Source organism: Saccopteryx leptura, chromosome 12 (genome assembly GCF_036850995.1).
Source record: "Saccopteryx leptura isolate mSacLep1 chromosome 12, mSacLep1_pri_phased_curated, whole genome shotgun sequence".
Lineage (NCBI taxonomy): Eukaryota > Metazoa > Chordata > Mammalia > Chiroptera > Emballonuridae > Saccopteryx > Saccopteryx leptura.
This window is the reverse complement of record NC_089514.1, coordinates 33,666,606-33,788,501: the sequence shown is the minus strand read 5'-3', so window position 1 is coordinate 33,788,501 and position 121,896 is coordinate 33,666,606. Positions and strand designations below refer to the sequence as shown.

The window sequence follows — 121,896 nt, the reverse complement described above, 5'->3', positions numbered from 1 at the left end:
GGCTACTTTTGGGTCTCTGAGACAACTCATAGCTGCATCTCGGGGGGATCCTTCCTGTCCCCAGGCCTGGGGCCCTAAAAGGCCTGTGGGCTATTTGATGTCCTACATGAGGCCTTCTTAAAAGTGCCCTGATGACCTCAGGTACCAAGGAGGGCCTCTGTGTGATAATAAACCATTTTTCCTGGGAAGGAAGGTAGGAAGGAAGGGAGGGAGGGAGGGAGGGAGGGAAGCAGAGGCATTGGTTCCAGTTCAAGGCACCTTGATTCCAGTTCTAGCTCAGCCACTGACTGTGAGGCTGTGGTGGACACACTACTCCACCTCTCTTCCACTTAGTTTTCTCATCACAAAAATGGGGAGAAAACTAGTTTGGTTTATAAAGAGTAAGTAAGCTAGTGTCTCTGGATCTACATTAACTGCAGTGTTTCAGGGATTGGTGTTTTTTCTTATTATTTATTTATTTATTGTTCTCCAATTATCTTTATTTAAGGGATGTTCTCTATAACGTTAAGGCCCACGATCTCCCCCTTGAGGACAGCATAGAGAAGCTGTAACACAAAGGTGCATAGGGGCAGGGTGGGGGATTGCCCAATGCAGAGGAGGGCCTGCTGTCCTGAGGCTAACCACCTATCGGGCTCTGCAAAGATTTGAGGGCATATGCTTAGCGGGAGGGCCTCTGTGTGGGGAGACCAGTGAGCTGGCTCTGATCAGCCAGTCTGGCAGAGTTAGACAGAGCCAAGCTTTCTGTTCTATTCTCAACCTTTTTTTCCTTCATTAAAGACATCTCAACTGGTTTTATTGAATTTCTATTCAGCACTTCGCTAGTAATGCCCTGAGATTTTTATTTGGATGCAATTTCTCCAAATTAAAATAAGATAGTCTTGTAAGTAAAGAAGACAGCGGTGACATGCAGTGGCATTGTTGGTCAATTGCAGAAGAGCAAAGCACAGTTTGAGTCTCAGTGGGAGGGTTTCTGGGAGCATTAGATAGAAGACATTGAGTTTCCCTAACTAGAAAAAGAGCACTAATCAGTGACCTGAGACTGGCTGGTCAATGCTGAAGTTAATGGAAAAATCTTTGCAATTTTTCAGAGATGCTTGCTAACCGAAGTGGAGGAAGATACAATATTAAAAAATCTTCATGACTTAAGCTAGTTTCCAGTTTCAATGGCTGTGTTTTCTCTTCTTCACTGTTTCATATTATTCAGATATTAAGCAGAGGTTGCTTCTATGTCCAGAGAAATAAAAACCATCAGAAACATAGCTACTTCTTTTTTTCAAACACGTCTTCTCTACCCTCCTTTGTGCTCACATACACATATTATTATCTTTTTTCCTTATGACTTCACTTATTGTTTCCCCAATCTCCCTACCCCACACAAGTTACCTATGGATTAGTTACGTAAAATCAATTTTAATTAAGCTTAAGTTAGGGGTGAGACGCCTGTCTACTCTCTCAAAAGAACAAATGAGGTTTGCTTCTGCGTTCACCCAATTGTTTCTCTAAATGTGGCTTCTGATTTCCCCTCTTCCTGAATAATCTTATTTGAAACTCTAAAGTGTTAACTCCTTGGATAAGCAGTTGAACTGTAATCCAATGGAAGAGCCACTATTTTAGACCTCGTTGTCAAGAGAATGAGTCCTTGCTCAACCTTTGTGCAGAGGTGCAGAGATCTTGTTCTGAGGGTATTTCTTAGACCTTGAGCTGCTCCCACCCCCAGGCTAATGAGGAGGAAAGAGTACACTTGGCTCCAACCACATGCATCACTTTGTTCTTTGGTGGAAGAACACCTCCCAATGTATCAGTGGTTGTGGTTTTAGGATAATAGTTCACTTAGCAGGTTTCGATTTTTACTATAACACAGAAAGGAAGCAGTTGCCAGTGCAAAGAAACTTTGCCATGATAACCACTATTAATGAGTATTTGTTGTATAGCTGAATGAAAGGTATATGAAACATCAATAAAAATGAATGAAGAAATGAATGAGACAGGTTGGAGCTCCATGATGATAGTGTTCCCATCATGTCATTTTTTTTAAAACATGTTTCCTTCCTCAGGACCCCACGATATCCATGTGTATCCAAAGGCTCATTTAGGATCTCTTTGTAGAAGGGAACCCAGCAGATGGGCAGCTGACCATCTGAGTTTCAGTTACTCTCTTGAAGAATCAGATTGTATGGTAATAATGGGACATTACTTTTGTTCTTCAAGATCACAAGGGTGTCTCGCCCACTGGAACATACAGGGGAAATTGTTCCCCTTATGAATCCTTTATGAAAAAGTTCTCCAGATCTTATGAGACAAATTTTGAATGAGATTGTGCAGTGTGAAGACCCTACAGATTGCTCCTGTTCCCTTTTCTTTCTTTCTTTCTTTTTATTTCATGCTGTTTTTTTTTTATTTCATACTTTCCAAGATCTGAAAGTATTTCCAATAGTGGCCTTTATGCATTCTAATTATATGATAATAGTTGCCTTTTATCTAGCCTTAGTCTCTTTCTCTCTCTCTCTCAAACTATATTAAAAATCAATAATTATAATAATTCTAATGATCTGATGTGATGTTGGACAGTTTAGATTTGGTCCCAGAATAATGAATAAACAAACAAAACACCCAAGAACAATAAAAGAATATGATACTTCCTTGCCCTAGATTCCTTTGCTGTGCTTCCCAAACGTATAAGATGTACATTGATAGTTGTGTGTAGTTTTTGTATTATCAAGGATATGAGACATGTGCCACAAAGTTTATATAGTTAGATTGAAGACTGGAGATGGTTAAGCCAACAAACATAATATCCATAATCTTTCTGCATATGGTTTTCTAACCTAGTCTTTTGGATTCTCCTCTCCATTCCTGCAGTACTAGCCGGATGAAATGTTAGCAGTCCACGACAAAGATGAAAAAGAATATGGAATGAGCAGCAAACAAAATGAATGAATGACAAGATGAAGAATATATTTCTTTAGAAAAATATGCACATATACACCATTTTGTTTATCACATACACTGTATTAATTTATACATATACATAGCATGCAAATTTCACACAATTTTGGCACAATGCACAATTCTACAATAAGCAATTTTGTTTTCTTCAGCCCCTATTATATTAGCTTAATAACATCTAGAATATTTTAGCAATATATTATCACATTTGTACTAGAGCTGCCCAAAATACACTGTTTTCCACGTTTGTAAACAAAAATAGAACAATCACTACATAAACACTGTGACTGGAAAAATACCCTCTTTTTAACTCCTCTGTTACAGTCAGTGAAGGAGACTTAAGCTACTTTAGTATCCAAAATATTTTCTGAAAGAATATATTTTTGGGGGGTGGGAGTACACTATATATGTAACCAGAACAAATTAGTTTTTTATCTTTCTACAACTGAATCACTTCTAATCACAGTGACTTAAGATGTCATAGATGAGACTTAAGATTTGGAGGGTTTCAATGTATCTCCTCATTTAGAATACAAATTAAATAATGATAACTCTGATTACTGTTACAAATTCACAAATTAATTTTAGGTGCCAGTAATGATACTGGTTGATTTGGGGAGTTTTGTAGATTTTAAACTGAGGAAGTAAAGAGAGACATGGGCTATAATTTTGGGCTTCAATGAGAAACTACTTTAATTTTAAATGAATTGGTATATGGTTAAACTTGTAGCAGTTACCTCATTTTCTTCTTCCTCTGGTTTTGCTAATTGCATCAGACAAGAGGTCAACTACAAACTGATTTCTAATTAGCCCTACTGAATCTTCCAGGAAAACATTAAGATCTCAAGCTTTGAAGCGGGGTGAAAGGCAGTTAATGGACTTGTGTGGAGTCCTTTAATTACCAGTCTGAAATTTGTCTTTTACTGCTAGATAGCACCCAAGGGCAAGAGGTAATCGGCTCTATAAACTTTGTAGTGGTTGGCTTTATAAATCCTGGTGCTTAGGAAAGTAGAAGACTCTCTTTAAAGAGAATATTCTCTTCCACTAAGAATTATATTTTTGGCAGTTTTGTGAAAATTTTAGCAAAGGATACTTTGTGACCTCCCAATTTATAAATGTCAGTGACCAAAGCACAGTCAACCTGACGGTCAATTCCTTACAAAAGTTAGGGCTGCCCAGTGGACAGAATAATCCAAGACCACATTGCATACAAGGTTAGTAAACCAATGAACAAACCGGTTCAAGAAAATGGACTCAATTTCTTGTTTCACATAAAGCATGATGTCTTCCTGCCAAGCGCAGGTCTTTCTCCACATTCTTAGTCTGACCTGTGTTAGAAAGCCACTTTGTCTTACAAAGGTCACATTGTAATCTCTGTGGTTTACATTGTGTGGATGGTAAACCATCTGAGTAACACCAGAATTGATTGAAATAAAAAAATTAAAAATCAGATTCATAGCCAAATACAGAAATAGTCTGATTCAAAGTTTAGAATTAAAAGAAAGTTCTCAATAGCAATTTTAATTTTGAAAGGTATAAATGGCTCAAGATGAACAAGGAGCACCCTGTATCTGAACTAGGTCAATTTACTTGTTTTCCTTGGATACTTTGCTCGCATTACACCTGCATTTCAGCACTGGATGAAAGATGGAATTTACAAGTGTCGCAGTGGGAGACTCCATTCCTTAGACTGTCTCCCATAGCAATAGTACCAAGAAGAACATTCTTCAGATTCACGATGGACAAAAATCACTGAATAATTCTTCACGAATGATATGTTTGGCACCTGGGGACAGGGGATGGGAATCACTTTAAATGCATGGTTGCTTTTTCTCCCAGGGCATGAAGAAGGCTCAGAGATCACGATGCTGAATTGGCGTCACATTTAAGCGCATGACTCCCGCTCAAAGATTTCCATAGGGATGGCCTCGAAGCGCTCCTCGCCCAGGCGGATGGAGGCCGGCTGGTTCCGGGGCTCGTTGTGGCAGATGTAGAGAGGGAGGCCGCTCTCCTCCGCGTCGAAGGCGGCCGCGGCGTAGGCCACGGCGGCGTTGAACTCGATGTGCCGGGCGTTGTGGCGGCGCCCGTAGCGCTGCTCCCACTGCAGTTTCATTAGTTTCCAGTGGCGCTTCAGGGTTTCCTGGACCTGGAAGAGAAAAGGGAGTCTTGTTTTCATATGATTGTCAGAAATGACCCAAGTCAGGTTTATGAACACAATTCTTGATGTTGATTAGTTTAAAGGTGGTCGGTGGAATGTAATTCTCATCTAAGGGGCCCTGTGGTCTATCTGCTGGCCATGCAGAGAAGGGTTTGCCAATTGGAGCCTTGAGTTAGTTGCCGAAGCCCCCGTGGGCAAGGTTCCCTGCTACTGTGCAGAAGGTTCTTCTTCAGCTCTTAAATCAACGAACGAAATGGGATTTGGTTTCACACTCAATATATGGCAGACATTTCACCTTAGGGAGAAGGAACTGGAAAGCACTTTATCTGCTACCACCTTCGATACAGCAGACACTTTTATCTTTATCTAACTCTCCACAAAATATTTAATCATTGGCCATAAAATATCTCTGTAAACCATAGGCCAGTTCTGGATGTTTTGACAGCGGTCTCATTCTGTTGATGTCCTGTATCCAACAAGGCTAGAGGTCGGCTGTGCCAGAGAAAACTCTGGTTACAGAGTGACAACCTTTTCAGAATAAAATTTCAATCTCTTTCTATTGAAAGACTTCTGATATGTTAACAAACTTACCAACTAGCTTTATAAATACGATAAACTGTATATAAAACACAAGAGGAGGAGAAGATGCTAAAGTCAGGAAGCTCCAAATATGAAAAGCACACAAGACGAGGCCCATAGAAGCGTGTTTTCAATAATCACACTTTAAGAAGGGAAATTATTTCCTGCACTTCCACAGGTTGGGCCTCATGCGGCTTTGATCCAAGAATAAGGACACATAAAATCTGTTTAAAAAGACAAACAAACAAAACCAGATTTCTGTTGCTCCCAAAGCACCAGAAATGGTAGGAGCTGCCAAGGGGATAGTTAATATAACATACAGAGTTTTGAATTACTATATAAGTTCATCACTCATTATAAAAGCAATTAATACAGGTCACTTTAGAGTTTCCTTTGATTATTTCAATTTATTTAATGCTCATTTTACAAAGCAGAGCCCTGGTCTGATGGTCTAGAGACAGAATTATTACACCCGGCTCTATTCTTCGCACACTGTGTAAGGTTGGTATATTTGGGCCTCAGTTTATGTACATTTGTAAAAAAGAAAATCAGGATGGAATTGCATATTTTTGTCCTGTTAAGTTCTCCATAAGCACCTATGGTACCTATTATATACTATTTATTATATACTATTTATTAAATTCTAAGGGATACTTCTGAATATTATATAGAAAGTTGTTACTGATTTTTTTTTTTTCTTCTGAAGCTGGAAACGGGGAGAGACAGTCAGACAGACTCCCACATGCGCCCGACCCGGATCCACCCAGCACGCCCACCAAGGGGCAACACTCTGCCCACCAGGGGGTGATGCTCTGCCCCTCCAGGGCGTCGCTCTGTTGCAACCAGAGCCACTCTAGCGCCTGGGGCAGAGGCCAAGGAGCCATCTCCAGCGCCCGGGCCCGGGCCATCTTTGCTCCAATGGAGCCTCGGCTGCGGGAGGGGAAGAGAGAGACAGAGAGGAAGGAGAGGGGGAGGGGTGGAGAAGCAGATGGGCGCTTCTCCTGTGTGCCCTGGCCAGGAATCGAACCCGGGACTTCTGCACGCCAGGCCGACACTCTACCACTGAGCCAACCGGCCAGGGCTGTTACTGATATTTTTCCCAGTGTTCTACAGGACAAATCAACAATGGCTCTGCTGGTCTTTACTGTGCAGAATTTATATGGCCTGTAGTTTGAGGTAATTGGGTCCTTGAAGACTACAAGATCAGGGTTTCTAATTTCCTTTCACTACCTCCTTTCCTATGTTTGGGAAGGGTATCTTATTTAAAAGACAACAATAAATAAATATCATCTGTAAGTAAGGTTAATATTTTTCAAAATATTTAATCATAGTGTTTCTTAAATATTTCCCTGTGTCTCCCCTATTCGTTAAGTCAGGGTCATTCACTGCATGAAGGACAGCTTAGATTCCGCCTGAAGTACTGATTCTCAAAGTGTAGTCTTCACGTTAGCATCGTCAGTATCACCTGAGAACTAGTCAGAGACGCAAATTCTCAGGCCCCCATCCCTGTTCTACTGAATAGGGAACCGCTGGGGGGCGCCCCGCAATCTGTCTTTTAACGAACTTTCCAGGTGATTCTGATACGCAAGTATGTTTGAGAATACTGAAATCATGGCTTAGCTTTCATTTCCAAAACTGACCTTTCTGAGTCTACTCTAAAAAGACGTTAGTTTTAAAAACCAGGTTTTATTGAGTGAAAAAAAAGACTTTCTAGACAGAAAAACTTCTCTTTGTATATGCAGTGAAAATCTTACTGGTCTAAAAATAGAATTTTACTAAAGCTTTACTATAATATATCATAATATAGAGAACCTGTAGGACATGACATAGGGGGAATCCCTCACAGACAGGAAGGGGAGGTGGTGAGTGCAGAGGCCCCTCCAATCGGAGAGAAAGGAGAGAGAGAGACAGACAGACAGACAGAAACCTTGCATTTCCCCTTCATGGTGGGAATGCCTGGGAAGATGGGGAGAAGAAAGAAGGCAGATGATAGAAATACCCCAATATAGCACGTCTGGCTTTTTGATTCTGAGAGCAGAGTCCTGTAAATTGGTAGCCCAGCAAAGACGTCCCATTTTGGTCTGGTGCCACGTCCAACATGGTACCCACGCGGTGGCGTGGCCATGACATATAGCAGAGACAGCTTCACGGTGTAAAGACAGGACCCAGAATTCCTGGGCTCCTCAGGTGGCTTGGAAGAGAGAACTGCAAATCAGAAGGGGTCCGGGCTTGACCAACAGAAGTGAGTGTAGCCACCATGAACTTCAGCAGGGGGTGTCAGCATAATAATGGTAACCAGCTGCACCCTTGAACAAAGCTCCTGGACTAAGTATTTTGTAGATAGAGACTGTTGTAAACCACAAGCATACCTTGGAATATTGTGGCTTTGGTTCCAGACCTCTGCGATAAAGTATCGCAATAAATTGAATTGTAATCTTTTTGCTGGTTGCAGGGAACGGGTCTTGCTTTTAATTTGTAAAAAATACATATCTGTGTCATGCAGTAAAATAAAGCATAATAAAATGAGGTATGTCTGTATTCTAGGCTAGTACAATGGGCATTTCAAAGCGGCATGAGGTAAGCTACAGCAAATCACCAAAATTTTAGTTTTCACACACTCTAATTTGTGACCAATATGTTGAGATTCTTCTGGTTGTGCTACTTACATCTGCAAACGATTTTATCCACTGTGCATGGGCAATAGCAAGAAGCATGAACGAGGGGAACAATCTACTGTGCTGTTAGTACTCTGTCAAGTTTTAAGCTACTGTTTGGGAAAAAATGGGTATCTGTATAGTCATAACCATCTTTTTGAGGTTTCTTTGGTACTTATAATTTAGTGAAGTGTTTGGATGGTCCATGTCCACATACTTAAAAGACTTGTTGTAGGAACTGTTTGATACGTAAGCATGCTCTCATGGTCATCTCCTGATCTCTGTGAGTGTAATTCTCCAAATCCCTCCCCCACTTCTAATTGATCCACTGACTATCTAACCTACTTCCATAATAGCAATCACTTATAACTTCTAAGAAGTAATTAAAACCTCCACCTTCCTTGTACAATGGACAATTAGCTCCCGGGGTCTTTGCTAACACTTTTTAAAAATTGGATCTATTGAGGTGACATTGGTAAATAAAATTATATAGGTTTCAGGTGTACAGTTCTATAGTGCATCATCATTTTGTGTTCATCAGCCCAAGCCTTCCATGCTAACACTTAGTATCCAACCAGGCAAAGCCCAGTCACAGCCCAGTCTCACATGCAGCTAGAAATAACGTCTAGCACGGATGACTGCCCTGCTGTGTTTAATATTATAAGATGATATGTTCACAGAAGACCCAGATACTTAAATCCATGGGGCTATGATATTACATTTGACACAGTACACAACTTATATATTATTAGAAATGTCACACTTGTACATTCTGTCAGCAGAATGGAATCTTAATTAAAATGGGGCTGGTTTCTTTACTTCAAAAAGCAGAGCTAACATATTCCAATGAACTAGACATATCCAATTGCTAGGAGTACCTCTGGGTTTGCTTTCTATGCCTGACACTTCAAAAACAGCATCAGAGTTAAGACACAGTGAATATTGATATATTATTACAAATGCATGCAATCTTCTCATGTTTTCAAGGTATGCCCCTCCGGACCTGATTTTTATATTAATCCCATATTAATATTATTTTAGATGAAAAATATTTATTTTGTATGCCACTTGAAACAACTCAAAGGCAAGGAGATACATTCACAGAAAGTGATATAAATATGAAATGACCTAAGTCTTCCTTATTTATTAGTTTTTACTGTTAAAAAAAAAAGAAACAGACCCTTTCTTGGCTGGCCACAGAGGGTGTCTTTTTACTCCTATCCCAGGCTTCAGTCTAGCCCCTAGCAATAGTAATTGCATAATATATTTTTTGTTGAATAAAAGAGTGAATTGATGAATGAATGGATTAAGGAAGGAATAAAATACACCAACTAAAAGGGAAGATAGGAATAACAATAATCTTGTGATATTGGGATTGGAGGTAATAGGTCACAGAACAGCAAAATATCATATTATCAGTCCTTACTAAATAGTGTTCAACTGAAGAAATAACGAATAGCAAATCAATCGAATATCAATTGATTATTAAACGAGCTTTCTAATTACTAACAAGAAAAAATAGGTTGATCTCTTAATCAAATGAGATTTGCCTTGGTGTAGGATTATTTTTTATAGGAATTAATTTGATGCTATGAAAAATACTTTTACATTATGTGGTCTATAACTACAGCAAGTTTATTAACAAAGCTTTAAGGAGGAGCCATAGATGTCATACAGTGCAGTCAAAGATTTAGTCCAGTCAATTAAGAATCAGGAAACCTGGGTTCTAGTCCTGGTGATTCAACTATGATTATGACATTGGGCAACTCATGTGATCTTTCTGGAGTTTAGATTTTTCACCTCAAAGAGGAGGGAGGTTTTGAACCATGTTCCCAAATTTATGCAGTTCCACTTTTATGTTTTACAAACTAGGTACTCAGTCAAGATTTCATGAGCAGAAAGGGAACTCTCACTAAAGGCCCCCCCAAAACACTGGCCATCAGCATCTCTAGATTTTACTGATCTAAATATTCAGATAATAAATTATTGGAGAATCCTTTTAGAGTCTTCACTTCAGGGTGATTTTCAAAACGTTCACTAAGTGACATGACCCTGGCAGCAAGTGACTGAAGAGGAGGCAGTGAACCAGCACAAGCAGGCTGGGTATTGGCTCTGCCCTCATGAAGAACTGGGTCATGGGACATGGCTTTCCTTTCCATTCACACTGCTGCTCAGGGTGCCGTCCAAGGAAATCACGACTGAGCTGCCTGTCCGATATTAGTGACTCCACCACACAAGCACAGGAAAGCTTTAGCATGCAGTGGTGGAAATACACAACTGAGGACAAAAGAAAAGAAGCCCTTTGGAAACTGTCAGGGGCTGGTTCTGTGTAAACGAGTAGTGGTATTATGGGAAAGGCATGCTTACGTTGCTGTTGTAGAAGCAGTAGATCACCGCGACGAAGAATCCCTATAAAGAGGAGGAAGGAGAGAGTTGAAGTTACTTTTGTGAGCATGACATTGATTAGCCATCAATATAAACAGACAGCCCGAAGAGAAGCATGTTACTATTGCGACAGTAAGTCAGGGCTCGATAAGAAATGACTCCCTCTCTCATTCAGTGTGATGAGCCCCAGGAAATTGATCCCCGTGTCTCCCCTACCTGAGCGGGCCGTGGAATAAACACACCCTTGGCTTCTTACCTGGAAGTGAATCAGAGTGTGCATCACGTAGTCGTAGATTTTGCCAAGCGTCTGGTTGGATGGTCTCCAGGGAAAGACGACAAACTGGACTCCCAGTAGGGGCACCAGGAACAGAGTGGCCCTCACTGCCTTCAGGTACATGTGGAAGTCGGCCTGCTGGGCCTCCCTCATCTTCTTCACGAGCACACGGACGATGTTGAGCAGGAAGAAGAAGTTGATCTGCCAATACAGGATGTTATGAATGAGCAGACCGTCCAGGTCAGTACCGCTGAAGGACACCTGCTTTCCTCAGGTCCTCTTTATCTAGTGTGGGGAGCAGATGTCACCTACATGGGATGTGAGAATGCCCGAAAGGCCGTTCACGTTGCCCCGCATTGCTGGGACCCTGAGCATCAGTGTAACAGACTCGAATGAACGTTTCCTTTTATTTTCCTAACTGAGGAAATATTTTCCTGTCCATGTAAATTTATCAGGTCAACTGTAATGAGGGTTGATTTTTACTTTACAAAGGGGAAAAGTTTAGATCTTGCTTGCTTGACTTTTCATTATGAAGGTTTTCTCCACAGCCAGGAATACTTAATTAACAGTGAGAGGAAGACTAAAATTTTTATCTGCAAAGGTTATATAGTGGAGACAACTAACCCAGCCTTCTTTGTTAAATAACATTTTTTATAAGAAAAATAACTTCATAAAGGTATAATGCACGTTTCCACTCATTTCTATTAATGGGGATGGCTTCATCGGTTAAACATATTCTGTGAGATTTATCCATGTTATTTATATGAGCATTTCATTGATTTTTTATTGCTGAGTAGTATTCCATTATATGAATTATACACCTGATTTGTTTATTCATTTTCCTGCTGATGAAACTAGAATGGTTTGCACAATTTCACGGTGGTGAGTAAACATACTATGGATATTTGTATACAAGCTTTTGTGTTGACATGCATTTTCATTTCTCTTGAGTAAGTACCCAGGTGTGCAAATGCCTGCTCATATGGTAAGTGTATGTTTAATTTTACAATAAACTTCCAAACTGCCTTCTAAAGAGGTGTCTTTATTTTACGTTCCCTTCAGCACTGGATGAGAGTTCCCGTCGCTGGTCACCTTGCCAGCCCTCGTGTGGTCGCTCTCTCTCAGGTCAGCCATTTTGGTGGGTGGGGCACAGCTCTTTTCAGCTGTGAAGCTAGCTTTGAACCAAGTGTTTTTAGAATTTAATTGATAATATATTTTAAAATAATTAAAATGGTTTCCACTACCTGAAACATAAATAAATATTACTGTTCAAAAACTTCAAGGAAAAAAGACCTTTAATAATAAATTCTTATGGGACATTTAAGTATTCAAGAGCCATGTCAGTGGGTCCTTATGAAGACAGTTGAGCTAGTATGTATGTCACTACCCTGAAAATGGGTAAAAAGAATAGAATTTGCATTGAAAAGGCCAGGAAAGTTAGAAGACAGTTTGGATGATAATCCAATTTATTTCGTTACAAATGGATGCTTCTTCAATGCAGGAGCAGAACATGGTCTGTGCCTCAGACTCTTTATCTCTCCCACTCTTATTTGAACCAAACACTGTGGTTAATGAGGAAAATAATATCTAAATATTAAATTTGATGGTTTTTGAAGGGGTAGTCAAACTTTTTATAAAAACCACCCACTTTTGCAGTGCTGGTCATCCTAGTCCCTACTGGGCGTTTCAGCTTTCATGGTGGGCAGTAGCAGAGCAACCATATGGAGCCGGGACTGATTGGACCGCCCACTAGTGAGCGGGAGGGACCAGGTTGACCAGCACTGCAAAAGTGGGCGGTTTTTGTAAAAAGTTTGACTACCCTGTATGGGCATAAATAAAGAGCTTGGGTAGCGAGTCAGGCAGTCATAGTCTCCCTGAAGCCAAGTTCTTACTAGTCGTGTGGTTTCGGGTGAACTTACTTAAGTCTCTGGGTCTAGTTTTCCGAATGAGTAAAATATCCTGATGATGTATCTATTTGGAGGGCTGCTGTTAAAAACAGCATGGCCACCTATGCGAAGTGCATGAAATCCTTTAAGTGCATCGTTATTGGTAGTTAGGATAATGGCTCATCCTAGTTTTGCTCAGCTGAGCCAGGGGGAAAAGTGCAGGGGGACGTGGTGGTCTCTCCCTTTCTTATCAGCAACACCTGTATCATTCCTCAACCCTTGCTCTTTACCTTTAACTGGGAGAATTTAGTTACAGTGTTTTTTTAAAAACAAACAAACCACTATATTGTTGTTGTAGGGCAGGGGACCCCAAACTACGGCCCGCGGGCTGCATGTGGCCCCCTGTGGCCATTTATCCGCCCCGCCACACTTCCAGAAGGGGCACCTCTTTCATTGGTGGTCAGTGAGAGCATAGTTCCCATTGAAATACTGGCCAGTTTGTTGATTTAAATTTACTTGTTCTTTATTTTAAATATTGTATTTGTTCCCGTTTTGTGTTTTTACTTTAAAATAAGATATGTGCAGTGTGCATAGGGATTTGTTCATGGTTTTTTTTATAGTCCGGCCCTCCAACGATCTGAGGGACAGTGAACTGGCCCCCTGTGTAAAAAGTTTGGGGACCCCTGTTGTAGGGTGTCTAGAAATGAACTTATGCACCCTCCCCCCGAATTTTATTCCATTAAAATATTTTTTTTTTCACTTAGAGACTCTCAGATCAAATTGTTCACTATAGGTTATCATTAAATTAGCTTCATTTGAAAGTTATATATGTGATATAGAACTGTTTTCAAAGCATTTCCCAGAGACTACATTGCTAATAATGGATTTAGGAAGCAATGCTCACCACCAGTGCTGCCATGACGGGGCCGTGGATGATGTACAGCAGGTGGGTCTCCACACTCAGCCAGCAGCTGAAAGGAGGGGCATATGTTAGTACAAACGCACGGTATTTACAGGAGGTAACCGAAACCCACCACAAGACTTACTTGTCGTTGAAGTACATTGTCCGGGTAATAGCGTGGATGGTAGTTGGCACCAGTGGGAACCCTAGAAAACGTGAGAGTATACAAGTTACGCCTGGTTCTTTGTCAATAGCCTTAACTACTATATTTTTCTCTCCATAAGATGCACCTGACCATAAGACAGACCTAGGGTTTTAAGGAGGAAAATAAGAAAAAAAAAAAAAATCTGAACCAAATGGTGTGTTAAAATATTTAATAAAATACCATATTTTTCACTCCATAAGATGCATGGGCATTTTCCTCTCCACTTTTTTTGGGGGAAAGTATGTCTTATGAAGCGAAAAATACAGTACATTAGCATGGAAAACAGTAGTTTGCTTTAGAAAATAGTGGCAAATTTAACATCTCCGTCAAGATATTTCCCTAATGTTTTCGCACAAATTTTCTTTGGTCAAACCAGGGGAAATGTTCTTTGTTGGAAGAGCATCGTGTGCTCTCAGAGAGTTTGGTTAAGAGCACCCAGATAATTCAAAGCCTCTCACAAATTATCCAGTGTGGTAGGTATGTTATTACTCTCACTAGACCTATTGGAGACAGATGTCCTCCCAGCACCTGTGTCTCATCAAAGCATCTGGGCCCCTGATTGTTCTCTGAGACCAAAACTAGAAGGAGGTGTAAATATCAAGACAGAGGTAAGGGTGGCTTACAACCCTGCTGGAGCAAACACGTACCCCAGCCCAGGAGATAGTACCACTTCATGTGATGCTTGTCAGTGAACACGGCCACCATGATGAGTGAGTGAAGGTAGATCCCTTCACAGAGCATCCAGAAGTAATTGCACGCCATCATGTAGTGGTTGAAAAAATGCAGAATCTTGCAGCTCAGCTGTCAGAAAGAAAGGGAGGTACTCAGTGGAAGACATGGGCAAGGATCTGACCGTGAACAGTGAACAGCGAGTAGATGTGAAAATGAGCCAGTGTCCGCATTCAGCCTGCATTCAGCTTTCCCAAGCATCTGTTAACACGTGCCACCCTCTGTATCCAAAGATCAGAGTGATAGTGCATAGGTCATTAGTGGTGCATAGAAACAGCCATCTAAGGCAATGGAAGCCTAGTCCCTAAAGTGTTCTTTCCCTGTACATTCTGGTGACTTATATAGACTAGACGAGCATATATATATATATATATATATATATATATATATATATATACACACACACACATACATATACATATACATATACATTATATATATTTGTATTTATATTTTCTGAAGTTGGAAACGGGGAGGCAGTCAGACAGACTCCCGCATGCACCCGACCGGGATCCACCCGGCATGCCCACCAGGGGGTGATGCTCTGCCCATCTGGGGCATTACTCTGTTGCAACCAGAGCCATTCTAGTGCCTGAGGCAGAGGCCATGGAGCCATCCTCAGCGCCCAGGCCAACTTTGCTCCAATGGAGCCTTGGCTGCAGGAGGGGAAGAGAGAGACAGAGAGGAAGGAGAGGGGGAGGGGTGGAGAAGCAGATGGGCGCTTCTGTGTGCCCTGGCCGGGAATTGAACCTGGGACTCCTGCATGCCAGGCCGACACTCTACCACTGAGCCAACTGGCCAGGGCCCGAGCTTATATTTTTGCAGTGAGCCTGAGACCCATAGTTTTTTAGAGCAGACAAGGATTTGTCATGTGACTTTGATAGCCCCTTTTTGTCATATATGATCCAGGAGCTATGCTGAATCCAACTGATGATTCTGTGTTGTTGCCTGCTGTCCCTAGATCCAGTGCTGATAATCCTCACCACCAAAGAGCTAAGCTGAGCTTCCTGTTCTGGCAGTCACAATGCAATGGGAAACACCCTGACTTTGAGTCACAGGTATACTAACACCTCATGAAGAGAAATTCTAGAACTTTACAACAAGATGTTAGTGCAGTTGATAAACTAGGGACAAAAAGGTTCTCATATTAACTGGAAAACTGTACAGTTGTACATTTTTTAAAGCTAGCTGAATGAAGGAGAGAAATCCTCCAGTCAGAAAGTACACATTGACTAACTGTAGGGAGGGACTGAGGCTTCTCTGGCGGACTCGAAAGGTACAACATTTTCAATTAAATGTGAGTCTGTCACTCAATCCAGAGCTGATTTTTGATACAGCCTTAGAGAAAATGAGCTTGAATCTGTGGGACTGTGGTCATGATTCGGTGTGCTTGGGGAGAGGCGGGAAAACACAGGAGAAAAAGGTCCCATCTGAGATAAGCACATTGGAAGATGATCCAAAAATTGGCAGAGGAGGCAATCTGGAAATGTTCAGCTAACAAAACTACAGTAAACAGGAAAGCAGGATACACACATGATGGGAAAGAAAGTCTGTTAGCGTTGGGGCAGGGGAATAAAAATTAACAGCTTGCTCCGCTCCAGGGCCTCTCTCTGTATGTGTAATGAGCATATTATATCACTCTTCCCTGGGGAGTCTCAAACCATGACTGATTTAGTTTTCGATTCTCAGACCACAATGTGATTGATAAACCTCTGAGTATTCTCTGCATTCTTCCATTACACTTAGTCCCTTTTGGACTGAAGCAGTATTTTATAAACTCTCTGAGTTCCCACATCTCCTATGCTGTTTAACACAGACTTGAAACTGGTTACAGTTTCAAGTGTCACAGTTAGAAAAGGACAAAGGCTTAAGGCCTAATGACAACGACAACAGCTATAATGTGAATAATAATAGTTAACAATTGTTATGTGCCAGACCCTGTTTTAGGTGTATCTTTATTTAACCCTCACAAACAACTCTATGAAGAAGCTGCTATTATTATCTTCACTTCACACATTAGGAATGTGAGGCACAATGAGGTTAAGTAACTTGCCCAAATTTACAAAATAAACTGTAAGGAGGTAGAAAGGCTGGGACTTGAGACCCTATAGTTCAGCGAGAGCAATGCCACAGTATTTGGAGCAACCCAGGGAAGCGCAGCAAATACCAAATTGGCTGTTGCTCCATAGCTAGTCCTGGCAGTGAACCAATATATCCCAGAGGAGTGCACAAAACTACTTGCGTCTCAGATGGCACTTTTTGAGAATGCAAACAAATCTATAAGAAGTTGTGCACTAAAGCCGTGATAGCCTTTGCAAAACAAGGGAACTAGCCGCCAATGCTGAGATGAAGTCTCGCCACACAAGCTGTGCTGCGAGCCACCTTTGGTGAGCTACTACTTTCCGCAGTGGCAGTGCCGCCCAGAGTGACCGGATAGGAACTGGAAATTCGGTTGATACCTATAGCCATTTTAGGGATAAGTTCTTCAAAGCCATATGGGAAAGTGGTCCATTTAAAGTAATAAAATTTAAAATGAATAAAAAAATCCTCTATTTTTCTGCACTGTAGGGTGTGGGTTGAGATTCTGTTTGCTGGTTTTGCCATGTACGTAATGTGAAGTAGGTGAATGACCAGAGTGAGATACCTCATCTCCTGGCCATATTTTGGCATTATTCTCTCTCATTGCCCCTCAAATCCATCAGACCCTTTCATTCCCTATCTAATTTCTTCCCTAGGCTGCCAAATGGATAATTCCAACCTAGTTTTGTCTGCCGTGGATCTCTTGAAGACTCCCTCACGTTTCTATGCCCGCCCAGGCAGCAGCCCTCTGGCTCCGGCGGCCTGAGCCTGCTCTCCACTCCAGGCTCACGGGTCCCTCATCCCTCAGTCCTGAGCGTCATTTCAGAGTTGATCTTCCTGTGATGAGGTGCGGTTCTGACATAATTTGGTGGCTCAAGTGTGTCCTGAACCAACAAGAATTAGAAGAAATTTACTTTGCTTTTCAGATCTTGGGACTGATTTGACTTTACTTATATAGGAGGCTATAGAAAACATGACTTGGTTGTTTGGGCCTTTGAGATGCAAAGTGCTCAGGTTCCAGTAAAAACTAATAATCTGCCTGCATTGTCCCTTCAGACCCAGATACAAAGTTCAGAGACATTTCTCTCAGAAAATGACAAGTATACTCCCAGCCTCCTTAAGATGTAGCAAGAACAATACTCTTAATTCTGCCTCATGACTCTATGTGAGGAAATAAACAGATAGATTAAAAAAAATGAAATTGTAGATGTTGTAGAAATAAAATACTCAAACGACACAAATGACAATGGGCAATTTTCACATCACTCAATGAATTGAGGATCTATTCAGCTCTTATTTACGCTATGAATTATTCTGAGTTTAACTTTAAAAAGCAAATGTGCAGGAATAAGATTCTCATGCTTGGTTTTACAGGAGAGACTCCACTTAACCAAAAAACTTCTAAGGGAAGAAACTGACTCCTGTGACGGGAAAGGGACCACGAACCCATAGGATTTCCTCACTGAAGGGTGTGAACATTGTTTTACTTTTTCCCCAACAAAGCAAACTCTAATAGAAGTAGTGCTGAGACAGCTCTGGGTTTGAATCCCATCTCTAACTACCCATAGTTCAGAGGACATGAGCCTTTAGTGTGCCTCAGTTTACTCAGTTAATAATGGAGATGATACTCACTCTTTCCTGGGGTCTTATAAGAGTTAAATGAAATGAGATTACTTTTATTAAAACCAGTTGACATTAAGAAAGAAAACTTATCAGAGTAAACCTACTGGGTCTCATTCTGCAGGTAAGACAGGACTGTCTCAGATAACAGAGGAAGATGGATCATAATCCCTTTTTTGATATATTCACACTGCAGAAATGATTAACACTGTGGGTCCATTAGAAGCCAAATTAAGCTGCTTTCCCATGCCATGCCACTGTCACACAGGATGCATGCTCTCAGCAGATTTCACGCTTTTTTGTCATTAGGTTGGCAGAGCTGTCAAACGCCAGTGTTGAAAGATGAAGCTATCTACAGATGCTTGTGTAACACAGTGAAGCAGAGAAAGCAAACTGAAAATATCCCTCAGCCGTTCATGTTGTGCTAGGTAGCTTCTGTCTGCGCTCTCAGATGCACTCTCCACCCTGCTCTCACTGGCCTGGGCCCGAGAAACGGGCCTGTGCATCCCCATCAGAGCTTCCTCGCCCTCTGGGTTCTGGCTGGGCTCAGTCATCGGGGACCATCAGTGGAGACTGGGAGATGAGAGTGAGCGAACTAGGGATAATTAAACTTTTATCATGCCATGCAGATATAGACCATGATGACATCTAGATGGCTTACTAGAGTCAATGCATAGCTATTCATAGCTGAAGTAACTGGCCCTAGCCCAGCTTGATGCCAGAATGCTGGGGGGATTAATATTTAAGTAAATTTGTAACCCATTAGTGACACACAGGGCCTAATGTACTGCTCTAGTGTACTAGTACTGTGTACACAAAGTATGGTCAGTAAACTTTCCATAGATGTTAATAAATGTTTGATTAATAGTAAGAACTCATGATTTGTTGTATAATTCTTATGTGGTTCTGACTAAATTATTTCCAGCCTTTTACCATGGCATATAACAGTTACTCCTGTAACGCCACAGCAATGATATGCCTCACTTAGTGCAAAACTCAACAGTAAAACTAAATATGATCACCTATGTAAAGAGCTGTTTAAGTCAGGAGCAGCAACATCATGTTCACTATTCACAAATCCTACATCTTTAAAATCAAGTTAAAAACAAGTAAGGTAGTGCTCACCGGGTTCATCTGCACAAGGTCTCCATTGGGAACCACTTCCACCAGGTGGATGATGACGATCAGAGAGTTCAGGATGTAAGTCAGGAACATGTGCTTATGCATGGTGACCCTTTGGCAGCTAAGGTTCCTGGGAGAAAAAGTAACAGCATTAACTAGTGCCGAAATGTTTAAGTACTTGGGGAAAAACAACCATTTTGGGAATATTTTTAATATGCCCTTTAGCACTAGATGAGAGAACATATAGAAATAAGTGAGGCTGGTCCCACTTATAAGACTCATTAGATTTTTCTACTTGATTTTTAAAAACAGTTTTGTGGTTACAGTAGCTCATAGTTTTCAGTCCTCAGGTGACTTCGTTCAACAAGTGAAAGAGTGCGTGATAAAATCACTTTTAATTATAACAAATGTGAAATTAATTGAGAAAATAACTCATAAGAGAAACCATTATGGTTTGGAGTGTGCTTCAGATGAAAAGCTGACTGACTATTCATGGATGTAACCAGGCAGAAATCGAGTGGCAAATGGAATTACAGAGCATGAAATCAGAGCCAACGTGGCCTGTGACAGAGTACCGGGTCCATGTTTTGTCCTATGACATAGCCAGACTTTAATAAGTCTCCTGTCAACCCTCTGTTCTGACATTTCTTTGAACATCATTTTATTTCTCTAATCCCAACCGGAATCAACTATGTGGTTCCTCCTCTTCACATCTTCCTGATGGTGGAGCTCAGACACAAGCAAAGAATTTGAAATTGGCTCAAATTTGATCTCATGATGAGGCATATTGTGGTCTGGATCTGACGACACCTACCCTCATTGACATAGTCACTTCCCACCTTTTGGGTGCTAAGCAATGTATTGGATTTCTTTTATTCCTTTGTCCTTCACTTCAAAAACTTGTAATATGTATTTGTGTGAATGTCCACATGAATAAAAATTAGATTCAATATCCTATTTCACTTCTTGATGCAGGTGAAGGTAGCCTATAGAATGGTTTAACAAAATTGGAATGATTGTCTTAGATAAATAAAAACCTTATATTTACCATATCTGGAACAGTTAAAAAATATTTAACATCATGTGAAAACTAACAGCATTTGGTTAAGGATGCTGATGATTAATCATAGTAGCTAGCTCTAAATAGATCTTCATGAAATAGAGTCCCAGGAATTTTGAAAAGAAAATTCTGAAGAAAGATGGAATATGAGAGTGGTCTAGGCTTATTTACAATGCTTTCCCTATATTTCCAAATCAAAGGAAAATGAATTGGCAATTATCTGTAGTAAAAAGTGAGTTTGAGTACTGAGGGCATGTGTTAGAGCACAATTTAACAATTTAAAAAGAAAGAATTTATTTATGTGAAGCATAACCAGAGGACCAGAAGTAACCTTTACATCATCCTGAACATTATTCTAACTCTGCCACTTTTACACAGTTAGGATCGTTAGTATTGCTTTTTCTTTGATTTAAAGCACTGAAAATTTATTTCTCTGTCTTGAAGAGGTCATAGAAGTTCAATGTTCTTCTTTAAAATAACAAAGCCTTTATATACATTTCTACATTTATTTTCTAGTAGTGCAGGGAACATGATTCTTATTTGTTTTAGGGTTATATAGCCCTGCCTGTTGCCTTCCTGGGCATACTCAGAATAAAATCATATTAAGATTCTGACTAATATCCCAAGACTTTTAGCAGCAAAAATATTGGCAGTCCACAGCCTCCTGTATATTCAGTAACTTTAAATTCCTCTGCAGGCCTTTTTTAGCTTGCTGGTTTGAGGAGGGTCGCTACAGGGTTATTCCTTTTATTGACCCTATAAGGCACATGTTGTGAGTTTAGAGTGAGATTTCAATGGGGTGATTGTGAATGGGCCATTAGATATCATAAGTGTAGCTAGGTGTAACTTCTTATTTTGGTTTCAGAAGATTTTATGAAATTGATTGGATTTTGCAGAATAACCTTGGAAATGTAAAATTACACAAGGGAGTGATAATTTCTGTTCAGGTTTCACATAGATGATGCCACTTAAGTGCATAAATCATGAAACCTTCCAGTGTAATGTGCTCAGTATTTGACAATTTTGGGAAAATGCTGCTGATTAAAGATAAAATCCAGTGATGGATCAGAATTACCTTTTATTTTTCACAATTACTCTCAATATTTCTGAAATGCAAATGTAAAAAAAATGTAGAGAATCAGAAATTTATTTTCAGAAAATGGTGCCCTTGATATTTTAAGTTTGCTTAAGATTAAATTAAGAACCTATATAAATATCAGATATGACTTCTTTAGGATCTGAATATTTAGCATCTCAGCATGTGTGGTTTTCATATCCTGTTTGTTACTTGCTGTGTGTGCTCTAAAGAACCAGCTATTTTATGTCTTCTCATTATTATATTATAATTATAAGTCAATACGACTTGTTTTTCCTCCCAGGATTTAAGTCATTGTTTGGTAGGTTCTTGGAATAATAACATGGAACCTTTACCACGTTAACACAGTATATTTAAGAGCTCATAGGATTGTTTCTTTTTATGAAGGAGGCATATTGCCTTTAAAGATGATATAAATCTATCTTATTTTCCTCAAAGATAGGGTTAAAAGCATATTTTAATTAATATAATTTTTCTTGCTACGTCATGACTCCCATCTGTCTCTTATGATTTGCAGGAGACCTCTCCTTCCCCTGCCTAACTTCTACAGACTTTTCCATTATTTCAGTACCTTAAACAAGGGAAAAAAAGCAGATGCTGAGAGGGTACGTACTTGAAATACGTGAAAATCGCCAGCGCAGTCACCAAAGTGGAAATGGAAATAGAGTGTCCCACAAGAGCCAGGTAGTACAGGATGAATGCGTTCTGGAATAGCAACAATAGCGGCAACAGAAACAGTTACAAAAACAAATAGGTGATGCCTGCTTGTAGAAAAGGGAAATAGTTTTATTTATTTATTTATTTTTATTTTTTTATTTTTTAAATTTTTTTTTGTATTTTTCTGAAGCTGGAAACGGGGAGAGACAGTCAGACAGACTCCCGCATGCGCCCGACCGGGATCCACCTGGCACACCCACCAGGGGCGAGCTTTGCCTACCAGGGGGCGATGCTCTGCCCCTCCAGGGCATCTCTCTGACGCGACCAGAGCCACTCTAGAGCCTGGGGCAGAGGCCAAGGAGCCATCCCCAGCGCCCAGGCCATCTTTGCTCCAATGGAGCCTTGGCTGCGGGAAGGGAAGAGAGAGACAGAGAGGAAGGAGGGGGTGGGGGTGGAGAAGCAGATGGGCGCTTCTCCTTTGTGCCCTGGCCGGGAATCAGACCCGGGTCCCCCTCACGCCAGGCCAATGCTCTACCAGTTTTATTTTTAAATATCAGTGTACATCCACTACAATTTCCCTCCTTTAAAAAACCTAGTAAAATTATAGAAAGTATTTCAGAGAATGAAATTATATTAAATTATAATAAACTGTAAGAACCAGATTGAATACTATAAGATTAAGAACCTGCATAATGTTGTGGGAAGAACATAAGACTGAGTTTATCAGAGCTGTTCTTTACTCAGGGTATTATTACTAAGGCTTTCATAAAGTCAGTTCATCTCTGTAGACCTCAGTAATCTTCACCTGTAAAATAATTTGGTTGTACTAGATGATTTTTAAAGCAATTAAATGCTGTATTTAAGAAATGCCATTAAATACTGGAATACAGAAATATTGAATGAAAAGGCTAGAGAAGAATGACCCAGATTGATACTACCCATAAGAAAACTGGTAGACTATCATATAGGTGCAGATGTTACATCAGGAAGATACAACATTTTAAATTTCTATGCACCTAATAATATAAACTCAAAACATAAAGCAAAAATGACACCTCCTACTAATCAATAGAACACAGAAAAATCAACCTATAGAAGATTTGAACAATAAGATTAACCAATTTTACTAATTCATGTATAATAAACACTGTGTCCAATAATAGCAGAATTTTTATTCTTTTAAAGTGCTGAGTCAATATTCTAAGAATATTTATCCAAAATGATATACACTAGTCAATGAAGCAAATCTCAACATATTTCAAATAATTAAAATCTTAAAGACTATCTTCACTGACCACAATAATTTAGAAATAATTAATAAGAAGATAACTTAAAAATACTCTCATATTATTGAGAATTAAGCTTTGGATCAAAGAACTCACAATAACATATCAAAACCTTTTAGATGCAGGTGAAGCTGTACATAGAGGGAAGTTTTAAGACAAAAAGGCATATGTGAAAAATGAAGAAAAATAAAGTCAATGACCTAAATTTCCAGATACATGAGTTATATAAGAATTAAATAAAACTCAAAGAATGTAAAGGAAATGAAATGGTTATGATAAAGAGAACTTGAACATGCAATTGAGTGGAATAACAAAGATAAAGCATAGTTCTTAAAAAATTAATTTCAATTACCCCTTGAAAGAGTAATCAAGAAAAAACCCCCAAGAGAAATAAAAATGTGTGTCAACACAAAGATTTATAGCCGCATTTCTCATAATAGCCAAACATTAGAAATAATTCCAGTGTCTATCAACTGTTGAATGTGATTTACCTACAGAAGAGAATACAGATACATGCTACATATCAATAAGGAGAAAGACAACTGAGGCTTAAGTGTCCATTTTCAGCAAACCAAAACGCATGTTCTAAATGGAAAAGAATGGACTATCCAGGTCATTATCTGATTTCCTTCTATATTATAGGTTAGCTTCTTGGCAACAGGTACTTTATAGTTATGCATACATTTCTATGTATAAACAATGGCCTTCTCCCTAAATACTGAAATTGGAAATAGCACCTACCTGCAGTTTCTCAGGAGTGAAAGCATTGCACATACTGTAGTTAGTCTCGGTTTCATTTTTCTCAGGATTTTTATACCAAACCCCATTTTCATCACAGTACTTTGAAACTGATTCTGTTCATGAAACAACAGTTATTACATTACCATTTCAAAATAACAAGAAGAAAAAATAATAAATTAAGGCTTAAAAATCACTCAAAAATGTTCATCACTATAGAACTTAAATGTGACTATCAGTAGAGGGTACCATGAATTCACTAGGTTATAGAGATGTCTTAATTATACAAAATATTTTAATATGTGTTGTCTCATTCTATCTCCAGCAGAGCCTTGTAAAGCAGACATTGTTACTTCTGTTTTAGAAACCACACAGAGACAGTAGAAGAGGTTATGAAATTTAAAAAGTCAATGGACAGTGGGTGAAGTAGAACTGAATACCAGGTCCATCAGACTCCAAAGTGTACTTTCTATTTTTTAATGGAGTATTATTGCTTTGTTTCTAATTTAACTGAAGTTTGGATATAGACATTTCCTGTTCCAACTGTTTCGGCCATCAGGAGTTTGTCCTCTGCCACCTGGCAAGTCTCTCAATATTTAAAGAGAGAATATGTCCATTCTAAGTCCCCGTTTACTTACAGCACACACACAGCAGGCAGTCCTCTTGGTGCCTGGAGCCTCTGCATGTGCTCAGACACTGGTATTTCCCTTTAAAATGGTCTATGTTTGGACTGCCCCATGAACAGGACAGCATGCTACCCACCCTAGATTCACATGGAGGAGTTTTTGTTTGTTTGTTTGTTTGTTTTGTTTTTTATACAGATTTTAAGCCCAGTTCTTAGAGATTCTAATTTGATTGTTCTAGAGAGGTACCAGGCATCGGCATTTAAAAAAAGCACATTCTTTCCAAAGGGTCTCAGGGTTGAGAATCATTGTCCTAAACCATCTTAGCTCTATGCCATTAATGTTGATTAAGCATTTGATTCCAAGGCCAAAGCCATGCACACCTACCTCCTTGTTAAATTTGCTTTTTACACTTTAGCACATTCTTTCTGATTTTTAGCCTCTTTTGAATTGCAATACTGTTATTCACTCTTTTGTGACTTATCGATCTTTTACCAAGCACTTTGTCTAAAATAAGATTTCTGTCATTTCATGAAACTGTCTGGTGTATTATCAAAATAGTTTTGGGTTAATGGTAAAATCTTAAAGAATTTCAGTTTGTTGAGTATAGGTATTTTTAAGATGTGCTTTTCTTTTGAAGTAGATTTGTCCCTCAGCTGAGGAAGTTCTATCTAAAAACCAGGCTGAAAAGATGGATCTATTCCTGGAAATCTCTGTTTTGCTGAGCAAAAACTGGCCTTTTAGTCAATAATTATAGCCACTTTGGCAAGAGCCTATGGCCACTTTGGAACTGGCCTTTGTAGCCTCAAATTGCAGAGCAGCTCTTTGTGGCAGTCGTGTTACCTCTAATGCAGCTGCCCAATCAAAATGAATGAAGCATCATTTATTGAAAAGAGTCAATAAAGGCCTGAAGGATTACCATCAAATAGCATTTAGTTAGAGTTTACAGGAATGTAATTCTGTGCAGGGCATGAGATGAAGCCCTTTCTCTGTTCACATCCCAACCAACTTTTTCATCAAAATGAAAATTCCTGGAAGTGACTGGCCTGAACTGGTTTTAAAAGTGGCCCCTTGTAATCCCATTTCTATGATCTCTGTCTTACTGGTGTAGAATTTAGGATCCCATCCTTGAAGAAAGCACAGAAAGCATCAAGGTAGACAAATTTCACTGCTCTAATCTGGATTCCAGAAACTTTCTTGCCTGTATTTGCCATCTGACTGCTGTTTTCTATCTTACACTGATGTCCTCACTTTCAGTCTATGGGCAGTAACCTCTTGTCATTCATAGTCAATGAGTGAAACTAACTAGATGGACTTGTTGACCCTGAAATGTGGTAGAAACTCTGACCAAACAACTCTAAACTCAAAGTTGATTTTCCATGGTCACCTAAGTGTGAAACAAACACTTATTTCAAAATGCTACTGCTAGACTGGACCAGATAATTCAGAGATCTTCTTGGCATTCTTTTTCACTGATTGGATGTTCTAACTCTGTCCATGGAACCATTTTTTGAAGGACGCGGGTGGAAGGAGGAGGATGAGCACTGTGAGATGTGGAGGGATTACTGGGTTCTGTCATATCACATTTTGTTAGAAGAGATATGGAGCTTGAGGTAGAATGACCTGCTTGCCTGGGGCCCTATTCCCACAACCATCCAGTTTCAACATCAGGAGCCCCTTAAATGCCCTCTGTAAGCTCAGGCTCAGGCTCACTCTACTGTCAGGAACAAATCTCAGCCCTTACATGGGGGGCTTACATGATGTGTCTATAGCTGGACCTGCTTACTTTGAGCATCTGGGTCTCCTTTATAACTAAGATATATACCCCCTTTCAGTATCTTAATCCCAGATTTACTCTATTCCAATGGGATAGATTTTCTATCTAGTTCCTTGGAACAAAAGTTTCCTGGCCGTGATACCCACAACCCTGCCACCAGCTACAACTTTCACTTCTCTGGAACCCGCCACCCTCCATGGTCCTTACCAGTCTCCTCTGATACTATGCTCTGCAGCCACTGGCACCACTACTTGGCTCACTGGTGGAGCTTCCCTGGCCAACCAGGGTACTGGCCACTTTCTCATCTGAACTTTCTTTGCTCTTTAAAAAATTTTCAATTTGGTGTCACTGTTTTACTTAACACACATCTGTCCACTGCTCATGTTGTACAGGAGACAGAGCTGGGTGTTAGTATAATCCATTATAAGAGTATTCGTTTTATTTTCTGAGCATATTTTAATAATCTGTTAGAACAGAAATATGGTATCTATACTTAACACCTTCTGATTTATTTTCCCTTCCATGTCATGATTTTATATAATTTTCAACATTATATGAAATTTCTATCGGCATGTTATACCAGCCCGGTATTTATAAACTCTAGATCGAGCATTTACATAAGTCACCAAAATGTGAGGCAATAAAATTTTTTAAACATCCACATATTTTTTAAAAAACATTCACAGTTAAAAAAATTGATTTAAATCTTTATTAATATTTAACATTTAAAATATATAAATAACTTGTATTCAAACTGTAATGAAATTTATGACCAGTGCACACAACTGATCAGTAATATGACTTAAAAAAATAAGGACAGCTTGTAATATTCATATGACTGGGTAATATTTTATTGATGGAAACGCTTCAGAGCATGCTAAGATCTATAGAATAGGACTAGGTAGATATAATTTATACTTGATTTTCTGTTTAGGACCATGAAATCTCTAAAGCTTCATAGCAAAATATAAAGTAAGAATAACTATTCTACCTGTTACATCGAAGTCAGGAAAATAATCCGGGCATTGCTGATGGGATGTTATTCCAGCAGGTGTATCGTCCCAGCAGAGCCATCCGTCCCAGGTGCGGTTGCAAAACGGACCTGGCCATTTAGAAAGAAATGAACATTGCTGTTGTCAAAACTGCTGAAGCCTTAGCAGGATTTAATAGTGCATAGGCAGTTATTCTGGGGCTCTTCACTTGGAAATATATTTATTTAAAAAAAATAACAGTAACAGCAGCAGCAACAAAATAAAGGCATTAACTTTACCAACTACTAATGGAAATTACATTTTTGTAATGTTTTCTCCATTTGTTCCTCAAAAGACACATGTAAAATCTCTCATCCAAAATCTTTCCTTTAAAGCATCTCTGGAAACGCTATAAGAGAACACTGATGAAAGCATATGCAAAATCACCCTTGGATGAAGCTTACCTTGAAAAAACCTATATGGTTTTGGAACATATGTATCCTTCTAACCTCTAACCTTCAAAGTGGTTGTCTGGGTGGTTCTATTCTTAATTCAAGGGTGATGCAATTATTCAGAATCCCTACTGAAGATGGATTTGCAACTAGATGGATCACACATAAACAGTCTTATTCTTTAGAATTGCACTTTATTACTGGCTAAAAATAATACACAGTTTGATCACTTTATGTATTCATCAACATTGGCTTCAAGTGCTTTCAAAATTGAATCTACCCCCAACATGAAGATTGATCTCTACAGAGATATTAGAAAGCATAAACCTCAGGTTTTGAAGGCAAGTCTCAAAATAAATAAATAAAATAACCTTTAAATAACAATTAATAGCACAAAAGTTCAACCTTCCAAGGTAACTAAGACCACGTGAAGGTGGCTGCACTCACATAGTCTCTGAAAATAGCAGTTCTGTGTTTCTATTGTTCATTTATGGTTTCTTTTGGGTAGTGAGTTGTATCTAATACCTTTCAGGTTCTTAAAAAACACTGAAACTTCTCCAGACAGAAAAATAACATCTACTTACCTTTTAATTGACTTGATTTTTTTTTGTTTAACCAAAAATGGGAACTATGAATTAAAAGTTTAATGACTGAAAGGCAAACCTTGTATCATAATGCAGTATATTTGATCAATTCTTCCCACCCCTCAAGAGTGTTGTCTTAGAATATACAAGTGTGTACAAGATCTTGTCGGGTCTTTCCAATTGATTTAGAGGAAGGAGGGGAGAGAATTTAAATGGATGTAGCAATGCTTGGCCAATCACATGCTCTGTTTTATTTTCCTGTGGGCCTTCAATAGCTAATCAAATATGCTTGGCCCTGGGAATATTTGGGCAATCTCATAGAGCATTGTAGAGAAGATGATAGATAAACAATTCTGCCTAGGTGATATCTTCTAAGTTATCTGGGAACTGGAGGTAGAAAAATAAAAGAATAGTATGAGCTACCAACCAACTGACAGGTAGGGGATGATACTGGCTAATTAACCCAAATAAGACCAGGTTTTGACAGGGTCCACCTCAGGCAAAGTCTCTGCCCACATTATTCCAGTTCCCTTCCTGTCATTTTCCAATCCCTTTCCCTCACTTAATCCTGTATTGTTTCTGCTTGCCAGGTATGAATACCGAGTTATTGTAATAATTTTGTCGTAAGTGTAGATATTAATCAAAAAGTCTTTGGATGAACTTAAGCAAAGAAACTAGGCATGTCTGCTGCATGAAAAACACATATTATAGTATAAAAACCACTGTTAAAACTGCCGGTACATTATTGTGTGTTAATTTAAAATTAGTCAATACAGTACATATTTACCAACGGAAGAAAATAAACCTTCAATGATGTTGGAAACATGTCCCGTGCATTCTCTGTTTACCTTTCCCTTGGTATGGGGGCATCTCCTGCATTCGTTTGAAGCATCTCTCCTGTGCATCCCTCAGTCTCCTTCGTCCAACAACGTACAGAAATGGCTCAGCATCCGTTGTTGGAGGATAGGTGTCATTTACAGAGGTAGGGCGAACCCGAGTTAGATACTGTATCAGAAAGACAAAATCCAATTACTTATAGAATGTATGAATGGGTGTGCACATAAATAAACAAAACAATAAGAAATTTAAAAACATTGATTTTTCCTCTTAAAAGCAACAATCATGCATAGATTCCAGGTAGAATATTTTGCTTTAGAATTAATAACTGTTTATATTTCATTTACAAATTCTACCTAGAAATTTTATATAAATATTTGTATTCATCCCATTCACTATTGAAAATGTATAGCAGCCATACAAACTCGTCCACCTCTTTATCATATAAGATTGTTTAACATTATTATCGCTATAAAGTTTAGATGTAAACAATGCAAATAACCTGATTTCCAAAAAATACTGTTAATTAAATCAACTTTGTTTTCTTTGGAATGCCTAAGAATCATTAATCATGTTATTAAAAATAGACATATTAGTGCACCAAATAATCGTTTTATTAGATTTCTTCAGCTGATTTGTATTTGTGCTTCGATTGTGCATACTGCCAAATATTTGCCCTATTTTTTCCATAGAACAAACAAATATCTTCTTAGATACTCTTCCTTGAATAATTGGCCCTAATCTCTTTAATTGGTTTACTAAACATTTGACCTATATAGGGTCATTCATTTTTATTATTACAAATCAATGTAAATCTTGACTATTTCTTTCAGATATTTTGTATTTTGGGTACAGGCTCACAGTTTTGTCAGTTTAAATTAATCCTCCTCACTACCATAGGTCCTACTTATCAAAGTTGTGTGTGTGTGTATGTGTGTACACATCTAAAAAAATCACTGCCTAATACAGCATCCTCAATTGTGTAAACAGAGATGTCAATTTCCTTTGCGGCTCTGATGTTCTAGTGGTGTTTGACTCTGTGATTTTTAACGTCCGGGTTCTTCTTAGAGACCTTTTTAGAGAAGACGTGCAAGCTTCAGCCTGCACTGACTTTTCTTCTTCTGAAATGAGGAATCCTCCTTGCTCTCTCTTTAGTGTATCTGTTGAAACACACTTTTATTAACTCTACTTTGTCTAAATTAATCTAACAGTGCCGTTTTCCCAAATGTATTGATGGCAGTACGTGTTTTATACACTTTTTCTATTCTCTACAGCCTCTAAAACAAAATCATCCCCTTTAAGTTAACTTATATACCCCAGGCCATTCATGGTAGAGCCTCACTTGTTGCCAGTGTGTGTCATTGTGTAGATGGGGCATCCTGCCCTGTGAGGAAGCATGTCACTAAATGCTAAATCGTACAGTGCATAATACAATTAAAATTCCAAGTGAAGAGAGGACATGGGGCAAGAATAGTCAGGGATTGCTACAGAATCAAGGTAGAATTTGAATTGGACCTTGAGCATATGCAGTGTCTACATAGGTAGTGTGGTAGGAAACATGTCTGAGACACTGTAAGGAAATCATCCGACTGGAGCGGAGCTTATTTCGGGGTTCCTAAGAAATGGAGTCCAGGAAAATCAGATAATACAGAACCTGGCAAAAGCAAATACAAAGTGCGGGGATATGAAAGGCCTAATGCACTTTAAATAATATTGTTTAACAAGATAATGAAATAAAGATCTACTGTAGCTTTTTTATCAGGGACGGCTGGGAATGGTGAGTGTTAGTAAATTCTTGGGGTGTATATCAGATGTTCAGTGATTAGTTGGAGAGGGCAGCCAGAAAACTAAAGGTATGGACCAGAATCTAGATCATCTCACGATAGAACAAGAAAGAGCAATTCCCAGCACTTTCTCAAATAATGAAAACATAAAGACATATTTGAATATAAAGAATGGAGAATAGTATTAGTCAAATAGCCCAGATATTTCAGCCTATCTTACTGGGAAAAAAATGGTAGGGCCTGGAGAAAGGGAAGAAGTTAGGAGAGGAAAACCCTCCTACAAGGAAGAAAGTCAGTTCCCTTTTAGACTTCTTTCAGAGGTGGCAGCAAGCTATCTGAGCAGAAGTTGCTTGCAAACAAAGAGGGAAAATAATTATTACTGTTATAACATTAATGTTATAACTGTAGAAGGACACTTATGGTGAATATAGTTGAACTACTTTTTAAACATTAAGATTATTTCTAATTCTAATGCCTCTTGATGATTTTAAGTGTGCAAATTGTTTACTAATGTAGATGAACACCATTCTGTTGTCATATGACCCTTTCCCACTGCTTTTAAGATCAATGAGCAAGAAGTCACTGAACTTGATGAGCTAAGCACTGTACTAGATGCTGAGGATACAGTGCTAATAAAGCAAGAATAGATCCTGCCCTCATAGAGCTTAGAGCTTAGCAAGAAAGATCAACTCTATAAAATATTTCCTGACACCATACACCAAAAGATAAAAAGCTATCAGTCGTTAAGTGTTCAGATATTTTATTAGGAATTGAAATATGGTTGAGTGTAAAAAAAAGTGTTTAAAGAGATTTAATGTTGGCCCTGGCCGGTTGGCTCAGCGGTAGAGCGTCGGCCTGGTGTGCAGGAGTCCCAGGTTCGATTCCCGGCCAGGGCACACAGGAGAAACGCCCATCTGTTTCTCCACCCCTCCCCCTCTCCTTCCTCTCTGTTTCTCTCTTCCCCTCCTGCAGCCAAGGCTCCATTGGAGCAAAGATGGCCCGGGCACTGAGGACGGCTCTGTGGCCTCTGCCTCAGGTGCTAGAATGGCTCTGGATGCAACAGAGTGACGCCCCAGAGGGGCAGAGCATCGCCCCCTTGTGGGCGTGCCAGGTGGATCCCGGTCGGGCGCATGCGGGAGTCTGTCTGACTGCCTCCCCATTTCCAGCTTGGGAAAAATGAAAAAAAAAAAAAAGAGAGAGAGATTTAATGTTAAGTCTTCTTTTTTGATTTTATTAGCCTAACATTTCTATGAATGTGTCCATGTGTGTTAATAATAAGAATGTGTAAGCATGATCTTTAATAAATCATGGTGTTCTCACAATAAAAGATATTAATGGTTGATTCAACTTGTGCATCTATTTTAGATCCTTTGTGGCTCTATTATTAGAATTTTGAGTTGATATAAGAATTATCATTTGGTATTTATTTCTGGGCCATTTTCTCACAATCTTCAAATTCAAACTAGAAGATGGAATATGTCATATATAAATCTTTTCTGCCAATTCTATTAGGTACTTTAGACAGCAGGTATTATTTTGCTTACACTTGGCATTCTTTCCAAAAGTAACATTCTGAATTCTATCCTTAAATGGACGGGGCAACCAATGAAGAAATGTTCCTGCACTAGTTGGAAGTTCACTGAAGCCATGGGAGGACAGTATATGCAAAGATACCAAGGGGAAAGCACTGCTGTACTTGTATTTTCAATTACAGCATTATTTGGTTTAATACAGTTTTAACATCAGTAACAGTAGATACAGGAGCATCTGAAAAAGCAGGTGTATTTCATGCAGATGACAGCAGCGTTAATTTTGTCCTTCTTGCAATATCAAAACAATCTCCAGTGAACTTGGTTTGTAGTCAGTTCCATAGAGATTGTTTCAACATTGAAAGAATGACTAATTGGAATCTTGTTGTTAGATGAGCCACAATAAATTGAGTCCGCTTCTGGTCTAGTTCATAGTTGAGCATGAAATTTTTGATGATGAATTTTTCTAATAGTAGCTGAATATTTCAGTGATGTTCTTCCAAAAATAACATACATATCAAAGCATTATGTTACATATGTACATATAACAGATATATTGATGTAGACATGTATAAAATTATTTATATATGTACATAAAAATTACTTGTATATAAATGTATATAAAAAATAAGTATATATGATCAACAATGATCATTTACATATATAAAATTATAGAATCACACATGTAACATTATGGAATATGTATATAAAATCATGGAATTAGTATTGCTTAAAAATAACATAAATCTCATAAAGTTCATTAAACACATTAAACTTTTTGCTCTTGATTTAATATAAATGAAAGTTGCTAGTGAGGTGGTAAAATTTTCAGCAATAAAGAAGCAGATTAAAACTACCAAGCAATGTATACTACTTAAAAAATATTCTACTATTATGTGTTATATTTATGCTATATATTTCGGAGTTGTATATAAACATATGATTTTATGCTCACATGAAGGTAGAAATGTGACAGTAAGCATAAATCAAATCATTTTTTGAGTGGAGATGGTGTTCAATGTTTTGCGCACAAGTCACTTACATGAATCATCCAAAACAACACAAAAATCAACCTTTTAATTGTTGTCTTATGTAGCAGTTCCGTGGCCATATACATGATGTCATTCCTAAAGGTTCAAGTAAATGGCACCATACATTTGGCCACCAAGCCACCACTGACAGCTGTAGTCTGCAACTAAAACATTGCTGGTTCTTTCAATGAATAAACACTTCAAATGTCTCCCACGTGCCCAGTACTGTTCTAGGCTCTGAAGATTCAGCAGGGAACAAAAATAGGGAAGGTCCCTATGGAACTTATAGTCAGGGGGTTTCATTCATGCCAATCATGGAGTCCAGAAGGAAGCAATCTGAGTGAATAGTCATGAGCTCAAGCAATTCCTACTTTGATGTGAGAAAGTCAGCCTACTTTTGTGTTTTAGGTGGCTTCTGGAAGTAGAGTCAGAACAATTACAGAGCTGCTCTGTATAGAACTTGGAGAAATAGTGCAACTCTGCAATGGTCCAAACCTCCTGAATGTGGGACCCTTGCTACTGTGCTGAAGGGAGAGAATCCTATTGCGCCAAAGACAGAACTGTCTACAAGGAGCGTGAATCCAGAATCCACAAATTGATATAACCTACAGGATTTCCATGTCACCATCCTAAACAATTCTGTATATGGAAGAAATATTTGCATTCTTCAGTTACTTATACTTTTCAAAGTAGCAAAGAATAAAATAGAACTCTGTGAGTGTTAGTCCTGGTTCATCCTGGTGGGATCAGATACCTGGCTGATGTCCTATTTTCTACTTAAGCCGTAGATAAACACCAAAACTGTTGCATATACGATAAATTCAAAGCAAATAGAGGAATACAGCTAAGGAAACAACAATAAAATGCTTCTGAGAACCTAGTTCTCAGAAGAACTAGGTTCTTCTGTCTTCATCATTGCTGTTGTCATTGTCATCAGCAGCAGCAGCTAAGCCCAGTTTTAAACCTATTGTACTGCAGCAGATGAGAGAGCGGAAGTGAGTAGGTGGTTTTGATTAATGTAGATGAGGTAACGGAATGTCCTGACTCAAACCAACACTTTAAAGTCCATTTGGAAATCAGGTTGGTAGAATAAATAGACTAGTAGTGCTTTTTCATAATGTATTTAAGAAGTGACATTTTGGAGTAATTAAAGTCAATGTCATTATGTTTAAAAATTTTACTTTTCTCTGAAGAGTATTAAGGTGGAACATTATGAATATTGGAAAAGGAAATTGATGGAACAAAAATGTTTTATGGACAAATCCTTAAAATCAAATATACAATCCAAATTCAGACAAAGAAACAAATTTCTGTATTCAAAGAGAGAGAAAAGCCATTAAAGTGCCCTATGCAGCTATGGTGGCTAGTAAAGAAATGCCCACAAACCATAAAGCATTTCTACCCATGGCTCATGCAAGTATATGAAATTCTTTTAATCTTTAAAGTTCACAATATAGCAGGTAAAAGTTATGAATAAAAGTGACCTACTTTAGTTTTTTAACACATCAAAATTATCTCTAGCCTTTGTAATAAAAAAGGTGATGAGATACTATTCAAATTATCTTGTTATTAGTCAGTTTTTAATAAGAAACACATACATTTGAGAATCAATAAACAGACTGAAAGAGTTAAGATGTTTTAATAAGACAGAAGCCCAGAAACCAAATTCATGTCTCACATGAAAAACATTTTATCCAAAAAAATTATTAACCTTCAGTGTTAATTTATGAGATAATAAGGTAAAGTCTCAAACTAATGTAAATTTTTATAAACCAAAAAGTCTCACTTTTCTGGGAAACCAAACAGTTAATTAAACCAGTGTACGTCCTGAAGAGAGATTTTTAATTTAATTTAATTTAATTTAATTTTTTTACAGAGACAGAGAGTCAGAGAGAGAGATAGATAGGGACAGACAGACAGGAACAGAGAGAGATGAGAAGCATCAATCATCAGTTTTTCGTTGAGACACTTTAGTTGTTCATTGACGGCTTTCTCATATGTGCCTTGACCGCGAGCTTTCAGCAGACTGAGTAACCCCTTGCTTGAGCCAGTGACCTTGGGTCCACGCTGGTGAGCTTTGCTCAAACCAGATGAGCCCACGCTCAAGCTGGCGACCTCGGGGTCTGGAACCTGGGTCCTTGAGCATCCCAGTCCGTCACTCTATCCACTGCGCCACCGCCTGGTCAGGCGAGATTTTTTAAAACAAAATATTAAAAAATTATAGTTTTGAGGAACTTAGTTTTGGCTTCTGAAGAAAAATATCTACTCTTACTAATGTCCATTCACTCACACCAGAAACATTGCTTCGTAGTTCAGCGTTCTTGATTAATAGAGCTTAGAATAATTTTGTTTTACTTACATTTAGCAAGAGGAGCAGTATGAAGCACCAGGCATTAACTTTCAACCTCATTTTTGATTTTGCATCTGACTTTCAATTCCTAGAAAAATATAAAAATAACAAAGACATTTAAATTAATAGAGCTTTAATATTATCTATAATCTTCCTTTTTCTTGTCTTTCTATTTGACTTGAAGAGGATCAATATCCCAAGACACCCTAAATAAAATTCATGTTAGTAAAACAGTATGCTTGTAGCTGCGTGTTCCATGGCCTTTCCTGTCAGCCAGAAAAGACTGTTGTTTAGTTGTTGTCCCAAGTCCTCCATCAGGTACACTGGAGCCACCTTTATATATCAAGAACAAAATAAAGAATTCAGAAAAATTAAGAGCAATCAATGTCTACTTTAATTAACATGTGGGATCAATAGGACTGTTGGAAATGCCAGAGGAATCATGTACAAAGACCTCACCTCATTGTGCATGAACAAATAAAATCTGTGGTTTGGAATGGATTAAAAATCTTGCTTAGTGGGTAATTAAAAGGCCAACTTTTATATAAGGAGTCTTATTTAGAGCCTTGAGTATTTTTCTTTCCTACACAATTTTCTCCAGTCTTCAAGTTGCTATTAAGAATCAATTTCTTCTACACCAAAGATTGAGTATGTCACTTAACAGGTCACCATTCTTACCCAAGACCACAATAGTCACAAATATCAACAGTTTTTCATGACTACAGATTGTTTTACTAGGAAAGATAATAAAGGGGTAAAAATGAAAATAATGTATATATATTTCTTTTTATCAGTGGGATATTCTTTATAACACTGTTTACTGCAGTGGAATTTGGGAGTAATCTTAATGCTAAAAATGATAAATTTGTTAAACTCTGGTACATCTATCTATACTTTGCAATGCTATGCAACTATTAAAAACTGTGTATTAGAATATTTCATTACCTAGATAAAAAAAACTTTATGGTAGGTTATATTAATATATGAGACTAAAAGTTCTGTAAATACTTATTTACATGTACACAGAAAAAGACTTAAAGAATAATAATGTTAATTTTTTTATTTCTTATTACACAGCAGGCACTATCAATTATTATCTCTTAATTCTTCCAACAACCTTTCTGTGTAGGTATTATTACTGTTATTGTATTTTGCAGATGTGGAAATGGAATCTTAAAGGGCTAAGTAAAATACTAGTCGGATTTGCTGAATAGTAAAAAACCTCCAAATCTTGTGGCTTAAAAAAATAAATATTGATTTTCTTTTGCTCATGTTGCATGGAGTCCTGGGGCAGCTGTGGCCCCCTGTGTGGAGCTGCTCCATGTGATTTTCTCTCTCTGACCAAGGTTGAAGGAGCAGCAGTGACCTGGAGCATGGTGCTCTCCTGACCAGGGACAGTCATGCCGTAGGAGCTAAACCACAGAAGGCTTTCCAAGCTTTGCTTAGATGGGGTAAGATACACTACGCATACCCCATTGACTTAGCAAGTCATATAATTGAGCCCAAAGCCAACGTATTTGGAATGAATAATCCTTGTTTTAGGAATGGGAAAATGAATAATTGGAAATATGCGCGCGCGCGCGCGCGCACACACGAAAATCGCACAAGTTTCCATAGCAGAGTAAATGGCAAAGACGGTATTAAAACCTCTCCAGGGGGTGGAATTGTGGGTGATTTTCTTTTGCTCATCTGCATTTTCTAATTTTTATAATATATAAGGATTGCTTTTGAAGTATAGAAGAGAAGAAAGGAAAAAAGAGATACACTAACTTGCTTTTATTCTGGGTTTTATTTAGTGTCGCTCTTAGGAAGGTTCCTGTGGAGTAGCTTTGCAGTCAGAAGAAAGCTGTAGGGGGTGGAGAGGAAAAGTCACACTCATCTCACCTTAATTGTTTGGGCTTGCTTGCAATCTAACTTCCAGTAACTGCAAGTGTACTTTAAAAAACAATATACAGAGGACAGATTATAGAAGTGTACACCTAAACCTATATAATTTTATTAACCAATGTCACTTATAAATTCAATGAAGAAAAATTAAAAAATGTGTGACAGTAACCCCCAGTGAAGAATACTCTGCAAATTGGAATAAGGCACTTAAAGCAGTGGGAATGCCATTTCATCCAGGACTGTTCTCTGTAATTAAAAGTCATTTGTGATACTAATAGCAAGTTGTAATAAAATAAAATGAGTTAGTATTAAGTTAGCAATACATTTAAGACAGATGTCTGATGATTGTTCTAATTACATCTCTTAAGAGTGACCTGATGGTGAATAGGTAATAAAAACATATGAAATGTAATTACAAAACTGTAAAGGGAAGTGAATCTCAGTGGCCAAAGAATTGTCATAACACACCCATAAAACAGCTCCCAACAAAACACAAAGGCAAAACACATTCAGTGGTGGGACAGATAACTGCCCAAGTTTTCCATTTTACTTCTTACCACTGCTTTATATCTTTGGAAATTTCCACCAGAAGGGGAAAAGAACAACAAATTCTATGTTACGTTTCACATTTGCCTTCCCTAATATACACTATTACTGTAACATGATTTAAATTAGGCTAAAAATAGTTAAGCTTTACTACATCTGTTCTTTAAATAAAGGTAACCCCTGACTGAAAAATAAAAGACCCTAGGATAGTTACAGTATCTAACCTCAGCAGTATCTGGTGTTCAAAGAATGCCAGCAGAGATTCTTCAGCTATATTATTTCCTCTGTTCAGCAACGTTTTTCTTTCTCCCATTGTGTGTGAAACCTGTGATCTGCCATCTTGGGCAGAGGCTCAGATAGCATTTGTGAAGAAGATAGACCTCCATGTCTATAATCTTTAAGCTTTAAGATCTTAGAGAGACAGATGTTCAGAACGTTCCATGACTAGCCCTGTGATATATCTTTGACAAAAAGGGCCAGATAGGCAACTCTATGTACATTACACACATGTCATATCTTGAAATGTCATTTTTTTAGCATAACATTTTTCAGAAGAGACAGGTATTAAATAAGCTATCAAAAAAAAAACAAAACCAGCCCTGGCCGGTTGGCTCAGCGGTAGAGCGTCGGCCTGGCGTGCGGGGGACCGGGGTTCGATTCCCGACCAGGGCACATAGGAGAAGCGCCCATTTGCTTCTCCACCCACACCCCCTCCTTCCTCTCTGTCTCTCTCTTCCCCTCCCGCAGCCAAGGCTCCATTGGAGCAAAGATGGCCCGGGCGCTGGGGATGGCTCCTTGGCCTCTGCCCCAGGCGCTGGAGAGGCTCTGGTCTCAGCAGAGCGACCCCCCGGAGGGGCAGAGAATCGCCCCCTGGTGGGTGTGCCGGGTGGATCCCGGTCGGGCGCATGCGGGAGTCTGTCTGACTGTCTCTCCCAGTTTCCAGCTTCAAAAAAAACCAAACAAACAAAACCAAACAAAAACAAAAACCCTCAACAACAACCACAATACTACATTAGCAAATGGGCAAATGACGTGAATAGAAATGTCTCCAGAGAAGAGCTAGAGATGGCCAGCAAGCACATGAAAAGATGCTCCACATCACTAATCAAGAGGAAATGTGAATCAAATATATTTTTAACAGAAACCACTTAGGTGGCCAGAGGTCATAAATGAACAACTAACAATTATGACAGATATATTGCTTATGTGGAAGCCAAATAATGCTGAAAAGTTTATCATATGGGACAAATATTAGATTTTGGTATCAGTTCGAGATTTCTATGTTAAATCTTTGATCTGTTACTCAGTATTTCTCCAAAATCAGTATTTCCTTACGCTGAATTTATTTGGTTATATGTGTTAGTGAACACGGTTAACTGTTGGAGTCATATAACTTAGTCAAACAAAAAAATATTTGTTGGGTATTTATTTTTGTGCCAGGTAGTCACGGGACCCTGGCAATAGTATAGTAAACAGAAGTCTACGAGACTGGCAACAGCATGGCATCTAAAGTGATGCAGAGGAAACAGTAAAAAGTTAGCAAAATAATAACAGTGCTAAGTGTTACAAAGGAGAAGTTGAAACTAATTGAAGAATAAAATTAAGAAAAATACAGTATTTTATCCAAAAAAGGGGGGGAGGGAACTTGAAGTTCTGAGGGTCTCTAAAAAGGGTCTTATAGGGAGAGTAGACAGGGAAGAATCGTTAATCACTCTAGATTGAATTAGCTTGGTTGGAAGAGTTGGAGTTCACCAAGCACAGGGAGAGGGTGTTTGGTTATTGGAAACAATATGTAGAATCCTATGGTGTTGGCGTAGATAAACTAAGCTGAGGCAGGGGGCTAGAGGAGGAGTTAGGGGTCAGATTACACAAAACACATGTTATAGGCTGAATGTGCCCTGCCTCAAATACACATGTGGGAGTTCTCACTCCTAGTATCCCAGGATTTGCCTGTATTTGGATCTAGGCCCTTTAAAACGGTAATTAGAATGACATGAGGTCATAAGAATGGGCCCGAATCTAGTAAGACGGGTCTCCCCAGGAGACAGGATTAGGACACGGAATGAAGACCATGCGAAGGCAGAGGGAGAAAGTGGCCGTCCACAGGTCAAGGAGAGAGGCCTCGGAAGGAAATAAATCCTGTTCGCACTTTGATTTGGACTTCTAACCTCCAGAACTGTGAGCAAATTAATTTCTCTTGTTTAAAACCACTCAGTCTGATGTACTTGGTCATGACGGTCCTAGCAAACTAATATACCATAAGAACCTCAGGAAGGCTCTGACTCTGTAACCTAAGATCCATGACAAAGTCTTTATAGTGTTTTAACGGAGGCAGAAGGAGGGGTGGTGATATGCACAGGCAGATTAAGGTCGGTTAAGGCCCCGGATGCAGAAGAAAATATTGGGCCCCTTGTCATTAGAAACAAGTGTAAAGTTGGGGTTTTGCGAGGCCCTTCAGAAGTCGGGGCCCAGGGCGCATGACCGCTGCACCCGCTGTTAAATCCGCCTCTGGTGACGTAATAAATAATAGCTTGGAGGAAAATTTGGAAGAGGGCAGAAATAAAAGAAAAAAACCAGTTAAAGAGAGATTGCAATTGACTAGGAGAGAAACATTGCCCATTTGGAAGTGATTTAGGAGGTAAATTGACAGGACTCGATTGTGGATTGATTTTGAGGATTGTGAGGGCGACGATGGTGTGCAGGAGAACTCCTAGGTCTCTGGATCTTATAACATGACTGATGGGGGTGCGACTTGCTGTCAGAGGTCCCCGGGAAGAGGGTCACAGCACCCCCTGGGTCTCAATTTGGACTAGATTTCTTCCAGTCCTGGCATCCATGATTCTGTGATGGGGGATTTTAAATAAGAGAATATCATGTGTGCCCAATGGGTTGTTGTTAAATAAATAAATTAAAAAATTAAAAATAAAATAATATAATAGCCATTAACTAAACACCTGGGGAGCTTTAATTATGACAGAATGAATGGAGTGGAAATCATATATTGATCATCCTAATAACACTGATGCACATTTACAACATAACAAACAGCGTGAGTTATATAGAAAATAAATGAAACCTTTTTGTAATGAAAAAAAAAATAGAGCGATTGTCACCACTCACCACCTCTACTTTACAGACACAGAAACAGTACAGACAGTATTAAAAGCTACACAGATAGTACATAGTAGCTAGCAAGTATAAACTGGGAACAAGAGAAGTATTCAGTATTGTTTCATGATTGGAAACTCATGTGCTTCTCAAGCCCGGATGCTTTTTAGAATCACCTGGGGAACTTGAACAGCACACTGGTTTCCTGGCCTCATTCAAGATTCTGATTCCCTGGGTGTGACCCAGATGTTGGTAAGGAAACATCCCCTTCAGTTTCTGGGTGGAAGTCTGGCTAGAACTAACATCCACGTTTAGCTCTTCATTTAACTCTTGACTTGCACTCTCCCTGAGCTCTGCTTGGAGGGAAACAAGAGAGGATAAGGGAACTTCTCTATTAGGAGGCAATTGGCATGTTGTTGTTGTTTTTTTTTAATTATTGGAAACAAAATGATTCTTTTTAACTGATTTGAGGGAAATAGTTATTTTAAGGGAAGGAAATTGTATGAAAAGTGTATGATTGCTCTCCCTTGATCACAGAAAAACCCAACTTTTTTGTTAAAAGTCCTACATGGCAGGAATGAACTGTGGACATAAAGGGAAACACGCGTGAGGCTGTGACTCGACCGAACTATAATAAAGATTACGCTAAGTAAGTGGGCATCGGTTTCTCATTCTCAGAAGCCACCCGCCTGTCCGCTCAGGAAACATGAAGATAACCGTTGGCGAATTGGATTGAATGTTCTCAACTGAAAGGTGGCATGGCTTTAATGAGAGAGAAGGAAGTTTTGTTTCTAAGAGTTGGAGTTGGACTCAGCCTTTGAGAGATCTGTGACTGAGCTGGGAGCAGAGGAAGGCACAAAGGTGCCGCCTTGGTTCAAATAAAAGCATGACAGAGAGGGATCCCATAAGATTCCCAGGCAAAATTCTTTCCCTCAACTCTCTTAGATTGTCTTCAACAATATTGGTTTTTAGACAGGAAATGATGAAGTCTTATCTTGCACATTACTGAAAATCTAATTTGTGAAGCTATTCTCTCAAGAATTGCTGGCAACTCTGAGACTCAAGTTATTAGAAATGTGATATTGTTACCTTGGAAAGGGAAAATCCTTATAGGCTATTTAAGAACTAACCGGTTTTCTAATCTCGTATCATATAAATAAACAGATGCCCTAGGTCCTTTTGGACCTTGTAGTACATATGACAGAAACAAAATAAAATGAAAAAACTTTCAAGACAACTCAGCAAAAAAATCCAATTTTAAATCAATCTACAACTTTGGAGGTCAACTGCAGAAACTGGCTTTATTTTCTTTCTAAAGACTTTGGCCATAACAACTTTTAGAATACTCACATTTGGAGGTGAAGCTTCTGCCAATTACAGAAGTTCCTTATTTACTTTCTCAATGGAAATAATTTCATTAAGTGAATTTTTATTCCAGGGATTCTGTTGCATTTGAAGACTATGTCCCTGACTTAGGACTCAGCATCAAGTAAATGTATGACATTTGTATACCATGAAAGTTTAAATACAGAACTGAAAAAGTTCTATGGTAAAATTAGTAATAGTTAATTCTAATTCCAAAATGAAGATATAGACAGGCTGAATACATAAAAATGCAGCTTGCCTACATCAATCTAAAACTTCCTGGCCTGACCTGTGGTGGCGCAGTGGATAAAGCGTTGACCTGGAAATGCTGAGGTCGCCGGTTCGAAACCCTGGGCTTGCCTGGTCAAGGCACATAATGCTTCCAGCTCCTCCACCCTTCTCTCTCTCTCTGTCTCTCTCTCCTCTCTGTCTCTCTCTCTCCCTCTCTCTCTCCTCTCTAAAAATGAATAAATAAAATTAAAAAATTTAAAACTTCCCTATAATCATATTAGTCAGACATTATAGTTATAATGTCTTGGCTATTTTTAATATAGAAGGGATTTTTCAGAGATGATTTGAAATGACATATATCTTAAAATATTTTCTATGGGCTTTTGAGATTTTTTTTTCTCCCTATAAATTTTCCTGTTGTGAGCATCAGAGTGAAAGTCAGAATAGTAAATACTCTATAATTATTTACACTGATGATATAAAAATGTGTCTTCCCCTAAAAGCTGTATTTTAAAGTCAGAATAGGCCTGCATTTCTCTGCTCCACATTTTCCTGGTTCAGAGTAACATGAGGAACAGAAGGCTTGTCCAATGGCCTGGGGGGAAAGGTCGCCAGGAAAGATGAAGGTGGGCTTATCTTTCCCTGCTGGAAAGCCTCCAGGCCCCTCTGGGACAGCTCTGTGAAGGCTCCATCGCACCCTAGTGGCCCGGAAGGCATGCCTCAGGGAGGACAAGGCTTTCCCAAAGGAGCTTTAATCAGTCTTTTAAGAAAAGTTAGGAATAACACTGCAGTTGGCAATGTTAAATCCCTCATCTGTACACCTTAGAGAGCTTGTAGCATTGAGATAATAACATTTATGTCTTTGTACAATAAGATTATTAGAAGAGATTCACACATTTATGGGAAAGTTTTTGTGTGTTCTTGGTAAGCCTTTTCCTTTCCTAATCAAGTTGGATCCCAGGTGAATGGCTTGCGCCTCTAGACAGACAGCCATCCTATCAAGTGTAGATGGTATTAATAGCTATAATGCCTCGTCATGTAGTTGGAAAGTTAAATAATTATATTATAAACTATAAGTGGTTAGTGCACATAAACGATTACTATTTATATCTTTCTTTGTAAAAGACCTTTCAAATATAGCATTATAATAGTTAATCACAATGCTGCCATCTTTTGAGAATTCTTAAAGATTGCACTGACTAAGAACTAAGAGCAGATGACACTCTATAGAAAGGAAAGAAAATTTTATTTGTACGTCCCAGCTACTTAAACTCTAAGGATTTGAGCCTTTGAACACCACCCACCTTGGGCTTCTTTGTGTGCAGTTCTAGTGAAGGCAACCCGACTCATCACCCCTTTTTATCTCGCAGCCATAATGAGGACATATTTTCCAACCCAGATAGGAAAGCCTTGCTGAGTAAAATATTGACCCAAGGAGACCTTTAATTAATTCAGTATAACTATATAAAAAATCCAAAACTAAGTTCGACTCCTCATGGGAACTTATTATAGGATAAAGATGGATTTTATATTGATAGGAAAAAGACAAATTACTTAATAAATGGTGCTGGAACAACTGCAAAGCCATACGAAAAAAAAATTTGGCCTCTTTATTTTCTATATCTAAATAAATTTCAGATGGATAAAAAAGTAAATGGAGAAACAAAATATTAAAAATAGAAAAAATATAAATGTTTTTTCATCTATTAACCAATTATTTATTTATAAAATTACATATATTGGGGGTAACATTGCTTAATAAGATCATATAAGTTTTAAGTGACCATTTCTATGATATGTGATCTGTTGATTGCATTGTGTGCCCACCACCTCAAATCAAATCATCTTCCATCACCATCTATTTAGCCCCCTCTACCATTACTACCCCAATACCATCCTCCCCTCTGGTAACTACCAGACTGTTGTCTGTATAAGTTTGTTTGTTTTTTCCCATGTATGAATAAAATCATATGGTTTTTTCCTTTTCTGACTTATTTTCCTTTTTATTAAGTGTATTGGGGTAACATTGATTAAAAAATTATATAGATTTCAGGTGTACAGTTGCATAGTACATCATCTGTGTGTTGTATTGTGTGTTCACTACCCCAAGTCAAGTCTTCTTCCATCACTGTTCATCCCCTCTTAACCCTCTTCTGCTTCTTCCCACTCACCTTTCCCTCTGGTGTTTACCACACTATTGTCTATGAGTTTTTCTTTTGTTTGTTTGGTTATTATTTGTTTTTAGTAAGAGAGATAGAAAGAGGGACAGATAGGGACAGACAGACAGGAAGGGAGAGAGATGACAAGCATCAGTTCTTCATTTCAGAATCTTAGTTGTTCACTGATTTGCTTACTCATATGTGCCTTGACTGGGTGCTCCAGCTGAGCCAGTGACCTCTTGCTCAAGCCAGCGACTTTGGGCTCAAGCTAGTGAACATGGGGTCTTTCTTTCCTTCCTCCCTCCCCCCCTGCTTTTTCTTTTCTCTTCTTTTCTTTTCTTTTCTTTCCTTCCTTCCTATGTTCTTAGAAACATCTTTATTATAAATGTTCTTAACACGTCTCTATATACATTGCAGAATGTATATAATTTCCACTCACTAATTATTTCTTTGGCTACAGAATATTTCAGTAATGGTTTCAAATATTTTCTTTTGATTAATATTCCTATGTAGCTTAGAGTCCTGTTTTATATTAAGTGAGTTAAAAAGTGGCTGATTGTTCTTTGGAAAATAATTATTGTGTCCAGGGAAAATCAATGCATGATCCTGGTGGGATATGTAAACAAATCAATAATCACCTCTTTGCTCCATTGTCACTTCTAGACACAGGAAATAAACAAGAACAGATTACATGTGATTAGAATCAATGGATTTGTATCAATGAGCTATTCTGATGAGGAGCAATATAAAGATGAGAAACCACTATTCCAAAAAGATTCATTGGCAGTAAAATAAAGAGATTCTAGCATCCATCTATGTGAACTGGATTGTTTTTTGATTAAGTGAGGAAACTTGGACCCTGAGTGATGAAGCAATGTTCCCCAAGATAACACTGCCAAAAAGTAGCAGATTTTCATTACAAAGTTGAAGTTTTTGTTACTCATTGCCTCAAAGTATGAACATTTAAATTTAATTTAGTAAGCTTATTGAAGAAGCATATTAATCAAATGGCTTATTTGAGGTTCCACAATATAAGATATCATTGTCAATGGCTCTGAAGTATTAGTCTTTTTTTTAATCAAATGCTCAGTAAATGCTTGAATACCTCTGAGTAGTCCAAAAATTAAGTCTGTATCTAAAACAATCTTGTACTCTAATAACAAAGATTAATATTAACCTGAAGTCTTTCAGCTCTACCTCTAGACTACTCATTTCTGCAGTACCAGAGACTTGCACGGTGCTTGGTTCAAAGTACACCCTCAATAATGTTTGGAAAATTGCTATGAAATTAAAAAAATTATGATATAATATAAATAAGTTCTAAAACATTATTTTCCATTTAAATATATCAAATTTATTTTATTTGAACATGTAATAGGATTTTAAAAGGTTTTAAAATAATTGGAAGTGTTCTTAAACACTTCTCTGCATGCATTGCAGAATGTGTATAACTTTCATTCACTAATTATTTTTTGTATCTTATTAGTATTTAGCTTTTAAAGAACAAATTAAACACAAAAAACTACAGTGAAATTTCCTAAAGTCTGTTCTGTAATACTAATGTTCTATTTTGTCCCAAAAAACTTTAATAAGGCTTCTGATTTACCATCACTCAAGTTGCTAATTTAGCCTGAAACTGATGTATGTACAGTATTTAACCAATTTTATTGGAATTTTGTGAAGAAGAATGTTTGGCTTTACTGCCATAGCAAACTTTGGTCTTGAATTTCTCCTGGGGCACTGCAGTGGTCTTAGCTATAAATACTGTTCTAAAATATGATTATTGAAAAATGAACTTATTTTAATACCTGTTGCATACATGGATGAATTGATTAATGAGTGAAATTTGACATGTGAACATATGATATAGATATAAGTATGTATTTTATATAGGTGCAAAGTAAAGCAACAATTTGAAGAAACATAAAGCCTGCATATTTGATGCTATAATTTTTCATTTATTTTAGAATCACTTATTCCCTAAGTGCCAGGTATCTTTCCATTTGCTGTCTTTATTTCTTTTAATTTTATGTTTGAATGTCTTGTATCTTGCATTATATAACTTTTATTAAAATATAGGGTCAAGCTACATCCCAGCCACAGTTCAAATAGAACACTGGGTATTAGTACTTGTTGAATGAACGAATAAACAGAAAAATGACTAAGGTTTGAGCAAAGTCATGATTATGACTCTAAAATACAGTAGTTATTGGAAAGGTAGGACAATAAAATTAATGTTAATATATGTGGAGGCAAAATTGTCCTCGGTGCTTAGATTAGCACTTTAAGTTTTACTCCCTTTACAATAGTAAAGGCCTCACAAATTCATCATTTCTACATTTCTGTATGTAAAACAGACTTCTTTTTTTCACTGCTCTCTATTAGTATTCATGTTCTACAGCATGAACTGTCAGGTAAATTGGTTAGCCAAACTGAGCAAAGATACACTAATAAGTACTTTGACCATTATTGGTATTTTAGAAAGTGAAGTTCTTAAAAGAGTTCTTTTCCATTAATAGCATTCTCACATAATTATAGGGCAGATCAACATAATTGTCACTTTTATTATGGAACTGAGAAGAAATAGTGAGAGGTTAAGTGATCGTCATAGAAAGCGGCAGACACAGGTTGTAAATTTATAAATGAAAATATTCAGATTTTTACTTAGTCTAAGCTATGACGAATTTTGTTATCTTTAAGCATGGTAGAAGTATGTGTGTGATCCTGATAATGGAGAATACCTATTAGTCCTTTCCTGACAACCTGACCTATTTGGGGACTCAGCTGGTAGCCCCGTTTTCTCTTTTATATTTTAGAAGCTGTCTAGATTATGTAACTACAGACTTTATTTTCACCTTTCAATTTGACTTTAATGTCACATCACATAAAGGGGTTGGCTTAACATCATTTATTTGTATTAATGTAATATATTAGACAGGAGGCCCATAATTTCCTTTACATAAAAAAGTGCTTCCGATCAGCCATAAGTGGAACATTTTGAAATTCATTAAAGATCTTTGACATGCTCTCTTATTAGCAAAGTTCCAGAGAGCACAGATGGCAATTAGTCACACAGGTGCTGATGTGATTAACTTCTTTGAGGAGAGCAGCGACATTTATGAAAATAATCTCTGAATTTCCAGGAACAAACAGTAATATTAGATGATATTCAAAGCATCGCCCTGTAAATGCCCTAGCTTTCTTAGATCATTATGTAAATTCTTTGCTCAGTGATCAAAGAAAAATCACTTAAATTTAAGATGTACCCCATGTTATAGGTCAATTTTATCTCACTAAAGCTGGGGGGAAATAAATTCTTTGCTCATTTTAGAGCTTTCAAAATGGCTCAATGATGAAAAACCCAATTCTAGCAAGATAGACGGTCATTGAAGCCAGTGGTTCTCAAAGCGTAGCCCCTGGCCCAGCAGCATTAGCCTCACTTGGGAGCTGGTAGAAATGCAAATTCTCTGGCATCACCCCAGATCTAGTGAACCAGAAACACTGGTGGTGATGCCAGGAATCAGCGTTATTGCAAACAATCCAGAGAATTCTCAAGACAATTAACATTTGAGAACCTCTGCTGTGAGCCACTCAGAGTAGCCTATTAAAAAGGCTCTCTAGAGGAAACACTGTGGAATGTAAAAGTTATTTAAAGCATTATTATAATTTATATTACATCTCAATCATAAATTATATTATAAACAGAATGTTCGATTCTTATCTTTAATTTCTTCATTTTGAATTTATTAGCATTAGCGTGTTTGAATTAATAACTCATTGACATAGCATTATATGAATGGCAAATGTGATTTCACTCTGTGAAAAAAAATTTGCTTTAGGCAATGGTAAAATGGAAATTATGGAGTATGGGGACCTAGGTGAGTTGCTGGTAAAGTCTTCGCATACTGGCAGGGACCTGAGATGCTAAATTACCATCTTTGGAGTCCCATAGGTCCATCTCGCATGCTGTCTGACATCAGGAATATTCCTTTTAATTACACATTGCCTTTATATATCACAAAATAGAGCTGAAAAGTTACAACCCATCTTGCAAGGTGGAGAAATTAACAAATTACCCACCAAGGGAGATAATATTAAAAAAATATTCCCTTTTCTTGAATTGATTTTTATATCCTCTTCAAAGCAATTTCAGAATTCCATGGAAATATGAATATAGGTGGTCATACAATTATATATACATTTTTAATTCTTATTTCTTTCCTTATGGTCATTTTTTACTCTGTTTTCTATGTCAACAGTAACTTTAACCATGGAAGTCACTGCTAATGGAAGCTTTAGCATAATTGAAACAACCCAAAGATTTGGTGACCAAAGTCTTAGTCAAAATTCAATATGTAGCTAAAATTTTAATACAATGAACTCATCATAAAGGAATTATCACAGAAGTTGTGTTTAAATGATGATTGAAAAATATTTAGTATTCTGAATAAGTCAACAAAGCTCTCACTTGTGGTTAACATTCATAACAAGTTAAAAATATTATTTTTTCCTGGTATTTAAAAAAGAAACTTAAACAAACTGTAAGAACATGATTTTTGTTAGTCTGAACACTACTGAATACTCTGAAATACTATCTATAGATAGCCATGCAGAAAGAATCGTCATAGTGGTGTTGACAGAAATAAAAGAAAGTGGTGGTAAAATAATACAAGTTCTCACTGTTTAAAAACTTCCTTCCTTCAGCATCTTCTAGGAAAGATGCTGCATAATAAGGTGTAGCTAAAGGCAAGTGCAAGCTCTGTCACAAATAGCTATGCCCACAAGCCCCTACGAGATTACATTTTGAGGGTTTGACTCTGAGTGGGACGATGCAATGTCTCCTCCACTATTGTACTAGTCACTAATCTATCTTTATTAGTCCTTCTGTTATATGTGCTGTGTGCTGCATCTCTTTTTACCTCCGGCAGAGTAGAAACATATTTGGGGAGCTAGATTAAATAAAGATACCAAGCAGCAGAGAATGTAGTTTATTGACAGGATGCTTTACAGATGGATGATGATAGCAATGAGAAAGCTGCATAATTGCTCTTCATGGTGGGCCAAAACTTCGGTCAATGGCTGATTCACATGGAACAAAATTATTAAGGCACTTTATTTTAGAATTGAAATCATTCCCAAAGTAGAACAAGCCCGTTAACAGTCCATCTGGCTAGGGTTTGGAATAGTGGACAGATTGTAGACTATGGGTGCAGTTCTTTTGCATAAGAATGGCTGGGGTGCTCCTTTGCCAAAAGGCCCAGAGGACTTTGTAGGAAATTCAATACATATCTACATCAGAAAGCCTTGATTGCTCAAGTCCAATTTAGAAAAATCTCAAAAAAGAAACAAGTTTCAATGTCATTGGTGTGAAAGATAATTTCTCATTTCCTGGTCAAGGCAGAAATGGTTGGCACACTAGATGTAGTGTCAACTTGTTCGCTTGGTATCTTTACAAAGATCAATGTACTGCCAAACGGGGCGGGAGGGGGGAGTTCTCTGACTTTCCTGTGACGGGTGTACCCAGGAGCCACAGAGGACCAAGACTTTTTAAAATTATGGTTATAATTAAGCACTGGCCTTAAATTTAGGAAGAAAGTGATCATGTTCCAGTTGGTTGACTATCAACTTCTTTAGTTAGTTTTGACATTTTTAAATACTACTTTTCTGACCAAAGAAAGATTATGGGATAAAAGCCTCCAAAGAAATAACAGTTCTAGATCAAAGAGAAGAACTTTGATTTTTTTTTTTTTCCTCTGGGGTACATGTAGCCTAACCCAGGGAACACAGCCGGGGCAGCCACAGTTCAGTATGGGTTGGATTATCTGGGTGTTACTGTGCAGAGCAAGTTGGAGGAGCCAAACCCCTCCCTCCTTGCTTAACTCATAGAATTAACATAATATGTTGCATGGCCCCTTTGCTCTGCCATGCCAAGGTCAAGCAGAAAAGAAAGCTTGGAATACCAAAGAGGAAAGCTTAGTAAGATTGTGTGGTAGGGGACCTGGCTCCTAACAGGCATTCAGTAAATAGTCCAATGCATAGGATAAATTAATTCTAGCCTCAGCTCTGCTGATCTGATACCTGTTTAACCTTAGTTACTTTTCCCTTCTTAGTTTTCACAAAACAAGGGTAATAATGGTGCTCACCTCTCAGGACTCTGACAAGTATTAAGAGGAACAATATCTAAACACACATGAGATTAAAATACTCTGAAATCTGAGAGATTAGGTACTTTGCTAAAAGTTACCTAGGGACTAACATTTTAGTGGATATAAATGGTGCCAATTTTCTTATTTTTAAACTTGTTTTATATAATAAAATTGATAATCTAAATTGAAGAGAACACCTTTTTCCATGATTCTCAGTTACATGATTTTCATTTTGAATAAGCCAAAAGTGTGTCTGAAGGACACTTTTATTTTTTCTGTATTAACCATCATACCCCAGAGATGGGTACCAATGATCCAGCTAGACTTCATATTTGCAGAAAGTTCTGATCATTTTCCCAATCTAGCACCTTTTCCTCCAGAAGCTTGACTTTTTTCTTAAACAAATTATGCTTCAGGTTTTTAAATTGATAAATTGGCCTTTGAGCTCTGTTGAAATGCAAAGATCATAAAGCACAAAGTTGTTTGTTTGTTTTTTATGTTTTTGTGTTAGTGAAACAACAGAGATGAGGTTTCAGTGGGGAGGATATTAAGAGAAGATCAAAGACTTGGCATGGCTGGGATTTAGACACGAACGAGGAAGGAGTTAAGGTAGAGAAGTCCACTGAAATACAAGTCAGTTCATTTCATTGTTTTACCTTGGGTTCACGCTGATTGAAGGAGAATGGAAAGATGGGAACCTTTGCTCATGGGGTTTAGTAGCTAAGTAGATCTAAAATTTATAAAGATAAGCTGTCAACATTTTAGTCTTTTTTCCCCTTGCCCAGTAAATTCAGAAAGTATTTAATTTCTTTTTGTGTGTGCCATGAATGGTTTTTCTTTGGGAAATAAACCTGGGGGAGGTCATTGCTCATGAGTTTGGTAGCAGTCTACTTTTACCTTCCTGTTGTTTACTTAGCAGATTGTATAGATACTGTTATCACCCTAGAGAACAGCTCTCTATCCCACATTTTCCTAATCTGGCATTTTCAAAGTGGAAAACAAATCAAGCACCATTGGTTAACAAATGATCCCTTTTATCTAACAGAAGGGTGATTTTGAAAAAGAATGATCTAAAGGAGAAAACTGACTAGGAACATTTTATCAATGTCATAAAGCTCTGTATTAAAGTTAGCTAAATATATAACTAAGAAACATGGTTTACTAAACACCTATAAAGTGTTTGGCAAGTATTGCATATTATCTCCAATGTGTACAACAGCCCTAAAAGTAGGTATTGGTAATTCCTTTTGAAGGAGTACAAAGTAAAACTGAGCGAGATTAAGAAGTCGACCCCAAATTACACAGGAAATAAGAGGATGAGCTGGAGTTTGTAAACTAGGAGAATCTGCCTTTAACTCCCATTCATTTCCTACTCTACCATGCTGCCCCTTAAAATGTGGTCTCTGGTCCTAAGTGTATAGATCTGCTCAGAGATTAAAAACCTGACTCATTAAAAAATTATTTTGAATAATATGTAAATGTAAGTAGATATTATTTCTGTTTCTGTCCATGTTAACACACCTTCCAACAAACTTCCAAAATCTTACTAACTACAGTATCAAAAGAATCCATTCTTGTGAAGAAGTTGCCTTTTTAATAGTGATAATAATTATTAGACTTATATGTAACACTGGTTGCAGAACTGAGGACAGTATTTTCATGAAACATTTTAATACATTTTCTATTCTTCCATTTTGCAGTAAAAATCTCTGTATTACAAGGCTTTACTCAGGAGAGACACAGATGCAATAAGAAATATTTACCCCGACACAAGTCTAGAGAGGTTTAGTAACACAAAAAAATCCCATATAGAAGTATTCAAATGCTCATACAAAAGAGATGACATTTATTGAGTTATACTATGCTTTATGTATAATGTCTCAATCTATTTAAAAACAAAGAAACTGATTACTACCTTCTCCTTATATATGAGAAAACTAAGATTCAGATAATTAAAAACTTGCCTACTGCAAATCGGTCAGTGATAGAGTTGGCGATGCTAATCTTCCTAACTCAGTTAACTATACTGCCTCTCAACATTATTTACTGATTGTTTTATGGCTGTTCACAACAATTCTCCCATAATTTTTCATGAAAAACACCAAAAATGAGTGTACATTTCACTGTCACTGAATCTTGTTGACCTATGATGGTTAATTCCATGCTTATGCCATATTTATCCACATGCAATCAGTATTTCTTTTCATCACAGGACGTGGATTCTAGGAGACCCTGGTAATTGCACAACTGAAATCTGTCGGATAATTTATAGCAAACAAGCTGCAATGCAAATTTTATTCTTCATATTAAGAAAAAATTCCACCTAGCTGGGAAACTGACCGTGTAAGCCTAAATTTCTTAGGTGCATGGGCCTATTTACATTTTATTATCAGCACTTAAGCACAGTTTTGTGTAAAATGAACACACTGAGAGCCTCTATCTCCTGGCAGTAGGTACAAGGACTATTTGACAGTATATATGCTAAAGTCTTTTATTAACTGAAAAGCAATATGTAGATGATTATTATTGTGCTGCTGCTTCTATCAGTAAACTCAAGGTCAGTTTTTGAATGTGTGAATGAATGAATGAATGTTCTCAGAGACCAAAAGGAGTCTCTCTCCTTTACTTTGTAGTTTTCACTTGAGATGTATAGAAAATTGCCAGAGAACTTCAAAATGAAAAGAGTTTTATGCTGACAAACAGAAGTAAACAGTCTTGGCTTATTACTCAGGGCTGTCTATTCACTTCCGGCACTTGCTCTTGACCTAAGAGGCAGGCTGATAATTTCTCTGACTTAATTATGAAGTTAGATGCAGTCTGAACCACAGTGTGTGACTTTGAGAACTCTCAAATCAGACTGAACTCTGTCAAATACCACCATGATATTTAAAGTTTTTTGGTTAGAAATGGAATTTAAATATATATTTTTTAAACTCTGGCATAGTTATTTGTGTCCTCTCAAATCTCTCAAGGTGCCTTCTTAACCTTTGCTGTATTAAATAATTTTACCTATTTATTTAATATCACATGTGTTTTTGTGTATGTACCAAGACTGAAAAATCCATCCAGGTGAATATTTTGCTATTTTGTTTCAGAAAAAGAAATTTTTTTTTTTTTTGTATTTTTCTGAAGCTGGAAACGGGGATAGACAGTCAGACAGACTCCTGCATGCGCCCAACGGGGATCCACCCGGCATGCCCACCAGGGGGCGACGCTCTGCCCACCAGAGAGCGATGCTCTGCCCCTCCGGGGCATCGCTCTGTCGCGACCAGAGCCACTCTAGCGCCTGGGGCAGAGGCCATGGAGCCATCCCCAGTGCCCGGGCCATCCTTGCTCCAATGGAGCCTCGGCTGCGGGAGGGGAAGAGAGAGACAGAGAGGAAGGACAGGGGGAGGGGTAGAGAAGCAGATGGGCGCTTCTCCTGTGTGCCCTGGCCGGGAATCGAGCCCGGGACTTCTGCACGCCAGGCCGACACTCTACCACTGAGCCAACCGGCCAGGGCCAGAAAAAGAATTTTTTAACTGACAACATTCTCTAGAAGTTTTTTTCGCTTCTAGCCATTGATTTGAGGCAGAAAGTGCGTCAAGGAAGGAAAGAGCATTTTTAAAGTGCAAAATAAATCCTGGGAGCCATTTTCTATGCTAAATGCTTTTTGCCCCCAGATCGACACATGCTATTTCATGGAAGTAAATGGCACACTTTGTCAACCAATGCCACACATTATTTTTTTTTCCTGCTCTACCCATCAGCTTAAACAGATCTGTCTTACTGTGCCAGGAGCTTCTATTTAAGAAATGTTAATGTTTCCTGTTAACGGATTTTGGGAATAAAAAATAGAGCCCTTGCACAACACTCAGCTCTTCTGACATTATGAAAGAAATGAAATCTCTAAAAATTATAGAGAATAGCAGAGAGCATCCTCATTTATTTATTTTTTCCCCTAAGAGGAAAGCACTCAGTTTCTTTAATTGGTTTGGTGACTTACTAATTTTCTTGCATTTTTTTCCATGATGTTTCTTTTGGGCCATTCTTGATGTAAGAAATTAATGGTAAAATTTAACTATGAATTGTGGATTAAATAATCGTATTGTATCATCATTAAATGTCTTGAGTTTGAGAACTCAGTCATGGTTATGTCAGAAGATATACTTATTCTCAGAAAATATGCACTGAAGTTTGTATTTCAGACTGAAAGGTCGCAGTGTTCCAACCTATTCTTAAATTATCCAAAACATTATAAAAAATGAGGACACAAATTAATTGGTATATCTATATAGTAAGGGTTATATAGGAATTCCTGGTACTATTTGTGCCGTTTAACATTATGACAGTAAGTTAAAGAAATAAATTATATTAAGAAAAAAATGTGAAACAATTTTTTTTCATTTTAAATGAGCATTCATAAGACATCAAACTGTGAAATAATAGAAAGTTAGTGAACTAATAAAAATGTTTTTTTCTCTTAGACTCTGTCCCAGGTCTCAGGCTAGAGTGAAATTCCCTCATCGACACCATTTTCTAACACGGTCAGTGCTTTGGACGAGAAGACTATGATTTAGTACCTTGAGTGAGAAAGTACCCGTTTGTTAGGTTACTCCATAGAACTGCAGGTTGGGACAGATTAACACAGGAGTTGCTGGGAGAACTGGGAATAAAATCCGTGTTTCTAAACATTTTATTTCCCCTGTATGAACTATACTGAATTGGACAATGTCCCACAATTTGTAAATATCATCTTTCTATAGGGCTCATTAGTCCAGTTCTCCATTAGCCATTGTCTACTTTTCAACTTCTCTTTTTTGGTGTTAATTCAGTTAAATGTTTTTCATACCCCAAACATAAATACTTACAGCTATATGTCTCATCCCTTTCTTAACTTTATGGAATTTCATAGCTTTCCAACTTAGTGAAAATATTTTTTTCAGTTTTTTCCTATTATAATTAAGTTTAGTCTATACAATTTGATCAATTTAGATAATTTTACTTTAAAAATTAACAAAAATAATTCTGATATTAATCATTTAACCAGCTTATTACAATTCTTTCCCTGGATCACTTTCTACAAACTTCCTATTCTATTTATTATCCTGAGCTATTTTAAACCATTTTACCATACATATACATATATTTAATATGTGATATTTATTTATTTGTTCATTTATATTTTTCTGAAGTGAGAAGTGGGGAGGCAGAGAAAGTCCTCAAGCGCCCAACTGGGATCCACCCGGCATGCCCACCAGGGGCTGATGCTCTGCCCATCTGGGGCATTGCTCCATTGCAACCAGAGCCATTCTAGTGTCTGAGTTAGAGGCCACTGAGCCATCCTCAGCACCCGGGCCAACTTTGCTACAATGGAGCCTTGGCTGTGGGAGGGGAAGAGAGAGATAGAGAGAAAGGAGAGAGGGAAGGGTGGAGAAGCAGATGGGCACTTCTCCTATGTGCCCTGGCCAGGAATCAAACCTGGGACTTCGATACACTGGGCCCATGCTCTACCACTGAGCTAACCGGCCAGGGCCTGTTTAATATGTAATATATATATATATATATATATATATATGTAATATATAATATTCAAATGATTTAGATAAAAAAAATCAACATTTTTATTCTCTTGCATAAGTCAAACAACATGTTTGACAGCATTTTTTTTCTTACCAAATTAATGAAGTTGACTAGTTATTATGAGACTGTTTTTAGCCAGGGTCCAATATGATCTATATGATTTCATTTATAATGTAAATTTATTTTATTTTGTCTAGGTACTATTCATTATAAAAACTTGTCACATCTTTTGCCAGTATAAATTAGCCAGGCAGTATGTTCCCAATACATGACTTTAAAAAAAAAATCACCAACTTATCCATAATATTGTAGCAGTATTTTGCTGTGGTAATGGATAATTAATGAAGAACATAGAAATCAAATAAGGGATTAAGTTAAATTTAATTTTTAATAATGCTACATATGAAAATACCTTGAATATCATAAAGTTTCTTCCTTTATTAGGATCATTGTGGTAATCATAATAACAAAAACAACCAAGAATGTGTAATTATATTTTCTACTGAAGCAGCAGACAGACCCAGATAATCTATCTTATGGTATGTCTGACTTTCCACATAGGTGCTTGTCTAGTTTATTCTCACTCTCTAAGGCATTCCCAGCATTGTTAGTGTGAAGGAGTGTTTATGTCCTGTCTCAATTTGTACTGCTACAGTTTTATAATAGTTATTCTTCTGCCTGAGACAGAGGAGGTGAAGCTTGGTCAGCATTCCCATCCATTTAACACATTGTGTGCTCCATCCACCCTTGGGTTAGTGTTTCTATCCGAACTAGAGAGTTCTGATCCTCTTAACATTGAAAACATATGTTTATCTTTAAAACATCTTAGCCTTCTCTTTTGCATTATAGTGATTTTTAACTTCTTTTTGGTTTACAGGCCCTCTGAGAATCTCATGGGAGCTATGCACACAGGTACACGTGTTCAAGGGTCTGTACACTGTGTTAGGGTGTGTGGCACTGCAAAGCCTGCACGTGTATCCTCCAGTATAGCAGTTATTAAAATAAGGATTTCCTCTGGCAGTTGTCTAAATAGTGAATACACACTCCCTGAGATATTACTTAGAGACAACTCAAGAGGCACCTAGAAACTGCATTTTAACAAACTCTAGGTGATGCTCATGTCGGGTGACCACACAGGCCTCTTGACAAAAATTCCTCTGGAGTCTAGGACCCTCAGATGAAGAATTTCCATTCCATGTTCTCTCCAGGTTTAGTGTTTCTTAGCTTCTAGAAGAATCTGAACTTACATAGCCTATGCACATTATTTAGTATACGACAAAAGCTCCCCAGATAATTTTCTTCTATATATTAGAGGTTCTTCTAAATTCTTAGGGTTCAGGATTTATGAAATCCTAGTCACACATCCAAGTCCCATTTCCTCTCTGAGGTTTTCTGTGAACTTTAAAGCTCACAGTGGTCTATACTTATTGATTTGGTAAAACTGTGGTGGGAAGGATTTTGTGTTGATGCTCAATATTTTTTATAAGTGGAATCAAGTGATAAAATTTTGTTTGAGTTGAGATCCAGTAAAATGTTTGTCTGCTGATCCATTTTCTAGCTATTTTTATTGTTATGTAACTCAGTTTCTTAATTTGCATTTACTTATAGAGAGGTTGGAGGCAAATTTAGTGCCCAACAGTAGTCAATTTCTTTTAAATGTATAGTATTGTTCTTGTTTTTTAAAACAATTTGCATTATTCCCAATTGTCCTATTTTTAAAATATGCTCAAACTTTAAGACACCTTGAAAGAAAAGATATACATCTTCATTATATGTAAGTGATATAATAGAGAATGGGAACATTAGCATTGTTCTATAACTCAACTTAATTCAACCTCTCTCTTCATTTATAACCAACTGGGAAGGGTTCAACAGAAAATAGTTGATTGCAAAAAAATTCCATATCATTACAAAAAAATGACAACTGATTTGGTATTAAAATTCAAGGTAGCCTGATATAGATGGCAAGATTAGTTGTGTTTTGAGTGTATAATTTGTAACCTTTTGTTGCCTTGCAAATTTACTCCACTGGGCTGAACAATAGATATAAATTGGATTACAAACTCCAAAGAAACAAAATCATAGACTCTGTAAATGAAACATGAAACTGAGCACTGTATTCTTTTTAAGATAAAGAGCAACAGATTTGAAATTAAGTGATAGAAACTGGGGAAAGAGACATATGCTGCTTCATTTGCATTAAATCTTGACTTCAGAACAATGCATCAAATACTTTTATAATTAAAAAAAGTCAGCTACTAGAGTGTTTTGTTTTTTGTTCTTTTAGTACAATATATGTTATGGGCTAGCGGGTGTCTCAAGGTTGTGACTTGTATGATAACATATGAAAACAGTTGGGCAAAGTGCAAGTCAAGTTCCATTCCACTCATTTGTCCATCAACAGATATGGAGCTTGTATGGCTGGAACTAGCTACCCTTCTTAAAGACGCTGGCCTGTGATCTTCTACTGCAAACTTGGTTTTTTGACTTCTAAATAATCCCTATAATCTGCTACAAGGCATTAGAAGAGTTTCTGATGTCTTTGCTTTCTGAGAAGTTCATTGATAAGCATTAAGTTAAAATTCACTTTATTGGTTGTTTTTGGATTATTAAAAGTATGAACTCATTACATAAAATTTGGAAAATTAAAAAAAATTCAGCAGAGGAAAAAGTTACCCATAACATAAATAGCTGACAATCATGATAGCTATTTGATATATTTACCTCTTAGTCTTTTTCCTATGAATATTATATGTGTGTGTATGTGTGTGTGTGTGTATGCATTTGGGATCATACTGTACTAGTTGTCCAGTTTTTATTATATTATGAGACTTTTTTCTGTCATAATTTTTTATAAATAAAAATTTTTTAATTAAAATATTTTATCAAGTTGATAAACTTATTGTATTTAATATTTCTTATTGTTAATTATTTGTATATTTTTCTGTAATGGTCTGTTTATAATTATTAGGATTAGTAGTTAGGTTATATCAATATGTGATAATAATTGCTACAGGACTTCCACATTTTAAATTTCAGTAGAAATTAAAAGTAAATGAAACATAGACTGCTTAACAAAAGTAAATGCAGAGCAAAGGAAAAGTAGAAAATTTACAGCAAAACTCAAGATCAATCATGCCAATATGACAATAAACATAGTTGGAATATATTTTTTCATTAATATACTGTAACTTTTAATTTGGTTAAAAATTCAGCTGTATCCTGTTCACATTGATAAGAATATAACACAACATGGTGCAGAAATAAATAAGTAAAATATGTAAATAAAATTTGGTATATACTAAATAAAATAAAAGAATTTAAAATTGAAATCAGATGGTATAGTCTCCCATTTCTATACCCTAGCTAAGCCTGAATGTCACAATTTTAAAAAAAAGTCTTCAAGTTTCATAGGCAAACAGTATATTTATTACATTAATTTACATATATCTTATTAGCGAATTTGAATACTTTTTATATATTTTATGACTTTAGTCTTCCTTCGGTGATTTGTTTTCCATTTTCTTTTCATATTTTTATATCAGGTAAACTAATGTTTTGGAAGTTAAACTCATTTTTTGAAAACATTTTACATAGTTGCATTGCTAATAATTTGTTCTATAAATTAGAATTTTGCCTTTATTTGTCATTGTACATTTTGTTAATGGCTTTTTAAAAAAATTTAACACAGAGACAATTTTAAGTGTTTGTGGTCAAACATACCTAGCACTTTTATACTTTATGATTTTTTTCTTTTTCTCTTTTCCTTAGAATGGACTTAGATAAATATTCACGTACATCTTTCCCTAATACTCCTTCCTGAGTCCTTTCCTTGGAAGTTGAGATGAGACTCACCAAGCTCCCTGGCAACAGTGTGGCCTAAATGACCATTTCTTTATAAAGGCCGACTTGGCCAGGAGAAGCTTGTGGCAAATCTTCCCACAGCCTTCCTCCAACTGCTAAACAGCAAAGATATTTATGTCACTGCGACTCCCTACACCTGTGGTCAGTGATTTCATGCTGCTCAGGACACATTTCATGCCCAGCAGCAGGAACGGCCGCTGTGCAGCTTTCCCAGGCCGAACATGAACTCATCCTTTGGTGAGTTCTCCCACATTTTCCCTGCACTGCTGGAGAAGCGCCGAAAACACGCTGCGCAGCACTACTGCCTGGGCGTTCCCCTTAGGCGGCTTCGCGCACGAGATTGGACCTGCTGAGTGTTAAATTGGTGGAACCGAGAGAATAAAATACCCATGAGATAATCTATTTTGGCTAACTTTGCAGAATGGGAGGCCCTGTACCAATGCTGTTCCTGTTGATATTATTATCAGGCAAAAAAGAACCTACTTAGACTCTTCGATACATTGTGAATTTTATGTATGCTGTTGCTTTTCATGTCACATACATGAAAAATCCTGTCCTCTTGCCAAGTGTACGTTGCTAGCTAAGTTTAGATTTAGAAGGGCAGGGTAATTTTGACGGTAAATATGAAAAGAATTTGAACTTTGCAATGTAAATTTTGCTGCTAGATGCATAGGCTCAAAGGAAGTCAATGTTGATCAAGGAGTTGCATTGAACAGAAAGTTAATGCAGTATCTCCTAGTACTGAGATTGTAATGAATTTAGAAAGGCAGGTCAGAAGACCTTGCTGCTGGACTTTGATGATGTTTTGCCAAAGAAATGATGGAAGTCCCATCTTTGGGGCAGCTGACGCTAAGCTGGCCAGGACCCTGAGAACATGTGTTTAAAAGACCCTATGCTGGCAAGAGGTATAGAGATGACTTCATGGGACTTCTGAGTCTGGAATTTCTTTGCTTCTATTACCAATTATTTTTGCTGGATTTCTGACACAGTGTTTTTAATTTTTTTAAAATCTGAATAAAAATAACTGTCCACTTCCCGAAGTTAAACTTCAGTCTGCCTGCTACTGTGTGGCTGACCTCATATCACCCCGCTTTCATTGTCAGATGGGGTGGGGGTATTGGAATGAACTCAGGACCCTCCCTGCTACTCTCCATGCTTGGATTTCTTTTGCACAAAGTGGGGGGGGGGGCTAAATGAGTAAAACATTTGAGCACCCTTTCTTCTTATTCAAAATAACTCTGAAAATGCTAACACGGAAGAGAATGCCATGCTTTCAGAAATGTTTTTGAGCCTAATCCCTCAGGAAATATTAATAGGATATTAATAGCTCCTTCTAACAAGGTGCCAGGAGTCACGCTGGGCATGCTGCTCTGTCTCCAGCGAACAATGAGACAAGACCACACACCACGTGGGCACTGTGATTTGCTTGGAGATTGATGTCAGTGTTGCAGACTGAATGATAATAAAGCACTCTTAGACCTCTTGTTTTTTTATATGCATTTAAAGGCAGTAACATTTTTTTTCCAGGTGTTTCTCATAAGTCTCAATTCTATACCCCTTTCAACTAGGGAAGGTGGAGAGGGACAAGGGAGAGTCTCGTGGAAAAGATAGAATAAGGTCTTCTCAGCTACTGAATTTCCCTGTGTGTTTCCTGAGCATTCTTAGCTTGTGGACCACTTAAAATATGCCGCTTCGGAAATTGACGTTAGCTAGGATGAAAACAATTACTCTGAAGGCTGAAGTTACTCATTATTTTTCATAGAAAGTTTCCCATGAAGGTAATTTTAGGCTAAGATGTGTGGATAGGGTATCAAGATGAAAAGATTAAAGTAAAAAAAAAAAAAAGAGGTTGGCTTTAGAATTTATTCAGACCAACTGACTGGGTAAACCCTCTGGTTTACTGAAGGTTTGATAAACACCTTATTAAGAAGAGTTCACAGGAAGGCAAAGCTAATGCAGTTCTGTTTCCTTGTAACTCACTTGAGGCGTAAAGACCGTGAGCACTGTTTAAATATTATTACAATAACAAGGACATTCAAGAGGGGCTCTCCAGATCTCATCTATCCCAAACTGCCATATGCTACTGATGGAGCGGCACTTTATTTTATTTTATTCTATTTTAATTAATTAATCATTTTTTAATTTTTCAATTAGGGTTGACATACATTTTATTAGCTTCAGGTGTACAACCCAGTGATTAGATATTATATCATATAACTTACTGATTGTCCCGATAAATCCTGTACCCTTCTGACACCATACATAGCTATTAGAATATTATTGACTCTATTCCCTAGGCTGTACTTTACATCCCCATGGCTATTCTGTAATAACCAATTTGTACCTCGTAATCCCTTCACCTTTTCCACCCATCCTCCCAAGCCCCTTAAACAATGCAAATAAGCAGTTCCTTTTAAATCACTAAAAATCTTATCTTCTGGAGAGATCAGACGGGCAACATAATTAAATGCAATGATTTGCTTCAGAGCACAATGATAGAGTTCATCATTTATTGCACTTTAGTTAAATGCAACATGTCAACATGTGAGCTGGAATCTTTTTTTATTTTTCCCAGTACAGAACATTTAAGCAGCTTTGCTTCTTGAAATAATGACTTGGTTAAATAGTGTTCAGTACATAGTATACTAGATGGTTTTATTTCCCCCTTAAAGAAAAATGAGTGGAGAAATAAGTACAATATCTGGATAGATTAAAAATGACAAAAAAAAGTATTTGTTATAATCAAATAACTGGAATGCACTGATGTTTTTGGCTGAATTATCTGCACAATTTGTAGGTGTGACCTTCCTGGTTTTCTGCTTACCTGCTAAAACAGGTCAGTTGCAAAGTGCAAGATGGCAAATTAGCTGCCAGTAATTCTTAAACCAGTGATCTGATGCTACAAATTCTCACTTGCAAGAAATTTGCCAATAAATATTTGTGATTCTGAAAAATCCACTTCCAATTTATATCTGCTTCTACTTACGGCTAAGAACAAACATTTCTAAAAAGTGTATAATAGAAAAATATTTGGAGGAAGAAGGCTTAATAAATGACTAGAAAGTTAAGAAAACCCAAATGAGATATAAAAGCTCCAAATTTATTTAATCTCAAAATATATTTCTAAAACTGAAATAAATATGCTGCATGTATGTTTCAACACCTTTCATATAAATCAAGTCCTTCCTCAGATTGTTTTCCAACCAAGTTTAAGAAAATTCCTTTTCAAAGGGAAAGCCATTAATAGTGTTAACACTCTGCCACCTACTGGACAACTTGTCAACTACCAAGAAATGCACTTAAGAACTTGAAATGTGGATTTCAATAGCAAGGCCTCTCAGAGGCTTTGGAATTTTGAATAAAACTCTGGAACTTTTCCAACTTATTTGAAAACAAGCTATTTCCCATTTATTAGGGGAGTCTTTTTGCTAATACAATTCATATGCTCAGAATTCTATAATGTTCAAACAATAACAACAAACCAACAGCAACAATGTCTTTCTACAGGTTTTTTAGTACTGGATAGTTTAGAGTTCATTTGCACATATGAATTAACCACTTTATTTGTAGGCAGTAGGCCAAAAGTGACAGCAAGAATGAAAGGGTTGTAGGTACTTCTACCCTCCTACCCTTTGGGAAAACAAATATGAGGACCAGGACGGCATCTGCTGAATGAAGGGAACAAAAGTTGCCAGCACCTCTACTTTTAGTGAAGTATACCTGTAGCTTCCAAATGCACGAGTCAAATTCTGCAATATTTAACTGTATTTTACATATATACCAAATGTAAAAATAAATCACAATGATATGGTGTATTAAGCCAACTCAAGTAGAGATGAATGTTTGCTACAGATAACACAAAGTAAGAAGAAACAGTCAGTGAAATAGATAATGGGTAATAACAAAAAATAGTAATAATAGAACACTGTTATTTAGTGAATGAATACATGTGAAGTATTCATTTGAATAGTGCCTGGTTCAGAGTAATTCTTGCCCCCACTCCTCAAACGCCAGGGCACCCTCCCTTTCTACAAAAGGCACACCACACTTTATGCACATAAAGGAAATGTATACATAGTCCCAAACCAGGCAGGGCTGATAAGTGCTAATCCCATCATTTCCCACTGCTGTAGCCATGATACGAGTTCATCTTATACATGGCGCTCATATGCCTAGGTGTGACCTCAGCATGCCTCTCAGGACAGGGCTCTACAGCAGACAGATGAGAGGAGGCCTATTTGTCATTTCTGCTTTTGTTCACTTGTTCCAGACATTTGGATTTAAATGTTAACTGTGAAACGTGTCAATGTTAAAGATAAACCTCAGGTTGCCGCAGCTACCCCACTTTTAGCTTTAGGGTGATATTCCCAAGGTTTCTCTGGTATATTGCCACAAGATTTTGGTTTTATCTCTATATTTTTATGAGGTGCGCATTTTCAATAAACTGTTATGAGAACTGATGCATGAAAATGTGCTTTTGTGCTTTGTTAGAGGCATCACTTTATTAGTTGTCGTTTGACAGTATATTTCTCATTATATTCTATTTTTTAACGAAATCGGCAAAAAAGGTTTTTAACACTTGCTAGAAGAGACCCGTACCTATCCCTTATAAATTACAAATGCAAACTTTCCTCAAAGAAAGGACATCTACATGCAAAGAGATCAAAGGAGATAATCTGAAGTTGGCACAAGTGACCTAAATTATAAAGATGACCCTGTTTTAACTTCTTCCCCAAAAGGGTTAATATTAATCATCAACCTTTTCTAATAACAAGATAGCTAAACCTAAAGGAATAAAGGATTAAAGATAACTCTAAGGATACAGAGTCCAACAGTTCGTTGGGAGAAGCAGAAAGTTTAAGACCAAGTAGCGACAGGTTGTTTCTAGTCTAAGTTAAACACCGTGTTCCAGAGGGAAGTCTCAGCTGCAGGGACAGGGCAAATGCAGAATTCTAAAGGCAGAGACAGTGAACCATCCAACTGCCAGGCCACATAGAATAGAATAGATTATGATAATATAATAATAGAATAGTGCATGCTATTTTATGTTTTACATAATACATTAATATTGGGGCACTTATTCTGCACCAAGCACTGTCTTTCTCATTCCATCTTTACTGACAAAATAACTCTGGAAAGTAGCAACTAAAATCCTTATGGAATGGATGAGAAAACTGAGGCATAGAAAGGTTAAAGTGTTTACCCCAGGCCAAGTTGCCAGTAACTGGAGGGGCTGGCCATTGATCTTAGAATCTCTGACTCTAGAGTCTGTACTTAACTACTATCCTGAGGGTCCTTGTGGTTCTGGGATAACTTTCAGGTTCCATTCCCCTAGGGCTCAAGGGCTAGTGGGAAATCCTACACAGGCAGATCCCAGCCAAATAACAGAGAACGTCAAACACAACTACTACTCAGCATCAATACTCTGCACAGGGCTGGAGAAACTTCCGGATAAATAGAAGATCAGGAGCTTGACAAATGGGTTTGAGCTGATCAGGCTCCACTAATAGCCTATCCGTGCTCCAAAGCAGTGCAGGTGCAGTTAACTCAGAGCCCTTAGAACTATAGGTAGACTAGAGGAAGACTGACTCATTATCCTCAAACTGATAATGAAGATGACAGACCTGCATACTCCTGGGGTCATTTGCAACAGCTGACTGGGACATGGGCTGGTAGCCCAAATAAATCTGACAGTGGTTTAAACAGCTAAAAGACACTCATGGGGAGATTAAATGCAAGCATTTAGAATGCTGCCTCCCTTCAAGCTGTTTTGAAGGGATAAACATTTATCAAAGAGAAGACATTGAATTCAAAACTTATTAAATAGTTTATTGATGCAGGTTAATGACTATATTATTGTAAAATGGCTTGGATTAAGCACATCACTGAGCCAATCACAGGTTCATTATAACAGGTAAAAATATCAAATTAACATCTAATCTGAAATCATATCTTTAAAAACAGGTCATGATAAACAAGAACTTGACAACAAAGAGATCAGACTCGAGGCTAATTAGTGGGCAGATGAGTTTATCACATTTATGAATGAACAAATATTTCTGCTTAATTTTTAATCTTACTAAAACATCTCATACCCACTGAGGTGCTTTTCACCAACTATGAAGAGATTAAAATTAACCCATAATACAGAGATGACTAATTCAGATGGCCAAATGAATGGAGCAGATATTTCACACTGCATGGTTTAACTTAAATACTATATACTGCAACAGTTCTAAAGTAAACATGGGTCTATACTCCCTTCTGAGTCCATTGAGGTTATCCTTAAGTCACCAAGATACTTGAGGATACTTGAATTTGTTTTCCCAGGGCAAGTTCTTGTTTATCAAGAAAACAGAATACGAATGGAGAATGAACACAGAAATGGAATTTGGATGACTTTTGTTATCAGTGGCTTGGAAAAGTATGAAAGCAAAGTTTGGCCTCAAAGATATTAATATCCTTGAGTCAGATATAAATGGGAAGTATTTTTCTTGCATTTAGAGATCCTATTTAGGAAAAAGTAGTCTGTACTCTTTGATCTAGAATATTTTTGTTTTTAAAGACATACACTTTATAAATTTTTATTTATTTATTTTTATTTATTCATTTTTAGAGAGGAGAGGGAGAGACAGAGAGAGAGAGAGAGAGAGAGAGAGGAGAGACAGAGAGAGAGAAGGGGGGGAGGAGCTGGAAGCATCAACTCCCATATGTGCCTTGACCAGGCAAGCCCAGGGTTTCGAACAGGCGAACTCAGCATTTCCAGGTCGACACTTTATCCACTGCACCACCACAGGTCAGGCTGATCTAGAATGTTTTTTGATATGTACTTTATTTCTTAATTAAAATGTTTTTAAAATATTCTCCATTGTATTTTTCCTAATTGCCTTTAGTAAAATACATTTTTTTTTAAAAAATGACAAAATCTGAACTGGTTAGAACTTTGATTTTATTTTATAATTTATTTCATATTATGTAAGTTAAAATTCTCCCTTATACCCTTCTTACTTCTCGAGTATAACTGCTCAGAAGTAGAAGCTGTTACCAATGTGAGGCTAGCCATCCTAGATATTTTTCTGTGCACATAGATGTGCATAGAATGTATACTTTTACAAAACAGGATCTAGTAATCTGTCTAGATATGTTCTCATGAAACTTTTTTTCTTAATATATAATGAATATTTTCTCCATATCAATACATATACTTCCTTCTTCTTTATTGGCTGTATAGTACTGCACAATATGGGTGTACCATAATACATTTAAATACTCCCCTGTTAACTGATGTTAAGGGAATGTCTATCTTTCAGGTACAAAAAGACCCTCATTTCTTTAGGGTAGATAATAAATAAATATGTTGGGCTAGCACAGATGAGCTTCTGTAATTTGGGTAAGTAATACCAAATCACCTGCTTTTCCTCAGTTAGTGAGGCTGAATGTTTTATTATAATCACCTTGGCCATTTGGTTTATTGACAATGGGATTTATAATGTTTTCCCATTTTTAAAAAATTGGGCCATTTCCCTTTTTTCTTTTAGATTTATAGGAGCTCTTCATATTTCAGTGTTTAGTAACTTCAACTCCAATTCCCAGGTTGCCTCTTTCTTACTGGATGACTTTGGCACTTTCTCCAAAGTCTCCAATCCTCACACTGTTTATATATAAAATGAGGATAATAAGACTACATGCTTGATAGGGTTTTCTTGAGTCTTAAGAATTATACAATGTTTGCTCATTTTTAGGATGGCAATTGGCACAGAGTATGTGTTCAATAAATATTGTTTGTTTTATATGTTGCAAATACATTTTCGTGTTATTAATAGACTTATAATTTTATGTTCAGAAGTCATCACTTTATAGAAATTTTACATTTAAATATAGTTAAATCTTTTATTCCACTCCCTTTTTGGAGTTTTTAGGCTTTGTATTATGCTTAGACTTATAAAACCTGAGTTATAACAAATATTTTCTCTTATAGTCCACCTAGTCCATATTCAGTTTTAATTTTTACACTTAGACCTATAGGTAGATATGGATTTTGAATTTCTCATTTTTTCACTACTGACTCAAAATGCCAGTGTTATCATTTACTAAATTCCAAGGTGTTTCTAGACTCTTTGCTCTGTTCCATTCCTCTGTTTATCCTTTTCTGTGTCAATACCATGGTATTTTAGTTACTTCAGTTCCATGGTATGTTTTGACTCTTGATAAGGCAAGACTGTACTCCTTTAGATCTATTGGTTATATTTATTTGTTTATCACTTATCGTGGCATTAGAAGGCTTCCAGGGAAGCATGGCCTTTTATTGCTGTATCTCAACGGCCTGAAACACTGTCTAGCTTAAAGTAGCCACTCAATATTTGTGATTTGAATAAACTAACTTGAATCTAGTAATCCTTTTTACACTCATTGCTTTTTTGTTTTGCTTTTTCTTAAAACTTTTTATTGTTAAAATAAATACAGAAAACAAATATATATACACTCTTGAACTACTTACTGCCCTATATCCAATTTTTAGAAAGAAATAAGTTATTTCTTGACTTTCATATAATTATTATACCATCAGTAGTGGTTTTAAAAGCAGTCATATTGGTAGGATATTTATTTCTTTGTGTACCTAGATTTGGCAATTGTTTATTTATTTTTACTTTTTAAAAGAACATTATTTATTCTTCCATTTATTTTAGGAATTAAAAATAGCTACATGTTGGAATTTTCACCTTTATTTAACTGGAAGAATGCCACTTAAAATAAAGTGAGCCCTCCTTGCTTTCAGGGGTGGTGATAAATTGCTAGCAATACACTTAGCTGCTTGACAACAACCATTTTAAAGATTCCTATTCACTACTTTTGATGGAGCTAAAGTAATCTTTGAAGAAATAAGCTGGTCTTTGGATAGAAATATTTTCAAAAATCAGTGCACAGGTGAGATTCTCAGGCATTATCCCCGCTCTCTTTTTACTCTCGCTGGTGTCCCTTCCTAACTCTTAACTTGTATAACTTAACTTCATAACTCTTAACTTCCCTTGGGAGATCCAGCCTGTTACCTTCCCTGTCTGGTGGCTCCCACACTATATGACAAGTTTTGTACCCTAAATTACAGGAAGATACAAAACTTATCTGTTAAATTCTTGAAGTTCAACATGTTCATTCCCACAAGACAGAGTATATGGATTTACACTTGTCTCTGAATAGATTAGAAGCAGCTATTTAAGCTCCAGATCTCTGATGAGCTCACGAGATGGAACTCTAAATTAGTGTGCTGTATTAAGAGGAAATCCCTCTGAAAGAAGGAGAGATGAGTTGGCTTCCCTTCTTCATTTGCTTGCTGTAAAGACTAATGTAGTCCTATTTGTCTTTTCTCATTAAAAAGACATAAACTTCTTATTCTTTAGGATCATGATGAAAATAAAGCTTTGACTAAGGAATCAGTGAGATGCCCACTTTTTCTAATCTCTCATTTCCAATTAAAGCCACCCTTCATGCTAGGGAAATGAAGTCACTATTCAGGAAATTTAAATAAAAAACAAAGAATATACTACCAGTGTCTTTAATTTAGGAAACTAAATCTGCTAGCATTCACTAGTCACTCAGCGAAGTCTCTGTTATAAAGTTATAGGTCTATTTTCAAATTTTATCTTCCCATTAAACTGATGACCTTCAGTTACTGTCTCCTTTATGCACTGGAGAATCTTACCTTTCATTATCTGGTGATCTTTACAATTTCTAATCCTACTTGCATTTGTTTTAATGTTATTTTATTGGATTGATATATCCAATAAATCATTTCAAACGTCATCCGACTGTCCTGCTGAGAAGTTTAAGTGCCGTGCCCATATGGACAGCATCATCTAAGACACATATCTACAAAATGACGGAGACACATATCAATCGATGGGATTTTTCAGGTTTTTACTATTACTAGAATTGTGGCGTAGGGGAGTGAAAAGGAAGTTTGGGATTCAGATAGAACTGTGGTTGATGGGGTAACCAGAAGCAGCTTGGAAATGTGGACAGTGTTAGATTCAAGGCCCAGTATCATCACTTAACTAGATGGGCTACTTTAGCTTGTGTTTTAATCTGAGTTATAGTTTTATCATATGTAAAAAGAGTATTATAATAATTATAACAGCAGATAGCAGCTATCGACTGCTATATGCTTTGTGCCATTCTCGACATTTATCTTCCTTTATTTAGAACAGACTCATAGATACAGAGAACAGACTGCCAGCTGCCAGAGGGGAGGGCAGTTGAGGGACTAGGTGAAAAAGGTGAAGGGATTAAGAAGTAGAATTGGCAGTTACAGAATAGCCATGGGGATGTAAAGTACAGCCTAGGGAATATGGTCAGTAATGTAAGAACTATGGAAGGTGCCAGGTGGATGCTGGAAATATCGGGAAGAACACTTTGTGAAGTGTGTGACTGTGTTACCACGAGGTTGTAAAACTCATACAAAATAATATTAAATATAAACCGTAATTGAAAAATAAGATTTACGAAATATTTTAAGATAGAATAATTCCTTCTTGAAAGGAAACAGGTTGAGTGGGCAGACAATACTAATAAGTCGTGTATTCCGTTGTGAACTTGAAACACAGCACACTTCCCATTATGGCAGCAGAGCATCGGGGAGCGTTGGGTGCAGAACAGGTGAGAAACGGGATGTGCAGGAACTTCCTGGGCTGTGGGCACATACTCTGCAAAGCTCAGGTGTTTGGTACCTGGACAGCGCTACTCTGTAAAAGTATATTTATACACTGATAGAATTTTCTTCCAAGTGAAACCTGTTTCCTTGCAAATTCTTTAAAAAGTATGAAGTGGTGCTTGCTGGTGTAAGGGTTAATCTTGGACAGATTTGTAGATTTCACTTTGTGTATCACTCCTCATTCCCTGGGAGCATTCTATTCCTTTTTAAAAAGAGCCCAGATTTTTTAAAACTTTATGAATAAATACAATTCTTCATTCATTGTCCCCAGTGTGAGGTAGGGGGCACAGGGTTGACAAATTTATAGTTTTTAAATATTTCAAAATATAAAGTGCAATCTTTTAAATTGAACACACTTAATGGCTGGAGAAACTCCTGACACTGCCTTTGACCTTTGCAGCCAGACAGTGCAACTCCATTTAAACATGCCTCCATCATTCTGCACATGTGTGTTTGAGGATGGTGTTCGCTGTGGATCAGCGTGGGTCATCAGACCAAATTTGAGAACTACCATTTTAAAGTTCATGTGGGACCCTGAAAAGTCATGGATTGAGCAGCACAGACCTGGGTGAGAATGCATGCTCTGCTTTTAGTTGTATAAGACAGCAATTTAAACCATGAGCTCTAGAGTTAAGTGGTTTGCGTTTAAATCCTGTCTCTGTAGCTAGTTATATCATCTTTCTTTTTATTTTTATTTTTTATTATTATTATTTTTTTTCTGAAGCTGGAAACGGGGAGAGACAGTTAGACTCCCGCATGCGCCTGACCGGGATTCACCTGGCACGCCCACCAGGGGCGACGCTCTGCCCACCAGGGGGCGATGCTCTGCCCCTCCGGGGCGTCGCTCTGCCGCGACCCGAGCCACTCTAGCGCCTGGGGCAGAGGCCAAGGAGCCATCCCCAGCGCCCGGGCCATCTTTGCTCCAATGGAGCCTCAGCTGCGGGAGGGGAAGAGAGAGACAGAGAGGAAGGAGGGGGGGGGTGGAGAAGCAAATGGGCGCTTCTCCTATGTGCCCTGGCCGGGAATCGAACCCGGGTCCCCCGCACGCCAGGCTGACGCTCTACCGCTGAGCCAATCGGCCAAAGCCTATATCATCTTTCTTTAAGTCTCTAAGCCTCAACATTTCTTGGAGCTAAAATAGGTATAAAATGTCTGCATTTATTATGAGAATTGAATAGAACAATATTTTGTTCAAGAACCAACAAGCCCTCAAATATGTTAGTTTTTTTGTTTGTTTGTTTTGTGTGTGACTAAGACAGAGAGAGACAGAGAGAGGGTCGGATAGGCACAGACAGACAGGAAGGGAGAGAGATAGAAGCATCAATTCTTCATTGCAGCACCTTAGTTTCTCATTGATTGCTTTCTCATATGTGCCTTGACGGGGGGGCGAGGGGGCTACAGCAGACCGAGTGACCCCTTGCTCAAGCCAGTGACCTTGGGCTTAAGCTGGTGAGCTTTGCTCAAACCAGATGAGCCTGCACTCAAGCAGGCAACCTCGGGGTTTCAAACCTGAGTCCACCATGTCCCAATCTGACGCTCTATCTACTGCACCACCACCTGTTCAGGCTCAAATGTTAGTTTTTAAATTAGCAAAACATATTATTATTAACTGTAATTATTTTATTCCTATTTCTTCTTATTAATTTAGTTTGCTTCTTTTTCAGTTTTTCCATTATAAAATGAAAATAAAAATACCTAACTTGCGTCGTTGTTGTGGAGCATAATGAAATAATGCATGTTTGTACATAATTTGACACACATAAGAGTCCACTTAAGAGTCCTTGTTATTTTTTGTGACGCTTCCAATCCCCACTCCCATAGTGCATTCACAGTTGCCAGACTGCCGTTGGCTCCCCTAAACCAGAAAAGGAAGAATATACTCTCACTTGGCACCCTATCTGAAAATCCACTGGTGCCAGCCAATCCTGTCATTTGCCAGAAAACTTACCTGTCCTGTGTATTTGTCCCTTACGGTTCTGAATGCATCTGAAAACAATTCTGTAAACAAATTGCTTTTAGAAAGTTTTAAATGTTATTTAATCAGCACACTGAGAAATCTTAAATGCAAAACACATGCATGCTTACCACTTAAAAACTCAGCAATATCTATTTTTGAGCTTTGCTTGAAAGTATTGTGAAGACAAAAGGAAAAAGAAGAAGACTTTACAAAAAAAAAATTTTAGGTGGATACAATGAGTAATGGTAAAACCAGGTAATCTTGCTTTCTGCCCTGCCTAAATCCATCAGCTTGGGCAGCTCAGGGAGTCAGCCAAGGTGCCATTTATCTCTATACCAACTGCCCACTAGTCACCATGGAGGTTATGTCAGGATCTCCACTCCTTTTTTTATTTTATGTGGGGTGGAGTCTGGCCACCTGGAAGATTCTGGGCAGTGATGGAATCAAAAGGAGAATAAACTGATATTGCTATAATCTTGGTTCCTCAATGGAGAATGTCCTATTTTTTCTAGAATTCACCTCCAAATCCAAATGTAAAATTGTCTGACACGCTATGGGATGGAACTGGAATGGTTTTTCCTTCCTATGCCTCCCAAAACATGTGACTGAAAGGAAAGTATTTATGACGCTGAAGAAGTCGTATCTCTTTCATTTCTTCACGGATATGAAGGAGTGGGGTTAGGACCCTAAGATCTGCTCTAACTATCTGTAAGAATGAGTGGATTAAGCAGTGCAGAAAGGTAAAAGGTTGTTTTAGGAGATTTACAAGTAGCTGAGAGGAGAAGAAATTTAATAGGGAGATGATACATTCTTCTGCAAATTCCTCAAATATACAAGTACATCCTGGACTAACATAAATTAACATTAGGACTTAAGAGTTTGAATGAAGGCCAGGAGTGGATATGCATATGTAAAATTGATGGTGAGAAATAACTTTTATTGACCAAACTGAATCCTTTAGGTGGGGATTTATAATAAACATGAAGAAGAGCTCAAATATGTTTTTCATGTCACTTTAAGAGGTGGTACATAGAAATAATGGAAAGAGAGTTAGAAAAATCCCTGTTAAATCAGTAGAGAAGTATCAATGAAAGCAAGGGCTGTATCATCTTTGAAGGTTCAATGTGCTATCACCAGAGCCAGCCTGCTCTCAATCATGACCTTCCTAACTCAGTCTGTAAACTGATTGTTTTTTTGGCTTTCTGGGAGGGAAAATTTTAGGCAGGGTCCAAATAAATTCTATAATGCAATGTTTATAAAAGTTTGGGCTTCTGCTCAATTGACTTGACTAATTTTCTTATTTAATGGTTACCTAAACTGACTAGAGTGACAACTGCTCCTCTTGTATTAATGACACTGATCCATCTTCAGAAGCATTCAAGATGAGTTTCTGTGTTAAAGATCAAATGATTCCCCCTACATCCTAAGAGGATTTTTGGCATTTCGGGGGTGGGGGTGCTTATAGTTCTTGTTCTGTAATATCTTGAAATTGACAAAGGGCAAACAAGATCCTGAATTTTTTTCTTGAGTCCTTAAAATATAACATCATATCAAATTGACTGAAGAAAAAAATTTTTTTTTCTTTTTTGTATTTTTCTGAAGCTGGAAATGGGGAGGCAGTCAGACAGACTCCCGCATGCGCCCGACCGGGATCCACTCGGCACGCCCACCAGGGGGCAATGCTCTGCCCATTAGGGGCATCGCTCTGTTGCAACCAGAGCCAGTCTAGCACCTGGGGCAGAGGCCAAGGAGCCATCCCCAGCGCTCGGGCCATCTTTTTGCTCCAATGGAGCTTCGGCTGCGGGAGGGGAAGAGAGAAACAGAGAGGAAGGAGAGGGGGAGGGGTGGAGAAGCAGATGGGCGCCTCTCCTGTGTGCCCTGGCGGGAATCGAACCCAGGACTTCCACACGCCAGGCCGACGCTCTACCACTGAGCCAACCGGCCAGGGCCGACTGAAGAAATATTAAGAGTAGATTTTCTTTTCCAACCAGACTGAAATAAAAGTTTTTCTTTGTGCTGTATACCTGTGTTTTCCTCCATTCTTTTTCTCCATGAATTTGATGACACTTTTACACAACTTTGGAGGACAAATCCCCTCACTTTCTGGTGCATCCATTTGCTTGTCTCTAGAATGATAACCTACAACTGGAAATATGACCTGATTCCCAGGGAAACTGGATAATCTTGATGTAGCACAGTCAGGTCTTGATCAATATTTTGTGAAAAGCCCCTGAAAGATATTCCTCATTTTTTTTATTACTCTTAAAGTGAGATGTAACTGTGTGTGTGTGTGTGTGGGGGGGAGCTTTAGATTAAAATGTATTACACAACAGAATGCATGAAAAATTTAAAACAGTAAATAAAAGATCTAAAATTAATATTAGAAAAGAAAGTAACCACAGAAATGGTGAATAAATTAAAAATGTAGCAGAGACGGTAAGTAAAAACCACTTGCAGGAGGCTCAGCAGTTTGCACGTGGAAGTACACACAGACTTTCCTTTGGGCATCTGAATACATACCTCCCTCTGCACAAGTCCTCGGCAAGCCAACGGAGTCATCGCTTAGGGAAATGAAACCATTTAGAGCACATGGAAAATGGTAGCCATGCTCTGAAATAGATCTTGGAAACTTTATGATTTCCAAGTGAGTAAATAGGAAACTTGACCATTTTTAGCCTAATTAAAATTCAATGTATTTGTATTTGCCATTTTTAGGCCACTTTTTTTCTTCCGTGTCATTGAAACCATACATATCATGATTTTCAGATGAATTTTCATGTAAGTAATCAAAATATAGTTTTAAAATTCTATTTAAAACCATGTTTTGTAAAGAGTTGTGTTTTGCGTTTGTTTTTGTTTTTTTTCTAGGTAGAAAATGCACCTTTAAAATAATAAAACAGTTTTTGTATTTGACTCTGCTTTTTATGAATGAAGTGTCCACTTGTTGGAGCACCATTTCCTCTTCTGGGCAACCACAGGGCGGAGTGGAATACTGTCAGCACGGGTACATCGCTGATAGCTGCAGAGATGAACATTTACAACAAATATAGAAAACAATTCTCTAAGAAAAAGAGAGAAATCCGCAGATTCACTGTTGAGAGATCTGCAACAATGCAAAACTGGAAGACATTTTACAGTGTAATGACAACACTCTGCAGTTAAAGTACATTGCTAATAAGTACCTGTCCCTTTTAGAGTTTACTTACACGCTGGAGCCAGACCTCCTTGGTTTCACTTCCGAGTCTGCGGTGGCTTGGCTGTGTGTTCTTCCAGAGGCCACGCACCTCTCTGTGCTTCGGTTTCCTCTTGTGTAACGGGGTTAATAATAGTACCTACCTGAGAGGATTGCTGTGAGGATTAAATGTATTAAAATCTATAACAGGCTTAGAACAGTACTGGTTCATAGTAAGTGTTGTGTGTTAGCAACTGTTGTCATTATTACCATTACCATCATTGAAATATTTCAATAAATTTATTTTATATTCAAGTTTCCTTAAAAGTTTAAAATTTTACTTTTCTTAAAAACCAGAAATGCTAAGGGACAGATATTGATCAAAGTTCCACGTTTGGCTCTGTTTAGATTATGGCCCCGTCACTCCCAACACCATTAACTTAATTTCTAGGAATCTACCATGTACAAGTTGGTTATAATGCTTCTATTTCAGCTAGTTTTGTATACTGTCACTTGAAATACTTATTTAAAAAAAATCTCATTTGAGCCAAAGAGGCTGTGGAAGGTTCTTTAGCATTTAGACTAAAATCACCTGTTGTAAACTTGGGTGCAGTGTTGCCTTACCACGTTCTAGACCTATTTAGACTTGTGGATATGACACTCAATGGTCAATCCCACCATGAAGTTACATCTAAGGGGAGATTTAAATTATGAGCAAGAAACATCTACCAACTTGCTTCAGTATTTAAAATTCCTGTTATTATTTAACTTTGAGAAAAGGCCAATTTCCCAAAGATTTTCAGCAGGATATTAAGAGTTGGGGTACAAGAGGCTCCTATGGTCACATACATTGAGAAATGTTGTAAATAGGACTAGATTAAATCATCATATTTCTTCATTCATTAAATAGATATTTACTGAGTGCTATAAATGAAGAGAGTCAGCAAGACAGACCTCATGAAATTTACATTTGGATGCAGGTGATAGAAATGAAATGAAACAGACACAAAAAATAAAATGATTCCAAACTGTATTAATTATTATGCAGGACATAAACAAGGAGTAGAAAGAGAGATGAACAGGGCAGGAAATACTTTCTTTTTTAAAAAATTTTTTTATTTATTCATTTTAGAAAGGAGAGGGGGGAGAGAGAGAGGAGAGAGCGAAGGGGGGGAGGAGCAGGAAGCATCAACTCCCATATGTGCCTTGACCAGGCAAGCCCAGGGTTTTGAACCGGCGACCTCAGCATTTCCAGGTCGATGTTTTATCCACTGCGCCACCACAGGTCAGGCATAGGAAATACTTTTGAAGTGTGATCCACTCTGAGGTATTGGCATTTAAGCTAAGGCCTGAAGTAGGAGATGCAGCTAGACATGAAAATGAGGGAGGTGGAGGGAAGTGCACGTTTGAAAGGCGAGAGAAGGAAAGAACGTGGTGTCTTCCAGTGACTGGGTCCTGATCAGTGTGGTGGAGTGAGTGGCCCAGGGAGAGGAGGTTGGAGCAATAGGCTGAGACAGCGAGGTCACAGAGCAATTTGAGGCTCTGGTGAGGGGTGTGTGAGCATGGTCAGAAGCTGTTATATAGTTGTGAACAGAGAAAAACTGGTTTACATTTTAGGAGGTCACTTAGGGTGCTTAGCAGAGACTGTGTCCAGGAGGGGCGCGGGGCTGGTGAGGTCAGAGGAGGCTGTTGGAGTGATTCGAATGAGAGGTGATAGCCACTGGACAACACTGCAGGTGGTGCATATGCAGCAAAACAGGTTTCTCACAGCTTTTAATATGCTTACGTGTCGTACAAAACTTTGAGTTCAGGAATAAGCATTTGGAGTGATTTGATCAAAGAACACACATCAGGAAACGCAAGTTCAAGCATCACCACCCGAATCATTGATAATGCAAATATTTTTAAATTATTTTTATTTATTTATTCATTTTAGGGAGGGGGAGAGAGAGAGAGAGAGAAGGAGGGGAGGAGCAGGAAGCTTCAACTCCCATATGTGCCTTGACTGGGCAAGCCCAGGGTTTTGAACCAGCGACCTCAGTATTCCAGGTCGATGCTTTTATCCACTGCGCCACCACAGGTCAGGCGATAATGCAAATATTTTTATTTTACTCAAGGGAATAAGGGCTCAGTCCCATATTACATTATTTGCAGGCAGCAGAGTTTGTAATAAAAGGGTTAAAAACAAAGCAATTGATTTCGGTGGGCTAGGGGAATTGAGGTAGCGATTGTAGAAAAAACTCCGAGGAGCTTTTGGGCGTAGGAAAGCAGGATTGTGGAATAAATGGGAACACTACAAGTGGCAGGAGCCTGTGAAACTAAGAGAAAAGAAGACACCAGAGATAGGCTCTGCCTGTTGTGCAGTGCAGTCCCACGCGACCCTAATTGACGTGTTCAGCTCTCCTTGTGGTCATAAGTACTTTCATACAAACGTTTCTCTGCAAATGCTCCCGATTCCCTGCAACTCTGCAAACCCTTATGGGAGAGAGCTGGATGTGGTGGGATCAGAAGGTTGGAAATTCTCATGGCAGAAATGTCACCGGCTGGTGGGGAAATACGTCATCTCTGCCTCAGTCTCCTCTTTAGTGCAAGCATTGGACTACTGATCAATAAGAAGGGTAAAAGACTAGTCACCAAGAAAATATATGGCATCACCTCAGGTACGAGGAATGCCTGCCTCTTTAACACATTAAAGCCCAGTTTAGTGAGACGATAATGTCTAGTTTGGCTATTTGTTGATTCCAAGTTGCTACTTCACAAATTTGCTCAGATTAAAATTTTAGTAGCTAAAAAGTAATCCAAGCTTCTCATTAGCTTTCTATTCACTAAAATAGTATATCTGACTTTTTAAAGAATATGTATTTTTATCATTGGAGGCAATAAAATTATTTTCATTTTGAGAGGGAAACAAAGCAATTCAGTAAAATTCTTATTTTTTCTGAACTGTCTCGGGCAAAGACCGTAGCTCTCCTCTTTGCTGGGATTTTGCCTTACGCCATCTTTGAGGTCTCTATTACGTTAGGAATGGAAAACTGTTCTAATGCTGTCCTGACCTTTTAGCTCTGTGGTAGGTGCAAGGAACGAGGTGTTAGAGCAATTTACATGATTGTGTTCTCTGTGCTATGAACCTCTTCAAATCGAGCTTAAGAAATCCCATTCGAGTATCTGTAGACACCGATACCTCTTCTATAATGTGCCTTCATGCTTAAAAGAATTCTGTCTGTCAGATGGAAAGTGAGAAACAATTATGCCAAAGTTTGGGTTAATTATTGTATGAGCCAAGTCAATTTCAAATTTAAATTTGGCTTTCGTGCAATTTACCTTTCCGTTCCCCACCAGCCCGGTTTACTGGTGCACACCTCGCGAGAGAGGCCGTTTCATCAAACCGCAAAGCTTTCCTTGCAACATTCTTCTTATCACCGGGAGATTTTTTTTGTCCGGGGATAAAGTGCTGTTACTTGTAGGTCCCAGGAAAGAATAAATACAGCTTTCATATTAGGCTGACACCAAATTCATATCTGTTTACAATAAATTCATCTCACATCTACTTAATAGAAATAGATTTTGGTCTGAGATGAATGCTTAGAAGAATTATATGACATTTTACCATTTTACTGCCATGCAGGAAGTTCCTGCTTATGTGCATAGCTACCTAGAATGTGCACTTGATGTATAGAGCAAGCCTGGACTATTTTGAGCTATTTTAAAAGGCTGAGCTCATTTTTTAAAAATTTATCAGTATAGCCATGGCTCCTATAGCCCCATTGAGTTGAGAGGCCGAGCTTAAAGCCTCCAGAAATATTGTCTAAAAAGTCCATAGAAAGGACTCTAATCATTTAATATAATATATATCAATTATAATAAAAACATCTCTAAGTCACTATCAAAATGTCATTTGACTGCAGTAATGGTATGAGCACGGCCTTTTAGCATCAGGCAAATTTAGATTTGAGTTCTAGCTCATTGCTTGGAGAATAACATAAGCTTTCTGAGTCTCCGTTTCTTCATCTATGGAATGGGCTTGATGACATCCCATAGGGCTGTCAGAAGTGACTAAACATTGCTGTATCCAGGACACAGTAAGGGCTCAATGAATTGGAGCTGTTTTTGTTATTCTTTTAGTTATAGTTCTAAAAACTAGGAAGTATTAACTTGCCGACGATCAGTAATTCAAACAATTTAGAATTAATTGCTTCCAGGTCCATATTGAGAATATGAGATGGAAAGTTCTGTTTGTTTCCTGACTCTAAATACCACCTAAGTAGTTTCAGCCTAATGCAAGAGGCAGGGGAGAAGTAGAGGTCTATACTTTGTGATTAAGAAGGTATCAAGGGACTGATGAAAAAATTGTTCTGCATGCTTAAACTGAATGCTACGTTCTGAATATGTAAGCCATATTTAAATGCTTGCTAAAGAAAACAGAGTTTGCTCCTTAAGCCGATACTGACTAAACTGGAAATAAGAGTTTGGTATAATAAATGTGAATGAATTATTGATTTGAAAGAAGTAGCTGAGAGAAGGGGCTGAATTCTCTGGGGCAACAGTTGATATCTTAAAAGAGGAAAAATGTAATCCTCAATGTGACATAAATGATTCCAGGGGGAAAAAGCACAATATGTATGGCCACATTTAGGGAACTTGAACTCATTTCACTATGAGAAGGTCTCCTGTATATGTATGTGTCTCCTGGAATATGGACTAAATAAAAGTCCTTTTTAATGTAGTAGGAAAATCAAAATGAACAAATATCCACAGTAAAAAGGGGAGGATAAAGTGCCATAAAAGAAGTATACGATGGTATTATTTGTGATCCAAAATTGGTTATGTTTACCTGAAAAATTCAGCCGTGCAACTTTTGAGTGCACGGACATTTTGAGAAATATTTGGATGCCGTAACACTGGGATTTCTAGATTGCAATCCTTGCAGGTAGGGGTTTATAAAACCCACATTTTCCCCAATATACTATTATATATAATAAAGAGATTAAGAGCTTGTTTCAATGGATGAATGACAAAAGGGAAAAATACTTTATTATACACACACAGGCATACATGAATGTATCTCTGGAAGCTCTAAGGACAAAGATATTAAGATGTGATACTACATCTTGCTTGGAGGGGTCACTGGTTATGCAGGTAAGGCTAAAACCAGGAAGCGGCATGGGAGTTAAACTTGAGGGGACAGTGAGATCTCAAAAAGAGGAGATAATGTTAGGGCACCACGTCCAGCTGACTGGAATTAATTGTGTTCAATCAATGTCTCCATTTCCTCACGTATTTATTCCTCAGCCCACTCCTGAAATTGTTCTTAAATCCAACTGTGATCATCTCTCACTCCGTCCCCTTCTTGAACTACGTGTAACACCCCATTCAGGTGTCCACTTTCTTCTCCCTGGTGTTCTCAAAATGGCTCCCTCTGTGTTCTTTCCTTTCCTGGAGGTTTTCATCATGGCCTTTTTTTTTTTTAGGCTTGTTTTCTAATTGTTCCTTTTAAAAACATTGATGTTCCCAGGGTTCTGTCTTAGATGTTGTTTCCTTTTTAATTTTCTGTCTTTGTTTTTCTAACCTTTTCAAAGGTGAGATTCTCCATTCCTACATACTTACATTTCCCAAATCTGCATCTCTAGTTCAGAATTCTTTTGTGAGCCACAGATTTCTGTACCAACTTCCATCAAGCCTCCTCCCAGGGGTAAGACTAAATGCATCATGTTCTAAATTAAATGCTTTATTCCCCTTCCCTAAAATATTCCTTGTCCAGATTATGTGAAAGATATTCACCTCTCCTATTATTTGTGAATAAAACCTGGAGTGGATCATCTATTAGCCATTTTCAACAATAATCTGTTCTTTCCTTTCTCTAACAAGGTGATCCTAATAATTTCCCCCGTTACTGAAAAGGTACCCGGCTTCCAGTTCATTTGGATCTATCCTTTCAGACTATTATTTCTCCTACGTTTTCACCCAAGTAATCTCCCAGATTGGCAGATCTGATTCTTTCAGTCCCTTACTTTTAATTCCTTCACGGAAGCCCATTGTCTTCGTGATAAAATGCAAAACTTTCAGCCCTGCAGACACACAAACCCCTTTGTAATCAGTGCCTTGGAGACCTCAGGGCCAACTAAGATAACGGTTATTTCCCCAAATTAGCATGTTGTTTCAAGCCTCTATGGGTTTTTATAGACTGGTGTCCTACCCAGAACACATTTCATCTTCCCCCTCCTCATCCTGTCTTGTCATTTCAATACTAAATCATGTCCCCTTTCGGGTCACCTTCATTGAAAAGCTCTCCTAATGCCTACCTTGGCGCTGTTCCTGCTTTCAGCGCATGCAGGGCGTTTCTCTGTTGCAGTACTTACCCCACACAGGTGTGTAATTGTCTATAGGTTTGTCTGTTTCCTCCAGTCCTCGTAAGGCCAGGAGCTGTAATTTGTCACAGTACCCCCTGACTAGGACATAATAGGCATTTAGTAAATTTATTGAGTTTTAAAATATGAGCCCAAGGTTAAGAGTGAAAATTTGTTGGATGTATCATAGGTGAGTGATGAATGCATTTTGAAGGATAGAGAAAGGTAAGATTTGAAATGCTGAATTCTGAACCACCCGACCAATAAAAGGTAGGGACCGGGACCAGGGTTTGTGGAGAAACTGGCACTCAGGCAAACCAGCTCCGCAGCTGAAGCAAAGCCCTTTGCCCAGTCACACACCCCAATTTGGAGGCAGTGGAATACAGACAGAGGTTGACAGGCAAGGGCACAAAGGTTGAATGAGAAGGGTGGATTCCAAACTTAGAGTCAATTACTGTAGCGTCACAAAGGCTGCGGAACTGGAGTTAGGCAGCTGTTGAGCTTTTCTATTTGTCTTGGATAAGAAAAAAAAGGGGATTATATCCTGAAACATCTTAGATACCAGGCTGAAGAATGGTTCTAAGTCTTCAGTCCCGGGACAATAATGGTGAACTGAGGATGACAAAATGGGAGCATGGAAAACAAGCCTGACCATGTTGTGTAACAGTGCAGCACAGAGAGGCTGAAGGTGACCGCGTGTTAGGAGAATATATTGAATATAAATATTTTGTGAAGGGTAATAAAAGCTTCAACCGGAGGGGGGGGGCTGTGAGACTATGAGGATGTAGTATTCATGGGAAAAATTGGGAGTAGCCTTGACACTTGATGAGAGAAAACAAAGACAAACATTTGCAAACAGAAATTTTAATGAAATAAAATGGTTAAATATTGATTACAAAAACAACATATTTTACGGAGCATGGTACTTTATTTATTTGAATATAGCCCAATAGGTGTAGCGTATCTAAGCTATTCTTTCACCAAGAATAGGCTTTTTTTTTTTCTTTTTTTTAATAACGAGAGGCTTTTCATTTGAATGATATCACGGGTACCCGGGAGGTATCACGCAGTACCCGGCAGCGGCTCAGGGGAAGAAATGTAGCCATTTCTTGTGAGATCAGAGTTTTGCTGAGTCAGTACCATATAAGAGACCTTTTAATTGTACTTCTAGATGGACACTTCCTACCCTAAAATTATTTTGCTTTTTATTTTAAAAAAATGTTCCAGACAATACTCTTTTTGGAAAACAGTTCAAGAAAATCACATTTACGCATAAATTCCGAAGAGATTTTTTTTTTTTTTTACCAATTCGTCCATCCTAAATTCACCTTGAAAATAAAAATTTAAAGACTATCAGTTTTCTAAACTCATAAAGTTTAGCCAGAAACGTATGTAAGTGTTATTTTTGATAGAACTGAAAACTAATACAAATTATTATCAATTAGTTTTATAACCCTCATTATATAGACCTCTGGAATATCATTTTAATATTGAAAAGCACACAGTTGTCACACAAAATAATGCTTTCAGTTATAATTAAAATAAAAGAAAGTTTCATTCCTGGGTGGAATGATTATTTACGGATTGATCATTGTTTATTAGACACAAAATTCTTGAAATTTGGGACATGTCTTATTTTCTATGTCAGATCAGGCATAATACAAACTCTGGCATATAATAAACAGTCAAAAATAATTTTGAATAAATGACATTTAAAAAATTACAACACTTACATAGAACCTACTATGCACCAGTCACCTAGCCAAAGTGATTAATAAATATTAACTCATTTAATTTTCATTAGGAAAACCTCATTTTCCATAGGAAATCAGGGCAGGTAGAGGTTAGACTGCTCCAAATCCCACAGGTTCTTAGAAAATGATGGCGTCAGGTGTAAAACCCGAGCATAGCCGTGCTAGCATCTGTGCTCTTAACCAATGCTGCTTTATTTTAAAAATTCTGTCTTAAATTTAAATATATAAAAATATTTACATATATTTTATTAGAGTATTGAACTTAGAACAAAAAGACCTGGGTTCAAACACACATTTAATTTACTTAGTTTGTGGCTTTGAGCAAGTTCATGAACTTAACGGGTCCTTAATTTCCTCATATGTAAATCAGAATAATAGCTGGTAACTCACAAAGCTATTGTAGCTTTAAATAAATAAATTATGTGAAAATTCTGGAACATAGCACCCAGGATCTTTTAGTTGGTGTGTCAAGGAGAATGGTATTATTTTTCTCCTTCTTCCCTTTCAAAAGGGTACATATTTACACATTACACACTATGCAAAATGAGGTCAAGTTTTGTAATTCATAAAGTACCATTTCCAACATCTCCTAAAAGTAAATTTAATTTACTAAAGCATTTTTCTAAACAGCCAAATAAGCTTAAATTCAATAGATTGTTTTCTGAAGAAAAAAAATTCCCCCCCAGAAGCTGTTATAGTTTAAATATCTACCCCCCCAAAAAAAACCCTCTTTCTTTTAATTATACATTGTTATACATTTTTTTTTAAAGAAAAAGCAGTGAGACCGACAACAGAACATACAGTATTTATTTTCATGAAGACCCTCTGACCTCAACAGGACCTCTACCAAAACCAATGGGAACTATCTCAGCCAGTGGGTCCTAATCATGGCTGCACATTACAATCATATTAAAAATATATCCAAATGCAGACCCCTCCTCAAGTATTCTGATTTAATTGGCTTCAGGTAGGGTCTGGGCACCAATATTTTTTTTGAAATTTCTTATCATTGATTCTAATTTGCAGTCTTAGTTGAGAATAGTGGTTTAGGTTATCATTGAAAATATCACCAGTCTCCTATTTCCATTTTGTTTTTACTCCAATAAAAACCAACAACAGATAATATCTTCATTCATGTTGACATGGAAAGAGTCCGAGAAGTACACCAAGACAGAAATGCCACGGCACTTCTATGCTAAGGTTTAGCTCCATTCTGTAACTGATTGAAGCAAATTCTATCTTTATTTATCTATTGTTATTCATTATCTGGATTTTCAAAAACACAGGAAAATGGGAAACAGAAGTCAAATTTATATCAGCTAATGTCCTTCAACTCCAAGTATCAAAAAACAACACAACTCTAAGATTATTTATATGTTCTCATGATAAAGTTATAACAAGGATTTCATGTTTCCTATGCTCAGTATGTTGGTATGGTCAATAAATAATTTTAGAACATTTTATAATATGTCTGAATATTACTCTTGTGGCTTGAACTCCTAAAATTCACTGTAGATCAGAGGCATAGAATCAAAACAAATCCTGGCTGAGAGACGTTTTGAGCTATGTCAAAATACTGAATAGAAACAAATGCCCCCCCAACCCCAAGAATCCTAACTGCAAAGATGCTTTAAAAATCTAGTCACCTCAGTTCCTCTCATAATGCTAGTAAAGAAAACAAGCAATTTTGAATTTTTAAAGCTGAGTTCTCTAACTGAAGACATAGTAGGCTAGTAACATGCTATTACAAATTATACTTTATAAATTCCACAACACTAAATGCATTCATTCCTACTTCGTCTTTAATGGTAAGCCAAAGTGGTCGAAATGTATAGAATATTTGCTCTCTCTTATCATTTAAGACACACTCAAACTTGGACACTCTGGTATTTAAAGATTAGTTTCAGGAATGACACAGTCACATTTTGGTTTATTTTCAACATGTCACCTTTAATTACGCAATGATTTCAACAAATTGCCTTGAACAGATGACTTGCTTCCCGTTAACTTCAACTTTGGTTATCATGAGGGTCTCTTGAAGGTCTGCAAGTGAATTTCTGACTTCCAGTCTTGCATATACCATATAATATTAGGTTATAGCTTTCAGATAGAACTTAAGTAGATTTGCAGAAGAAAGCCTAAATAATGGGTTAAAATCTATCGGATTGTTGATTTTTGACTTTGATCAAAACAATTCTTGGATCTCAAGAAAAATATGTGTTTTAGGAAGAGGAATGAATTTGTTAGAGCTTTTCTTGATGTCTTTCACCCAGGCTTGGAAAGAGCATCATGAAAAAGAGTACCCTTTTGGAAACTACGCACACAACATATTTTTCCTAATAGGTGTGAAGAATGGCTGCTATGCATAAATGATTGTTGGAAAATAATTCTCTGTAAAACATGACTTAACAAGCAACTCCATTCACCACTGTACTCATTCCCAATATCCGAAACAGCCATGACACATCACATAGATGCCGACGATGCCAACATGACCTGTTTGTTAAATAACACCTTTCGGGGGGGAAAAAAAATCCACCACTTTCAGTCCCATAATTTTCATGCCCAATGACTTGGAGAACAAAACTTTTGAGGAGAAAAAAAAAATCATATTGACAACATAAGAAAAGTCACCAAAAAATCAGAAGACATTTTAATATGAAATTTTAAATTGTAGCACCTTCCCAGGTGAAGTGTAGGGGCCGGGACTAAGCTGACCCTACATCAGAATCTCAAACACCACAATCAAACAGCAGTTTTTCAACAAAAACGATGTGCCTTGGGCACCGCCACTGTTAACCTTCCCTGGGAACATCTCCAAGCTCATTCCCAGACCCTCCTTACCTGGAATACTTTCAGCGGGCGGCTGGGCACAGCTCAGTAGAAGCGAAGGGAACCCTCAGGTGGTGTCTCCAGCCTCAGGAGCTCGGGCTCGGGCGCCGGTCTGCGGAGCAGGAGATGTTAGCTGCAGGGTGAGGCGCAGCCGGAGCGCACCTCCAACCCAGGAAGGTCCGCGGGGCGCGCGGCGCAGCCCACCCAGAATCTGGGGGGCTGCCTTTCCTACTTAGACTTGAGAACAAACAGCATTAGTCCTGAGCCCTTTTTCTCCTGCCCCCCTTCCCGACCTCCTGACACCTTAATTCTGCCTTAAGTGACGCTTTAAACCTCGTCCCAGCTGGCGTTCCAGGCTACGAGGCTTTGCTCCAAGCTCCGTTTCCACCTCCCCAGAGTCCAGGAGGCTCACCTTCCCGGTGCCTTGCTTCCCTCGCCCAGCTGTGAGCAGTGCGCAAACTTCTCCTGACTTGGACTTTTATCCTCGTCCGCGCTCCGCTCCACCCCTCCCTCCTCCCCCTCTGCCCCCCCTTGGCTGCAGAGGCGGCGGCTGCGGAATTGATGAGCGCGGCCCCCCCTCCGCCCCCGCAAGCCCTTTCCTGTCCCCGGAGAGGGCGTGGCTAGCAGGAGAGCTCGGCTCCTCGGCCCCAGCCCCTCCCCCCGCCCGCCGGTGGGGCTGAGCCCCGGCTGCTGCCCCTGTCCCGGCTGGGACTCCCCCCCCACCCCCACTGGTCCCGGGACCAAACCGTGGCGTAAACACGGGGACCCGAATTAGACCTTGGGTAGGGAGGGGCGGGTGGGCGGGGGGCGATAGTCTGTTCTGGGAGATTGGTACCCTCCCCGGTGACAGCTTTCTCGGAGCCCCGTCCCCTCCCCAGATGATGCACATTTGGGAGGGAGGTGAGTTCCCAAAGAACCCACCCCAGGAGACTGTGCCACCCCAGCTCCTTCAGCCACTACTCGGGGGACGGCACCACCTGGGAGACTCTGGAGAGGGGCGGTAGTGGGCGAGGTAGTGAAAGTGGGATGGGCATGGGTGGGAAAACGGCTGGCTAGGAGCTGGGTGCGGAGACGAGGCAGGAGAAGGAGCCCGGAGGCAGGAGGTAAGAAAGGGGTCTGGGGGTCCAGCAAACCCTGGAGAGCGTCCAGAGTTAGGCGAGCTGTCCTGCGCTGGGGGCGCTGGCTGGGTCTGGGGGAGCAGCACCCTCCACTAGGGGTCTGGTAGTGGGCAGAGGAGCCTCGGGGGAGTGAGCACAGAGGAGGGCGTGGGAAGATGGGGGTCTGCAGGGCCAGACTTGGTGTTCGGGACTGAGACACCCCCCACTTCCCTCTTAAAACCCTTGATGCCAGGTGGATCCCGGGACAATCCGAGTCCAAACAAGGTGCATCCCTGGTTGGCAGTAGCACCTTGGGAGGCGGGCAAGTTGTTTCCAAGGACACACAGTCCTTAACATCTGTTAGCACCCCCCGCCCCCATGCTGGGTAGAGCGAGGCAGCAAAGGACACTTTTTTCCTAACTCTATATAAGGGATGTTGGGCTAAGGATGCAGCATCCCGCGCATCCTGGAACTGCAAGGTGGCCATACCCGTCCAGGTTACCCTCACTGGGTGCTTAGCAAAAGAAATAACAGCAACAACATAATAGGACAAGAAGAAAGGCAGACGGCATGAGCACAGCACACTTCCCGGGCACTCAGGAGACAGAGGTGCCCTGTGAATGGGACTGCAACCTGAACCCATCAGGTCTCTGATTTTTACCTGGAGACATCTATTACTATAGGCAAAAGGTGCATGTGCGTCTGCTCAAAGGGGAGCTCCCGCTCTCATCCCAGGGCGATCTCAGGGGCTCCTAATTTGTGTGATTAGGGGCTTTCAGGGGACCTAACAGAGGACAGAGTCAAGGGACAGAGCAGCTCTCCCACCAGACCTTCCAGGGGTTTTGTTTTTCCAGTCTCTGTCTTCCCTCCATAATCCCCCCCTTCCCTGCCACCTCCAGTCTGGTGACTTAGAGGGCTGCTTGTGACTCACCGTCCATTCAAACCCTACAGCACCACCCCACTGCAGGGGAACATGCTACCCTCCCTTTATTCTGGAGCTCTTAAGTGGGAATGTTGTTAGCAGTAATAAAAAAAAATGGCTAGGAAAAAATCTGGGCAATGAGGAGAGGATTTTGCAAAGAAACACACACACACACACACACACACACACACACACACACACACACACACACTAACACAAACAAAACCGGTAGGAGAAACCTAATTGTAGGATTTAGCTATGAATATTTACTCTGTGCTTTGACAGCGTCCTGAGTTCATAGCTCCCTGCTTCTCGGCTGTTGCTGACCAGCCAACACCTGACCATGCCATCCTTGAAGAATTCTCTTTCAGAACATTAATTACCCTTTTTTTGGGAGGGAGAGCAAACCAGCAGAGAATTATAAATGTTCTTTGAGAATCGCCTAGGGTCGACTGCTGGGGGCCAAACATTGAGATTTTCCCTACAGTAGCCCAAATCATGGAAATAACATTGAATCAGGAGGTTTTTGCAGAGTGGAGGGTGCTGCAGTCCTTTGTGCTGTGGGACAGAGCTAGCAGAAGGAGGTTTTTCTGGGGTGGAGGTTAATCCTAGGGCATCCTACATCTCTGATTGATAACCAGGAATCTGAGAGCAGGATGGGCTTGGTTCCGTAAAGCTACTAAAGATGTGCAGGACACAGCCCTTACCCTTTACTTAAAGAGACAAAACAAAGTCTCAAAATTAGTGAGACAAAAAGGCATGGGTGTATTATAAACCTTAAACTGTGTGTGGTATAAGTACAAGAGATCCAGACTGATTAAAGTGCTAATTGTGTTGGAGGCATCATTGGAGAGAAATCTCTGTAAGCAGATGACTTCTGGGAAGGTGATATAGTAGAAGTGGGATCAGGGATGGGACTCTTTGGTCTCTTCAGAGGATAAAATTAACTTTGTCAGCAACAGACATTTATTGAACACCAAAGGGTTTTTGCACCTGTTAGAAGAACTTGGCGTTTACAGATACGGTATTTAACCCTTGCTGACTTACTATCAAAATATAATATTTTCTATGTAGAAACAGTGTTGTAGATCCTTGGAAGGTGAATGTTAACCTGGGGTGGTCTGGTAAGGAATTGGCAGTATTTTTGGAAATGAAGATGACCCAGTCGTGGATTCTGAATCAATTTAGTGAACACAGCTACATTTAAAAAAATGAGTGGAGTAGAATAGAAAATAGTAAAGTTTATTTTTTGTGACAAGTGTGAGCATGATTTCTTGAAACTTGTGTTTCGTCTATATATAATAGGTTTATACAAAGATGCAAAGTATAGTATATTTCTTTCTGTGACTCAATTTGAAAGTATCCTAAGATACCTGGTTATAACAAGCCACTCTTCAAATAGAATGCCTTGTATTTGCAAATAAATCTTTCAATAAAATTAGTTCATCAAAGAGGCACTTAGAAAATAAACATCTTAAAATGTGGCAGTCGTACATTTCTGATATTTTCAGATTACTTATGACTAAAATTCTCTGTCTTTATGAGACTTTAACCCCTGTTCATCGTTAAAACCAACAACAACAACCAAAACATTGCCTATTTGCAGATATTAATTGAGAGAGAATCTGTTGTAGAACCTGTCTCTCATGTTCGGCTACTAAAAAGCAGCCTTTTGATGTGAACTCCACTTCGGTCCTCAAAACCGTTATTCTCTTTGCCGAGGAAGTAAAGTTGAAGTCCTGAGACTAACAAAGGGAAGGTTGAGTGACCTCTCAGCTCCGTCTCCCCAGAACAAGGTTTACTCATCTGCAAAGCCAGTATTTGAACCACTTTACTGCTATTTATGATTCTAGAATCCAGTGACGTTTTGAAGTGCAGTGAGTGGAAGGAAATTGTGTTCTTAAAAATGAACTCTACTAAAACTTGTCCTTTTTTATATAAGATACTGTAAGGGAAGATCACATTTTAGAGGGACTTTAAAAAGTCATTTAGTTCTACTTGAAAGAAAGTCACTTATCAGGTTAAATAAATTAGTTCTTTTTCTTTTAAAAAGGATTTTAGGGAAAAAAAATATCTCGACTCTGTCAGAAACCCAATACCTACCCTTAGTTAACTCCCCAATCAGCAAAGTTTTCCTTGCATTGAAAATCAGGCTAATTCCTCATACGTATCTGTCAGCAATTTAATGCATATATAACATTACCTTATGTCACAGCACACTGTCCTAGTCACCCAAAGCGGTCCCAAAATATATAATAGGCAGCCTCTACCCTCAAGAAACCCACAATCTATTTGAGGACGTTTCTTTTTTCCTCTTGTTGCCTCCTTCCAAATAGACAACAGCTGCTGATTATCCTATATATAATTACCCTTCACAGATTAAGAGACCTCATCATGACAGAGAGAACAACGATCCACTGTGATGTAAAATGAATATTTTCATTTTGAAACAATTTGAACTTCTTCTTAATAGATTAAGCTCTCTCAAGGGTAGTCTTTTGCTTCGATTTTCCATCTCCATTATAGAAATAGGAGCTGATGCTCTTAGAAGTCTCTCTTCCGTCGTCATCTTTCAGAAGTGACGAGACATTCTGTAGAAACTTGTGTTTCTCTACAGAATGTCACCTAGCAGGGAAACAACAAGGTCTGCTTAAACTAGAAAGTGTCTTTCCAGATTGTACTTCCATAAACTGTACTTGGGTTAACTCTTAACTTTATAAATAAATAACTCAGGCCCGGAGGGGATGGTGGTGGCATACAGCAGTAAGTGGCAGTAGAAAGTAATTGCTCTCTCTCTGATAAAGTTGGGAAATAGCCAGATATTCCTTAAGGTTTTAGAAAGAATTCTGGAGGAAAATCCAGGAATGAGGAGAAAAACTCCAGAAGCAAATGGATGCATGCATTTATGTATTGCTTTATTTAATAAACAATGACCGACAGATTTAAAAGTTTACGTTCTAGTGGAAGAATGGAAATAGGTGCTAGAGTAAGAAATAAGTTGTTAATTTCAGATATTGACAAGGATATGAAACCATGGACAGAGGATGGTGAGGCAGGCATGGGTGCTGCTGCCCTAGGTGCTCGGAGACGGCCCTTCTGGAGCTGAGATGTGAAAGAGAAGGAGCCGGCTGTTCCGAGGGAGCTCAGAAAAAAATCGCATACAGTGATACTTCACCCCTATTAAAGGAAAATAAATGTCGCTTGGTTCAGGAATCTATTCTTTTTGTGATTGTGTGTAGGTGTGTGTGCATTTACAACAGGCTTTCTGTAATTTGTTCGTGTTTATTTAGTCTGCTCAGGAATCTGGGAGATGGGAGGTATCGGGCTTGCAGTAAGAGACAGGTAGTGGTAATTTTCATTACTTTTGGAGCTGGGACAGATGATGGTAAATTAGGAGAGAAATCTCTCATGACACTAGCATTTCAGCTTGCGTTGTCTCAGTCTTTTGTCAGAGTGTTAAAATCCAAGGCAATTTACAATGTTACTTAGAACTAATGTAAAACTTGTCTTTAATACCTAGGACTCTTAGTTTTCCTGTTTCTGATTAAAAATCAATAGCTTTATTGAACTCTTACCACCTACTATATTCTATGCATTTTACTAAGTGCTTTAATACATTATTTCATTTTAAGTCTATGAAGTAGGTACAATTAATATCCCCATTATAAAGATGTAGAGAATGATGCTTAATGAGTTAAATGATTTGACAAAGGAGCCCAGATTCTTTCAAATATAATATGTATTAGATTGACTCTTAGAATAAATATATATAATATTTAACTGACCTTGGTTTAGTAATTACTCAGCAAAAATATCTGTATCTATTTATCTATCTATATCTATCTATAGATATCTATAGATAGTATGCACACATCTATAGATAATAATGAGACATAAGATTATTTCCATTGGCAATTTTTTACAGATATACATATTTTTAAATGACAGCCAAAAAAAAGCTCTCAAAAATTAATTTCTGTTTCAGCCAATCAAAAACAGAATACTTTGCCAGCTATATTAAGGTGTATTTTTACCTTTCAGACATAGTATAGTCTATAGTGGAGGATTCAAACTATTTAAACAATTAATAATAATTCAAAAACCTGTGGCAGAAGTGTGCTCCGGTGCCCTGGGAGGTCCAAGGAGAGGGGATTAATTCTGCCTGGGAAGAGATTTGTTTCTAGTACTAGTTATTGTCTCTCTGAAATCTAATACTTCGGCACTAACAGACTCTGGTGTGGTGGGTGAGTGTTAGAAACACCGAGCTTCACGTGCCCCAGAGGTGGAATTATCCCTTTTTAGCATAAAATAAGAGGGGACATTTTCAATTACATGGTAAATATACCATGAATGAAATCACATAACAGTAGAATATATTGTCCACTCAACTTTCTTTGGATATTGTGTTTAAACATGTATAGCATGTTTCCAGTTCATAGTTTAACCAACAATAGTATTTAAATGATTATGTTTCACATCCAGGTCATTTAAAGGACAGAAGATAGACTGGAATAAGTAGAAAACATATTTTAAAAGCAAAATAAAAACAGGAAGGGAAAAACTGAACCAATTGCTAAAACCAAGGCTGACATGTATAAAAACATTTTTGTAGAATTTGGAATCGACCAGCCCTGATCTTGGCTGGTGGGAGGAGACGCGAGTGAACAGAGACCCCAGTGTATAAGACATGCCAGATCAGATGGACCACTTTCCTTCAGGTAGGCTCTAATTTCTTAAAATCCTGTGATTCTAAATGATAGAACAGACCCATGGTGGGCATCTATAAGCACTTCAGAAATCGATTTTAATTGCATACGTTCCTCAGAGAGGAGGAGGGTGATGATGAGGATGCACACGAGTTTCAAAGATAGAAACTGAAAAGAAAATAGAGGGACTTTCTGCGTAGAGAGAAAGCAGGAGTCGGGACGAGGATTAAAGGAGAGGAAGGGGCTATGGGAGATCGGTATTGCATCCCTGGGGTGATTCTTAAACTACTCTTGTCACCGTGGTTCTTAAAAATCGACTCTAGAAGACTAAATTGATTACAGATTACAACAGACAGGGAGGGGGCTGCAAAACACGTCCCCAGAACCTCATTAACAGCCTCTGCCACTTAGCTTCAGCTTTTACCAGCTTTCCCCTCTCTACTTCAAAGGGGGGCAGCATTCTTCCATGTCCTCTTTATTCCTGTTCTATTTAAAGAAATGTTTTCACTCTGTTATTGTTTCTTTCAAATGTCTGTTCCTATTTCACCTCATTTTTAACCCTTTCCTGAAATTCTTTTTCCCATCTACTCAGAATTCCTCCTCCTGTTATTGCAGCCTGCCTTCCCCTTTCTCGGGAAGCATACCTGTTTTCATTTTCATTGCTCAGGGATGAACAGTGCGATGCGCAGCTTTTTGAAAACGGCTCTATACTATTATTTGAAAGGGAATGTTATGTTTCTTATGTGGCTGAGACGAGCTCTTTGAAAACATGGACAAAAACAAAATCACCCACTGTTATATGCAGAGTAATAGATTTGATTAAAGGGTTTAGGACAGTGTTTCTCAAATTTTCAAGTGCCACAGATCAACTGGATATATAGTTAAGATGCAGATTTTGATTAATAAGATTGGGGGTGAGGCCTGAGACTCTGTGCATTTCTCACAAGCTCCTGTGCCAGTTATGCTGGCTTATGGGTCATCCTTAATGTAGCAGGTTTTAGAATCATTCCCCTCCAAATATGTATTTCATCTTATAAACATTATTCTTTTAAAATTTAGAAATACTCTTCATCAATAAAATGTATTACTTCATGACCATGGGGAATAAGACTACTTTTGGTCTTTTTGAGCTCAGTACTATCTTTATTATTATTATTATTATTATTATTATTATTTGCATTTTTCTGAAGTGAGAAGTGGGGAGGCAGACAGACAGACTTCTGCATGCGTCCAACCGGGATCAACCCGGAATGCCGTCCAGGTGGCGATGCTCTGCCCATCTGGGGCGTTGCTCTGCTGCAATCAGAGCCATTCTAGCGCCTGAGGCAGAGGCCATGGAGCCATCCTCAGTGCCCAGGACAACTTTGCTCTAATGGAGCCTTGGCTGTGGGAGGGGAAGAGAGAGAGAGAGAGAAAGGAGAGGGGGAAGGCTGGAGAAGCAGGTGGGTGCTTCTCCTGTGTGCCCTGGCCAGGAATCAAACCTGAGACTTCCACATGCCCAGCGAATGCTCTATCACTGAGCCAACTGGCCACAATGAGCTCAATAATATCGTAACAATGATTAGTAGTAGAAATGACAGTTGTCCTGGGAGAGGAATATTGTTGATGAAGACATGCCCCTTGTGTAAGAGGAAGTTGAGAAAGAAATTTATTCTTGGATTTTGTGGGCATCAATTATTTTTCCCAGAAGGATATGCATTTTTTTAAAGGAAACTAGTCTTCCTTAGAAACAAAAGGGAGTGCCGGTGGTGGAGGTGCTAGTTATTAGTGGTGATATTGGTGGTGATGGTGGTTGTGGGGGTGATGATGGTTGTGTGTTCAATAGTGGTGACAGTGGTGTGAGGATGGCAGTAGAGATGGTTGTGGTGATGTAGAGGGTTGTGGTAGTGGTATGATTGTTGTGTGGATGTTGTTAGTTGTGGGGGAGGCAGTGGTGATGTGTGATGCTGATGGTAGTAATATTGGTATTTGTGGTGATTTGGTGATAGTAATGATAGTGTTGGAGGAGGTGGTTGTGGTAGTCATAATGGTGATGGTGGTTGTACTAGTTGTTATAGTGGTGGTGGTGGTTGACATGTGGATACAGGTGATAGTTAACAATTTGCACTAAATAACAGAGAAGCCAAGATTGGTTTCAATCCTGGGTCAAGCCATTAAATAGCTCTGTGTACTTGGGTAAATTACTTAACCTCTTTGAGTCTCAGTTTTCTCATTTGAAAAATGGTGATACTGAAATACTTGTCTATAAGTATGCTATGGGAATTAATTGGAAGAAAGTATTTATTGGTAAAATTGACTTCACATTCATTGTTGACTTGTAAGTGGCCAATGAGGCTGATTTCAGACTGTTGAAAAATTAGTTTATATTATCTTTCTGTCTGTCTTTGTCCATGGATTCATCCTTATTTTCTCAGAATGAGAAGTCATAGATCTGACATTGAACTTTGAATGATAAGTGAATAAAGGCAGGTCAATCATTTCTGTTTTTAAAATTCCTTCGTATAATTTTAGCTTTTTAAAGAAATTGACATGTCTAGACTATAACAATATATCTTTCTATCCAGAAACTTTAACAATCCCACAGACTGGGAGGTCAGAGCCAGTGTTCTAATGAATGGATATATATTATTTTCTATACAGTTTTTATATTTTAGCCCAGGATACTCCTTCAGTACTATTTTCCTCTTGTCCACCAAGTGAGTGCTTAGAAAACTCAAACAAGCTTAATATTGACTGTAGACATACAAAATTCCCACTTAGAAAACATTAAGTGTGAAAAAAAACCCCAACTCCCTAACCAAGTATTCAAGATCTTCCCAACTTGTACCCTAACTACCTTTGTAGCCAATTATTGTCCAGTTATCACCTCAAACTAACATGTTTTGGCCAAATTAGGCTATTTATCCATTGTTAGTAATAGCTTCAATTTATTATGTACCTATCATATACCAAAAACTGGGATTAGCTTTTTACATTTACTATTTTATTTCACCTTCACTTCAACCCTATAAGGAACATGTTATTATCCTTAATTATACATAAATTAATAATGATAAGTTAGTATAGATAAATGAATAAATATTCCAACTCTTGTATTTGTAGTCAAAGCCCTGCTCTTAGCGGGGCCCGGGTAGCCTCCCTGCAGCTCTCTCACTTACCTGCATCCCAGCCTTTGCTTAGGGGGCTTTCCCATTCTGGGAAGTTCTCTTTTTTAAAATTGTGCAGAGTGGGATAGGCGAGTCAGAGAAAAATGGGGACTGCAGGAGTCCATGCATTGGTGGGACATAGGAGCGAGACTGAGAGACATGGACAAGAAGGTGGTGGTTGCGGGGGGGGGGGGGAGGGGGGAGAGGGGGAGGGGGAGGGGGAGGGGGTGCAGAGAGGACTGGATGGAGGGTGATGAAGGACGATCTCTCTTTGGGTGATGGGTATGCAACAGAACTGGATGGCAGGATGGCCTGGAAATGTTTTCTTTGAATGTATGTGCCCTGATTTGTTGATGTCACCCCATTAAAATAAAAATTTATTTATATAAAAAAATTATTATTTCTATAAAATTCTAAAAACCTTTCAAGACTTCTTCATTCAAATAGTACTGATTGGGGAGTGCCTGCATTTGAATCCTAGTCATGTGATTTGGAAGTGATAATAGTATTTGTATCCTAAGGTTTATGTGAGTATTAAATATCTGTATGCCTTTATACTATTTATTACACACACATGCACATGCATACACACACACACAAACTATTTTTATATCTGTAGCTATGAAGAAGTTAGATTAGTTCTTGCACAAAACGAGATATCAGTATTTGTTGTAAAAGCAGAAGTTATCTTAGAGATCATCTGGGAAAATCCTCCTAATTGGAAAAATGATGAATCTGAAACTCATAGAGGGCTTTTAACCTTGTCCTCTGTCGCATTGTTGCTGGGGTAGCCAACTCTAAAATTCAGAATTTTCACTTTTACCAGCATGTTTCTTTACATTTTTACATCGGAATACTCTGCCCTGTAAAACCTTTCCTGACTTGCCTCCGCCCTTCATTGTACTCTGTTCCTCTCTCATGCGGATCATTGCATGGTAACTATGTGGGTACATGTCTTTCGCCTCTAGCTCAGTTGGGATGGCTTTGGGTGCAGGGAGGCTTCCCCATCTGTGTCTGTTCCCCACACAACACTGATGCTCACTGTGTATACTCATGTAACATTTCATGAATTGATCGAACATCTGCTATTACAAGGATAGAAATTGATTATTCATCTGCTGGAAATTGAAATCCAGGGGCTTTCCCATCAATTTTCAATCATCTCAGCAGCTCTGAGGGATGGGTACAATTTCAGAGAAGACGAAGCTGAGGTTCAAGAGCTCAGAGAAGAGACTAGAAGGTTAATTGCACAGTGTTCTAAATCTAACCAAAGCAAAATTAAACACTGTGTCGTTTGTGTTTGGGGGAGCTATATCTTTGTTGCCTTTCTTTAATTCACGTAAATGAAAACTGTTGGTCTATTATTTGTTCTTATTTTTGGTCCCATGTGGACTTTCCTCATATTTTCCATTCTATGTGTTTTTTTTTTATTTAATTGAGTCTTGCAGGAACTTGAGTTATATATTTTCTTCTGTTTTCAAAAGTAATGATTATTATAGACTATTTAGGAAATAAAAAGAAAGAAATCACCTATAACTTCATCAGTCAGAGATCAGCACCATTAGCATTCTGGTTCTTTTCTCCCCAGTTTTTTCCTGTTGGAAATATTAATTGTATCTTCTTACCTTTCTCTTATTTTAAATTACATTTAAATTGAAATTTTAATTTTCTTTGCAACTTACTTCTTCCTGTCATAATGTACAATCTGATGAATAAAAGTTCTTCATATTAAAATAGATGTGAAATGAATTACTCCAAATCCAGGATGTTATATCTAGGGGGGCATATGTTAAGAAGTTCAAAGTACAAATTTCATGGTTTTCATGCATCAGGAAAACTCTTTGTAGGTTTTACCCAGTCTGGAACCTGTTTCCTTCTAGCTACAACTGTGGCAGCACAAATAATATCAACCACCGTTATAGTGGTGCCTGTGTAGAAGCAATGTTTCTTAGAATATCTAATGAGAGTCTGTTATACAGAGTAAGAGGACAAAGCACATAGAAGCTTTTTAGCATTTATGTGAACCTACTATAGGTATTAGTATTAATTAATATTAGATAAATAAAAGTGATAAAGTCTGTGCACAGCATTTTAAGTGTATGCTTTGAACAGCTGTAGAGAGGAGATGGACACTTCTTTATATCTTGTATAACTTCCTAATGTAAGTGGGTAAGAATGATCAACCCCCCAGAAGGTTCCATGATGAAGAGAAGTGCGCAATGCAGAATCTGAATGAGGAGGGAGGAGACTCTGTTAGAAAAGAATATTAGTGCTAGGTTGGCTTGCTATTGCCTACTGAGTAGATCTGCAAGTTATATTAGTAGGAATTAGGGATGGCTGCAAGAACCCCAGATAACCATGGATTTATAATATTAAAATATATTTATCTCATCAAAAAATATACTGAGATGGGTATTTGAGGGATAATATGGCTATAGGAACTGTTCCTACTAATTTCCCAAAGACCTGGACACCTTTCAACTCATTGCTGTTCTATTACTAGGGTGAGGCTCATGTCCTCATGAGCTGAGACAGAGTTCCAGTAACTTCAGCCACGTTTAAAGCAGCACAATGCACGAAGCAAAGAATAGAGCTTCAAAGGGTGTATGCCACCTTTCTTTTGAAGGAAATTCATATAAGCTGCCAAGTGCCTCTTGTAGTTATAACTCATTGGCACAATGAGTATGGGAAAATAATATGGGAATGCCAATTTTTATTCTAGACCACCATGTGCTGAAAACCATGTCAATATAAAAGAAGGGGAGGATGGATAAAGCACATACTTTTGATCTTTTCTAAAAAACTTATTACAAGAACCACAGTGAATATTATTTATAGCTTATTCTATATATAATTGTGTTTTAGGTAACTCTTTAATGAGATAAATAGTTTAATCTAGACTGTCTAGTGCAGGGGTCAACAAAAAGCAACCCATGGGCCCAATCTGCCATGTCATCTGTTTTTGTAAATAAACTTATATGGGAACACAACCTTGCTCGTTCATTTGTACTGTAGATGTCCACCTTTGCGCTCAAAAACAGAGTTGAATAATTGCAACAGAGATCCAAAATTTTTACTAGCTTGCTTTTCCTAAAAATTTTAAATTTCTGCTCTAGATTCTAGAGTATGGTTTCCCAAATTCGAAATGAATACATTTTTTTTTTGTAATTGCCAAGTCCCGTTATATTTTAGTACAGTTAGATGCACCCATAAATCGGCTATACTGCTATTGTTTATATTGTCATTTAGATCAGAGAGAAGAAGAAAAGATGGGAGTGGGACTTAGAAAATATGAATATAGTTTTATTTCTTTAAAAAAATCATCAGGTAAGAAAAATCATTAAGTAAATTGTGACAAAATCTAGATGATAGGCACATGGAAGGCTGTTAAATTATTTTCTGTATTTTTGTTATGTTTAAAATGAAATAATTTGAAATTATTTAAATGGAAAATTTTACAGCTCTCCTTAAAAAAAATAAAAGAGACAAACTTGTAATCGAGTTTTGTTGGCATTTCAATTTGGATGTCCAGAGGAACCCCCTACAGAATAGTGCTGGGAGAAGATTGGTTCCTAGTGGAGTGTGACATTTTGGGGACTGAAACTCCAGAATCATATCAGCAGTTCCAGAGCTTCTTCACATCTGTTAAATATGTCTGCCTCTGCTTGTGTACTCCAACAATAGCACCTGTAGCCAAAAACAAAGGGAAAGGCAAATGTCTCTTAGAAAAGGAACACACTGGGTTGAAATAGGTACATTTTTGTGATGAGGACGTCTGAAGTCATAAGGGCTTTGCATTTTTTGTTGGCATGAAATGTAGATAATTTACTCATAGTAGGATGAATAATTTAGGAAGACCAAAAACTGTACTATATCTTTATTTAATATTTATGTTTCTGGGTTTTTTTAAAAGGTACTTTTCATCTGTAAGCATGTAAATATGTAAAAAAAAAAAAATCTCTAAATTATTGCAGATTTACCCCTTTCGAGGCAGTAGTTTAAGTCTCATTGTTTTTGTGTGTGTGTGGGGGAGAACCTTCCTACATTAAAGAAGCAATGTTGACATGTATTGAAGGTGGGAGAGAAATTTGAACACTTCTATTGCTATAAGAATTATATCTAGTCAGCCTTTAATACACATATAAACACACAGAAAAAAGCTGTTTATCATAAAAAATTGGATAGCTTTACCAAATGCAAGTTTAATTACCTGGAAAAGAGAGTTAAATTTTAATGAATAACTACGGTGATTATTAAGCACTATGGTGCACTTAAAATGTGCTGTGTAAATGCACTAGTAGCACGAGTATTTCCCTGGTTTGATGCCATGATCATTTCAAGTCATTACCTTTTGAGAATAAACTAAAGTAATGGTTAATTTTTTTTTCAGAGAGAAAGAAGACTGTATAAAACAAAAAAACAACCTTTATTTGGGTAACATGATGGTACATTTTATATCAATTCAGGGAAACCAAACACCTATTGTTTACAAGATAGAGTGCTGTATATTCAGGATATAAAAATAGATAAATTATCATCTCTGCTCTCAAAACACTCAAAGCCTAGTGGTGGGAAGGGAAGTAAAAATTAAGTACTCACACAAAACAGAACTGTTTTAATAGAAATGTGTACTAAATGCTCTCAGAGCACAAAGAAGAGAGAACGATTTATTTTGACAGGAAGCACAGAGAAGGTACCACAGATTTACACATCCAGGTAATATGACCAGGAAGAGAAGGGAAGTAAAGAGGGCCTCTATGCAGGGAAAAGCATCAGACAAGTCATAAAGCCTCAAGTGCATCTCTTGTTTGAAGAAACGTGAATTGCTTCATGTTGCCAGAATTGAAGGTCATGGGAAATCAATGACAGGAGGTGAAACTGTAAAGATAGTTAGGCTTGTAAGGAGAGCTTAAGTATAGTCAGACATAAATTTTAGAAGCTAAATCACCTTCAATTAAGGGGGAATAGAAAAGGAGGAATGGAGAGCATTTCCTAGGATATCCAGGGGTCCTAGTGAAAGATGGGAGGAACGGGAACTAATATCAATCATTAGAGAGGCAATAAGAAGGAGATAAATAAGAGGAAACTTGCAGAGCTAAGTCCACTTGGGAATGAGAAAGTGTAGGCAAAAATGAGCAGTAAAGAGGAGGCATCAACCAAGCCAGAGAACATGTGTGTGAGTTGGGAGCAGGGCAAAGGAAAGAGTTATTTTTCATTTTTTTTCTTTTGTATTTTTCTGAAGTGAGAAGCGTGGAAGACAGACAGACTCCCACATGTGCCAGACCAGGATCCACCCAGCATACCCGCTAGGGGGTGATGCTCTACCCATTTGGGGCATTGCTCTGTTGCAACCAGAGCCATTCTTATGCCTGAGGCGGAGGCCACGGAGCCGTCCTCAGCACCCAGGGCCAACTTTGCTCCAATGGAGCCTTTGCTGCCGGAGGGGAAGAGAGAGACAGAGAGGAAGGAGAAGGGAAAGGGTGGAGAAGCAGGTGGGTGCTTCTCCTGTGTGCCCTGGCTTCCTGAGACTTCCACACACCAGGCCAATGCTGTACTGCTGAGCCAACCAGCCAGGGCTATTTTTCATTTTAATGTCTTTGAGTTACTGATGTCCATGTGAGAATGACAGTATTCAGTTCTAGAATTCAGGGCAGAGGTGAGACCTGGAGAAGGACATCGGGGATCCTTCTGTAAATAGGGGATGATGGAGGTTGTGAGGTTAGAGAAATTACTATGTAATAAGATGTAAAACAAGATAAAATGAGGATGCAAGTGACAGTCTCTGATTAGTGTGACCGTTTATGTGGATCTATTCCTTGTGAAGACAAGGAGGCTGCATTTGCTCTTCCTGTCACCACTCCCTGGCAGAAACTGCACTTGATTAGCTACATCCTCTCTCTCATTAATTGTTATTTTTTTATTCTCCCAATGAACAAGAAAAATTTTAAAGTATGTACAATGACCCACTTAGTATTGTTCTGTGGCCCCCTTTTCCCTCCTCCCTTCCTTCTGGAGGTGCCCTATCTTGTGGTCAGTATCTCCTGTCTTCTTTCAGTCTGGAATTACCCTTTCAGGTGAAGAACACAACAAAGAGGACAAAACAGAAAATCATAGCCAAATTTTAGTAAAAATATGGGAAGAGATTTTAACAAGTATATTTATGAGTCTTCTACAATCTTCTATTTCTGTTATTATTTATTTAATGTCCATAGGGTTATCATAAGATTTATATTTAAGAATTATATTACCTTTCAAAATGGTACATTTTCTTCAACAACATAATTTAATGGAAAAGCATAGAACTTTAGGTAATATGGAAATTAAAATGAATTTCTGCATTTCTGTTGATTTGATCATTCTCCATTTATCACAAGAACATTATTTATGAAAATAGTCCATTTTATTGTCTTTGTTGCTTATGTTCTGTGTGTGAAATTCTAGAAATGTGGAAGTAATTCAAGATAATTTTTATCCATTATCACCTAACTGATTCATTCCTCTTAGAACAACTTTCAAACAATTATTTTTGAGGCACATGGACCAAACTCAGCTGCAAACTCCATTTATAAATTTTAAATTACTCTAATCACCTATTTATCCATTACTTTTAGCTGATTTAGCATTTAACAACTACCTAAGTCAATGATGACTTAATTCAATTAGTCCAATATTGGTTAAGATCAGATTTGGCCATATAAAATGGGAAAACCCAAAGTCATAGGAGCTTGACATATAAGGAATGTCTTGACTCACGCGTGAAGGAACTTAGAGGAAGGCAGCTACTGGCATTGTGATGACACCAGGAGCGTCAGGGATCCAGTCTTCCTTCATCTTGCCGCTCTGCCATCCTTAGGGTCTTCAGAGACAAGCTATACTTTCTCAGAAGTCTCACAAGGTGTCTTACATCACATTGACTTGAGATATACCTTTTCACAGGAAAATATGCAAAATGTAGTTTTCCGTTAATAAACTTGTCACCCAAATAAAATTGGTTTCTATTACTGAGGGTGAATGAGGAGAAGGGTTTTGAGAAAGACAAGTAGCAATGCTGTCATAGTCAGTATACCATCCCATTGTCATTTTGATAGAAAACATAAGAAAATCACTAAGATAATTTTCAACGTAATCATGGGAATTTGTAGTATCCTGTTTATCTACTTAGTGTTTTTTAGATTTCGATTGATAATATAGATTCTTATTTGCCAATGGCAGAAACTCTACGATGTAATCTGTAAGATTGTTTATTTTGAAAAAAAAGTCATTGATTAAATGTAATATAGCAAGAAATCTCTGACTCTTTAGGTAGTTATTATTCTGCCATCAAGAAAAGTAATTAGTCTTAAGAATCCCACTACCCACTTATAAAGTCCTCTGCCAACCCTGTCTGCCCTGATGTATTGATTCCTTCTTATTGCATACCCCACTGGCTCTCACCCAGAACTCAACATTATTTCAATTAATACTCAATACCATTATCAGGGTTTAATTTTAATATCCCCATATTACATCTGAGGAAACCAGGGCCTAGAAAGTTTAAAACTCTGCCCCAAGCAACACCCGGGCAGGGATCGAAATCCAGGCACTCTGACTCCAGAGTTTGCACTGTTAACCATCACATTATACTGTTTTCTGGGTGATTTTTATCTCTTAAACATCTACCTTCCTTTCCACTTCTATTGCCACCACCTTAGTTCAAGGCTTCATTTTTTCTTACCTGTGAATTTCATCATCCATTAGTGTGTCTTTCCCCCCCAGTTTTCTCTGTCTCCCATACTCTTTTCTGGGGAGCTATCTTCCTGAAATATGTATTTGAACATGCCATTTCATGGCTGAAAAATCTCTGAATTACTATGTTTTAAAAAATAGAATCCAAGCTCTTCATCTTTTCATGCAAATCACTCTGCTGTTTGGAATTTGCTAGCCTGAGTTCCTACAAAATCTACCCACCCAGTGTACTTACTCTTCATCATTGTTTTTTATCACTGAGGCCTGTTTTAGAGCCAGGGGCCAGTCTACTTACAGATTCTTAGTAGCACCGTCTCTTCTACTTCTGGGCTCTTGCTCAAGCTTTGGTCCCTGTTTGGAATTCAGTTATTCTACTGTTGCTTCTCAAAGTTCCTGTCTTTGTGTTTCCCCAAAAGCTGAACTTGAGACAAGGAATTGGGTACAGGTTGTTCATCTGGGAGGTGAATTCAAGAAACAAGAGTAACGCCACTGGAACAGGAATATGGGTAATCAGAAAAGCCAATGTAAGGATACTTTATCAACGTGGGGGATATCTGTATAAATAATTTTATTATATATTGAATTAATAAATAGTGCTTCCAAATGTTCTTACTTGCTGAAACTCCATTAGCTGGTAATTGTATTCTTTTACCTTAAAATTTCCCAAGAATCCCAGGATTTACACAGTTCTAATAAAATGAAATCTCTATTTTATTTTTACATGCCAGACTGAGAGATCACTGGCAGCTCATCAGTCCTGCTATCTAATGGCACTGTTGAAAAATAGGTCACATGCAAGTCTGTGAATGCTAGCTGCGCTCTGTAGAGATGCCCTTGTCAGCTCCATAGTGACCACAGCACCAAAAGGTCCCGATTCAGAATAACTGACATGCTCATCCATTATTTTCCTAAGTAAGCTGGCTGGGTCCCGAAGCGCTTCCAGTCTCAGACTCACTGTGCTCTCACCAGCCCTTGTTTGTAGCTGGTGGACACGAGGTTTCCCATCAACAAACCAAACTGCGTGTTCCTCATTCCCTGTGGGGAACTTCAGAGCTCATTTCTGCCAGTGGGCCTTAGAGACAGCAGCTCAGTCTGTCTGGCCAGGTTGCTTTCATGTAGATTCAGGGAGAGCAGAGGTTGGGTTCTCAAGTTCTTTCCTTTCTCCTGCTTATTGTTTATTCTTTACATTGATGAGTTTTGCATACCAGGGATGTCAGAAAAGACAATCTGAATTGATTCAAAACAGGTTATTTTATACCCTTTCCACGCAATCGTGCCCTGCAAATATGTGCCTAATTATTACCTTTTATTTGCATAACAAAGAAGGTTTATTCTAGTGGCTTATTTCAGAACCAAGGTCTTATCATGATTATATCAATGCTGCCAGTTTGATTAGACCTGCTCTCAATTGGCATGATATTTATGCTTTAATTGACACACAAATACACTGATAATATTATAATTTTCTATACTATTTTTATAGTGCAATGAAATAGGAAGCTTTTCTAAACGTCAAAATTGTAATTTATACAGAATTGTTATGATTTTACTTTACTCATAAATCAAATACTTAGCAGCATTATTGTGCACTATGTGACCCCAAACTAGGGCATGCGCTTGTAAAATGGACACTTGAATAGGTTATAATACACTGGCCATCCTGCTGCTGCCTGAAGACGGGTTTTGGACGTGGCCAGAATGCTGGGATAGCATGCTAAATCTGCTTCTTGCAACTTTGTATTTTACCTGGGCAGGTTCTGAGGTCCGGTCAGGGGACCAGCCAGGGGACATTATTGTGAGGAACCCAGGGGCCTGGTTGAGATAAAACCAGTGCCCATTTTGAGGCCTGACAGCATGGCCTACTAAGCCGTCCCTAATCATCCTAAGGCCCAGGGAGGAAATATTTTCACGGCATTTCATTTATGACGTGAGGAAAGCACCCTTTCATTTTGTCATGGTGAAGTGGTACTCAGATTGTCTGGCCGCTCCCTCAGTCTCAAAGCCAGAGTGCCTAAGTGAGGAGGAGACGGTACAGAGAGTCAGACAGCAGATGTCGCTGATATTCCTGTACGAAGCTGAGGGCTTGGAACAGTATTATGTTGTGGATTCAGTACCAGAGCAGTTGAAGTGGATAGGAAAACGGTCTATTCAGTGATGCAGGTCAGAGGAGAGCATTTTATATATAATGGCTTCACTGGGCAACAGGGATGGGTGCAGCATACAGATGTTTTTTAGGATGCTGGGATCTGTTGGTTGGAGCAAAGACCACAGTGACCAGAGACTGTATTTTCAATATGCAAGAAGATGGCAATTTTAACCACACACACACACAAATTTCTCCTGGATGCCCAGCCTTGAATTAGAGAGAAATGATTGAAGTTCCTGTAATCTATAATGTTAAAATAAGAGACAAGTAGACAGACAAAAAGGCAGACATACAGACAGACCTGACATAGTAAAGAAATATTCTTCATTTCTCTCTCTTCAAATTGTTAGGTCTAAAGAATTTGGTGGTTGTACTTAATAATACTTCAGTAGTCTCAGGGTTCTTTCCTGTTAGAGCTACCATAGTGAGATGGATAGGACTGAATATTCTGGAGTTATCCTACCTGTATATTTGCTCCCTGACTCAGTGATCATTACCAGCATATTTAAATTCTTTAAGCCTTGGTTTTCTTATCTGTAAGTAGAAATGATAATAGTGCTGCCCTCACCAGCACTTTTAATGAGAATTAAATGAGATAATCATATAATGAATTTGGTGTATACTGGACACTCAATGCATACTTTTAATATATACTATTCACTTCTTAGAGTTTTTGCTTTTTAAAGTTCTTTTCTCACCAAACAGAAGATTTTATTAAGCTGTCACAACAGTGATAACTCTTGGGTCTTTCTTTATTCTTCCTTCTCTAACTGGTTAAATCATTTCACAGCTTATCAGCTATGACCCAGTTCCACAGTTCATACTCAGGCAAAACTACTTCCTCAAATAATGGGAGTTGGGTACAGAAACTACAAAATCAAGACAAAGAATGCTAAATTGCTATTTCCATGGTGCCTTACTTTAAACTTGACACTGGAATTTTACCTGATGTGACAGTGCCCAGTTCCTGCTTGAATAATTCTGCATTTCCTCACATTCTAGAGAACTTTAGACTGACAATTTAACAACCAGATAGTCCAAATTGATGTCATTGTATTTATTTCTTAACTTGATTTCCCTAATTAATGAAAGGAAGTAATTCCCACATTTTATTTAATAACTATATATTAAAAAATTAAAAGAAAAGTGGTTAATTAGAATCAACTAACATCTGAACCCAACTCCTGCTTTCTTCCCTGAAAGGCCCAAAGATATATATATTAATATATATATACTAGAAAGCCCAGCAGTCATACGAAATGACCGCTGTTCTAGATATTATAAATTGTAATTAAAATGATTTGTGCAAAGATGTCTGCTAATTCAAACTGAATTACCCAGGGCAGGTGGCAAGGATCTTGCCACGGTCAAATTGATTAGTTTCTAACTTGAAGTTTAAGGACTGACAGTGTTCACATTTAATATTCATGTCACCAGAGGAATGCTCAAAAATTAAAATTTCTCCGTTTGAAACTGTTTTAATCCTTTTTGCGTTTCGGTCAGCATTACTCTGTCATTTTTTTTGCATTTCTCTCCTGCCTTTGTTCAAGGGACTCATTTTGTCGAGACAGGCTTTTTTGTCTTGCATCTGAGGCAAGCCTTGTTTCTCTATGCTCATCAGTCTCATTTTGCCGAGAAAGATGCATTTGCTCTGCGACTGAAGCAAGCCTTGTCTTTCTCTGCTCAGTGGTTTCTTTTTGTCGAGAAAGCTGTTTTTGTGCAGCTTTAGCTCCTTTTCTCTCCTCTTCAGTGCTGTATTTTCTAGGAGGCATTCTTAAAAGAAATTACATTAAGACGTAGTTTTTATGTAAAACAGATGATTGCCAATGCAAACAAATGTTCACCTTCCCCCTGACCCGCTCAATTTGCGTTCAGCCGTGGCAACTTCACTCCATTGGCTAGTACAGTTACACAAGCAACCAATAAGCTATCATCGACAGACACTTAAGCCGCATATAATAAAGATTAATACTGCTCACAAAAATTAGGGGACATTTCAAAATGAATATGAAGCAATAAAAAAAGAAGCAAATGACAAGTCAAAGAAAGTTGTTTGATTATGCAAATGAGATGCAGAATCAACTTTTATTTTATTGGTAAAAATGCACTGTACAAAAGACTGAAAGTATTGGAGTATCTACATGTTCCCTGATCCCCTAATTTTTGTAAGCAGTATATATATATATTATACTTGTAATATATATAATTGTAAGCAGTATATATATATTATACTTGTAATATATATAATTGTAAGCAGTGTATATATATATATGCATATATATACATATATGCACAAAGAAAGCAAAATGTTATTCTATTTCATTCTTGGCTGGGTTTTTTTCTCTGGAAGGAAATAGAAGAGGCTCTTTTCCCCCATACATGGTAGGCTACTTCCCGTCCATATCCCATCACAATCTAGCATCTTACCTCTGCTGGCAACAGTGGTGCTAATATCCAGGAAGAGAAGAGAGGGAGGAGAGAGAAGAAGAAAGCTAGCGTTTTTGTTTTGAAGGAAAACAAGTTCTGGGCTTCTCTCCAACTTGTGGATAGAAGAGAAAAAGAGTGGGAAGAAAGAGTAAAGTATGTGTGGCCTTACTCTGTCACCGAGGCATCATGGAAATTGTCTGAATGGATCCACAACTCTCTGTGCCGGATTTGTTAACCAGCGGTTCCTCCCCGCCAAAATTCAGGCTAGTGCATGCTGTTTCTTGCTGGTAGTTTTCACCTGATTCTGATTTATCCCTGAGGGATAGTAAGGAGGAGAGGGATCGAGGAGAAATGTTCATTTCTTTCTCTATAATCCAAAACGATTGCTTTTGTATTAGTTCTTCTGTTAATTCCATGGAGTTAAAGGTCAGGTCTATGATCAACTGAGGGTCAGGCTGTCTCACTCGGGGCAGATGACAGAGAATATCAATAGGTCCTTCCTGCATTACTATGGGGATTTTCTTTCTTTTTTTTTTTATAATAATTTTATTTTTTTAATGGGGTGACATCAATAAATCAGGATACATATATTCAAAGATAACAAGTTCAGGTTATCTTGTCGTTCAATTATGTTGCATACCCATCACCTAAAGTCAGATTGTCCTCTGTCACCTTCTATCTAGTTTTCTTTGTGCCCCTCCCCCTCCCCCTTTCCCTCTCCCATTCCCCCCTCCCCCCTGTAACCACCACACTCTTATCAATGTCTCTTAGTTTCACTTTTATGTCCCACCTACGTATGGAATAATGCAGTTCCTGGTTTTTTCTGATTTACTTATTTCGCTTCATATCATGTTATCAAGATCCCACCATTTTGCTGTAAATGTTCCGATGTCATCATTTCTTATGGCTGAGTAGTATTCCATAGTGTATATGTGCCACATCTTCTTTATCCAGTCATCTATTGACGGGCTTTTTGGTTGTTTCCATGTCCTGGCCACTGTGAACAATGCTACAATAAACATGGGGCTGCATGTGTCTTTATGTATTAATGTTTCTGAGTTTTTGGGGTATATACCCAGTAGAGGGATTGCTGGGTCATAAGGTAGTTCTATTTTCAGTTTTTTGAGGAACCACCATACTTTCTTCCATAATGGTTGTACTACTTTACATTCCCACCAACAGTGGATGAGGGTTCCTTTTTCTCCACAGCCTCTCCAACATTTGCTATTACCTGTCTTGCTAATAACAGCTAATCGAACAGGTGTGAGGTGGTATCTCATTGCAGTTTTGATTTGCATCTCTCTAATAGCTAAAGAAGATAAGCATCTTTTCATATATCTGTTGGCCATTTGTATTTCTTCCTGGGAGAAGTGTCTGTTCATATCCTCTTCCCATTTTTTTATTGGATTGTTTGTTTGTTGTTGAGTTTTATGAGTTCTTTGTATATTTTGGATATTAGGCCCTTATCTGAGCTGTTGTTTGAAAATATCATTTCCCATTTAGTTGGCTTTCTGTTTATTTTGTTATCAGTTTCTCTTGCTGAGCAAAAACTTCTTAGTCTGATGTAGTCCCATTCATTAATTTTTGCCTTCACTTCTCTTGCCTGTGGAGTCAAATTCATAAAATGCTCTTTAAAACCCAGGTCCATGAGTTGAGTACCTATGTCTTCTTCTATGTACTTAATTGTTTCAGGTCTTATGTTTAGATCTTTGATCCATTTTGAGTTAATTTTTGTACAGGGGGACAAACTGTAGTCCAGTTTCATTCTTTTGCATGTGGCTTTCCAGTTTTCCCAGCACCATTTATTGAAGAGGCTTTCTTTTCTCCATTGTGTGTTGTTGGCCCCTTTATCAAAAATTATTTGACTATATATATGTGGTTTTATTTCTGGGCTTTCTATTCTGTTCCATTGGTCTGAGTGTCTATTTTTCTGCCAATATCATGCTGTTTTGATTGTCGTGGCCCTATAATAGAGTTTGAAGTCAGGTATTGTAATGCCCCCAGCTTCATTCTTTTTCTTTAGGATTGCTTTGGCTATTCGGGGTTTTTTATAGTTCCATATAAATCTGATGATTTTTTGCTCTATTTCTTTAAAAAATGTCATTGGAATTTTGATGGGAATTGCATTAAATTTGTATATTGCTTTGGGTAATATAGCCATCTTGATTATATTTATTCTTCCTAACCAAGAACAAGGAATATTCTTCCATCTCATTATATCTTTCTCGATTTCTCTTAACAATGGTTTATAGTTTTCATTATATAAGTCCTTTACATTCTTTGTTATGTTTATTCCTAAGTATTTTATTTTTTTTGTTGCAATTGTGAAGAGGATTATTCTTTTGAGTTCGTTCTCAAATGTTTCATTGTTGGCATATAGAAAGGCTATTGACTTCTGTATGTTAATTTTGTATCCTGAGACCTTACTGTATTGGCTTATTGTTTCTAGTAGTCTTTTTGTGGATTCTTTGGGGTTTTTGATGTGTAGGATCATATCATCTGCAAAAAGTGATACTTTTATTTCTTCTTTTCCGATATGGATGCCTTTTATTTCTTTGTCTTGTCTGATTGCTCTGGCTAGAACCTCTAGTACCACATTAAATAAGAGTGGAGAGAGTGGACAACCCTGTCTTGTTCCTGATTTAAGGGGGAAATATGGCAATTTTCTTGAACACTCTCTGTAATCTATTCTGTGCATCCAGCATTAATGACAGAGGCAGTTCAGCTCCTCTATACTCTGCTGTTGTGTAACAAATTACCCCCAAATTTAGCAACATGAGACAAAACTTTCATTATCTCACAGTTTCTGAGAGATAGGAATCTGGGACCTGCTAAGTCAGGTGGTTCCGGTTCAGACTTCCTCACAGGGTAGCATTCAAGGTAGCAGGTGGCACTGCAGTCATTTGAAGTCCGGCTGAGATTGAAGAATCTGCTTCCAGGATGGTTCATTCACATAGTAGTTGCTGAATGCCCCAATCTCTCACCTCATGGACCTTTGTATAGAGCTCCTTGAGTGTCCTTATGACATAGCAGGTGCTTCCTTAAGTGTGTGATCTAAGAGGAAATCAAATTGTCCTTACTTTGTACATGACAAACCATCACTTCTGCCATACACTATGCATCAGAAGGTGAGTCACTAAATCCAGCCTGTAGTCAAGAGGAGGGAAATGAAACTCTGCTACTTGAAGGAAGGGCTATCAAACAACTTGTGGGTATATTCTAAAACCATTACACCCTCAAATCTTTTATCATCCATCTAGCAGTTTCAATTAGTCAAAATAAAGCAGTAAGTTAACTCTAAGGCCACATCGAGTCAAAATTTGCCATCTCTTCTACTTTCTATCTTGAATAATTATTTTTCAGCCACACTCACCAGACAGTGTTATACATTGTGATATGGATACTATAGGCAAAATAATGCAATAAATTCTTAAATGATCAAGATTAACTTTTTAACTTTTTTGGGCTAAAGAAAAATTATTTGCTCACAAGTGGATCAGTCTTTTTCTCACAAAAGAATGATAATTCAAAAGAGTACACTTTAACATTTCTTCTTATTCTATTTGGTCCTACCTAAAAGAGTCTCACTCAAGTGAATGAGTGTGTGTGTGTGTGTGTGTGTGTGTGTTTAGCCCAAGTCATTTTGCATAGAACTACTAATATGCTTTCTTTACTAAAGAGAGATTATTCTCAGCATAATGGAGGCATGTTGTTGTGCTAATGGATCCAGTGAGTCATGCCTCTAACTAGCCATTCCCTCATTTGTTCCTCTCCATATTGATTCTGGGTTATCTTTGGGACTTACATCGTCCAAACATCAGCGTATGTGCTGCAAGCAGTGGCTTGGTGAGCATTTGTGCATTAGCCATGACATCTTAAAATCCATCCATTGGGTGAGAATGTCTGAATTAGACATAAGAGAAGGTCTTGAAGACATTGAAAGCCTCTACTGAAAGCCCAGGGCAACTGCTATACATGTGAGTGAGGTCATCCTGGACCATCTAGACCTTGACCCACCTGCCAACTGACCACAAACACATGAATGAGCCCAGCTGTCACCGCATGGATAGAAACAAGCTGTCTGTCCCAGAGAGCCCTGCCTAAATTGCCAAACCACAGTCACGAGCAAATTAAAGTTGTTTTGGGGTTGTTGGTTATGTATCAATAATTAACTAATAAGACCAGTTACTCATATATTATTTTCAAGGTTCCAGAATGTCAACACAATTTAGGACCGTATCATTGGAATAATTCCTATATGACTTAACTATAAATATCCCCAGAGTCCAACACAACCCCAAATCTAAAAGTAGCAATTTATACTCAAAATGTTGATTCTCTTATACAATAATAATTCTCAAGCAAGGCAATTTCTTCAAATCTTTTCTTATTAAAATCTAGGTCCAGACTGAGGTTGATGGCTAAAGAGCATTAGAGATTATGTATCTAGTATATATAATATATTATGTATAATATATAATATGTATATATAGCAGAGAGAGAGAGAGAGACTCTTGGTTTTAGCTTTCTCAGACTATCAATTATATGAGACATTTGAGAGAATTCTCATGATAAGTGTAACTGTGACATGGTCCATGCTTCTCTAGTATCTTTTCAAATCCTAAAGAAGCATGTCAAGTGCCCACTGCCAAAAGCTGTGCTCCCAGATGCTGCCCTCAGGAGACTGATCCCTCAGGGCCGAATGACAAACCATGCATCCTCTACCAGGTCTCATGCTGTAACCCTACTGATTTTCGTCTCCTGAGCTCCTGTCTTCTCATTTCCTGAACTCATCTCAACCCTCAGGCTATGAATGAACTTCATGACTTTAGCACATACCTGGGACTCAATAATGATTTATTAAATAAATGAAAAATAAAACATTTTTATTAGAATACAATATTCTTTTTCTACTACATCTTTTTTTTTCTAATTTGAACACAACCTGACTTCCCATGCAGAGATATGAAAGTTCTCATATTAATCTTTCTTTTTTAAACAAACCAATAAATAGGGAAAACCAATGCCCATGTCTCTGTTTAGGATTAGACTCCCTTGCACCTAGAAACAAAGCACAGCCTTTGATACCCACTGAGGGTTTAGCAAGAGTGCTGCTGACTCCTTCTGAGCTTCAGGCCACAAGAATAGCAGCTTTCCCTTTAGTCTGGGGCTTAAGAATAAGTCCCCTCTGTCCCCTTAAACAATTCTTAGTTCTAACTATGGAGAGATGCCGGTTTCCTTCAAGTGACTCTCATTCAGCAGACTAATAGTTTTATACCTTTAAAATTTCCAAAATTTCTGGATCCCTAATTCCATTAATATTAGAAAAATACACTTTCAATTTGAGCTGTAAAAGAAAGAAACCACCTTTGATACAGGAATCTGTCCACATTGTAACTTGTTTTTTAAGTGTCCATTCCAGGCGTTCACTTGCTGGTTACTGAAACAATGCCAGATGCATGATGTCCAGGCTCAGTGCCAAATGCAGTGTTTAGTCCAAACGCCCCTACTGTGCATTTGGCTCCTGAAAAAATCCATACACAAAGGAGACAAACTAGGTAATGCAATATTTCATATTCATTGGGGTTTTGTCTCAAAATCCAAGAATTCTAGGCTGGGATGTATGAAAGAGTCCTTTTTTCTAACCCCATTGGCTCAAATACCTACAAGCTAAATAAGCTATGAGTCCTATTTTGGTCATTTCCTCCATCTTGCCATAGGCTGTCATTCCATTGTCCTGAATTGCCGCTCTCACTGCCCCAATGAAAGACAAATCGGGTAAAATAGAATTTTAGAGTTTACTCTAATACCTACTGACTTGGGCTTTCCTAGATTCAAACAGGCTTCTCTGTGGAAGTTCTGGATAGAGCTGCTTAACCATGAGTCACTTTCGGCAAATGGCACATGTATATGAATGCCTCCTGCCCACTCCATGGATGTCTTTACATGATACTAAGAAAGTGAGCAAAACTTATATAAGTAGAAACAGTCATGCTAGCAACAAGTAGCAAACTCAGGTATTCTATCAAATTTATATCATAAACACTTGCTAATGATTAAAGGTAAAGTTTTTCAGTTGGGAAGTTTTCAATTTTAATATTTGGCCTGGCATTCAAATATTAATAATATAGACCTATAGTATTTGGAAACAAGTCACACATGACTTGAAATATCTTTATTAGAAATGACGCAGGGTCTCTTTCAAGATTAATGTCATTAAGTTTGTTTTCACTATCTAGTTGACTCTTTGACTCAGTATTACAGTATTGACTCAGATTTAACTTCAGCAATATTATGATTGTGAATGTTATCTTTAACTAAAGATTGCTTATTTTATGTTAAAAGGAGAAGTAATAGTGCCATTGTAAACACATGCACATATACACATACACTGTACCATGAGTATAAATTCACATAATTTAAAGTATAAATGCACATAAATACATCTTTTTATTATCCGGATTAATTTCATTTAAGTCTTTGTTTCCAGAAGCATAATTATATCTAAAAAATCTCAATATTATTATAACAAGTAGCTCTTATTCAAATCTATAATAAAAATTTGTATGTGAGAGGATATAAGATAAAGATCAAGTTACTTATTGAATAAGTAATTATTTAAAATGTGGTTTGGGTTGACTTGGCCAAATTATACTCTATTAAATATAAAAATTTAATCACAAATAAGCCATATTTCTAACTGAGAGAGTCTATTGAAATACTTTTTAAAAATTCCAGCAAAATGATTTTTTGTTTCTGCATCTTGATGAAAGATAAGGGTACATTTATTATCCCTATATATACCTCTTGTTTTATGCTTTTCTATTTTACATCAAAGTGAACATAAGACTTCATGCAACAAAATGATCCTGGTGTGTGCACAGCTATTTTCAGTTGATTATAATGTTAAGGTGTGTCAAAATGTTTTTTGTTTGGAGCAACTGAACACGTTTCGTATTAAATTCATGTAGCTTGTATTGTTGAATTGTTTTGTCTCCTGGTCTTTCTTCTCTACACACTAAGTCTACTAGGAAGATGAACTCTTTTTTATTTAATATAGGTGCATTAAACCTTTGGGGATCCAAAGCTCTTTAATTTGCATGAATACTTCAATAGCCTAAGGTGATGCAGTTCTACAAAGTGACCCCTTTATTCCCTTTTTACTAGAATATAACCCATAGTAGGGTAATACATAATGCTAGATAGTAGATCATAGTGAGTAACCCATGCCACTGAACCCTCATGCTGACCCTACCAATAGTATTTGTTCCCAGAAAAATATATTAAAATGTGGAAAAATCTTTAATCATGCTGTTTTGTTGTTTTTCTTTAAAAAAAGAAGAAAGACATTGTTGTGTGTGTGTTTTTTTTTCTTTTGAAGGGCTTCAGGAGACATAAAACTTTAATAATTTTTAACTAATATATGTGTATTCTTTAAAACATAATAAGAATATATATTCATTAAAATAGAGAAAGCATGGAAACTTGTGGTATAAGAATAGAGTGGAACAATAGGGAAAAAAGCAAAGGCAAACTTGAATGAAGTAAATACTGACCAATTTTCAACACTAGGAAAATGCTCCAAGTACTTCTTTTGTCATATGATAAAGTTAGCACTGAGTATGTCCTGATAGGATTATATAACCATAAGATCATTTTGTGTGGCTCCTGTCTTCATCAGCTAGCTACAGTAACACCCATCCTGTTTGACAATGACACTGATAGCACAATGTTGATAATAATGTCACAATACCAGGTTCATATTGGCATTGCACAATCCTTAAGATGCCATGTGTTCTTTTGGTCTTTATACATTTAATATATAACTTTAGCTCTGGAAGCAATAAAGGGGAAGGAGCTACATGGTGGATTCAAGTGCATTACTACAGAGTTTCCACAAAATTGTGAAGTTCTGGACTTTTGCCATTAAGTTTTAGAGATCGTTTAAAGACACTCAGTCAGACAAGTCCTTGTGCATGAAACAGATTTCTACTCACTTGGCTTTATAGGTTATCTCAGAGAAGAGTGTTTTTTTTTTTAATTATTCTAAAGAATTCATCATCTCTAGGACAGAACCCCCTTTTTTATTTCTTTCCATTTGGAACAAAGGTCTAGATAATATTTTGAGATCTTTATAGCAGTGTTTCCCAAACTGAAAAACACAAGGTATAGATGAATTGTGATAGCAATTTATTAGGTGTAGACAAGAAATCACAACGAAAACATACTGTATGGCAGTTTAAGAGTGAGCCAACTACAAAGGAATAGAGAATATTAGCTTTCACTGTTATTCTAAGGGATTTTTGTTTCAATTACATATGTAAAATGTTTACTGGATCATGGTTAAAAATGTGTCTTTTTTTACTACTTTGTGGTGAAAAAAAGTCTTGAACAACAGTTATTTATGACAATATCGTTCTATAAACGTTACACTTTAGGAATGTTTGATGATTCAACTCAAGAAAATGATCACCTTAACTGGATAGACACACACTTAAGTAGCAAGATAGTTGTAAATATGAGTTTCCCATCTGTAAAGAGTTTGATTCACCAAAGGGTGCTATCAAAAGTAACAAGAAGGGAAGAAAATGAAATACACCATTATCTCAGAATATACACAGTCTTCTATAGGCCTATTAAATATAGAATGGGTTCCTTGGGATCTCACATAGAGAAATTCTTTTTTAGACAAAACACATTCTCTCTTTGTAGGTGTCTAGAGAGTTACTGGGAGTGATGGAAGGTCAAGTGAGAAAGAGTGGCTACTTTCTGAAACAAGGGTTTAAGCTTCTGAGGATTCCCTGGGTGGCCATTTTCATTTATTATCCATTTTTGATTTTCAATCTCATGACCTGTTTTTATATAATGTAAAGCTTCAACAATTCTTTGTATTCTTTTTATTTTGAGTACACAAAAGAGAGTTTAAGGTATTTATACTCTTTTGAAATAATTTCAATTTGTATCTTGTTCCTCCATGGTAACCCTTTATTTTCCATTTTGAAATTTCGATAGTTTCTTGGAATTACTAAGCATCTCATGCACTGTTCAGAGGGCACTAATCAGTCCTCTTTATTGTGGCCCCTTTGCACAGTCAGAGATGTCACCAAATTAGTTATAGCTAGCAATAAACCAAAGTCAGTTTTCACATGCAACTCATCTTTAAGTAAATCCTATGATCTGACCTAGTTGTGATTACTGATGTGAGCTATGAATTCACTTGGTGTATGTACTGCCTACAAAAGGAAATCTTTGAACATAAATTTAGAGAACTATAAATGGTGACTATAATTCCATGTTAGTATTTACAAAACATTTTTCTACATTCAATCAGTCAAAGATCTTATTATCTTACAATTCCTTCACATTTTTTTTACAAGAGAATGAGGATCATAATATCTCTTACTCTACTCTTTATTCCTACATATATGAGCTTTGCTGAGATATAAAAAATATATACACATGCTATCATTATTATTCCTACATCCTAGCAACTTATCCTGGTAGCCTCTATCTTCAGATTGTATAGTCATACAGTAGGCATAAATATAGATGAACTAATTATTTGCAGCCAGTGTCCTAATTAGTCATTACATCCTTTCTGATTGGTCAGAGCACAAGCTGTGTTGCTTATCATACATTTTCAACGTCCCCTTTAACTATGCTCTCATTCTCACTATAAACTTTTTGAAAAATACATTGACTCATGTAAGGCATATTTACAATATTTTCTACAAGGGCTCTAGAGCCAATTTTTAAAAAATCAACAAATTATATTTCTTTTTCCTTCCTTCCTTCCTTCCTTCCTTCCTTCCTTCCTTCCTTCCTTCCTTCCTCCTTCCTTCTTTCTTTTTTTCTTTCTTCCTTTCTTTCTTTCTTTTAAGTGAGAGAAGGGGAGATAGTGATACAGACTTCTGCACTGCCCCACTGGGATCTACCTGGCAACCCCCATCTGGGACCAATGCTTGAATCAACCAAGCTATTCTCAGAGCCTTGGGCCAGTGCTTGAACCATTCAAGTCACTGTCTGCGGGAGAGAAAGAGGGAAAGAGGGAGAGGGACAGAAGCAGATGGTCATTTCTCTTGTGTGTTCTGACTGGGAATCAAACCTAGGACATCTATGTGCTGGGCTGACACTCTATCCACTGAGCCAGCTGGCCAGGGCTCCAAATTATATTTCTAAACAGTTCCACTTTTTCAGGAAACACAGAGAAAAGAGAGTACTTATCAATATTATGTAAATAAAAAGTAAATTTAATGACATATGAAAGCAAAATTTCTGTGGTTAACATCCAATCTCCATACTTTCCTCATCTCTTCTTTGTATGCTACCTGTCATAAACCGGAAAACAGAAGTATCATCCTTAAACATGATGAGTACTGTTGAAAAGTGAAATCATAGTATGAAGAATAACTGAGGGAGAGTTGAGACTGTTGTGAGTTTTACTTCCTCAGAATGAAGCTTTCTGTCAGTAGAGAAAATTTCTAGTTGGACCAAGCCTATAAGCTCTGAGGTAAGTCACAAAGAAGTCGGTTAAAAATGATCTGTTTCCTGTCTGCCACATTACTTTATTTCAAAGATTTAATTTTAGAGGAAAATCTGTCCTGGACCTGCCAGACCTTTGGCTAATATCCCCACTTTCCCATATCAGAGAACTGTGCTGTCTTTTACTGTATTTTGATGATTATTTCCAGGATAGTGTGGAGGCTAGTAATATCCATCTAGTCACACAAAATCACAGTGCTAAATATGTTGATGTAATTTGGCAACACTGGCATTAAAGAAATGTTCCCCATTTTGTTTCTTTTTTTGGTTAAAAGTCAAGACTTATACATGCAATTGGAGTGATGGAAAAACTTAGGAACTCTCTAAAAATGCACAAAATTATAGCCCAATGTGTGGAAGAAAAGAAATAATTTTTATTCTGAGATTACAAATTCAAAAAGACGACTGACACAAAATAGAATTACTTTCATTTAAATTGAGCAAGGCACTGGGGTTAGCGATGTCAGTTTCATAGACAGTGTAATGAAATTTGTAATAATCACAGAAAGTCTGAATCTTCACATTTTATTTGAAAAATACTCTACCACTAGTGATGGAAATGAATGGAATAATTAGAAGCTTAACACACTTATTTCCTTGAGATAATACATTTTCAGATATCTACCATGGTGTGGGAACTGGAGAATTTTATTAATGAGTTCATATTGGTTAGCAGAAAGGTAGTAAATAGCAGAGATAGTTTTCATCACTGTCTGGTACTTCCCAAGTACAATGGCTGAGAAATTTTCCTTTTCTTACTATCACTGTCTCTGTAGGTATCAGGAATGCACTCTGGGTTATAGAAATGAGTCTACTCATCGGGAGTTCAGAAGAGGCTCAACAGAGCTTTAGGCACTGCTTCTGTGGGGAAAGTGAAGGCCCTACAAGTTAGTGCTATGAATAAATAATGTTACTGATCAGGACGGAAATGCAGTGAGTGCTAAGATAATAATAATCTACAGGTGTTGAGTCAGGCCTCCTCTGACTCACTGGTAAAGGTGACAGAGGGATAGGGAAACCCACAGGTCTGAGATCTTCCTCTCAGACACTGGAATGTCTAAGCTGAAACATACCATCCCCTTTCCCTTGGGACCGGCCCTACAGGAATCTCATTTGTCACCATTATCTCTCCAATCTCTTATTGTGGCAAAAACTCTAGGCCTAGCTTTCTTCAGAGTTAGGCTTTGATTCTTAAGAGCTGTGGCCATCACCAGTTGGGGTTGCCAACCAGTTTTTTTAC

At 37.9% G+C, this 121,896-nt stretch overlaps 1 protein-coding gene across 1 annotated transcript; it reads right to left on the bottom strand.

Annotated features, from left to right (window-relative positions):
• Positions 1–3,144: 3,144 nt before the first annotated feature.
• On the bottom strand, positions 3,145–88,443 carry CALCR (calcitonin receptor). Its single transcript, XM_066353964.1, has 14 exons — positions 88,358–88,443; positions 87,958–88,057; positions 36,323–36,401; positions 29,631–29,787; positions 27,767–27,877; positions 24,379–24,491; positions 22,308–22,399; positions 19,542–19,668; positions 14,636–14,789; positions 13,929–13,989; positions 13,787–13,853; positions 10,979–11,197; positions 10,705–10,746; positions 3,145–5,092 (listed from the first exon to the last, which is right to left on the bottom strand). Exons 3-14 carry the CDS (start codon positions 36,371–36,373, stop codon positions 4,832–4,834), a joined length of 1,455 nt encoding a protein of 484 aa, XP_066210061.1. The 5' UTR covers positions 36,374–36,401; positions 87,958–88,057; positions 88,358–88,443; the 3' UTR covers positions 3,145–4,831.
• Positions 88,444–121,896: the final 33,453 nt, after the last annotated feature.

Coding starts and splice junctions, on each gene's coding strand:
- CALCR (XM_066353964.1), bottom strand. CDS start 36,373: ATGAGGTTGAAAGTTAATGCCTGGTGCTTCATACTGCTCCTCTTGCTA. Junction 19,669..22,307: donor GCGATTTTCACGTATTTCAA/GTACGTACCCTC, acceptor TTTTTCTCCCAG/GAACCTTAGCTGCCAAAGGG. Junction 5,093..10,704: donor ACTGCTTCTACAACAGCAAC/GTAAGCATGCCT, acceptor TTTCTCTTCCAG/GTCCAGGAAACCCTGAAGCG.